Source organism: Leiobunum rupestre, chromosome 8 (genome assembly GCF_980474605.1).
Source record: "Leiobunum rupestre chromosome 8, qqLeiRupe1.1.hap1, whole genome shotgun sequence".
NCBI classification, from domain to species: Eukaryota; Metazoa; Arthropoda; class Arachnida; order Opiliones; family Sclerosomatidae; genus Leiobunum; species Leiobunum rupestre.
In genome coordinates this window covers 12,577,382-12,721,196 of record NC_143391.1, presented here as the reverse complement: position 1 = coordinate 12,721,196, position 143,815 = coordinate 12,577,382, and the positions used below count along the sequence as shown (strand labels likewise).

Below are 143,815 nucleotides of genomic sequence, written 5' to 3'. Positions count from 1 at the left end.
GAGGGAGTCTTGCAAGGTCGTTTGTACCACGTGATCTTAAAATTTCAAAATGGCAATCTAATGCGGTTGATATTGTTACGTAATTTTTTGCGCTTTATATTTTAGTAATTTTTAATTTTGGTTTTTTAATTCAATAAAACCTATCAACTGATATTTAGTATATCATATTTAATCTATAAAAACGTGAAAAAATACCTTTTGGCGTAAAAATGTACTTCGTGTTTATATTTTTTCTTTTTTCGAACAGTATCGTCCACTCTTAGCGATACTTGTTTTTTTTTTTTCAAATAACCTTGGCCGACTCCCTTAGTGTGATTGGTTTACGGGGGCTAAAAACCAGGCTTTTTACCGATCCTCTAAAATCTACTATCCATGATTCGCATAACCTTTTCGGAATTACGTGATTTCACGGTCCAAGAAAATTACAAAATCGATTGATAGTCGTAAATAAAGGTATTTGCTTTTAATATTTTTACCTTTATTCGTTCAATCGAAAAGATTTGCATTAAAAAAGAATTGGTAGGATAATTAGGAGAAAATCGTATTATAAACCAACAAAAAACCACTTTTTGGCTTTAGGATTACTGGATGTACGCGAACTTTGTAAATATAATTGTCTAATTTTTATTCAAAAGTCATTGTTATGTTCAAATAATATATTTACGTTATCTAAAATTACCACAAAATTAAGGTCAAAAAATCTTCTAAACGTACCGCCTGTAAATACGACTAAAAAAGTTAAATCTATTTTCTACGAAAACATTAAGCTTTACAGCTCTCTTCCAAACCATGTTCAAAACCTGACAAATCTAACCCCTAAGAAATAAGTACTTTAATGAAAAATGTCTCTACTTTTAACGTGTCTTGTTGATAAAATTGTATTTTGTTTTCTCTTAAAACTAAAAGGTTCACTGCTAGTTGCGAGGCGACTTGGCCTATACTTCTGCTTATTATTTATTTGTAATATTTGAATAAATTTGAATTTTGAATTTGTTTTTAATTTTTTTCAAATTAAATGAAAACTAGCCAAGTGTCAAACCGTTGCCCATCAAAACAATTTCTGAGCGGCGGCGATAGATCAACGTCATAAATTTATCTAAATACCAAAAAAATATGTCAATGTTATTTTCTCGCTGTAACTAGGCGCAAAAACAGGTTTGCAACTAAGTTTACGAAGAAAAAACCCGTGAACTAAGGATAAAAATAAAAATAAACTAGTATTTTTATTTAGAAATTGTCGAGACTTTTCGGCCACGCTAACAACGTTTCCGGTTATGGATTATTCAAAATGGCGACACCCACGAATTTTTTACTTTCGACAGCGGCACCAGGGTATTAGAAAGAAAGAACAGGACGATCCACCCACCACTATTAATCTTCTGGGATTCTGTAAGTTTTCCGTTAGAAGAAGAATAAACGGAACGTAAAAAAAGGTTTGAAATTTTTGCTGGATGGTTTCCTCAAATTTCGGTCAAGTCGTCTTCTAATATCGACGGGATGAAATTTATCTCACGCTCGGGGAAAGGTTTTAATAATTAATAAACCGTTCGAATATTTTCTGATCTCGGGGAATTACGAGTCAGCGGGAGAAACCATTAGCTTTCAATGAAAATCCCTCTTTAGTTGAATTGCCGAATATGTAGGCATAGGCCTGTAGATCTTTTCCATTAAGGAGAACAAACAGCGCCCAGAGCGCCATCTCTAATGCGTTTCGCGAACTGTATGGACTCAAATTCATATCTAAAAGTTGAATATAACAATAGCTATTGACGCGCGAGATTATCGTGACCCGAAGTTATAATCAAAGTAACGTCTGAATGGTTTAATTAGTGAGACCGAGCTATTAAATGATAAACTATCACAACCTACGTAATTAATCAAGGCCCGCGCATGCTATAGCATAGGCCATGTTGATTAAATAGCAGCTTCATAGCCTAGGACAGCGTTTGAATAATAAAACTAATTTCTTAGTATTTTTTATAAATCTCAATATTTATATTACATTATTTTAAAATTGAAATATTAGTAAACCTATATCTATTTAACTATTTAAAATGACATTAAAAATAAAGAGTTTTATTGGTTAAAATTGCCCAAATATACAACTTTAATAAATAGATATAGGTTAACTAATATTTAGGTTTTATAATAATGTAATATAAGTATTGATGTTTATAAAAAAAACGCTGTCCTACGAAGCTGCGATGCAGCCACTACCGGCCGTAGCCAAAGGTCCGTCGAGAAAAATACACTATTCGGCCGAACTTATAGCCTACGTTATTTAATCACCATGGCCCATGTTATAGACAAGGTCTGAGCAGTAGATGTGGGAATCAGCGGCGAATTTTAAGGACTAAATAATATATATTTTTTCGAGCATACACGGGCCTTGATTAATTACGTAGGTATATGAAACGATAAAAGTATAAAAGAGTAAATAAGGGAAATTTCGCTAATGATCAAAATGTAAAAGTGTCCCGCGAAAGCGAAATCCTCAATAGCCACGGCACACACGACAGTTAAATTAACTAATTAAATAGTTCGTAAGCCGATTTTAGTCTCCGTGAGATGAAAGCAGGTTGCCAAGATACTTATTCCCAATTAATCCAATTTGCGCGCGCTGGGTCGTGAAGAAGCTTTAGCGTGAGGTTATATCGGATAAAGCACTTAATAAAAAAATTATATCTTAGAAAGACTCACTTCATCTACGTCATAACGTCGTCTGCACTCTAAGAAATTACCGTAACTGAACAGCAAAATCAACGGTCAGTTTTAAGTTTTTTATTTCACGAAAAGTTTATACTTAAATTAACGGTGAAAATATAGTATGTTTTTCTAGGGTAATACTGTAATACAACAAAACTTGCCACTCACATTGAATAGCTAGTTTCAATTTTACATTATCGTTTAATACATGCAGTGGCGGATTAACCAATAATCTGAGTGGTAGTTAATCTGCCACTGAATTATTCATGTATACCTGACTATCATCCCACAGTACCATCGGATAGCACGAAGTCATCGTGATTGATTTCCACTTGAACCAACAAATGCTTTACATATCACAAGTATAATTCAACAGATGTTGTAAAATTATTAACGGTTTAAAAGCTGTAAATTTGACGGCAAATTGATCAATTTTTTAAAAACATTATTTAGTTCCCGTGTTTCTTAACAGAATTTTTATAACTTATTGAAAATATTTTTTCAGTCGTCTATTGTGGAAATCCTAATAGATGTACACATTTATTTACAGAGTACGCCAGAATTGTTTTATGATTAAGAATGGGAATGCAAGTTATGCAACATCACGTTAGGGATTTTTTTAGTTGACCTCAATTAAAATATGTTTTTCAGTTACAAACGCTGTCATTCCATCCCAGCCATTTGAAAAAGTCCAGCTCTGGGCTTCTAATCTGAGAGTTCGTCTTTGTTGGACGTTGATGTGTGTATTGGTCAAATACTGTAAATCATTTCGAAATGTGAAATCACAATTTTGGTTGCCAATTGAAATATTGTCTTGTGGAATTAGGGCAACCTAGATATATACGGAAACCTACAGGTTACTCATAAATCTTATCATTAGAGAGTGGATAATTGAGTTAAGTACTTTTCTAATATAATATTCACGGATTGAAAGAAATATAACTGCTTTTGATTTTTCGAGTGGATTGCATTTAACGTTAATAATAAGTAATATAATTTTACCGTAAAATCAACATTTGGTAGACCGTTAGAATTTTTGAAGTAATTCGTTCATTTTAAATGTATCCTTGTCTTAAATTTTGTTTTAATATCGCTCTGAATTTTAATGACCAATTGTACATTTCATTTTACGGTCAGATTACTGGCCGCTGGCTTACGGTAATTTGACCGTAAAAATTACGGTAATTTCTTAGAGTGTGGATCCGTCGTCTTCCCTGCCAAGCTAAATTGAATACCACAGAGCAGACGACGTTATGACGTAGGGGGAGTGAGTCTTCGCAAGATAATAATAATAATAATCAGCTAGGCTAATACCCAAGGCACCACCTTAGGCCTAAGTCATCAAGCGACTTTTGAAGCCATTAATTCAGGTGGCCGGGTTACAATGCGTAGGAGGGTGGTGGCAAGCCCTGCATGCCACGAGATCGAGCCAACAGCTCCCTACACTAACTATTACCGTTAACCTCGACAAGTTTTTATGGAAGGGGAAACCGAAGAACTCGGGGGAAAACCCCTTAAACCAGTGGGGAGAGAACTTGCAAACTCAACGCAGAAGGAGTTGTTCCGAGTTTTCACCCAGGGACACAGTTTTCACCCACTAACTTTCGGAATCGACCTATTTCATATTTCTTCATCTTGTGCCCCGCTTTAGCATAAACAAAAGTGGTTTTCTATGGTTAAAATCGTTTTGAATAGTTAATTTAAAACGAACTATTAAACTGATTTAATCGATAGTGTAGCCGTAAAGTTAAAATAAACTAGCTAAATTGACCAAGGTCAATTTAAGGCAATTAGAAACCCGAGACATGACTTTTCCATTTTTTCCCGAATCGTAAAAGATGTAGGGTATAGTGTGACTAAACGTATTCGGTCCTTAAAAACATGGGAAAAAAGGCTTAAAAAATGTCCATCAGCCATTATCTCATAACCGTCTCGTACATATTTGATAAACGTATGCTCGATCACGTCTTTCGATAAAAAAAACCCAAAAAAACTGAGAAGCTATATTTGTAAAAGAGAGAAGCGCGTGGCTAAAAATGGGAAAGAAAAGCCTCCGCTTCCTGGATGATATACCTCCGCGCGAGGGCGCCAGTCTCCCGGAAAAGCCTAAAATATGAAAGATGATGGCCATAGTCCTACGGCTGGTCGCCATTAAAGAAATTCTCCCGGAACCCTATTACCATTTCCTTCCCGGGCAACGACGGAGCGTCCAGGCCATCGCGCCGTGTACAAATTCTCGGTTGTAACTAGGAGAATCTTTCCGCATATATTATATTGCCACTAGCCGGATTTTCTCGGCTAAAAGAGCCGGCCACGAATAAGCGCCCTTATAACTCTCTTTCGCCTTCTTAGATTTTCTCGGGAGCAGCTCGTTCGAAACCGTAAGCGCCAGCGAGGAAAATGAAGAAGGCGCGTTCGGACGGAAACTTTGGTCGCGTTCAACAATCATTCACTTCCACAAAGTTAACAAACTTAATGTAACGAAATCTCAACTAATTTAATTAACTACTAAATTTGTTTAACGTATTATCTTTAAAGGAAAGTCAGAGCCTCAATTATTCAAAGTAATACCATGATACTTTATACACGGTGTTAACTAAAAAACGATTCAAGGACAATAACTCCTAATTTATTTAAGCTAGGAATTTTAAACTTTCCGGACACATAGAACGTGCAGGGAGTCACTTGACAACAGAAATTTCCATGACCTTGAACCATGTCTTCAAGGTCATTTAAAATTTATCTTGAGAGCCATTAGAGATACAAAGTTGTTTTCAATTAGAAAAGTGTTCTTCTTCACATTTTAGGTGTAAATAACTTTGATTCTTCCTTATTTGACCAATAACAAGTCTAGGGAATTTAGACAAAAACAGGAACGTCGTGCTGAAAATAATGTACCAGAGACCAGGTTGAAGGGCTAATAACCATTTCTCTAAATCAATTGGTTCTCGAGAGAAACTTTGAATGACCTTGAACCATGAGTTTAATGTCATCCGAGTTTGGAAATTCTAAAGACTTCCTACTAGATGAGTATGACTAGCAAAGTTTGATACTCTAACATGAGTACTTTTCATTTCGCTGGTACATTATTTTCATCTCGACCTTCCTGTTTTTGTCTAAATTCCCTAGATTTGTTTTTGGTCAAATAAGGTGGTTTCAACGTAATTTACACCTAAAATGTGACGGGGAACACTTTTCCAATTGGAACTAACTTTGTATCGCCAATGGTTCTCGAGATACATTTTAAATGACCTTGAAGACATGGTTCAAGGTCATGGACATTTCCGTTTTTAAGTGACCCCCAGCACGTTCTATGTGTCCTGAAAGTTTCAAATTCCTAGGTAAGACATATTTTGAGTTATTCGCCCTGTATCGTTTTTTTGTTAACACCCTGTATATTGTTTCTCCAATACTCTTGTTAATAGTAAAATAATTTTCACTTTTAAAATATACTTTAAATTTATCATGACCCTTTTAAATGCGCATTATTATACTTGTTTCATTAAATAAAAATTTACTTGATAGACAAATACATTATTTTACATAATTTTACAAGCGATTGAAATGCGATTATAGAGTAGAGACTTTTGATTTACAATTTAAATTTGTAAAATTAAATCCCAAATTTTAAATGCATAAACATTGGTTTATAATAGAGCTATCCATGGACGGTATGGGGGGCATGACGCAGAAATGGGGTATTTCATTGTTATTCCTTCGTTAGACTCTGGCTGTACTAAATTATCACCCTCACTGAAATTTTATATAGTCTGACCGCCGGAAGAATTTATAGCAACAGATATGGGGTATACCCAAGCGTTCCGTCTATTGTGATACTTCTGATAAATTCTCGGAATTGATACTTCATTTTCAATGTAAGGGTATTTTGTCATTGGTCATTTGCATATTACGCTGTACACTTTACTATATATTACGAAATAATCTAAAAAATATCATTTAGTACTAAAAATATCATCGTTTATTACCCAAAATATTGGTTATCACCAAAAATATCGTTTATTACCCAAAATATCGTTTATCACCAAAAATATCGTTTATCACCAAAAATATCGTTTATTAACCAAAATATCGTTTATCACCAAAAATATCGTTTATTAACCAAAATATCGTTTATCACCAAAAATATCGTTTATTAACAAAATTATCGTTTATCACCAAAAATATCATATTTCACTCAATAATTATTTTGTATTCCTAAGTAGATTTTAATTTGTATTATCAAACATTCTAAATATTTTTTGTGTATTCCTAAATATTCTCACCAATTAACAATTTTATTGAAAAACGATCCTTCAGTTTCTTGTATGAAGTATAAATTATTGCTAGTTGTTTAACAAAAAGGGACTTTTCTGAGAAATCGATCAAATAGTGGGGTGGCAGAGTGGTTAGCGCTTTCGCCTCACAGCAAGAGGAGCCGGGTTCGATCCCAACTTGTGGCACTGGGTGAAAATTCGTAAAAACTCCTTCAGCGTTGAATTTGCATGTTCACTCCCCGCTGGTTAAAGGGGTTTTCCCCCGAGTTCTTCGGTTTCCTCTTTCCATAAAAACTTATTGAGGCATGAAGGGCTTGCCACCACCCTCCTACGCATTCTAACCCGGCCACCTGTTTATCGGCATTATAAGTCGCTAGATGGCTTGGGCCGAAGGTGGTGCCTTGCTGATTATTATTATCCCAAAATGGTAATTCATTAGCAACTATTGTTAAAGAATTTCGAGATATACTTTTGGCGGCTTGGATAGATTGCGGGCCTTTGCGGCAGATGGAGACACGATTTCGCCAAAGATCATACTTATTTCATAACGTTACTTATGTTAACACTCAATTTATTTGCTATGGAAACACTTAATTTATATGCTATGGATACACTCAATTTATGTGCTATGGAAACCATCAATTTATGTGCTATGGAAACACTCAATTTATATGATACACTCAATTTATTTGCTATGGAAACACTAAATTTATATGTTATGGAAACACTTAATGTATATTCTATGTAAGCACTCAATTTATATGCTATGGAAACATTTAATTTATATTCTATGTAAGCACTCAATTTATATGCTATGGAAACACTCAATTTATATGCTATGGAAACAATAAATTTATATGCTATGGAAACAATAAATTTATATGATACACTCAATTTATCTGCTATGGAAACACTCAATTTATATCCTATGGAAACACTCAATTTATATGCTATGGAAACACTCAATTTATATCCTATGGAAACACTCAATTTATATGCTATGGAAACACTCAATTTATATCCTATGGAAACACTCAATTTATATGCTATGGAAACACTCAATTTATATCCTATGGAAACACTCAATTTATATGCTATGGAAACACTCAATTTATATGCTATGGAAACACTCAATTTATATGCTATGGAAACACTCAATTTATATGCTATGGAAACACTCAATTTATATGCTATGGAAACACTCAATTTATATGCTATGGAAACACTCAATTTATATGCTATGGAAACCCTCAATTTATCTGCTATGAAAACACTCAATTTATCTGCTATGGAAACACTCAATTTATCTGCTATGGAAACACTCAATTTATCTGCTATGGAAACACTCAATTTATATGCTATGGAAACACTAAATTTATATGCTATGGAAACACTCGATTTATATGCTATGGAAACACTCAATTTATCTGCTATGGAAACACTCAATTTATCTACTATGGAAACACTCAATTTATATGCTATGGAAACACTCAATTTATATGCTATGGAAACACTCAATTTATCTGCTATGGAAATACTCAATTTATATGCTATGGAAACACTCAATTTATATGCTATGGAAACACTCAATTTATATCCTATGGAAACACTCAATTTATATGCTATGGAAACACTCAATTTATATCCTATGGAAACACTCAATTTATATGCTATGGAAACAATAAATTTATATGCTATGGAAACAATAAATTTATATGATACACTCAATTTATCTGCTATGGAAACACTCAATTTATATCCTATGGAAACACTCAATTTATATCCTATGGAAACACTCAATTTATATGCTATGGAAACACTCAATTTATATCCTATGGAAACACTCAATTTATATGCTATGGAAACACTCAATTTATATGCTATGGAAACCCTCAATTTATCTGCTATGAAAACACTCAATTTATCTGCTATGGAAACACTCAATTTATCTGCTATGGAAACACTCAATTTATCTGCTATGGAAACACTCAATTTATATGCTATGGAAACACTAAATTTATATGCTATGGAAACACTCGATTTATATGCTATGGAAACACTCAATTTATCTGCTATGGAAACACTCAATTTATCTACTATGGAAACACTCAATTTATATGCTATGGAAACACTCAATTTATATGCTATGGAAACACTCAATTTATCTGCTATGGAAATACTCAATTTATATGCTATGGAAACACTCAATTTATATGCTATGGAAACACTCAATTTATATCCTATGGAAACACTCAATTTATATGCTATGGAAACACTCAATTTATATCCTATGGAAACACTCAATTTATATGCTATGGAAACAATAAATTTATATGCTATGGAAACAATAAATTTATATGATACACTCAATTTATCTGCTATGGAAACACTCAATTTATATCCTATGGAAACACTCAATTTATATCCTATGGAAACACTCAATTTATATGCTATGGAAACACTCAATTTATATGCTATGGAAACACTCAATTTATATCCTATGGAAACACTCAATTTATATGCTATGGAAACACTCAATTTATATCCTATGGAAACACTCAATTTATATGCTATGGAAACACTCAATTTATATCCTATGGAAACACTCAATTTATATGCTATGGAAACACTCAATTTATATGCTATGGAAACACTCAATTTATATGCTATGGAAACACTCAATTTATATGCTATGGAAACACTCAATTTATATGCTATGGAAACACTCAATTTATATGCTATGGAAACCCTCAATTTATCTGCTATGGAAACCCTCAATTTATCTGCTATGGAAACACTCAATTTATCTGCTATGGAAACACTCAATTTATCTGCTATGGAAACACTCAATTTATCTGCTATGGAAACACTCAATTTATCTGCTATGGAAACACTCAATTTATATGCTATGGAAACACTCAATTTATCTACTATGGAAACACTCAATTTATCTACTATGGAAACACTCAATTTATATGCTATGGAAACACTCAATTTATATGCTATGGAAACACTCAATTTATCTGCTATGGAAATACTCAATTTATATGCTATGGAAACACTCAATTTATATGCTATGGAAACACTCAATTTATATCCTATGGAAACACTCAATTTATATGCTATGGAAACACTCAATTTATATCCTATGGAAACACTCAATTTATATCCTATGGAAACACTCAATTTATATCCTATGGAAACACTCAATTTATATGCTATGGAAACACTCAATTTATATGCTATGGAAACACTCAATTTATATGCTATGGAAACACTCAATTTATATGCTATGGAAACACTCAATTTATCTGCTATGGAAACACTCAATTTATCTGCTATGGAAACACTCAATTTATCTGCTATGGAAACACTCAATTTATCTGCTATGGAAACACTCAATTTATCTGCTATGGAAACACTCAATTTATCTGCTATGGAAACACTCAATTTATCTGCTATGGAAACACTCAATTTATCTGCTATGGAAACACTCAATTTATCTGCTATGGAAACACTCAATTTATCTGCTATGGAAACACTCAATTTATATGCTATGGAAACACTCAATTTATATGCTATGGAAACACTCGATTTATATGCTATGGAAACACTCGATTTATCTACTATGGAAACACTCGATTTATCTACTATGGAAACACTCAATTTATATGCTATGGAAACACTCAATTTATATGCTATGGAAACACTCAATTTATCTGCTATGGAAATACTCAATTTATATGCTATGGAAACACTCAATTTATATGCTATGGATATACTCAATTTATATGCTATTGAAACACTCAATTTATATGCGGGAGTTCGTATACGCTGTCCCAAAAGCCTTACTTATAATAAAAATTAAGTTACGCAATTCCAAATCTAGGTCAAATTTAGCTCCAGCTATTCAAAAATATAACTTTCATGAAAATTAGACCTAATTTAAGGAACATTAAGTAGAGGTTTACACGAAAATAGGATTCCCGTTACTTAAAATTAATATTTACTGATATAACCGAAGATATAAGTAAAAATGGTCCTGACCTAACCAAAAATATATTTTTTAAAGTTATCGGGCCTACTTTTGAATCAAATATCTAATGCACAAAGCGATAAGAGGAAAAACAGTAAATCGGGCAAACACCCAAATCTTGGGCTCAAATTAAAAAATATATATATTGGGATACCGAGGCCGGTAAATGTAGCGTCGAACTAGATAACGTTGAAATTTATAACCTCACTGGTAAAGAGTTATGTGCGGCACGGCGACTTCGGCGGCATTAGCCGACACTGTACGTGAAACCAATACACACAAATTCCTTGGATTGTGTATAAAAATCAGTATTATTGTAGTCTTGAAAGTTGAAAGTAGACTTAAATAGTCAATTGCCAAACAAGCAAAGACAACATCGAAATTCCCAATCTTGAATAAAGTTGTTTCTATAGAAAAAATTAGACTCCAATACAACATGGAAAAATGGGGCCACTGGACCCATATAAATAACTCGGGCCCCGGCGCAGTGGTTTAGTGACACCATTTGAGGTACAACAGTTCATAAAAATAAAATAAAATAAAATAAAATAAAATAAAATAAAATAAAATAAAATAAAATAAAGAACTAGAACTGCGTTTCAGTGTTGAAAGGGTAAACCAACTAATATCAACCACAACTAGCAACCATGATAAAACAGGATTTTCTATAATGGTAGATTATGTTACAGAATAGCGTCCCCAGTAAATTTCATTGTGAAATATTTGTTTGATACCTTTCAAAAATGTGAAGGCTCAATATTAATATTCCTAATATTGCGATATTAAACAAGTTGGCAAGCCAAAATATACCTCTCCTCGGAAGCATTGTCCCTAGTGGTAATAATTTCTCGAGATGACCCTCAAAGTTATATCTCCCCAATTCAGAGTTATTTACTAATAACGTAATCCCGGTTCAATCCCGCCCGGTATAAAATTTTAATTTGAATTAAAATAATTGAGACGAAACAACCGAGATTAATTTATTCAGAATATTATAAATTAAGTAGTTACAACAGTGAGTTAGACGTACTAAAACAATGCACAATTGACTTTAACCCTATTTACGGTACAAGTTAAGCAGTTAAAAATAATACGAAGCCAATTTTAATGAAAGAAATATCTACAGAGGGTATTTGTATTTTTGTCGCTTACGAAATACTTGCCGCATAGTTAACGCTCATTTTATTTCAACTATCGCCCGATCAAGATACCGTAGATATCTGGTAGTGGACGACTCGTAGACTGTCGGAACCTGTTGACGTTGTGACACATACCGCATGAAAAAGACCAAAACCGTCCAATTTCCCATATCATATAATGACTCGCACACCCAGGATATCAATGACTGCATTAGGAATCGTAGATATCCAAATATCCACACCAACAAAAAACTTATTAACAAGAAGCGAAAAACTTACCATTCACAAAGCACAGAAAGCCACTTGACTAAACGTATATCAATAAATGACCGTAGAGGGAATAGTTAGGGTTCTTTATAAATAAACACAAACGAACCCAATTGATGAACTGCATTAAACATCTTAATCAGCCGAGAAAACGTTTAAAATAAATTACGACCGAGTTGAAAACCAGACCAACTCGATATGTTGTTAATAAATGAATTATTAAGCTTGAAAACCAATACGCTAAACCTAATAGATAAGAATATACGACTGAAAAAAACTAAATAAATTACAAAAAACTAACGGGTTCTACCCTTTATCTTATCTGCTGACTGCGCTAAAACAAGATTTGACCATTAAATTTTTTGAAAATGCGACGTATACACTTTGAAGGTTCCGTCAAAAATTATCCTTTCCCAAACGTAAAGGTTCTCAAAACATTAATACACAAAAAATAAGTAAAAAGGTTCCTCCAAAAAATGAACCATTTTGCGGAAGAAGTAAATAATTTTAAAAGAATAAAAGATAAAACAAATATACAACCGCAAAAATAAAACGTCAAATAATAGAAGAAACAATCTTAAACTCCATTCATTAAAAAAACACTAAACAAAAGTACCAAATTGAAATAAAGCAACTTATTATATTAAACAAGATTAAGTCTTTATAATTTTTTCGTAAAAAAACCACATTAGGCCTTCACAATTTCATTCGTAAAAAAATTCAGGACTTTGTTAACTATAATGCTTACAATGAGTGTCTTATTTGCAGTGTAGCTTGAAGTTATCGTTGGTTCTGTGGTAGAGCGCTCGACTGCCTAACTGAACGGCCCGGGTTCGAAACCTGGGTGACGCATTTGTTTTTAATCAAATGAGAAATCGCTAAATTAGAATTTCTTCGATGCAATAATTTCAATTTCAATTCTATTTCAATTAAACCAAAATTTCGTACTCTATTAAATACGCTTCCGATAAAGCTGAAGGTCTAATTTTCAATAAGGCGTAACAAGTGTCGGTGGTTCTGTGGTAGAACGTCCGCCTGTCAATCAGGAGGTCTCGGGTTCAAATCCCGCCCGATGCGATCGCAAATTGATACTAAGACGAATACCGTGTACAACTGGTGGAAACCCTGCCATTGAACGTTGAGAGGTAGCATTACACTCAGCACTCGGTCCGTCCCAAAGTCATTAAGAAGAAGTTGGAGAGAAAACGCCCATATAAACACAACAGACTCAACATGCACATCCATCAGAACACAAACACAACAAATTCAACACTCACAACCTACGCATAAACATTACAAAAACGTAATACACCAAACCGTCACGACGGTGAGCGAAAAAACACCATCCAAACCAAACCGCAAATGCATCCGTTAACGCTCACCGTCGCACGGTGGTTTTGCCAACCCTTTGAGAAACTGCGTACGCAGTGATTACACTTTGCACCGAAAATGCGAACGCGTTCGCAGTCCTGACAGACAGACACACCCACCCACAGACCCACACACAGACCCACCCACAGACGAACCCACAGACCCACCCACAGACCCACCCACAGACCCACAGACAGACACGGTCGTTGTATAACCCCTCCTAGGGGACTTTGTCCCCTCGGAGAGGTAAAAACTATAGAAATCCGGTGTAATCTTGAAAAAATATTATATTACCGGTATTAAAATTGTAATATCTATATCCTACAATATTTATTCCCGTGTACACCTTCCTGCAGAGTGGTTAACCCCTTGAACTAGGTATGATGGATATACCAAGAAATTATAAAAAGGATAGCGAGGCTCTATAAACAAAGAGAGATTTAACTCGTAAAGAGTTTGCTTTTCTTCGGGTAAAAGGTTTTCTTTGGATCAAAGCTATTCCTAAGCCACGCATGCAAACCTGACATAGACTGTAGCTATGGTCAATAAGAAAAATTATTTTCAGATTTGAGGCAAGACAGATCTATAAGACAAAAAAAGAGAGGGCTAGTACGTTTCAAAAATGCAACGATTAAACATAAATGAAAAAGCTACGGAATATTTTTTCTTAGAATCCACCCTTCTTACCCCATCCTCCTTGAAATAACTAAATCTGCCATCCTTTTAAAGGCAGTTCATTCCGATATTTTGTGTGAGGGTAAGGTGGGGGGGCCAACTAAATTCAAATATTCAAATCTAGACTTTGCGCGAATAAAGAAAATAAAAAAAGCCCCATTTAGTAGACGGAGGAAAAAGTAAAAATAAAATTAGAAATATTACAATTTTAAATCCTTGAGTTTTTTAATGGAAAATCTACTTCCAATAATGATGGCGCCTTCCCTGGAGAAATGGAACAAAAAAAAACCTCGTTGGGATTTCAAACATCATTTAAAACTAATCGGCGCGTAGAATTTCATTTTCCAAATGAAAGGAAAAGTGTTAAAAAAAAATTATCAAAAAACTAGTTCTACGATAAAATTATAAAAATTAATGAGAAAACGCGTGTCGAGAGTCGAGACAGACAGGGGAGTTTCGGGGGATGAAATTTAACTACCCGTATGGTTTTTGTTTAAAGCTTACAGCGACAGCCCGGCCACGAGCCATTGAAATATGGCTCTTTTTCTAACACGTCTTAACGATACGTTACTTTTGATATTTTTGGGCGATGGTCTACAAAATTGGTAAGAACGGAATCAGGGAGAACAAATGTTTCGCGGGCTAACAGGCGGACGTTACGAGGCTTCGCTAGAAACAGTAAGAACGTAAATGGAAAGGGGGGCGGGCCAAAAGAGGGTGCGTCCCCCAGGCCATTAGCGTTAAGGTCTAATCAGGCCACAAAAACGCGTTCGGGGATCATTTGTTTCCCCGGCTCCGCGCTTTAAATATCTCGACTTTATTCCTGGCACACCGTTAGCGGGAGTTAAAGCCACCGAAAAAATCTGCTCCCGCGTAGATCATTTACTAGCAGCGCGTTGTGCCGCCGAGACCGAAACGAGATGACAAAGGCCAGATACGAGTCACACACGTTCTGAAGTTTGTCTCGCCGTCATTTCTACCAATAGTTTCAAACTATATTCTGAATTTTCAATGCCACTGGATATTTATTTAGTGAGCACGAATACCCTTCTTCCTAGCCCAGCGTTGCCAGGTCCTGAAATTCAAATTATCGTACCAGACAGGCCGGGGCTAACCACGGATTGTAGATTTTAGAGGATTGGTAAAAAGGTTGGTTTTTAGCCCCCGTAAACCAATCACACTAAGGGAGTCATCCAAGGTTATTTGAAAAAAAAACAAGTATCGCTAAGAGTGGACGATACTGTTCGAAAAAAGAAAAAAGATACACACGAAGTACATTTTTACGCCAAAAGGTATTTTTTCACGTTTTTATAGATTAAATATGATATACTAAATATCAGTTGATATTTTTGGTTTTTTAATTCAATAAAACTAAATATTACTAAAATATAAAGCGCAAAAAATTACCTAACAATATCAACCGCATTAGATTGCCAATTTGAAATTTTAAGATCACGTGTTACAAACGACCTCGGAGTCTCTCGAGCTGATTGATACGCGGGGAGAAATAAAATGCACTGTGGAAGGGTATCGAAAACCTGTCCTCTTAATTTACTGTCCATGGGCTAACCACTTCCTTAAATTTTGTACACCGATTACAGCCTTTGGTAGTGCTAAATCTGTAATCGATTACGTAATCACTTTAGTACAGTCAAAGCTACAGGCTTGTACACCGATTACGGATAATGATTAGCCCCTCGCGTACCAAAGCCAAAAAATTTCGATTTCCGAAAGAAATAATCGCACGCCTGAAAAATGGCGGTAAGTTCGAATTTTGTGTTAAATACTGACATAAAACTTGTGAAATCAAAATTCCTAATAATTCCACCAAATGAAAACTTATTACATTATCGTACGCGTAAGCTGAATTATTGAAAAAAAGGGTACTATGGTACGGCATTGAAAATATCGTACTTCCCAAAAATTAGCTCGTAATTATCGACGTGTACAATAATTATCGTACTTCTTGCAACGCCTATTGTTCTATCGAGGAAAATAGACATAAAACCGACTGCGAAAGTATCACAAGGAGCGGCCATGTTTAAAAACAGAAAACGCTTATACTGCTTTTTAAACAATGTCGGTCTTTGTGATACCTTCGCACATGCGCGAAATGACTTACTAATTTTTTTCAGACGGGAGAGGGATTGGTAGAAGGGTGCTTTTGGTTAAAGTGGAGCTGAAACGTCTCTGTAATGTATTAATTAGATCAATTTAGGAAGAAAGATGGGAGGAGCTTCGTTATTATAACGCTGGTCACGTGCCGCGGCACACAAATTGTTTAGATGAGCAACGTTTTGTAATTGCCCATATTTATTGCCTAGACTTAACGCGGAATTTATTTGGTAATTTTTTAACAAGCATCTTTTCGATCGAACTAGTGTTGTAAGTCGGAAAAGTTTCCGTATTTTTAATAAAAAAGTTTTCATTCCAAGATAAGTGTAATATAATGTTTGCAAATTTAAATAAAACGGCATTTTCGCCTCATTTTTTCGAATCTTAAAGTAAAACTAAACCTCTAGACTAGTTTGAACTGATTAACAATGTAACAATATTAATGTTTTGTAGTATGTTTACTGTTATTAGACATTTTATATCGATAAAAAGTTGAAAACATTAAAAACCCTTAAAAAGTAATTTATGTCTCAATTTTTTACCTCTCCGAGGGGACAAAGTCCCCTAGGAGGGGTTATACAACGACCGTGTCTGTCTGTGGGTCTGTGGGTCTGTCAGGCCTGCGAACGCGTTCGCATCTTTGGTGAAAAGTGTAATCACTGCGTACGCAGTTTCTCAAAGGGTTGGCAAAACCACCGTGTGACGGTGAGCGTTAACGGATGCATTTGCGGTTTGGTTTGGATGGTGTTTTTTCGCTCACCGTCGTGACGGTTTGGTGTATTACGTTTTTGTAATGTTTATGCGTAGGTTGTGAGTGTTGAATTTGTTGTGTTTGTGTTCTGATGGTTGTGCATGTTGAGTCTGTTGTGTTTATATGGGCGTTTTCTCTCCAACTTCTTCTTAATGACTTTGGGACGGACCGAGTGCTGAGTGTAATGCTACCTCTCAACGTCCAATGGCAGGGTTTCCACCAGTTGTACACGGTATTCGTCTTAGTATCAATTTGCGATCGCATCGGGCGGGATTTGAACCCGAGATCTCCTGATTGACAGGCGGACGTTCTACCACAGAACCACCGACACTTGTTACGCCTTATTGAAAATTAGACCTTCAACTTTATCGGAAGCGTATTTAATAGAGTACGAAATTTTGGTTTAATTCAAATAGAATTGAAATTATTGCATCGAAGAAATTCTAATTTAGCGTTTCTCTATTGATTAAAAACAAATGCGCCACCCAGGTTTCGAACCCAGACCATTCGGCTTGGCAGTCGAGCGCTCTACCACAGAACCACCGATAGCTGCTTACATTCACTGAAATTAAGACAGGCATCGTAAGCATAATAGGTAATAAAGTCTTTTTTTATTAATGAATTTATGAAGGCCTAATCTGGTTTTTTTTAAAGGTTAAATCTTGTTTTAGCGCAGTCAGCCGAGATTAGAGGGTTAAAGGGTAGACCCTGTGGGTGGTCCACTTTGTTAGTTTTTTTGTTATATATTTACGGGTGTTCTTAACGACCTATATATAGTTGTGTTAATTCAAAGGAGATAATTTAACGTTAATTGCTTTAAGAGCTGGCGGTTAGTCAAGTGGCTCTCTGTGCTTTGTTGATGGTAAGGTTTTTGCTTCTAGTAAATATATTTGGTGTGGATATTTGGATATCTACGATTTCTAACGCAGTCAATGATTTCTTGGGTGTGCGAGTCATTATATGATATTGGAAATTGGACGGAATTGGTCTTTTTCATGCGGTATGTGTCACAACGTCAACTGGAAGTTGAAATAAAATGAGCGTTAAAGATGCGGCAAGTATTTCGTAAGCGAGAAAAATACAAATACCATCTGTAGATGTTTCTTTCATTAAAATTTGCTTAGTATTATATTCAACTGATAAACATGTACTGTAAAAAGGGTTAAATTCAATTGTGCATTGTTTTAGTGAATCTAACTCGCTGTTGTAACTACTTAATTTATAATATTCTGAATAAATTAACTCGATTGTTTCGTCTCAATTATTTAAATTAAAATTAAAATTTTACACCCGGCAGGGTTTGAACCGAGAATACGTTTTTCGTAAATAACTCTGAATTGCGGAGATATCTTTGGGGGTCGTATCGAGAAATTAATACCACTAGGGACCATACTTCCGAGGAGAGGTATATTTTGGCTTGCCAACTTGTTAAATTTAACCGGAAATTTTTCCGCATTTTATTTTTCCGGAAAATTAACACCTTTCTAGATCATTGAACCAACAGTGGGTTGGTGGAGTGGTTAGCCCTTTCGCCTCCCAGCCTGTTTGTGGCACTGGGTGAAAACTCGGAGCAACTCCTTCTGCGTTAAGTTTGCCGGTTTTCTGCCCTTTCCTTAAAAAATTGTCGAAGTTAACGTATAGTTAGTGTAGGGAGCTGTTGGCTCGCGTGGCATGAACAGATTGCCACCACCCTAATACGCATTGTAATCCGACTACCTGAATCAATGGCTTAAATGTCGCTAGAAGACTTGGGACTAGGGTGATTGAATACGTTTTTAAAGTTTTGGTTTTTAGTTTTTTTAAATTTGCAATCCTGGAAAGGTTTGTGGATCGAGTCAACGGCCAACGCCCGTCTCCTATTTGACATAAGTTTAGATATTCTGGTTCTCTACGTCCATGGATATAAAACACTCGATTCGCAGCATGAGAGTTAATTATTTTTCTGCTGGAAACACTCGTTCGGCAGGCCCGTACACGGGGGGGGGCGCCAGGGGATGCTCAGCGCCCCCAAATGAGTACTTGAGCATCCCCAATCTGACTGACCCAAAAAAAATCGATTGCTCATTTACCGAAAGATATTATCTAAAATATTTGTATATTAATCAAAAAGGAAAATTACTTTTACTAGAGAGCTAGTATCAGTAAATATTTGAAACCATTTAACTAAAGTTTATGAAAATTGCTCTCGCGCGTCTCACTGCACCAGAAAAACTTTTCAATTGTAGAAATATTGAACCAGCTTATCAAAAATGTTTTGACGGATATTTTAGGGCTACAACCGGATTAGTATATTTACTAATTTCATAGGTGGGCAGATAAAAAATACTCAAGGTATTTGCACCCCCAAAAATAATTTGAGCGCCCCCGAGTTTAGGCGGCTGTGTACGGGCCTGTCGTTCGGTCTTCCGCGGAAGTCACACATACAGAGTAAGTAACACAAAAACCATAAGCCCGGAATTTTAATGTTACCGTGGCCTGGGCCCACTCTCAGCAGCCCTGAGCAATGTAAAATAATTTCTTTATTACTATCTCCTTTCTTCATAAAATAAGAATAGTAGAAGTTCTTCTTAGGCTTATTCTTCTTATTTTTGTCAGCGAAATTAAAATTTGAATAAACTCAGCACAAAACTCGTTTAAATATAAATTTAAATATGAAAAAATGTGACCTTTAATGACAAAGCAGAGCTTTTAATAATCCGTTTCATATTCCTATTTACTAAGGCGTTGTTAATTTTTCAAAGTAAGCGTTAAATTTCATTTTGAAAGCGTTTTATATTTCGCCAGGGCTTCAAATGTCAAATACGATTACATTTTCTTCGCAATGCAGTCCGTAGGTGGTTCCTCTTAACTTTACGTTATCTTAATTATAGTTCGCCAAGTCCCACCCAGCTGGCGCTATTTCGATATTTTTAAATCACTGTGTTATTTTGTTTCTTATGCTGTGAGTTTATTTGTAGAGCTGGCAAACAAATTTACTAACATAATAACAAAAAGTAAGGCGAAAATTATGAACGAAATGATTTTTAGAGTTATTGTGCAATCAAGGCTTAACTCAACACATAATCCCCTAGTGTCTAAATATTTCCGAGACGCCTGAATAGTCTCGAAAATGATTAGTCTCGAAAATGATTAGTCTCGAATGTGAATAACACCGAAATATTGTAAAAAGTGTACTAGTCTCGAATCTGAATAGTCTCGAATATGAATAAACATGAAACTGATTAGCGTCGAAACTGACTTCACTCGAATCGGAAGAGTTTCGAAACTGATTTCACTCGAATCGGAATAGTTTCGAAACTGATTTCACTCGAATCGGAATAGTTTCGAAACTGATTTCACTCGAATCGGAATAGTTTCGAAACTGATTTCATTCGAATCGGAATAGTTTCGAAACTGATTTCACTCGAATCGGAATAGTTTCGAAACTGATTTCATTCGAATCGGAATAGTTTCGAAACTGATTTCACTCGAAACGGAATAGTTTCGAAACTGATTTCACTCGAATCGGAATAGTTTCGAAACTAATTTCACTCGAAACGGAATAGTTTCGAAACTGATTTCACTCGAATCGGAATAGTTTCGAAACTGATTTCACTCGAATCGGAATAGTTTCGAAACTGATTTCACTCGAATCGGAATAGTTTCGAAACTGACTTCATTCGAATCGGAATAGTTTCGAAACTGATTTCACCCGAAACGGAATAGTTTCGAAACTGATTTCACTCGAATCGGAATAGTTTAGAAACTGATTTCACTTGAAACGGAATAGTTTCGAAACTGATTTCACTCGAATCGGAATAGTTTCGAAACTGATTTCACTCGAATCGGAATAGTTTCGAAACTGATTTCATTCGAATCGGAATAGTTTCGAAACTGATTTCACTCGAGTCGGAATAGTTTCGAAACTGATTTCATTCGAATCGGAATAGTTTCGAAACTGATTTCACTCGAAACGGAATAGTTTCGAAACTGATTTCACTCAAATCGGAATAGTTTCGAAACTAATTTCACTCGAAACGGAATAGTTTCGAAACTGATTTCACTCGAATCGGAATAGTTTCGAAACTGATTTCACTCGAATCGGAATAGTTTCGAAACTGATTTCACTCGAATCGGAATAGTTTCGAAACTGACTTCATTCGAATCGGAATAGTTTCGAAACTGATTTCACCCGAAACGGAATAGTTTCGAAACTGATTTCACTCGAATCGGAATAGTTTAGAAACTGATTTCACTTGAAACGGAATAGTTTCGAAACTGATTTCACTCGAATTGGAATAGTTTTGAAACTGATTTCTTTCGAATCGGAATAGTTTCGAAACTGATTTCACTCGAATCGGAATAGTTTCGAAACTTATTTCACTCGAAACGGAATAGTTTCGAAACTGATTTCACTCGAATCGGAATAGTTTAGAAACTGATTTCACTCGAAACGGAATAGTTTCGAAACTGATTTCACTCGAATCGGAATAGTTTTGAAACTGATTTCTTTCGAATCGGAATAGTTTCGAAACTGATTTCACTCGAATCGGAATAGTTTCGAAACTGATTTCACTCGAATTGGAATAGTTTCAAAACTTATTTCACTCGAAACGGAATAGTTTAGAAACTGATTTCACTCGAAACGGAATAGTTTCGAAACTGATTTCACTCGAATCGGAATAGTTTTGAAACTGATTTCTTTCGAATCGGAATAGTTTCGAAACTGATTTCACTCGAATCGGAATAGTTTAGAAACTGATTTCACTCGAAACGGAATAGTTTCGAAACTAATTTCACTCGAATCGGAATAGTTTAGAAACTGATTTCACTCGAAACGGAATAGTTTAGAAACTGATTTCACTCGAATCGGAATAGTTTTGAATCTGATATCTTTCGAATCGGAATAGTTTCGAAACTGATTTCACTCGAATCGGAATAGTTTCGAAACTGATTTCACTCGAATTGGAATAGTTTCAAAACTGATTTCACTCGAATCGGAATAGTTTAGAAACTGATTTCACTCGAAACGGAATAGTTTCGAAACTGATTTCACTCGAATCGGAATAGTTTCGAAACTGATTTCACTCGAATCGGAATAGTTTCGAAACTGATTTCACTCGAATCGGAATAGTTTTGAAACTGATTTCACTCGAATCGGAATAGTTTCGAAACTGATTGCATTCGAATCGGAATAGTTTCGAAACTGATTTCACTCGAATCGGAATAGTTTCGAAACTGATTTCACTCGAATCGGAATAGTTTCGAAACTGATTTCACTCGAATCGGAATAGTTTCGAAACTGACTTCATTCGAATCGGAATAGTTTCGAAACTGATTTCACCCGAAACGGAATAGTTTCGAAACTGATTTCACTCGAATCGGAATAGTTTAGAAACTGATTTCACTTGAAACGGAATAGTTTCGAAACTGATTTCACTCGAATTGGAATAGTTTTGAAACTGATTTCTTTCGAATCGGAATAGTTTCGAAACTGATTTCACTCGAATCGGAATAGTTTCGAAACTGATTTCACTCGAATCGGAATAGTTTCGAAACTGATTTCACTCGAAACGGAATAGTTTCGAAACTGATTTCACTCGAATCGGAATAGTTTAGAAACTGATTTCACTCGAAACGGAATAGTTTCGAAACTGATTTCACTCGAATCGGAATAGTTTTGAAACTGATTTCTTTCGAATCGGAATAGTTTCGAAACTGATTTCACTCGAATCGGAATAGTTTCGAAACTGATTTCACTCGAATTGGAATAGTTTCAAAACTTATTTCACTCGAAACGGAATAGTTTAGAAACTGATTTCACTCGAAACGGAATAGTTTCGAAACTGATTTCACTCGAATCGGAATAGTTTTGAAACTGATTTCTTTCGAATCGGAATAGTTTCGAAACTGATTTCACTCGAATCGGAATAGTTTAGAAACTGATTTCACTCGAAACGGAATAGTTTCGAAACTGATTTCACTCGAATCGGAATAGTTTAGAAACTGATTTCACTCGAATCGGAATAGTTCGAAACTGATTTCACTCGAATCGGAATAGTTTCGAAACTGATTTCACTCGAATCGGAATAGTTTCGAAACTGATTTCACTCGAATCGGAATAGTTTCGAAACTGATTTCATTCGAATCGGAATAGTTTCGAAACTGATATCACTTGAAACGGAATAGTTTCGAAACTGATTTCACTCGAATCGGAATAGTTTAGAAACTGATTTCACTCGAAACGGAATAGTTTCGAAACTGATTTCACTCGAATCGGAATAGTTTCGAAACTGATTTCACTCGAAACGGAATAGTTTCGAAACTGATTTCACTCGAATCGGAATAGTTTCGAAACTGATTTCACTCGAATCGGAATAGTTTCGAAACTGATTTCACTCGAATCGGAATAGTTTCGAAACTGATTTCACTCGAATCGGAATAGTTTCGAAACTGATTTCACTCGAAACGGAATAGTTTCGAAACTGATTTCACTCGAATCGGAATAGTTTAGAAACTGATTTCACTCGAATCGGAATAGTTTCGAAACTGATTTCACTCGAATTGGAGTAGTTTCGAAACTGATTTCACTCGAATCGGAATAGTTTCGAAACTGATTTCACTCGAATCGGAATAGTTTCGAAAGTGATTTCATTCGAATCGGAATAGTTTCGAAACTGATTTCATTCGAATCGGAATAGTTTCGAAACTGATTTCACTTGAAACGGAATAGTTTCGAAACTGATTTCACTCGAATCGGAATAGTTTAGAAACTGATTTCACTCGAAACGGAATAGTTTCGAAACTGATTTCACTCGAATTGGAATAGTTTCGAAACTGATTTCACTCGAAACGGAATAGTTTCGAAACTGATTTCACTCGAATCGGAATAGTTTAGAAACTGATTTCACTCGAAACGGAATAGTTTCGAATCTGATTTCACTCGAATCGGAATAGTTTCGAAACTGATTTCACTCGAATCTGTTGGAAGGGAAACATTCCAGGCATTATAGGATTTCAACTATTCCGTTTCGAGTCTGTTCGGTTTCGAGTTAAGTCAGTTTCGAGAGAAGTCAGTTTCGAGTCTATTCCAGTACCGCACATTGAGCTTTCGAGACTAGTCAGTTTCGGCGCTAATCAGTTTCATGGTTATTCATTTTCGAGACTATTCAGATTCGAGGCTAGGACACTTTTTACAATCTTTCGGTGTTATTCACATTCGAGACTAATCATTTTCGAGACTATTCAGCGGCCCCATATTTCCAAGGCGAAATACGCTACTACCAATGTCTCAGATCGGTTGTAAATACAAGTTGAAACTGGTCGAGAGTGTAAGAGTTGAAAAAAGTTTTGGTACGAAAATTGGCATTAAAATAATAGTAAATATATAGTATACTTATGGTACATGCCAAGTATATTTTTTTGGTTAAGATTGATACCACATTTTACTGACATTTCACTGAACGCAGATTGTTTAACCACGTTTAGTCATAATAACGTAGTATTTCTAGGATACTAAAGAAATTACCACACGTGCGGTAAACGGATTTGTTTTTTCACGCTGATGTAGGTCGCTCAAAAATAATTTATGCCCCTTAAAAAATCTGAGAGTACCCCATCGTACCCCCTCAAAAATTATCTGTGCCCCCTTAAAAATATCATTGTGTCCCTAGAAAAATGAAATCAATGAAAAATATTCTATTCACATACTATATTTAGCTACGTCCAACTGTCCAAACTATATTATTTACTTTCGTGTACCTTGCTTTACTACATTAGTATCACTACCACCATTTGAAGTTGAAAGTTTTAGCTGTAGCAGAAACAATAATATGGCATGTACAAATTTTGATTGAACTATACTAACTAACGTACTGTACTAGTAATCGTTGAAAAGTTGTTTATTCATTAACTCTAATAACTTAGGTTAGTTTATATGCTATTGTACGGTGACGCGGTGTCGTCGTTTATTCAGCTTTACCCAAGTATACTAATTGCAGCTTATTTCACTTTTTCCCTCCATGTAGTGACGTTCTCAATTAGTTCTCAGTTTACACCCTTTTAAAATTAGCGAATAAGTAGATTAGTCAATTTTGAAAGGGATATAAAAAGCTAAACCCTAAACAAATTTGATGAAATTTAAAAACTTACAAATAGCTCGTACCGATAGCAGTCCATAGGTGGTTCCTTTTAACGTTACACCCTTTTAGTTTAGCTATCGGCTCGCGTGAGATTAATCAAGTCATTGTAAGTCCAAGTGGTGGTAAATTGGTGGTAAAAAACCAAAGAAATTATGAAACTATTACCAAACTAATGTGATTGAAAATTCAATTTCGATTTACCTTTTATATAAATTTAATGTGTATCTATTTAAACCACGTGTTCCAATGTCATACGCTAGTGTGGCCCGTGTGCACCTTTAAGATCATTTTAAAGTAGTCATAGCCTCATAGGTCTTAGGAAAGAAATTGATTTTTAAGGGTGCCCCCTTAGGAATTTGCAGGCCCCCCCTCAACTGAAAACTCCTGGCTACGAGCCTGGGTAATCAAGGCGCCTTTTAATTCCATTAATTCCGGGGCCGAGTAGGAGGGTAATGGCAAGACCTTTAACCTCAACAAGTTTTTATGGAAGGGGAAACCGAAGAACTCGTGGGAAAATTCCTTTAACAACAACGTATTTATGTACCTTGAAAGGTTTTTAGAAAGTATAATTCTGGTACCAAAATTTCCATATAGAATTTGATTTTACTTTGTTCAGGGCTAAAACAAGCGTTAAAAAAATCTAGACTCTAAACTTTATCAATAGCTCTTTCATGGCCAACTTCGCGCGCTCAATACGCTCGCACCAGGCAGCCTACCCAAAGAATTTCAAATCCATGTATTGGCGCGAAATAAAAGTTTGGTTTTTAGTGTCTTCGACGGCCGTCGGGAGCGCTACTTCCGGACCTTAAATTCGGCTCCTTTTACGATATAAATAACATGGTTTTCTATGGCTCGAAACTTGACCATAATGAGTACATAGTACTGGAAATTATTTAAATATCAGAAAATTGTATTTATTTTATACTTAGGTTATAACTTAAAAGTTCAATTTCCATAAATAACCCCTCAAATACTTCATTACTTAGGTAATTTTTAAATAGTTTGTATGAATAGTTAAGCCTTGTTGGATTTTAGATTTGTTGTCTTTTAAAACAATTTTCGCGGCGGGAAATTCGAACACTTGATAATTACTTAATGCTGAATATTAGATTTATGTAAAAAGATATTTATTTCATTTTTCAAATATTATTTAAAGTTGTTACGTATCAATAATTTTTGTATAAATTACCCAAAAATGCCTTCGAGTTGCGTTCCCTATGACCCATCTGTAAAAGGCAAAACACCTGGAGTTTCTTTCCACGAATTTCCTTCTGATGGGGCGTTGAGAGGCATGTGGCTAGAAAATATCTCTTGGGATAATTTTCAAATAAATGACAGATCAGAATTGAGCGTTGTATGTAGTTTGTGAAACAGATTACCGTAAAGGTCTTAAATTACGAACGCTGGAAAAAACGGCAATACCTACGGTATTCCCACAGTTGTAGCCAACCTGGTCAGTGGCAGTCATATTGCTAGTAGGCCAAACAGGCAAACCCTTATGTTATTAGGCCTAACTCCCAAGGGCGTGGGTGGTGGCACCAGTGTGGGAGTTGGTATAAAAGGAGGTAGCAGAGAGAGAGATAGGGCTTTTAAGAGCATAGAGGCAGAGCTGTAGAGTCAGTGGTTAGTAGCAGTCAGAAACTAGTATGGGAGTGGTTAACTCCCAGCTAGCCTGCTAGTCAGTTGTAGTTTTCCCGATGGGCTGATCACTCCGCGTAATCGGTGTACAGAGCCGTACCTTTGACTGTACTAATGGTATTACACGTAATCTTTGAAATCCCTGCCTTTGGCAGTGGTAATATAAGCGTAATCCGGTGTACAGATTTTCTAAGAGTGGTTAGCCCCTCGAGTTTTCCCCCAGTGGCTGCCAGGTTGCATTATCTTCCCTTGGTGGGAATATCTAAGAAATATTAGTATCTTATTATAATAGGATAGTTATTGTATAGTTCGCTCTAAGGCCTCCGAAGGCACGTTACCCAACCTTCTAGAGTGGAGTGGCTATACAGTATCCAACTTATATGATACCAAATGCGTTGAGTACAGAGCCTGACACGCAACGAACCACTTTAAAATTGGCAAGTTTGGCTTACGTAGCTGGTTTTGTGGTACAGAAAATGGAGCAAGCTGAATTTTGTAGCTTGTGTCTCGAGTGCATTTCCGGACCCTTCTCAAATTCAACACTTTTAGACTTTATTAAAACATCCGACAGAGGAGGTATAAGTTACCCAAATAAGGATTTTGTAATGTTTCATTGAGGCAGCACTTCCTTATTTTCGAGAATCAGCAAGAATTAGCGAAAATATTAAATCTCCCGTGTTGCCGAAACTTACCAGGTGTCCAATTTTGCATTGCAATTTTAATGTCCCTCATGCCTCGATATCTGCCAAATTTTTCTGTGACAAAATAATACCACCCGTAGTTGATAACATAACTAGGACAATTTGATTTGAGAAAGTAAAGGAACTATTTTACAAACCTCAATCGAGAAAACTTCTGAAAATGTAAAGGTCTTTCATTTTCATTATGGATTTTCATATTTTGATCACCATACACCAGTGATACTTCATTGTTTTCCAGGATTCTTTCATATCTACCATTCATAATTACCAGTTTTCATTCATATCTACCAGTATTCATATTTACCAGTGTTCATTCATTTCTACCAGTATTCATATTTACCAGTGTTCATTCATATCTACGAGTATTCATATAATCATATTTACCAGCGTTCATTCATATCTACCAGTATTCATACTTTTTACCAATGTTCATTCATGTTTTCGTTCATTATCACTATTATTCCAACTATATGTCTCTAAAATTTAATGAAAAAATGCAATTATTAACTTTTACGTCAAACAAATTATTTCATAAAAATATTAAAAGTATTTTTTATGCTCATTACACTAAAATTTTAGTTGCATCACTTTAAATATCAGTTTAATTGTTTATCTACTTGCCATCAAATAGTTTAAAATCCAAACCAAAACGTTTGATGAAAAATTCCACATGTCGGTTTGTTTACATTCCATTCTAAACACGTGATTTTCATTGGCGCCTGAGCGGTGGACTCTTTTGGAAATAGTCGATCTCGGCGGGAAAAATTAATTAGAAAATTTTGAAAAGGGTTGTAAATCATGGAAAAAGGTTTATTCTACCTCTGACATCGACGAATATATCGAATAGTTTTCAAGAAATTCCTTAAAGTAACGAAAAACCATAATCGTTCCATTCGATTCTATGCTAATAGTTAGGTCCGGAGGTGGCTCCAGCGCCTCCGTAGCGGCAAAGAACGAATTTCGCTATTTTTGATCTTTTGGGTAGGCCGCCTGGTGCGAGCGTAGTGAGCGCGCGAAGTTGGCCATGGCTCTTTATATAAAATACGAGAGGTCACGTGATTACGTTAGATTCATCGTGCAGTTAAAGTTAGAGAGCGCGCGCATATTTTTGTTTTTGTTGAGCTCGCACGAAAACGCACGAGACCCTCTACACGGAAATATTAGGAAGCGTGCGCTCCAAAAAATAACACTTTTTATACATGTATGCGTATATATTATTTTATAGAAACAGCTATTGTATTCGCAACCCATAAATGCTAAAACTGGCTTGAGTTGTAATATTGGTCCTCAAAATTCAATTAAATCGATTCATTTCAACAGCGATATACGCCATTGTATAAGCTCTCCCTTCGAAATGATGAAGGTGGTAAGAAAAGGTCGCGTTTCTCGGGGATCTCTTAGCTTCATTGCCCGGAATTGTAGGAAGCCCGGGAGAAGTCGAGATCTACGAGAAGTTAATGACGACGAACCCGAAAACAGAAGAAAAGACATCCCGGCCACCCATATTTTTTATCTCTCTAACGTGGTTCCATCCTCTACATTTGGGGCATCTCATCTTTAAAAAAGAAGTAGAGCAGCCCCCTTCGCGATGCTTTTGCGGTGAATCATGTTACGGGCACCCTGATGAAAGCAAAGAGAGAAAACCGTAATGGTATCTCGCTCTCAACAGCCTCTTACGCTCCTTCTCGCGCTCCTCATTCCTCCTCTATCTCTCTAATATCCTCGCTTTTTTAGCGCATCATCGTCCAGCGTATTTCCAAACAAATCGGTCCCCTCATTTGTCCCCCTACTCCGCGTTCCCACCGAGAGTAATTCTTGTTCTTTCCAATTCCGGAAATACTCCCTTATTCGCGCGCGCGAAGTACTGTTTTTTTATTATTATTATTATTATATTTCACTACTGCCTGGTGGATATATAAAACCAACTAGGGTGACTTACGAGCGATGTCAGATATGAAATTTTCACTGCTGAGGTTATGACATTTCCAACGGTTGAGATATTTGCTTGGAAACGGAGAAACAAAAAATCTAGGGGCGTATGTATATTGTATACGTGCGAGAGCGGAAAGTCTTCCATTCGCGCGTTATCTTTAATAATTCAAAATTCTCGGGAGACGAGGGCCAAAAAGTAATTTTTTAAAAGATGACGGTGCGAGAGAAAGTTCTCTCGTTGTCTCTGGAGAGTTAAACGAGAGAGAAAACTTTATACGTAGTCACAAAACGGTTCTGGCTTTAAAATAATATCGAAAACAGTTCGCCTTCTCAATCTCCCACTTCTCCACCATCCGGAATTTTACGCAATATCTCTATTCCAACCCTCGGAAAATCATTCATTTACGATTCAGGAATACAGAAAAAAAACACCAAATATTTCTCGAGATGTTACGAAGAAATCATTTTTTTTCCCCGAAAAAAAGGAAACCATTTTTTATCGAAAGGGTTTGTATAAAAACGTTTTAAAATTGTAAGATGATAAGACAATAGCGCGATACATTAAGAATATGGGGATGATAATGTGTTAAATCTTTTTCATCAAACTTTGGAAAAGACAATCATAGAGCAGTAAAAAAGGGCAGCTACTTCTATATTCTATGAGGATATAAGCCCTTTAAATGGATATTTGATACGATTAATTTAACGTCCACATTCAAAGGCCAAACCCAAGTGGATAAAGTGAAACCAATCGAATGTTTAGTACTGGCCTATCACTAGATGTTGTAAGAGCTCCTTCAGTTCCACGCTGAATTGAGTAAAGGCTGATTTTCAATATGTCAAAAACGCCACGACGACCAGCGTCGACGCAAAAATATGGTATTAGGCCTAACGGGAATTTTTGGCGTCCACACTCACCTTAATTGAATTGAATTATCTCAAATGCTTTTGAGTTGAATCATCAAGTTTAAGATATTTTAAAACAATAACTAATTGGTTAATAAAAAATTGCTCCGAACACATCCGAGAATATATTTCATAGATTTATCTCCAAAAAACCAGCTCTACCATAAGCAAAACGGCGGGAAATCTGATCCACAAATTTCATAAATCGTTATATTCATAAGGAGTCCGATTAAAGTAGACGTTAGAATGGAAAAGGTTAAATTACGCGATGGAAATTCCTCGAGCGAGCTAAGTGGTGTTGTCACCTTCGTATCTGGTAGTCTTTAATGGCAAATTCAGTTACGACCAAACGATAGAAAAATAGTTTGACCCAAAGTTCGGGGTTATTTCGCTTAGGCGGAAAAAAACACGAATGAAAGAGATCCCGAGCTGGCTGCGCGGCGTGGCATTTTCTTGGCCAAATCAAAACAAATCGAGTGAACGGAGCATCTGATATTGATCCGAGAGCGAAGTGGCCTCCGAAAGACAACGCGGCGTTTCAAAGACGAATGACTGCGGGATACTAGCTCCGATAAAGACAAGTTCAGCGCGCGTCACCTTCATCCTCGCAACTGAGACAGCGACTCCGAGGTTCTATACGCTATATCCACTTATAATTGACGGTTCAATTTTTCAAAGAAGAGAGATAGGAACGTTAATTAAGGTATTTAAGTAAATATCAATGAAAATGGGTTGAAGGGAAATGAAGCGGCGAGGGCAAAGATTTAAGATCAAAAAGGCGCTTATCAGAGTTAATTACCCTTTAAGGAACTTTGGAGGCAAATTGTCGGTTTGACCGCGCGACATCCGAGGCAAAAGCTGTTTCTCGTGTTAAGTATCCCGCCATTATTTCCGTAATCCCCTTCTTTAGATAACCTATAGCGTTTTCTACGGGGAGCCAAAGATATTTGAAAGGCCGCGCTAATATTGCCGAGAGAAAAAGGCCAAGGTATATCCGGCTATCGGGGAAGAAAAGCGAGAGTCCGGGGCTTTTCAGCCGAAAGGGGGCTTCGCCTTTTTTAAGCGGAGGGGGGGGAGGTGGCCCTTTTAAGACTCTGGATTCTGACCAAAAGGGACTAGATCGCTCAACGATGCGGTTAATTGAATTTTGCCGGGGTCATTTGAACAGCTCACGCGGACTCCAGGCCTAAATCGAAGCCCGGCTCGCGTCTCCAGAGCTTTCTTTATATAGCGGGTTTGAGACGGATTTTTCTATAAGAGAGAAAGCTCGAGTCCTAAATATTGGCGGTCTGTTGCGGCTTAGCGGCGCTACCATCGACGGAGAAAATAGGACCTCTCGCGACGGGCCCAGTTCGAATCTTTTCGAGGAAACCCCCAACCAACTGTCAATACCCCAACACTCCCTCTTATCATCTTTATAAACGCGAAAAAGTCAAAATCGTTGTACAATTTCTAACGGAAACCGTTATTTTTCGTGATAAGCAATGAAGTTTGAACTACCTTTATTGAAAAGCTTACGAAAGCGGTCACGAATTGAACTTTAACTGCGAGGATGGCGGAATGCGAATGGGCTCTTCGGAAGTGTCTACTACGCTCAACGATCTCGCGTTTGGACTTTCGCTCGCGTTCCTTTTCTCTTAATCCGCTCTCTCTCACCTACTACCTCGCGAAACGCGTATCTCGCGGGTCTCTTCCTTATATATATATATATATATCTTCGTCCGATCCTAGGCCTCTGGCTGACCAGGAGGAGTCCTAAGCGAACTCGAAGAGAAGACCCCCCTGAGGGCTGCCGGCGTGCGGAGATGAGCGTAGCCGAAGAAATTGAATGATGACCAGTGTCAAAAGTAATTGCCGCGTGCAGGTGCGTTCTCCCTATATAGGTGCGTAGATATATATCCTAGAAATAGAGATTCCGGTCGTAGCGTCACTGCGGCAACCTCCCAGGAAGGAAAAGATCCGAGAGGAGAGGAGAGACTACGGAAACCGGTAGGGGGTCCAACTAGCCGTTTATTTGGTGCCGCGGGTCAAATGATGAAATTTGTAGCCTCCCTGCCAGGCTCGCTGTAGTGACCACCGGAGCCAAATTTACGGAAGGGGAATCTTCGGACGGAAAAATCGATGGGCGACGGACTACTCTACCTTTTAGAGAACAGCCGGCGGCACTCCTCACCTTCTCGGAAGGTCAGAGAGGACTAATGCGTCTATATACTCACTTAGGGTTGGGTTGCCGAAGGCTTTAGCCCGCTAAGAGAGGCGACATTTTTCCCGGCCAGAATCCAGGTATTCGAATTAAGGAAGCGCGGAAAAGTTATCTCGGTGGTTATTTCGTTTTCTTATTTCGCCCATGATATATTTCGGGCAGACCCGCGCGTGCATAGCGAACGCCTATACATTCCCGATGGAGAGCTCTTTAAACAAACCAAATATAACGTTTCTCCTTAATGTAAAGGACAAAGCTTTTAGTACTTTGAGTTTCGAGATAAGGTTCAGAAACCAGCGCTTTTATTTATATAAGTATATCAATTTATTAAACGCGGCGCTACCAGATGACCTCTTAAAACGTCGCTTTAGAAAGCGGATACGCGCGTTGTTATCAGACACTAGTGAAAATGTATTTTTAATTGAGTAAAGAGGCGCGTTTTTCTTCGAATAAGTAAAATACAATTTTCGACTGGGAATATAACAAAGTTATAACAAAGTTATAACAAAGTTTCGAGAGAGGCGTAAGACATATCCCCTTAAGATGAAACGTAATCACCGAAGGAAATAAATCTTCTTTTTTGGTGTCTTCGGAGCGTTTCGAGTATCTGGTAAAAAATTAAAACACAGCGACTTACATCGACGACTAACTTATTTCTTTTTCGTCGCGGAATTCACGCGAGACCACGCCAACGAAGAAGTCGAAAGCCCTCCAGTCTCTGACGGGCGAACATTCGAGGATAGCCAGAACTAAGAAGATACCTAGTAGGTTCCGGGGTCGAAATCTTCGGGGAAATATGCGGGAATGAGAAATTCCGTGTATGGAAAGGGTAAGCCCCGGCCCCAAATAATAATAAAGACGACGAAAGGATTCCGGATGAATAATTTCTCAACACTCGCCGAGTTTGTTCCGACGACAACGTTCAATCTTTAAATAACCGAAGAATCCTTTTGCTCTCTAATATAAAGCCAGTCTCCGTAAATTTAAGAAGTAAACTACGGTGCCTATAAATATACCAGTAACGGCAGAAGAAAATAGGGGAAGTACGTATCTGTAGCTTTGAGCCATAGAAGTCGTCGTGTGACCCACGAAAATGCCTTTTTACGCATAATAAACCAAACTGAAAAAGTAGTTCCACTTTTGTTTTGATTCAACTCGGCTATAAACGACGAAAGCAAATACGCCTTAGCTCAATTAGCAGAGAATGAGAAGGACATTATGTTACAATTGTTCTATTTAAGAAAAATTGATTTTTTAAACGATGTATTCATCCGCGATTTCCCGCCAAACCGTTTTGGCGCGAAAATTCGTGAAAAGTGACGCCTTTCCAAAGCTGACTAGAAGCGTACTTCCCCCTATTTTCTTCTGGTAACGGCTATCCGTCTTATCTATCTTAAGCTTTTTAGCAAAGTTTCCCAAAAACACGCTAACTTCATCAGAATCGGAAATTTCGACAAAATCCGCCCTACAATAAATCCCAGGACGAAACGAGACGAAAAAGAAACCCTTTTAAGCAAATTACGAGATAAAAAATTAGCAGCGAGCGCGTTTGGGATGAAGAAGGGGTGGAAACAAAAAACTTAATTCGCTTCGCTTGTTTTAGCAATTACCGAACAGCTTAAAACAAAGTATCGAAATTAGAAGCAGCCTCTACACCCGGGAGCCGAGAATTTTTCTAGACGCGGAAAGTTTAAAATGGATCGGCTTTTTTCCTTCTCTTCGATCCCGAGTCTGGGAGATAATATAGGCAAGAATAGAGGGCGAGATGGAAGGCGGGGAAGAAGAGATTCTTGGCTTAAACTGCCTTGTTCTCCCTCAAGATATTTCTCGATCCAAATGGGCAACAAAAAACACTCGGAGCTGTCATCTTGATTGATCATCCCACGGGCTTTATTCCCACTTCCCTTCTTCCTTTTTACCCAAACATTCTTCCGATCCGAACGGGCGCTTACGGATGCCTCTTCCGAAGCTAAACTACGTTCGAGCGAACGGCGCACCGTAGAAGGATACGATTTCCAAATCGCTTCCCGCCGTTCCAACCTCGGTGCTCTCCAAAACGCGACTCGTACATCGCGTACGAGTCCCGTAGTAACGTCGAACGGATGGCTTCGGTTTTTCTGTTAGGATTGGAAATATATCGGGTGAACCATTCCCACGGCGACGGCGTGGAAGACCAAAAACGGGGGGTGCGAGGAGGAACAATCCGATGTAGAATCCTTACAAAAATCATAAAGCGTCTGGCCACTTCCGCGACAAATTCCCGCGATAAGTAATGGCCCTTTGCCAGCGGAGAAATTTTGCGGTTAAAATCAACGCGAGAGAACGCGCGGTGGAAGAAAATACAAGTTATAGTCAGCGCGTTGCCGATCTCAGCGAAAACCCGTACTACAGCAGCGCCGGGTTTTCTGTTTCATATTACTTAATGGTTGCCGATTTTTATCCACCGCGGCCAATGTTGAAAGAAAAACGATTAGGCTTTCTTTCTTCGTTATTCTCAGAAATAAGGATAGGTTTTTTCTTTCCATTTTTGTACCGCAAACCGATATTATACGAACAAAAAAGTAATATACGGAAAGAACGCTTTGTTGCAACTTGTTCGTGATTAATGAGAAAAGTAAAGGCAATCTAATAGCGATTTTTTTTAAAAAAACAACACACCCAAAGCGAAACCAAAAAAAAGCAACGTATCATTCATCATCTAAGCTTCGGTCTAAAAATATTTGTAGGACTTGGTTTCCCAAGGGGGCATGGCGAACAAGTACAGCCAACATTCCAATAAATATGTGGCGAAAATAGGCGTAATCTTTCGTGCAGTTGCGAAACCCTCGAACGAGGAAAAATGGGAAAACGCAACAATTTCCTAGAGCTACTAAAGAGAAAGAAATAAACTGACGCGGAACGAACTAGTGATGAAAAATTTGCTTTTAATGGCGTGTCTATTGGCTACTGGTGCGGCTGAGAGAGCCGAAAGGCGAAGGGCTTTCGTGGGCTAAGAATCCTCGCTCCGTAAATTTGTTTTTTCGCCGTTTCTTCACTGTAACTTGTCCAACAGTGGCCTCTGTTAATTAAGTCGGTTCGCGTCCTTTTTTATTTTCCATCCTCTTGTTATTATTTCAGAAAATGCCCCCGAGAATTCATTAACGTACAGATTAATTCGGAAGTAGAAAAAAAGACCAAAAACCGAGAAAATAAAGAGCCGCAAAAAAAGAATGAGCAATATTTAAGAAAAAAAAAACCTGAACCGAAAAATCCCTCCGAAGAAGATACTACTTCAGCGCGTAATGAGAGCAACGGCTCTACAATGCCGAGAAAACTCTTTCAGAAATATTTTTAAAGGAGATGTAAAATTTCAATTGAACCAAGGCTTAATGTAATTTCGAAAGCAAACGTATTCTCGACTTTTTCGCCTCGCAGCCAGAGGAGCCGTGTTCGATCCAATCTTGTGGAACTGGGTGAAAACTCGGAGCTACTCCTTCCCCGTTGAGTTTGCAAGATCTCTCCCTACTGGTTAAAGGGGTTTTTACACCGAGTTCTTCAGTTTCCCCTTCCATAAAAAGTTGTAATAGTGATTGTAGGGAGTCGATGACTCACTTGGAAACCTGCATTAATGGCATTAAAAGTCGCTAGATGACTTGGAAGTAAGGTTGTGCCTCGGGTATCAGCCTAGCTGATTGTTATTGTAAGCGTTAATAATAATAATTATTATCAGCTAGGCTAATACCCAAGGCACCACCCTAGGCCTAAGTCACGCAGCCATCATCCCAAAAGATTGAGCGGAATCGAGTCTGCTTGTTACGACTGTTTCTATATAAAAAAATCGATGCGTTTGGGCGTTCCACTCTTTGAATTTTTTTATTTAGATAATAAACCTAATAAAAAACAGTTGAAAGACGCTAATACATAAAAATAGTCACTAAAATATTTATGGAAGAATTAAAATAAATTTTTTCCAGTTTATTTCATTTTTATAACGGTATACTAGTATGTCGTTGGAATAAAAACAAGGTCATTTTGATATCAATCTTTCGACTCGGATGAGGATGAAAGAAGGAGAAGAGAAAAAGAGGTAAAGATGGCGAGATATTGTACCCGTCGGTCGCTAGCTGGCACGTTTACCGAGCATACTCTGTTCCACGAATCATAATTGAAGCACGAACTTTTCCCCGAAGTTGCCGAATTCCGATAACAAGTTAGCCTCGCGTGGATTTGACTTTTTTAGTCGCTCTTATCCTTTCGCTTTCAACCGAGCACCGGCTACTTTCTGAAGGATGAATCTTTCTATTTTTTATACATTTTTTACCTTTCTTTTTCCTATAGGGGAGAGGGGAGAACCGAAGGAACCAGTAATTTGGCGCGACCGCCTTCTTCGCCACCTAGAGAAAGCGCTTTGTTGCAAAATAGGAACGGTTGACACTAACGATGATGAATGGGGGACCTTTTTCCTCGTCCGAATCGAAATCTCGGTGTTAACGCCAAGCTCGGGCGCGCGCCTAAAGTGCCAAATGGGAGCCGAGTTACCACCTAACTGTCTCCGTTTCAGCCGTTACGAAGTCGCGAGGCGCGCCCAACTTAAAAGTCGTTTTATCTTAAACCCCTTAAATGCACCCGAAAGAGTCGTCCTCAAACCCGCTTCTCCCCGTCTCGCTTTTAAATCGGAATCTAGCTTCGACTGAAACAACAAAACTAAACGAAAATAGTCGCGATTTTATCCGGTCCACTCGGAATCCCCCAAACCGGCAATGAACGCCCGTTTAAACGCTCGAAAACTGGCGCAGTCAAAACAGAAAGTTCCGGAAAATTGAATTAAATGGATGGGGCAACTGATTGTCTTCTTTATTCTTCGCTCCGTTGAGGATAAACTGTTTTTGTGTCAGCTTAATTTGTATCAAATCGCTTTCTCGAAACCCAGATTCGAAAGTAGAGCTATTTAGCCTAATTAGCTCCTTCTAGACGCGGCAAAGCCCCGATGCTGAATTAAACTAATCTACGCGTTATATATTAGAAACGTTCGGTTTGGTTATTTCTATACCAAAGATAGTCCTTTCGGATACTTTCCCACTCGCCCAAACGCTTCCGAGACCATAACCGCGAATTCGGAGAAGATCGCTTATTTGAAGAGTCGCGCGGACGAACTAATCTACTTCATTGTACGAGAGCTTTCGCGCGAAAGAGACGAGAGTGGAGAACGCTAAGTAAGCGAGTCAACTTCAGTTTCGCGCGCTGGCAAACAAACTCGCTGGTATTCTGGGAATTAGGACGTACACAACCTTGGACGGATGCCACACTTTAGATATCTTTGGCTAAATGAGAGAGAGTAATATGTCCGTGGAAGGCGCAACAACGACCGCGAGTTTGTTATTTGATCTCGTTTCGTTCCGAGGAAGGCGGGTCACGGTGGCTGTACGCCTCGGCTCTTTTCATCTCGGAGCGCGTCGGAGCGTTCCTCTCCATCGGAATAATAGAGGCCAATGGATTTCTCAGAGATCCAGACGGAAGATCGCGCGTCACGAGCAAATGCGATTCGGCCGCCAGCGTTAACTCGAAGCGATGGCCCGAGACACCTGATCCACTTTTGAGCCGTCTTTAAGAGTAGTTTAGGCGAGGCGGGGAGGGGATCGGAATAGATATAGCCGAGATATAGTTAGCGCGTCGAGCGGAGAGGGAAGTTGGGGCCGAGGCGCTAACCACCGATTTCCAGTCGTAAACACCTTCGATCCGACCGCGATATTCCGCTATTAGCTTTATGAGCAGTCGAACGCGGCTTTACATTTTAGGGTGGCAACGGGAGAGATTCTCCCTTCCATCTTCGCGCGGGGAGCTAATTAGTCCCGTACACGGAATAATTATCTACATCTCCGCAAATCTCCGTCACTGTCGGCTCGCCCCGGATTCTCGCTTCCAGCCCGCGCCTATTAGACGAGTGACGCTGGCCGGGACCTTTATCGCTCTACTTCGACCCCTGGCGTCATTGTTGGCCCGATCACTCCAGGACATATCCTCGATCGATACACCTCGTCATCTTCTATTTAAATCCGAATCCCCGACGACCGTCGCTTCACCAAAATTAAGGGAGTCTTTTCCAAAATCCGGGTGACTGCGGCTCCGTCAAAAGCGACTGTAATCCGAGCCAAGCCCACTTTCTTAATTGACCCATAAATGCCTTATTTAGAGGCATTGAGTTTTTAATAAGAAATTAAAGAAATAATATTATGAAGGGAACCGAAACTGCTCTGGCGGAAATTACTGTTTTACACCCCCCCCCCCCCCTCCAATGGTTTGATGGCTGCCAAATGTCCTTGAAAGAATAAACTAGTCAAGAACTGAATTTAAAAACAAATTTAATTAACTAAGCGGTAATCAATAAAGAACAGCAATTATATTAATTACCGGCCTTAACTGTGTAAATGTAAATTAGACCATATACATATAGCATAAGCCTATAATTACGTTCCATAAGTGTGTCAGTTAGTCGAAATAATTGGTGGCAACTAATTAGTTACATAGACTTGATGTCACATCCAAAGAGATAAGCGGCTCTGGAAAAAAAGTACGCCAACAAAATATCCCGCGGTACATCTCACTGTGACAAGGATGCAAAGAGCACGTATTAGGCCTAATGACGTAGTCTGAAGTCCACCAAAAAAAGTGTAGTCTTTCTAGAAATAGATTTCAATAAAAACGTAACACGTTTAAGACTTCTGTGACGCAATTATAAACTTTGCCTATACTTTACCAAAAAAAAAGCAAATGCTTTTTGAATACGCTCAATCCAATCAAATAAATTTTAATTTCAATAGAAACGCCGAATGAACGAAGTCTAATATATAACTTTATCTTCGTTTTTCATGATGAAAAACGCATTGATTCCCGTAAGGTCAAGGCTTACGAAACTTTGAGAAAAATATTATCGCCGGAAACGACAATAAAAATTTACGATCGGATCGATGAAAGCTTAAATTAAGCTTATCAGTCCGTATTTCTTTTCCCCTATAACCTTAGTTCCGTAATCAACTTCAGCGGAGGGACTTCAATGAAAAATCATATCTAAGGAGGGACCGCCTCAATGATTTTTATTTTTATCCCTTTTCCCATCTTTCTTTCGGCCAACGAGTAAATCAACTAAGCGAATGGAGCTCCGATAGATTTTAATTTAAAATACATATATTCCCACGTATGTAGACGGCGCAATACCGTGTCTCGCCCTCCGAGCGAGGAGACGAAAAATTGGCTGGATTTTGAACCAGGGGATATTTGGTTCGTTTTTAAAAAGGGGAGGGGAACTGAGCGGGGATAAAGAAACGCGAAGGCTGATGTTATGATACACGGCGAAAAAATAGAACGAAGGCGCATCTTTTGATTGATGAGAAAGCTTAATTCCTAGAGGCTCTTCCTAAATTAGTTTTTTTTTTTTCATTTTTTGATATGATGAGAAATTATTACTAGCAAAGTCCTGGTATTATATATTTTTTACAACACCGGTACTGTAAAGGAAAAATTCTTTTTGATTAAACACGAACAAATTTTACACCTAAGATAGGATTAGTAAATCTAAACGTTATTATTGTCCATGGCTTAATATTTGACGGTTAAGAAGGCGTTTTAAAAATAGAAGAATTACCCATGGAGATCTTTCAAACTAAAAACTTAGATTTATTTCTAATTAAAAACAGGAGCTTTCGAGCTCGTGGCCCTTTGTCAACATAGCGTTTGGATTACAGATTTTATTTTACAATGATTTAGGATTAGTACTTTATTCCACGGAGAAACTGTAAGGAGTCGCGCTGTAAATCAATATCAGAGAAAAAAAGTGGAATGACAAAAAGAGGGAATCGACACCGACCTTTTTCGTGCTTGAAATGGCATAATACCGTCCAAGTCGCGGATTACCCAGCAGCCTCTCTTTGACGTCATCACGCGCGAAAAAATATATACAATACAATTCCATTCTTTTTTCCGTAGTTTTTCTATTTTTTCGAAAAAGCTAAAACGAAAAGCCTTTTGAAAAACCGAATATAATTAAGGCTTCAATCTGAACCGTACTGTACAGATTAAAAATTAACCTAATAACCTTTGGGCATTTGCTAAACGAATTCTACATTCTATTTGTCTTTTTATTTTAAATGAAATTTTTTGCAGGAGGTATAATTAAAAATTTAATTAAGACGATAATAAAGGAAAAAGTGCTGGTTGGGTCAACTAATTAGAACGTTGGTTGAGCTTATTATCATAATCCCTGAGCGTGTTACGCGGCAAGAGCAGAACGGTAGCGTTCTTCTCCTACGGCTCAGCTGTTAGGCGTGTACAACACTTCTACAGGCGTTAATAGGCCAAAGATAGGCCAAAGTAGAGAGGAAGGTTCTGACGTTAAGAATATAAAATCTACTAATATTACTCGTTATTAATTACTCATGGCGTTTGATAAGTTGGTGGGGGCAGGGTCCCTCTTGAAAGCTCCATGGGGCATCCCCTACCACTCTGAGTTTTTTTTTAAATAATTAAAAAAGTGAAGATTGAATATTATTGATCTTCAGAAATTTGTAACTGAATTGAGAGTGATAATAAACACACAAATAGATTTAGAAATTTTCAAATATAATTTGATAGAATCACAATAATTATTCAAGATGTAACGTGGATCACCAAATTACCGAAAACGTTCCTTTTTTTCGTCAAGGGCTAAGCGTTACGTTTTTGCTTCATTAAGCCTTTAATACCTTTAACTCGTTAATTTTCAAATTTAACCAACCAAAAGGTTAGGGCGGATTAAAATAGTCGGCCCTACCGTGCTAAATTGGCTGAATTTAAATTGTAAAAAATAAACTACAAAAAATTTTGAATCGAAAAACCATTCAACAGTCGTATAAATACTCGAAAAAATCTGATATTTCAAAATTTACGAAACGAAATTAGATAAAATCAATATCGGATGGTTTGAAAAGTGCAGAAATAGCTCGAAATTTAATTTAAAAAAAGAGTTGACGCGAATCACTTTCGGCATAAAATTACGATATGACGTAATAGCTTAGCAATTTTAGAACGGGATTATAGTCGGGGCCCATCAAAATTGCTAGTTCCTCCTACGCGTAAAAAAGCGGGGTAAACCGGTACGCGAAGAGTTTTCTTTCGAGGAAAAAAAGATGGGCTAAAAAAGTGAGAGAAAAAAAAACTTATATGCGCGCGAAAGCGTTTTATCTTCAGGTATGATTAAAGTTTCCCGAAGTTCGCGTTTTCCCTTCATCGCTCAGAGAACGAGAAAAAAAGAAGTGGTAGGATATTAAACCCCTTAATGTCGGCTGTTCCTCGGCTGCAGTTTCCAAGGGCCGCCCGCGATATAAGCCTATAAGACCCGCCCGAATAAACCCGCTAAAAACATCAGCCTGGCACATCCATACAGCGGCGTATACCTTCACGCCGAAAGATGTTAATTAAAGTTCGAGCACCTACAGGCTGCCCCCAGTTACCGTCGTTTATGAAAGCCGTTTTCGAAGAGAGATTTATTTGGGAGGGGGGTGCTAAAGGCGCGAGGGAGGGTCGAAAGTTATTTATTGACCCTTCGGATCGTCGCGTCCTTCCGCGGTTATGCCTCCGAGCGAGATGATTCCACCGGAATCACCAGAATGAAAAATCCGTAAGATCTCCCGTCCAACAGCGACGCTTCGAAAAATAATTTGCTGATTCCCGGGGCGTATTTGATATTTAGAAGCGCTGCTAATGCGGCATCAACGCGCGATTCCAGAATATATATTTTTGTCTTTGGCGAAATATATTTCATGAACATAGTTTAATTTAACGAGTAATGTTTATAAAATTTTGCCAGATTTAGTAATAGTATACCATTTCAAGACCTATCTAATAACTACATTGGGATTCAAACCAATACATCTGTCCAAAAATTATAATTTTTTCTTAAAGGCGAACGGTCAAGCTTTAAACAGTTAGATAGCACTATAGCCCATTAAAATCTAAAATTTATGGCGAAAACCGCATCAAGAATATTGAGTGGATAATTTTTAATAAAATAAAGACTTAGGCCTAAGGTGGTGCCTTGGGTATTAGCCTAGCTGATTATTATTATTTTATTCAATTTCGGGAAATCGAAAAGCGCGCGTCCGCCGCGACACCTGGTGAGAAGTCAGTGAGACAGAAAAACAACGTAAAAGTGCGCGCTGCTGAAGACGCCAAAATTTTTTGCACGCGCGGCGCGTTCCAGTTATAAGATAATTAAGCTTAAATAGCGCGATTTAAAAATTTAGGATAGTTCGCAAATCGCTCATACGGGGTTAGGGGCGCTGGCGGCAGCCCCTAAGATGGCGGCTAAAATTCAAACCCAAACACCTGGCGTTATTTTTCGTTTCAATTTTTTGGGCCAAAAGCTATTTTTTCAAGACAAAATAAGGTACGTGTTAGTATATTGAACGTCTTGTTAATCTTTTGATACGGAAATAAGGCCATATTTGGAAAAGCTTGGTCGTTCCCCTTTAACTTAAAGTCCCACCTATTTGGTATGTATCTAGGTCCTTTTTCTCGATTAATATTCCCTTATTTTTTATATACATACAGATTCTTTAATTTTCTTACTTTTTAAATTTCAAGATTAAAATCTCAGGTGTTATCTGGGACATTCCAAGTGAATACGTTTATAATTTTCTGATAATAATCACAAGCGATTTCCTTTACCAGACATCCCAAATCCCGAAACGAACAAAACGAAGCAATCTTAGGAAGATTTCCAGGCCAAATTCCAAAAGTTGGTCCCTGTTTGTAGCTCCCTTTTGGGAATTATTTCCATTTTGTGAAGGTTATTCAGCTTCTTAAGATGCAAGAGGAGACGACAGTTTTGCCGAGTAATTTTTTTTCTCTTAGTCCACAAACACACGCTCGGCCTTCTATTACTTTTCTTCAGTTCACAAAGAACTTGATATTGGAAGAGGAACCAACTCTTTCGCGCTTCAGGTGTCTTAATTAAAGAGAGAGAAAGAGAGACCAAGCGCGTCCTCTCTAATTACTCGCGGATGGACCGACCTTTCCAGAAACTATCACCGAAGAAATGAAAAAAGTCGCGTTTGCCCAGAGTATAGGGCCAAATATTTGAATGATAATCAAAGAACCCCCATAGCCAACTTCGCAAGCGCTAAATCCTTTATTAGAGAAGTTAAGCAGCCGACAATACGAAGAGTAAAAAATAAGCTTCCACGGTTCTTCAGTGACGAAACGGTAAGTTCACCTTCTATCAAGAAACGCCTGTAAGATCCATTTAAAACGTCTTTGGGCCGTTGCTTAACCTCTCTATTACTTCTATTCTTCTTCCGTATCATTTAGTAATAAATATCGTGTACCGTCAGTGAAATTAGCGGGATTATTGAACAGAAATCCCCACCGGCACAAATTTATAAATGACCATCATGTTAATAATGGATCGTAACAGGTGTAGTTATATATTCGAAATAAGAAATACCAAAGTTTTAACAATAAAGAACTAAGTTTAATACTCAAAAGAATAAATTGCCATACACTTCGTTTAATAACTCGCGAGCAACTGCGTAGAGTTTCTCTCGTAAACAAAAACAAAGTAAAGGGAGGGCAAAGTTCGCGTGCAGGACTCACGATTTCGACACAGCTTATGCTACTTTCGTGTGCGTCTGTCCAACACAACATTGTATCAGTTTTATTCAAATTCGGTCCTACTGGCTTTCCCTAAATTCCCCCTCTTTTATCGGTATTGCACGAAAGCGCCATCTAGCTTAATTACAATGAGTAACGACAGTTATAATTTTAAATAAATGTTAACTGAAAATATTTGTATATAAGTTATAAAAGAAAATACAGTTTTATAAATTATTTTTATAATTAATAGATCCCAAAATGGTTTACTTGTTTTTAGCAAGCTTCTATTTATCCACAATAGAGGGCGCTGTTGACATATAAACATAAAATACCCCCTTATTCATCCAGGTTGCGGGGAAGAAAGTCTAACTTATTGCGGGGCACGCGTTTCTATTACCCGTAATACGTCGTACTTCAACCCGCTAAAAGTTGAATAACCCTGGTTGCCTAATAAGAAACGACCTCATCAGCGTTCCCACCGTCTGCTCTCGGTCTAAGGGTCAATCGACCTTTGAACCATTCTATTATCTTTCCCCAGCGCCGCCAATGACCAATATTCATCACGGAAATTGAGGATAAGCTCTCGGCGGGGCGCTGCTTCGATAAAGACACGGGCCATCCGTGTGGCCAAGGAGGAACGCCGAATTGAGTCAATACATTTTCATTTTAAAGAGAGAGTCAACTCGCCCGTAGTGGCTGTACGGATCAGTCGTGCCGGGTTATTCGAGGATCTCTCGCAAAGGGGACGCGCGATGGCCAACTCCATAAAGACCTCGGGAAGAAACCACCCTGAGGACGACGATGGTGGTTTAGTACTTGAGCGCCAAGAATTTCCTCGCTTTACTTTTACGAGCCATAAAAAGGCGGTTAATGGTCATAGTTTGGCGGAACTTTCCTCCAGATCCCCCGGACAAGACTGCTATAGCCAAGCCGAAAATCAGTCAGGAATTATGGGACAACTTTTAAGACAACCATCGAGAAAAAAATAGGGCGATAGTCGGCGCTAGACCAATCCATTCTGGTAGTTCCGTGGTCTCTTTTCGTAAAGTTTCCGGTAGCGATAAAAATATTGAGAGCGGCCATACATACACTCTGGGAAGCAGTGCTTTGCATTTAACGGCGAATTTACCCTAGCCTGAATCGTAAAAATAAAATTACCCCTTCACGATTTCTCTATATCTACAAATATTGAGGATCTTCTTTGGATAAAACTATGTTCTTTTAAGATAAAGAAAAGGCGAGAGTATCCTGAAATAAGTCATTATATTATCGCCAGTATGCGTAATATTACGTTTATAATATGGTCAATGGAGGTAAGTGTGATCACCCCCTATTATTTCGCTAAATACTATTATAATAAAATATTTGATGAATGGATATTGAAATATACTTAATTATACACATTTTGTATATTTTTAATATTAATTTAAATTAAATTTAGTTTTTAAAACTTTTAGTTGAATAAACGTTATACTCTTCTACTTGTGTTTAGAGATTTTATGCCCAAAAGAAAAGTTCTGTTACTTTTTTCCTAACTGGCAAACTGGTTTCATATTTTGGTATTTTGTAGTTTGCTTATCGTTTTACCTGCTGGGAAAATTTTGTATTTTTGCTAATAATTGGAGGTTTTCAAAATTTAATCTGGAAAAACTCTTTCTAAATTTGCAGTGTGATCAGTTAATCAATGTTAAATTTTGGTAAAATAATTTCTGGATTATAAGACAACTTTTTATAATTTTCTTGGTGTAAACTTACTAAAGAAGGAAAGGTTCAGCTTTAGCTAGCTATATAAGCATCAGGGTACTTTAGTTTAAAAATGTATTATTTAAGAGCTACGAAACAAATATAGCTTTATTGGGACACGATATTTAACCTCTTTATGTAATTTCATTGCGATTGGTCAAGGATTTCACGTGATGACAATTACCCCCCCCCCTATCACACTTGCCCCGCATTTTGGGGGTAAGTGTGATCAGTAACAGAGTTAAATTAAATAATTAATATTTAAATAACTATTTATTGGATATTAAATTTGATTTGTAGTTGTGTAGGATATAGTGGCCGTATTAATGGTACCAATTCTTAAGGGGGTGCTATTTTTAGTTTAGGAGTAATTTCAAGTAAACTCGCAAAAAAAATTTTATCACACTTACCTCCATTGACCCCTAAATCCCCTTTGATCAATAGTATCTAACTCCCGATTCCGAATGTGTTAAAAATGTTTAAAAATTGTTTACGGTAATGGCTAAACAATTCACTTCACGATGATCAACTGAACAATGAGGTTTAATAATCTTTAGTGGCTTAGAACATGTAGAAGCTTCTGATTTCTACTACAATATGTAGTATTATCAGAATTAGACATTTCGAAGTTGAATTTTTAACCGCGCATGCTCTGAGAAAACGGAAAACTAAATTTTCGTTTATTTATTTTGTTCAAATTTGCACGTCAAAAGTATGTTACAAGATAATGGTTTAGACAAATACTTTCATGGCAATGATCATGAAAGTTATGAGTCCTTCATTTGATGTACACTTAAGACTTCATCAAGCCTTTAATTTATCAAGTTACCAAGCTAGTTTTAAAAACAAGATCTTGTAATAAAATATGCTTAAAGCTGCCGCTGTACCCGTATCTTTTTATAAACAGGTCAGCGCACTACTACACTATCCCTGGCTATGGACCAAGAATATAAGGGTACTCACTGTTCCGACTTTAAAAAGCACGCGTTAATACTGCGAATAGGAAAATCAGGGTTAATTTTAGTTCAATGTGGACAAACTCGTCGTCGCTGAAGTCGATTTCAGACTTAGTTTCCTAGAGAAAATGGAACGTTCACGGTCAATTTTGACAAAATGGCGCCATTCTTGGTCCATGGCCTGACATACAACGAAGTTCAACACGTTCGTGACAAGCGTAGTCTGCTTCTGGTGGGGAAAATGTAGTAAATGGATGGGAAAATATACCTGTGCCTCATCGCGGCATCTAATGACCGCTAAAATTATATAAGATTGTAAAAAGGCTGTACATTACGATGCACCATTTATTGACTATGAACATTTTATAATATTTCCGAATATCAGAAGTTCATAATAAACACCTTCGAGGGGTTAATACGAACTTTTGATGATATCTATATCAATATTATGATAACTAATGGCACTTGTATAAGTATCACCATATGTAACATAATTACTCATAAGTATGCCTCTGTATAACATTTCCATTGAAAAAAATCAATGAGACCTTGTTTCACGCGGAACATACATTAAGCGGACCCAAAAATGCAAAAGTGCTTATAATCCTTGCGCTATTGAAAAGGTTACCATGGAAATGAAATCACGTGATCGCGAAGCACGAGCTAAACTTGACATGGGCAAAGCCAGAAACGCGCGAGGAATTCTCACTAACTTCCGTTTCCCATCAGTAAAGTTGATGACGCGTATTTCGTCACGGAATTGTAAGTGACGTAATTTACGTCATATCCCTTGAACAAGGTTTCATTAAGTAAAATGCTTTTATGGCATACTTATGAGTGATTATGTTACATATGGTATCACAGACCAGCAGAGGGAGATATTTCCCGGTCTGAAACTGAAAACGCAGGGCAGCCATTGAAAATTAAGGTAATCGTAAAAGAATAAACAAGTCAGTACGACTATGTTCTAAAAGGCATTTGGGCAAAAAATGGTAAATGCTGAATAATATTTGATTAAATTAAAAAATCATTAAATATGAAAAGCTTTAAATGTAATTCGCACTTTACACTTTTTAAATTTTATTTAACTTACAAACCGTGTAGGTAATTTTGTAAAATATTAATGGTAACTTAGTAATTAACATTATCTACCATATTTACAGCCTTTTAATCTCATACAATAACGTTATTTACCATAGTTTACGACTTGTTAAATACTACTTCTTAAAATATGTAGTTAAACAAACTAACGACGATTGGCTAAACAATTCTGCTGAAGATTTCGCCACACAACACAAGCTTTTCCCACTTCTATTTAATAACGGCGAGCAACACGTGCCACAGAGCATGTGTAGTCGGTGTAAAAATCTTCGTTATCATTATATGACCTTTGCTAAGATCAACTGATAACGGTTGAAACTTGAAAGTAACTTTAAACTTTAATAATAAGTATAAATCTACGGTTACCATTTGGATTTTCACCTCTAATGACATATCAAATTTCATCAGCACCAATATTGCTCCAAAAACCTGATACATGTCCAAGAACTGCAATTTTTCACTTGAGTTTTTAAAGTTCTTGGATTTTTTTTGTCGATTTCTGATCACAACTACCGTGTAAAAATAAGGATGAAGTGAGTCCCTCTAAATTATTGGTCCATGCTTCACCGAAAAAAATAGTTCAGGGGGAGTATCTAACTACACGTTTTCCTTGTAACATCCTTTTAGCGTGCTGTAACACGTGGACGTGCACAATTGAAAAGACCAAAAAAAGGGCCAATAAAATAGTTCGTAGATAAATGGGCATTTTCCGTTTTCTCAGCACGTGCGCGATAAACAATTCAAGGAGTCTACTTATAACTCCAGTTGCACAGCAGTACGATTACAGTCGGTTAAAGAGGCTTTAAACTTTGTATACATAGACGAAACACTATACTTAAGCTACTGAGGACCAGCAATTAAGTAATTTATCTCTTTTCGTTGGCACATTGACTACCAAGTTTAATACTAGTGAAAACGCGTTTTTTCTCAAACTTCAATAAATACCTTCAGGAACGAATCCAGTGTTTATAATAGTTGATTTTCTTTTATTATTTTTTTTTTTTCATTATTTCGCCGAAATGAGCGTCAGTTTTCATTAGGAAAGATTTAATATTTAATAGGCCTCGAGCAAAAAATTATCTGCCGAAAGAGATTTCTGGCCATCGATACCTGGAAGTTACACAGCGCCCAGTTTGCTCGCGGCGTACGTGCGAACTTAATAATCTGGTCGAAAATGGATTTTGAGTGGCTATACCGCGCTACGTGAGAGCAATTAAAGTCAAGGAAGTCGAGGTACGTGACTTTTTAAAGAAATTCGTAATATGAATCCTCGTGTTTTTTATATAAGGCCCACTCATTTGCAAATTTTTCAATGTCTAAAACAATGTCACTGCAACCTTTTGAATATATTTTACTATTAATTAAATTATTCTATATATAAAGGAAAACGTTAGCTTTCTAAGATTTCATGACAATCGAACTAGTGCAATGGACTTGGGCGTTGAGTGTGGAGGCTATTGTTGAGGCACATATTAAACAACAAATCCCAGTTTTGACGTTGTTAGGCCGTTGGCAAGATGTAGTTTGCCCATGGTTAGGCGAAACTATAAAGTTCAGAGAGGCTGAAAAGATGATAGTCACGTTACTTTGTGGTGAACTGCAGCGCCATCTATCCTAGGAAATACGAATTATTGCTCATTTTCTTTTGCTAATTACGGTTTAAATTTTGATCGATTCATCTAAATTAGATAATTATTATTACTCTTATTTAAAACATCTTGTAATAGAAAGGAGGAAGTTAATTAGCTTTCTGCAGTATCTGGAAGGAATAATTTTATTCTTTACCATCACACGGCCAACTATGAACAAGAGTTACCGAGTCGAAGTTGGCTGTGATATGGTAGTCACGTGATTTTGTTTTCACATTTTAGCAAGTTGGTTAAGACCAAATTTACTTCATATTTTCGCCTATTTGGCACCTTCCTTTACTAAAACGCGACTGCCGCGTCGCTCTCCTTCGTAATCCCGTGAATTTGTTACCATGCACTGGAGTCTGTTGGCCACGTTTTTGTCCAACGTTTTTGCGCAATATCGAGTTTCCTTTGGAAAACATTAATACTGGTCTTGTGGAGGTAATCCTTATGACACTCTATGGATTTTAATTGAAGTTACATTGCGCATTAATTCGCTTCTATCAAAGTATTCAATCGACGCTTAACCATCACAGTAGCTTCATTTCAAGCGTTTTATTTCAGAATCATCAATAGCTAGCCGAGTTATACATTTTAAACGCGGCTACATGGATAGAAACGCAACGTAAATTCACGGAAATGCGAAGGAGAGCGGCGGCCGCGTTTTTAATCACGGAAGGCGCCAAATTGTAAAGGGTGTACAACGTTCTAACTCTGATTGTGCAAAAAGGATAGCTCATTGTAGAAAAACGCCGGGCCCTAATTTTCGTAATTGGGTAAATACAATACAAACGAAGATATTAGAAAAAAACCAATTTGGCGGACCTATTTCCCGCCTTAAAACATTGATGGGGACTTTTGACATTTTACATATTATGATTTAATGAAGGTGCCTGCCAAAATTCGGCCCGGTTGCAATTTTTGAAGTTTGGACTATTAGCGTTTGGCAGCCCTCCAGTAGCGCAAGGACTTTTTATGACACGCAATTGCGTATAGTAGAGGGTTATGATGGATGAAATAGAGTCTATAAAAGGTTAATATTTGCATTCCATTTATTTTATATTTATTACACTGTTTTGTGTTTCCTAGACAACGCAAAATTTAGGTATTTTAATCTAATTTGACAATAGCCAATGCTCAATCATAAGCGCTACCTCGGAAGAGCCTGGTGCAGCTGCGCCACCTAGATTGATTTCAGTCGCAAATGCAAGAAAATAATTTAATTTCTAATCATAGGAGTCACGTTTCCATCATGGTTTTTACATACAATCCTAAGGATTTGTGTGTATTAGTTTCACGTACAGTGTAGCCGATGCCGATGCCGCCGTGTCGCGCATATCTCTTCAACGGTTAGGGCTAGAAGAGTCAATGATATTTCCTTCGAATGTACATACATCGCCATTGATAGCCTTCTTAAAGTTTTCAAATCGGAGCCCTAAAAGTTGGGCATTTGCGCAATTTAATATTTTCGGTGGTTACGCTTTATGTGGTAGATATTTTATATTAAATATAAGTCCGATAACGTTAAAAAAATATTATTGGATAGGTTTGGATTCAGCGGAACTATCCCTTCGGTTATATCAGTAAATATTAATTTTAAGAAGGGTTTTCGAGGTAATTTACGGGACCCCAATTTTTGTTCCTTAATTTAATTCCGATTTTCATGAAAGTTATATTTTTGGATAGCTGTGGTTTCCTTATAACCTAGAATTGCAATTACGTTGCTTAATTTTAATTCTAAGTAAGGTCATAAGTATGAACGTGGATATATATTGGTTATGTCACCGGTGTTTTAGGTTGCTCTATATATCTCAAACAATTTAACAAACTTAACACATTCATTCAGACCGTCGTACGTTTTATTTTTTTATATTCGAACTCTCAAGTTTGAAATGTATTTTTTTCTAATTTGTCTAAAAGATGATTAAAATAATGAACTTTAGCTTCAATGCTTCAAGAAATGTGTTTTTTTTTTCTTCTACGTTTTTTGAAGTATTTTCTCTACGGAAGAACCCCAACAATTTGAGGAATTACCTGCGCAACAAATCACTAAGAAGTGCCGAAGATGGTAAAAGCCTTAGAAGGGATTAGCAAATATTGTAGCCCTTGGGTGTAGGGCGATGGAAGTTATCATCCATTTAAATAGTAGACCTAACATATTATATGCCCATAACTATTCCAACTTTTGCAATACGGATGAGCGGGTTTGTTGGATAAACGGGGCTTTTGAAAGGGTTAATAATAAGAAAATGCGCCCAAGGATGGGACGATTTTTAAGGATGGATGGACTCCAGAAAGCGACGAACAGAAGGGGAATAGTTGAAAAAGTGAAGTCGCCGAAGATTCCGCTCTGTCGTTGACAGCCTAATTGGTTCTGTCAGCTTCACTTTTTTAATTAAAGTTGACTTTCTCGAAAAGAGAGAAAAAGTTTGAGCGAGAACAATTAGGGGGGGGGGGCGATGAGAAGATAAGATGACCGAAGGAAACGCTCGGACGAGCAGAATCGGGCATTATCGCTCATTAAAACGCTTTTCTTGCGAAATTAAATTCAAACTTGACTGCAATTATACGGCATTTAAAAAAGGCGGACACAATGACCCTTCTCTTTACCATAAAAGTGACTACGGCATGATAGACAATATATAATCAAATTTTAACGTCCAAGTCTAAGTCTTTTTATTAACTATTGTATCATAAGCCTATCAACCCTAAGTTTGAATCGAAAGGCAGTGTTGGTTCAAGCTAACGACTGTCTAAAGTACAGCGCTAAATCCACCCGGCGGTTGATAGGCTTATGATTGTATTAATAATGTCGGTAATTTTTCTTTCTTAAAAATTTAATATTGAAAATCGTAAGTGTAATAGCTGTCTAATTTTACGATAAAAGCATTCATTCTCAGTTTCGGCGAAAACAAGTTCGTATAAAAATTAATTGAAGTAGCTATTTTGGTCGAAATTGCATTATTACGTTCAATCAGCGCGGACATCTCTCGTCGTGATAGTTTGGACGGCTAAAGAATACACTCGGGCGACACTAACAATTTGTAAAGGCAAACTTCGAAGCTTTCAAAAAGGAGAGACGATTGAGTCGTGAAAGGGGGATCTTTATCCCGTCCGTGATAAAGGAGATGGCTTGTCGGAAAATATTCTTACCAAATATTGGAGTAAGGAGTTTTGGAAAGAGATGTAAAAGAAGCCCGGAGAGAGTAAGCGAGCGAGCGAGTGCGGATGACAGCGAGAGAAAAAGATTAAAGACTCAAACATATACGATAAAGTATGTAAAGATGCCGAGAAATGGTGATAAATGTCTTTGGATAGTCTGTTTACAAGTCCGCTCGCTACTTTCGGGGTTTATGGTATTCGCGGAGATATCTCTCTAAAGAGAGAAGGCAATTCGAAAATATCTCTTTTTTGTCGTATAAGCCTACCGAGAAACGGATGGAGGAAATAGACGAGAAAGACGGAGCCAGTCGCGATTTATCGCCGGGCCGTTGGGTGTTTGCGAATTCAACGCTACGGATAAATTCTTTTCGACGTACGGCGCGCGAAATACCAAAAACCTTATCTCGGGAATTAAAACCTCTCGCGTTAAAACAGTAGGGGCATCGACCATCAAACGGCGCAGCCCGGCGAACTCGTTTTTCATCGAGCTGATACGAGGAAACAAAAACCGTCTCTCTCCACCCATTCATTAGTGGTCCAATCTAGACCCCAGTAAATACTCTTCGGCTACTCGCGGAATGTCGGTAATCAAGAGGGTGTTACCACTCGACGCCTAACCCCCGCGACCAACTCGCTATCCCATTACTCCTGGCTGGAATTTGCCACTTCAACGATCTGACGCCCCTTAATATTACTCGACGCGAAAATACACGTTACAAGGGAAGGGCAGTAGCGCTTATCCTCCGAATTTGTTTATTTCGCCAACTCCCCGAGGCTCCACGGAAGTAGAAATTGTAATAAGAGAGTGGGGTGCTCGAAATCTGATCCGCCACCGTCGCTTACAAAGATCATTTTCCTCTAAAATGGAAAAGGGATTGCCCAATAAAGCCGCGTCAAAAGCGAACTAAAAAGTAATTTATCAAAACGGATAAAAAATTGTCGTCTGGGAAAAAGACAATTCCCGGTGAAAATCAATAGAGCGGGTGAGTCTCATCTACGGCCTACTATCTCGTTTCCCCGTCGATCTCAAACATCCAAGCTCAGGGTACAGCGACCTTCTTTATTCCACATAAGCCTCTGGAAACTCTTATATCATTGCCGAAATACCTGTAAAAGTAAGATTACTACATCAGAACTAAGCACCGACAGTATTAACTTTAATGAAGTTGTTAGAGAACGATCAGCAGTCTGAAGCTACCTAGATCCTTTCTAGATACACTTCGGGGTTACGACACCAGAGCGGAAGGACACTGTAAAGCTACACTCGCACTATCGACCTCGACAAGAAAAAACAAAAGATCACCTGGTACCACAGTTCTATACTATTACGGCATCGGTTTGACTCCTTTACCCCATAGAAAATTAGAGGCTAACGTTCATCCAGACACCTGGAAATTTGCCTATCATCTTAATTAGGAAGGATATCGACTTTGCTTAAGCGAGCTTGGCATTACGCAGGGAAGGAAAGATGGGACGGAATTGGGGAAAGGAGATAATTGGATGAATAAAACCAAAATATTTGGGATAAATTACAGAAAACATTCAAATACGATTAAAAAAAATGCGAAAAATCTATAGATCGATAAAAAAATATTACGAAAATATGCAAGAAGTGCTTTTTATTACAGTCAAAAACAAGGATTTTTTGCTTCGGTTACATTCTTTAATTGTTAATTTTTTTGTATAACTTCTTGCTTTTGAAGTCTGGCCAATTGCGAAAACCAATTTTTATTTTTTTTAAAGATTAAAGCAAAGAAAATGAGCTTTAGTTAAAAGCTGTTTTACAATAAACAAAAAATGTTACTTTCATTTTAAGAGGCTAATATTTTGGAAGTTACATTTGAAAACTAGGCAGCAATATCCTTTACTTTACAACTTCCAAAGTAATAAACTCTTGCATTGGCTCATAAACCAAAATCTAACTCCGACATACATTCACAAAATGTACAGAGCCAGAAATTTCAGAGATCTTAAATATTTGTCAAGATTTTAAACGACAATTTGGTTTACCTAAATACTTGAACAAGTCAAAACTACGGGTGCTGGAAGATGGCCAAAAATTTCTTCCAGAAGGCTTACACCCAACAACTACCATATATGGAATTAAGATAAGAAATAGGTAAACTCCGCAACATCTTTTATTTAAAGTCTTAAAACCATAAGTGGTAGTGTTTCAACTTGTTTTTGGAACTACCTTGCGCAATTTTTGAACAAAAAGGACTAGAAAAATGGATGTTAAATATACATGGCTGCAAATGTTCAAAAATTGCCCGAGGGAGTACACTTATTTTGGGGGAATATGGGAATTTGCAGATCTTACATAAAAATTTAAGTGGAATCTATCCACCAACGAGTTAAATATCTAAATAATAAACCGTCTTCATTTCAAAACACATTAGTGTCCATCAGGTTTTTTCCGAGGAACCTTTTCCGTAAAATGGGCCATGTAGGTTACAAAACACCCTCAAATTTGAAGACTAACACTTATTTCACACGCACCTCCTCTGTTTTTTTTTCAATGTTTACTTCCTTTAGTCTTTTTTATAACACTGAGGCAAATATTTGGAGAGGTAAAAAAGATAGTTCAACGCATTTTCAGTTCCGAGATTCACATTACGATACACAACTTTTGCGGCTGAAGGCTTTATTAAGTTCTATACATGGGTATTTTTCAGTCTGTAGCACAAATAACTCAATTCCTCATAAGTCTTAACATCGTTTCACATACTACTTAGTTATTACATGTAATTTTTTTCCAAGAAAACATGGTGCTTATATATTTGTAAAGTGGACCCACATTGTTAGCCTAGCTCAAATTATACCATTTCTCTTTGGACTGTGTATATTTAGTTATTCATTTTTATTTAATACAGTATCTCGTAATGCGTTACCCTTCATTACACCTCCCATAAAAAATAACAATTTCACAAATAAACTATTTACATTTCAACCATAACGAGGTTTAACATAAACCATTTACAGAGTTAAAATCAAAGAAAAATAAAAATATAGCATTCATCTTTTTTATTAGCAAATTCCCAACTCCCCCGGAAGGAATGGGTAAATGGGCAACTTAAAAAAACTGGGGAGATTTCAACTCTGAAAATTAAAATTAAACCTCGCTCGAGTCGAAAGCCTTGCGACCTTACAAAAATAGGTGTAAAAACCTACAAAATATACAAACTGCACATTGTAAGAAGACTTTCACGGATAATTACCCTGATGAAGTAAAATTATCCGATTAAACATTGACAAATCTTATCCTCTTTCACGGTTATTTAACCATTACGCGCATTAAATGGATTCTTATTTAGTGGATAAACTATTGAGGTTTGAGACAATGTTATTCAATGTGCAGTATGTAGCATAAATTATCTTTAACCAATATGAAAAAAATTTAATTTGTAACTTCCAAATTTCATCTCAATAGAGATCCGAAGTCGCAAATCTAATTTTTCCCCCTTTTCTGGTTTTTCTTATATTTTAAATCTAATTCCAATTTATTATTTACAGCTTAGGCAATTACCACCTCATTTCATCTTTTTTAAACTGCCCAATGATTTGATGGAACAAAAAACAAAAGATGAGCGAATGAGACAAGAGCCTGGTAAGTACCTTACAGTTTTTTTTTCAGTTATATATATATTTTTTTTCCATATGCGAAATCATGAATCCCCATTTGGCCTTTAAACTTTTCACCATAAAACAAAACTAGAGCCCAAGATCTTGTCGGGAAAAGTTTCTAATTTACTAAAACGCCGGAAGTTGCGATGCTGAGGCTTGAAAGATTGTCGATAACTTCATACGTTTATAGCCCCCAAATAAACTTAAATAAATAATATTTTATGGCGTATTCTTCTATATAATGGAGGGATGTTTTGTTATTTTTTACACTGTAAATCCAGGATTGATGCGAGGGTAAGACACCACAGGCTCTTGGGGGTGATTATGCGTATTTACAATGAAACTGCCAAGGAAACACATTATATGTACTTAACCGTAAAGTTTCAAAACAGTATCACTCAAATTCTCGCAAGTCTGATCTAATTTTACGTATACACTGGGAATGCCTAGGATTTGTCACTCAAAAATAAAAAATTCTGACTCACTGAAAGTTAACATCCAATCCCAGCAGAAGGAAATACAACTTCACTTCTGAAAACTTATTTGCTGAGATTTGCCTCTTCCTCATCATCAAATTGATATTCAGCCACGTACAAGCTCTTGTCAATAACTTTTGGAATGGGCTTAATCTCGGTGCCAAGCTCCTGCTCGATACGATGGAGGGCAAAACGATCTTCGTAAGTAATTAGATTGATAGCGATTCCCAAGTGACCAAATCGTCCAGATCGGCCAATTCTGTGGAGGTAAGTCTCTGCCATTTTGGGGAAGTCAAAATTGATGACCACATTGACAGCTTGTATGTCGATACCTCTCGTGAACAGATCTATGGGAATTTTTTTTAAAGTATTAACTAAAATTCTGTTTAGAATAATTAACATTAAAACGCACCAGAGCAAACCAAGTTGCGACATAATCCAGCTCTGAAATCATGGAAGACCCTATTCCGATGTTGTTGGGACATTTTGGCATGAATGTAGTAGCAAGAATATCCCAATTCTGTAATCTTTTTCGCTAAAAGTTCCACACGCTGAGTGGAGTTGCAGAAGATGATCGACTGGTTGATTTGCAACTAAAAATAAGATTTGTATTACTTTCAGCGCTAGAATAATAAAATCATCATTTACCTTAGAAAAGAGGGTATTTAAGCAATGGACCTTCTGACGTTCTTGTACAAAAGCGTAATATTGGGTCACTCCTTTTAGTGTTAATTCATCCATCAAGTTAATCTCATACGGATCGTGAAGATGTTTTCGCTGAAAGGATACCAAAACAAATAAATGGGTAATGAACTTATTGTTCTTTCCTTACCATAAAATGTTCGACACTCAATGGAAATGTTGCTGAGTAAAGCAATATCTGACGATCCTTTGGTAGATACGCAATTACTTTGTCCAGCATTCCTTTGAAATCTTGGGAAAGAAGTTTATCCGCTTCATCTAAGACCAGCATACCGCACTTATCCATTTGAGCGACTCTTTTCTCCATCAAATCTAATATTCTGCCAGGCGTTGCGATGATAATGTGAACTGAATATTCGAAAAAATAAAACAAGTTATTAAACCATTAAATGTGTGGCCAAGAAAAATACCAACCAACCATTTTCATAAATACGCATAATGTCATCTTTAAGATTAGTGCCACCAGTGGTCACCATAACTCTGGCCCCAATGTATTTAGACAGTTCAATGCAGATTTGACTGGTTTGCAGAGCCAATTCTCGCGTCGGCACTATTACTAGAGCTTGAATGTAATTCTTTGTGGTGTCAAGCCTTTGAAGAGTGGGAATAATGTAAGCACCAGTCTTCCCTGTGCCATTTTTGGCTCTGGCCAATACATCTCTGCCCAAGAGTGCAATAGGAATGCTAGCTTCTTGAATTGGAGAAGGTTTCTCCCATCCTTTCTCAAATATTCCCATCAGAAGTTCTCTTTGCAAACAAAAGTCTTCAAACTCGTTTCCTTTGCGATCAGTAACATCCTAGGTACAAATAAAGATTTGCGGGTTAACAATAAGAAATAAAATAACTTCAAACCCCATTAAACTTACCGTTGTTCTCTTCCTTCGATCTGGGGCTGGGACTTTAAGCTGAGCTTTCCAACCCATGTCTTCTGTAAGACTACCGTTGTTTTGAGTTTTAAGAGAGTTTTCCATATTTACTGCTGGACTGCCAGTACCGTGTCTAGAATTTACTATACTTTCAGCTTGGACTGCTGCCATCGTAGAGAACCGCAAAAATTAATAAGCTAGCATCGCTCTTACGAGCCAATGCAAAAATATTGATAAAAAAAAAGACTCTGAAACTGTAGAAGAATAACTTTGTAAAAGCTCTCCTTCACATATGAATTCTCCCAGCCCTAAGAAAGATAAAAATAAAAATAAAAATAACCAAGGACCAGTATTTAAAGGTCAAGAGGACAAAGGTTCATTATTACCTGGGGCCTAAATTCTATTAACAAAATTCAAACATAAGTGCATTCAGTCTGCTGGGTTATTTAAAATAGTTAATATTTCTCAAATCCACTAAGCAAAAGATTTACTACAACTACTAATGGCCTATGTAAACCAAATCCTCCTATAAGTCATCTACACATCTAAGCTCCAATTGGATAATGTTATTACTAAATTGGTATTATTGGCTTTTACTTAAAACGTAAAGATCTCAACATGAGAGGTTTAAAATATCGAATTTTAGGAAGTGCTACGTTTATTTACTAAAACTTCACTCCAACGGCGAAAATAATAAATGCCCAACTTTAAGCAAAGGCACTTTTTAGACCCCTTTAGCCAAACTAAATACTCCAATGAAAACAAACTTAACTTAGCACCATCAGGAAAATAAACAACTAAATCATAATTACCAATTAAATCTTTCCTTTATGTGGCGATATTATAACAATTTTACGACTTCTCGTTTCGATGAAAAGGGATGAACGTTCATTAAAGAACTACAATGAAAAGAACTCCTAAACGGAAAATGGCTACCATTTTATTCCAGATTTTCTGGATCACAAACTGTCTGTGACGTAGTCACGATTACCACTTCCTCTATTTAATATTTTAGTGAAGTAAAAAAATTATTATCTGGATATTTTTAAACAGCTATTTTATAAGAAAATTAAAAAATGCATATAATGATCAAATTCAAAAGTAACATGTAAAAACAAATAATCAATGGATGGCTCTTTTGTCAAAATTTGACCTGTCAAAATCGGAAAACCGGTATGGGTCTGAGATTCCGCTTCCGCATTTTACGTGCTCTCGTCTGCTTAACGCGGTGAAGCCAGTTAGTCCGTGGTCGAGCCACGGGTAATCAGTTTAAAACTATATTTTACGTAAATTTCATTGAACAGGATGGTATTTTCAAATAGTACATATTCGTTAAATGTTTCATAGTTAAAATTTCTGGTGCAGTTAAAAACACTTTCCTTAAAGATACTTTGAGAGCCACATACAGAGTTAACAACCCCTACCCAGCAGTCTGAAACCTTGGATTAATATTAATCCAAGCTGAAACTGTCATTTATAAATGATAAGAGGACCATTGAAGTGAATGTCTGATCTTTATAAGAAATTTTAAGAAGCAATTTATAGGAAAATGAATAAATTGGGGCAATTTGTGTCGTACCTGTTGGCTTTATTAGTATTATCCTTAAATCTTCAGTTAACATATGGCTTCATTGAAGGATTATATTGTGGCGTTGAAAACTGCTATGACAGTATGTTATTGGTTTTAGTGTTTCAATTTCTTCTAAAATTAATGTGACTTTCTTAATTGAAGTATTGGGAGTGGATAGACAAGTCGCCAAGGCAGATCTCGGACGCGCTTACAGACAGCTTGCAGCCAAATATCATCCAGATAAACACAAAAATAAGGTAAATAACAGTCTTGATGTTTTTAGATAATGTTAATAATATCTTATGTAAATTTATAGGAGGCCAAAGAAAAAGCTGCCAAAAAATTTACTTCCATAGCAACAGCCTATGAAGTATTTAGTTTTATTTACATTAATTATTTAGTTAAGAAAGCTTTGTAACCTGAAGAATATTTATCTCAGATTTTGAAAGATGAAGACTCTAGAAAGGACTATGATTACATGTTGGATAATCCTGATGAAATATATAGACATTACTTTTCTTATTATCGAAGAAGGATGACACCCAAAGTCGATTATCGAATTGTCCTCGCAGTTACTATAACAATAATATCAATAATTCAGGTATTATAAGAAAAAAGTCTCCCTTTTTCTGTGAATTAAATGAACATTTCATTCGCGTTTTAATTTTTTTCAGTATTGGGGAGCTTGGCAGAGATATAAAGTTGCAATTGACTATTATGTTACAGTTCCCAAATTCCGCTTGCAGGTTATTTGGTGATTAATGCTAAATATTGCATCGCCAATTCAATATTAACATTAGCATTTCTTCCTCACACAAAATCTTTACATTTTAGGCTCAAGATATAGCAAAGGAAGATGGTTTGATTTCCACTGAGAAGAAAAAAGATAGGAGACCAAAAGTACGCTCCATTTTCTAACAGAAAATTGTGGGAATAAAACTAATCAGTTATGCTTTTAGGATGTACAAAAACAAGAGGAAGAAAAAATACTGAAGCAAATTATTGCTGAAAAAATGGATATTGGTGGTGGATATTCTAAACCATCGATCAGAAATATATTGTGGCTTCAACTTTTATTTTTGCCCTACGAAATTGGCTGTTTCCTATGGTTTCATTTACGATGGATTTGGAAATTCAACTTGATGAGGCAACCCTTTGACATTCCCGAGAAGCATTATTTAATACGAAAATACCTGAAATTATCTGAGAATCAGTACAATTATTTACCGGAAAAAGAAATTGAGGATATGATGAAAAAAGAACTTTGGATTAAAGATAATTTCAAAGTATTATATTATTTAGTTTTTAAGAAATGTACCAGACTATAAACCTTTTTCCTGTATGCCAGGTATGGAAAGAACACAGAGACGCTGAAATGAAAGCCAAGCTAGCAGAGAGTGCTAGATATAAGAGCTATCGGAGGTATATGAAGAATCATGGTCCTGGACAAATATCCTTTGATGATTGAAATTCTTTTTTTGGGCCATTTCGTGGTCAAATACCTCCGTTTACTTTTTTAAATGAATTGAAAAAGTTTGTACTTGGGGTAAATCTAAGTTATTTATTGTTAGTTAAATTTTTTACATCTCCTACAAAGGGCTATAAATAATATGATATTCATGCTCTTTAAGTGCAAGAACTGTAACAAGAGGCATTTTTTAATAAATAGCTGTGTCTTTAATTTTAATACTGTATATACTCGTCTTCGTAAAAAACTATACATTTATGCCATTAATTTTTCACAAAGTCTTTATAGAATCCAAATAATTGTGAGGTTTATTCTTTCTCCATAATTTTGAACTTGTACTTGGCCTTGGTTCTGTTATGAAATAGTTGTAGTTAGTATTTAAAAGTTCGCAACATCTTTACCATGGTCACCTACTTAATTTTTGACATCTAAGTCCTTCAAATTGTGACGGACATTGACAGTGATAAGGTGCTAAGCAATATCCTCCATTCAAACAGGGAAGTATACATATTGCTGTTGTAGGGAAAATGTGAAATACCCTGCTTGTTTTGGATTTTTACTTAAAACTTACGACTGGCACAGAGTGCCCCAGAATATCCTAAAGGGCATTCACATGTACCTTTCTTGCAAATTTGACCATGCTGGCATGGTGGATAGCAGGCATCTGTGGACATTTGAAATTGTAATTTTCTTTTTTCGTATAATTATATTAAATCCTACACCAGAAGTATTCCATGATGAGCAGTATTTTATTATATCTTATAACCATTCCTTTTACCATAAGTGTGACACTTCCTACTTTTTTTTTTATTCGGGATTGTAACGTGTGGGACAAATACAGTCCGCTCGTCCACCTGATTAATCAGGGCGAGATTTGTGTGACGGCCACGCTAACGGGGGGGATACGTGAAGACGGGTGGGGACACCCGTGGCGGAAGTATTCCAACCATCCGTTGGGGCCGGATTGGTGGTCTTCCGCACACGGCCACCCGAAAACTGTCTCCCAAACGCTTGGGATTACAGGAGTACGCCACTACTCCCGGCGACACTTCCTACTTTTCACATGCAAAAGTTTTACACAAGGCAGACTGCATTACGGGCTTCGATGCCGTTTTGCGTCACACGAATAGCCTTTGACAGCGCCTCGCTAGGGGGAGATTTTCTTCTTGTGATGACGTCACTTCGTAACTAGCTCTCAGTAAAATATTCCCCAAAGTGACGAACTTATGGAACAATAATATAGACTTATGCTTTTACCCAAACTATTTAACGTTTTGCAACATCTAAGCTAGGAGCTGATGAAACCCTTTCACATTTAGTTACCTTTACATTTTGGTAGTTGGCTCCAAGAACCATTAGCTAGACATACTATTTTTCCTTTCCCTTCCAGAGATGTACCAGGGGGACATCTAACCAGCATCGTTTGACCAAATTCAAAGGATGATCCCATAAATATTACTCCACCGGTATATTTTTTTGGGTTTCCACATGATAAAGCTAAAATGTATGTAAATACGGTTGAAGAATTTGCTGTTATCAATGTGATTTCTAATACCTCTGCAATTGGGTGTTTCTCCTATCCACCTGCCTTCCTTGCAAATATTAGTTTGGTCACCAATCAGAATATACCCAGTGGCGCAGTGAAACGTTGCTATTTGCGTTATAAAATTAATAGGCCAATCTTTCACTGTGTTGCTGTCCTTAATCATAACGAATCCATTTTGAGGTGCTTTTGGTGATGAGCACGGCTTCGGCTCGCATCTAGGTATGCCGCCTATCCAATCTCCCATATTGGAACACGTTAGAGACGCGTTTCCCACCAGGAAGTACCCATCCTCACAAGTGTAATTGGCTTTGCTTCCAACGCTACTCTCTGTGACAGCTATGCTGGCGTGTGAAACAATTACTAGTTTTCCACAAACTATTTTTTCGCACCATGTCCTTTTGGAATAGTAAAATAAATTAATCGGCTAACGATGGTACCAAATACCATTAAAACATACTCGTTTAATGTCCAAAAAGGTTTATCTTTGCCACATAAATCTCTGTCGTTCCCCTTAAGTTTATAGCCACTTAAGCAAGTATAGATGACCTCCGAGGTACCGTCGTAATGGTCTTCTACAAAACGTCGTCCATAAGCTATTTCGGGCGGTTCGTTGCAAATCTTTTGACATACTGGGGTTTCGGAAGACCATCGACCACTCTCTAAGCAAATGGATATGCTTTTCCCCATCAAAATGAAACCAATATCGCATTTGTATTCGACTGCTAATCCGAAAGTATACCTTATACCTGATGGTGTTACATTGTAGTAACCATTCGAAAGATTGCTAGGTTTGTTGCAAGTTATTAAACTACAAGAAGGAGGGCGTTTTCCCATATTCCAATTACCCGAATGGTCACATAAAATGCTGGAATCGCCGTCCAGTTTAAAACCCTTTTTACATTGAACTCTAATGGTGGTATTAACGATGTATATTTTATGCGGAATATCCCCATTGACGATATCCGGAAGTTCCTTGCATAAGTGCCTTTCGCATTGAGGTGGAGCTCCAGACCATTGTCCTTTGGACATGCACTCTATTTTTGGCTGACCAATTAAACGATAACCTTGGATACAAGTGAATAAAACGGCACTTTTATATGTAACCGAGCTACCCTGGATAATTCCGTTTTGAATTTGGGTTAGTGGCGGACAAACGACGATTTGACATTTAGGTGAAGGATTGCTCCATTGAGAGTTAGCCAGACATTGGGTGCTTTTTGAACCCTTTAATGAGTAACCTTCTTGGCAACCGAATTTCGCCACGCTCGAGTACGTTACGCCCGTGATTGTTAATATTCCGTGATTGGGAACTGTTAGTAAACTACAACGCGCGGGTTGACATTCTGTTTCCGGCACAGTCCAGGTTTTATTCTCTTGGCAAATACGATATTCTCTACCTATTAAAATGTGTCCTATATCGCATGTGAAATAAGCTTTTGCATTGTACGACTTATCAGAGACCCTAACGGTCCCGTTTTGTGGACTAGCAATATCTGGGCAAGTTATGGGGACGCAATCAATCAGCTGGCCACTCCATAGGCCACTTGAGAGGCACAGAACTGAGCCTCGAACTTCGTGAGGTATTTCGTAACCGGAATTGCAAAGAACCCTAGCGTAAGAATCCACTTTTCGGCTGGTATATTTGATAGTTCCGTTTCGTACCGGAGAATGGTAGGGGCATTCTATTAACAGGCACTCGGGCCTTGCGTAAATCCATTTCTTTTGGAGCCCACATGAGCGTAAAGAATGCCCAGACAGTCGATATCCGTAAGAGCACGAATAAAATGCCATGCTTTCGTATGTTGTGCTTGTGAACTGAACTGATCCGTTCTCGATTGGTTCCGGAGGCCCACACTCGATTATCAAGCACATTGGAGGATCTTCGGACCAGCTACCGTTTGAAAGACATTTTCTGCTCATAGATCCGATCAGTTCGTATCCGGTATTGCAACTATAAACGGCTTCCGAAGAATATAGTGGAGGATCTGTAAACGTTACGAAAGCATTTGGAGGCGTGGCTGGTGTTTGACAACTAATGATGTTACAAGTTGGATCTTCATTCGACCATTTTCCATCCGTACCGCATGTACGGAAATGAACTCCAATCAAATTGTAACCTTCGTCGCATTCGTAGTTTAATTCGTCTCGGTATAGAAAAACGTCATCGTTTGATTCAGATAGGATATATTGTCTGTCCACGGCGATATCGGCTCTTCTTCGATCAGCGTTTGACGGTAAACTTCTCGAAGTTACTTTTCTGCCAGTAACGTCGTTGGTAGTAGGGTAAATAATTTGACGAATAGTTTGATTAGTGAGAAGATCTCTAATTTGAAGTACTTTTCCATTTACTAGGTTGCTCGGAATGGGGCAAGAGATGGGAGTACACAGCGGATCTTCGTCGGACCATTGTCCGCTCTCGGTACATGTTAAAACGTCTTTGCCATAGATCCGGAACCCTTCCTCACAAACGCACGTCCTTTTTGAACCGTAATGGATGTAATTTCCTTCACATTTGCCGTTCGTAATATTTATTAGACGTGTGCAATTTACAGGTAAGCAACGTGGAGGAAACCCACTCCAGGAATTATCTATTTGACAAGATAGCCTCGCGTTTCCGAAGAGAACGTAGCCTGGTAGACATGCAAAAATAATAACAGACCCGTATTTAGTCTCCGAGGAATTAACGATACTGTTTTCGACATATTTCAACGGTTTACACTTGGTTCCAACGCAAACGGGTGGTTTGGAACTCCATTTTCCATTACTCTGGCACGTTACGTATTTATCTCCCATCAATTCCCAACCCTTGTCGCAGTAGTAAACTACACTGTTCCCAAATGACAATTCTTCCCCAGTATAGCCACCAAATCGAACGTTATTTGGTTCCTCGCAAACGATTCTGTCACATTTAGGAGTGACACCTTGCCATTTACCTATAATTTTTGCCAAATTGTTTTATTCATACTAATTATTTCATTATTATTTTTTTACCGTGGTCATCGCATTTCAATACGGCTTTGTCGGGAATCACTTTGAATCCAACTTCGCATTCGATAAGCGTTTTATTGCCAGAGAAGTATATTTTGCTAGCGATGGCTGGAAGTATGTTCGGTATTTCTGGAAAATTGGGGCATTGAATTATTCTACAGAAAGGTTCTTCGAGACTCCATTGTCCAAATTCTTCGCACTGCCTTTCCTCTGGACCATGAAGAGCGTAACCTTTGATGCATTGGTATCGGACGTAAGATCCGTAGCTTAAACTGGATAAGGAATGAACTAATAGGCTGCTACTCATGGATTAATTAAAAAAAATTGTATACCTTTTAACGTAGGCCAATCCGTTGCCAATCGCGTTCGGTTGAGTGCAATTAATTTTCACACAAACAGGTGGTTGGTAATTCCAGTTGCCGTCTTCAGTGCAAGTTATGATTTTTGATCCGAATAGACGGTGGCCCTTATCGCACGAATATTCTATGGTTTCTCCAAATCTTCTTAAAATATGATTGATTAAGCACAGATGAAATTGTATGATGTATATGTGTATTAACTACGCGTACTTTCCACCTTTATGTCCAACTATATTTCCGTTATAAATTGAATCCGGATCCGGGCATTGTATAACTTGACAGAAGGGTGATTCATTTTCCCATTTCTTGTTGGCCGTGCATCTTCTTGTCTGCGTGCCAATCAATTTAAATCCGGTGTCGCAGGAATATTGCAACAAGGAACCGAAAGTGAACTCGGTCCCCCGAACGTAGCCGTTGTCTAAATGTAACACGTGGCTATCGCAACGCACAGGGTGACAATGGGGTTCCATTCCGCTCCAGGTTCCGTCTTCTTGACATTTACGTTTGTAAAAATCGCCGCCCTAATGTTTCAAAAAGGCAGCGGTGCTATTTGTCACCTGTACTATAATATACTTTTAATTTTTACCTACTCTCATTTGAGACTCGTAAATTTCATGTCCCACAACGCAAGAATAAGTGGCGTCGGAGTCGTAAAATGTGTGATCCAATTGCACTCTTACTAAAGGTGGCTCGATTAGTGGCGCGCATCTAATTCTCTCACATCTGGGCTTCTCTCCAGACCACTTTCCAGAAGCCTGACAGATTCTTTGTCCAGTGCCTTCCAGTTTATACCCTTGGTCGCAATAATACTCGACAGTTGACTCGAAACTAATTTTAATAAATAACGTATCATTAAGGAGTGGCTTTCGGATTTTTCAGACTGCATTCTGACCTCGTGTCGGAGTAAGTTGGATTTCCATTACTTATCGGTAGTGGTACGGCGCAACGAACGATGTCGCACTGAGGAAATGGCTGACTCCAAGTGCCATTCTCTAGACAAGCTAAAACCGCTTCACTCTGATGCCTCATTCTGAAGCCCATTTTGCAGAAATAAGAAGCCGTCGAACCGAAATCCATTCCCGTACCGTTTACACTCGCGCTTTCTATCTGAAATAGTTACCATGAATAGGGTTAAATTTATGTCTTCAACGTCAGGGGGGGGGCGCTTACATTTGGTGGATTTCCACAAGAGACTGGTCTACAGAGAGGCGCGCTTGGGTCCCATTTTCCATTCTCTCTGCAAACAGATGATGAAGCTCCGATTAATTCGTATCCGTTCAAGCAACTGTATTCGGCTCTTTGTCCAAAGAATGAACTGGAAAAGACGACAACGCCATTTCTAGGGTTCCACGGCTCAGTGCAACGAACCGGTTCGCAAATTGGGGCCTCTCGGATCCACAGACCGTTTTTATCGCAAGTTGTTTCCGCTCGCCCTAGTATTTGATATCCTTGATTACAGTGGTATATCACGGTGTTACCCACCGTAAAATCTTCGCCAACAAATCTGTAGATTATAAAATTAAAAAAATAAATGTGGCATTCTAAAATACGCTTTTGAGGTTCACCTTCCGTTTGGTATGGATTTCGGTGGCCCACATAGTACCGTATTGCATTTGGGTTCATCTCCACTCCAGTCACTAGTAGCGAGACATTTTCTAGTCTTGACTCCCTGTGATAATGGAATGTAATCGTAAATATTTCTGAAAAACGTCTAGGGGCGTTTGCTCTTTAGTAGCCATGGCAAAGAAATGCAATTGGCGACAATGCGTACAATACCCCCAGTTGGTAGCCCGCTTCGCAAGAGTAAGTGACCACGCTGTCCAGGGTACGATTGTCGGATGGTGAAATCGAACCATGCAGGGGAGGCTCGAGACTCTGACACTGGATGGGACTACAGCGAGGTAGACGCCCATTCCACGTTTGGTTTGCGAGGCATTCCAAGTTTTCATCTCCCTCCGTTAATTTGTATCCGAGAAGACACTGATATCGGGCTATATCCCCAAAGTAAAGAACCTTTTCAGTGACACTGGCCCGAGGTGCTTTTGGCGGAGCTCCGCAAGGTTTTCTTTCACACCTAGGTATTTCTCCTACCTTCGTTGAAATTAGATAATCTTACGTTTAGCTTTTACGATCATTTCCCGTTTTCAAATAACCTACCCACTGGCTCTTAATACCACATTGAATGGTACCATTTCCCAGTAGTTTGTATCCGGCGTTACACGTATACTTCACCGAATCGTGCACTTTGAAGTTTGATTTTTTTCCAAGTACATCGCTGTTGGGTACCTACAAAACACAAAAATTTACCCCGTCCTTCGTCATTCTTATACTGTACGTACCGTTGGTGGCATTTGGCAAGATTTAGGCTGGCATATGGGAAGGGGCTTACTCCAGACACTGGTATTCAAACATGTTAGAGTAATTTCGCCATCCACTCGGTAGCCTTCTTGACAAGAATAGGTCACTTCATCTCCCGGTTTGTGTTTGCCATCCTTTTTAATCGCAACTGTCACGCCATTCGTCGGAGTACTGAGTGGTTCGCAAATAATCTCTGCAAATATTCCATTATGATTGGTTAACAAAAGAAGCGTCATTTAGGTTTCACATTTTACCTTCGCAAATTGGTTGTTGGTCACTCCAAGTTTTATTGGCTTGGCAAAAGCGAAATTCATTTCCAACTAGCTTGTATCCATCATGGCAGCTGTACTTGACTTCGTCGGTATACGTGAATTTCCAACCTGTATACTTTCCATTTTTCAAGGACGGTGGAACATCGCAAGTTACCCCTTATAATAGGGGGAAAACATTTTGAGACGTTGAACCTGGATATTCAAATCGTTTAAACATACTAAAACATTTCGGCGCGTTTAACGACCAGGTTCCAAATATGGTGCACACTCTTTTTGCCATTCCGTGTAATTCGTGACCACTATCGCATTGGTATGTGGCTGTACCACCTGGTTTATTACCGTTAACCAAAACTGTCCCGTTTTCGATCGATATATTCTTTGAACATTCTACGATAAAATCAGGTCATTCGGTTGATCCTCCACTAAGTAAAACTTGACTATACCTAGACAAAACTGTGTAGGAATCGAAACGAGCTGACCCCTTAAACCGGGGAGGAAGTCCGGCCAAGCTAGAACGTCGCCTGAGAATTTATCACAGCGCGTTACCATTTGAGATATTTCTTCTGCCGAAAGAATTCTACTCCAGAGATTAACTAGAGATAGTGTTCCGACGAATGACTCTTGGGCGCTAAAGCTTGATCCCCTTCGATCTTGCTCTTGACCCAACACTAATGTTCCGTCGTCTTAAAGAAAATAACTCGATTACTGTTGATTTTCCCGATAAACATATTTTACCAATTTGGAAGCTACCTGATAGTGTGGTTCCAGTTGCCAAATCTATGCCCTTATCGCTTTCGTGGCCATCCTTATAAATAGACCAAGAACCGTCTCTGGATTTCCAAACGACGCAAATGTGCCGCCATTGACCATCGTTCGCTGTTACGTCACTTACCATTCTCTTGGTGTTGACGTACAAAACAAATCTGTCGAATACAACGTAAAATATTGCCTTCCATTTTAAATGTATTGCAAATACCGATCTATTACCCATTGTAATCGGTTAATGTAAGGGCGTTGTCAAAGTCGTCGGTGGCGTATGAAAAGGGAGTTCCGTAGTTGCTTCTGTCAGTGGTATTAAGCCATAAGCAAAGACTAAACTCGTTGAGGTTTTTGCGCAGTTTGTTCACTTTGACGAAATCCAAAGTACCCGCCGATTTAAAGTTGAGATAAAACTCGGACGACATTTCTATGATATAATTTTATTTTGTAAATACAGTCAAATAAGCGCTGGATTTCGGGGAAATGGTACCAATTTCGCAGAGTTGGCCACTATAAGACGGGGGGCATTGGCATAAGAAACCAGCAACGATATTTTGACAATCTCCCCTTAGACAAGGATTCGACTTGCATTCGTCAATATCGTATTGACACAAATTTCCCTCGAAGCCCGCCAAACATTCACATCTGAAAGCGAATGGGTGTATTGTTTACTATCCAATACATTTAATATTCTGGAAATATAGTTTACTTGAATGACCGAATTCCGTCCTTGCAAGTAGCGTTGTTTTGGCAAGGATTGCTGGCGCAGTCGTCAATATTTATTTCGCAATTCGTGCCGGCGAAGCCAGCTGAACAATTGCAATAATAATCCGCCACCTTATCAACGCAAGCACCACCGTTCTGACACGGTCTATTCAGACAATCGTTGATGTCTATTTCACATAGAGATCCTGTCGTAAATAAGTAAATAAACGCTATTAACAAAACAATGATCGCCTCAATTTCTCTAACATACCGGCATATCCGGGTAGACATTTGCAGGTGAAAGAATTAATTTTATCAACGCAAGAACCCCCGTTCTGGCACAGCCCTGGTACCGTCATACATTCGTCAATTTCTACTAGACACATTGGGCCCCTGAATCCAGGAGCGCAAATGCATTCGAAACTATTAATTTTGTCTTTGCAAGTTGCGTTATTGAAACAGGGCTGAGATAAATAGCCAAGTTGGTGTAATCGTTATTAATATACGGGATACGAACGAACAGGTAATTTTTACCTGAGAAGCGCATTCGTCAATATCAACATCGCAGTGAATTCCTAAATTTAAATCCTAACATTATAGTCTCTCAACGAAAACCGAAGAATGATATCTAAGACCTTTAAATCCGGGTCTACAATGACAGATGTATCCAAACTCATGCGCCTCACAAGTACTTCCGTGAAGGCATGGTACGGAAAAGCAGTCGTTAACGGGCAAAATTTCCAACTGAGAGAAAGCAGCGGCCTCGTCGTTGTAATCTTTGCAGTCCAGGAGAGCATTCGCTCCTCTCTTATTAGTAGGTTCACCATTCGGACATCGGAAGCAAACCTTCCGGCCCTCTCTGGGTTGATAGTACCCGTCCGGACACAAGAAACACGGCCTGAGCCCCGTTCGAGACACTTCACCCGAATGGCATATTTCTACATGTGTAAGGGCAATAACGTTTTCGTCCTAAGGACAATAGCCAATTTATCCTTAACTGACCTTGACAATCTTTGAAATGGCGTGATCCTCTCCTCCAAGTAGTAGTTGAACCGGGACATTCCAAGCAAGATACTTTAGCGTAAAGTGGCTGGTAGAATCCAACCTCACAAGACTGACATACTTCCAAACCAGTTAGTGAGATTTGCCCGGGTAGGCACTGAGCTAAATTTGTTCGTGATACTTTCCATTAGTATAATTCATACCTTTATTATATTTCTCACCTTTGCACTCTCCGAGACTCTTGGACTGTCCTTTAGTAGTTGAGGTTTTATCGGGGCATACTAAACAGGATACTTGACCTTCTTGAAACTGATACGTTCCTAGGCCGCAAGCCTCGCATTCTTCGGAAATTACATTGAAAAACGTTCCTATTGGACATTTTACTGCAATTGATTCACGGAAAAAGTTATCCTTAGTAAACTGAAATCCAGAAAAGGGGTATCTTACCGCAGGAATTATTGAGGGGCACGCTTCCCTGAGCGCAAGAAAATTTGGGTTCTCTGCCGGGAAAGTGGATAGATTCGGTGTGGAAATAGTTGTTTCCCATTGCCAAGTCAAGGTCACCCTTCTCAGCCGCGTCTTCTAACGTTTCGATAACCTTTTTCACGTTCCATATCAACGTCTCTTGGTCTCCTTTGTCAACCGTGCCTAAAAAACACATTTTAGTACGCAACCGGCTCTGAACATTCCCGACAAGCTCAGCGTACCATAGATCTCAAACTCCAGTATGATGCTTTGCGATGGAGCTTTTGACTGTTCCACACCGCGTTTGCTCCTTTCAGATAAGTGGGACTTCCTCCGCCTCCTACTTATAATATTTGTGTTTTCTTCGTTTCCTTTGTGCCATAATTTCCGTACTTAATAACGAGGAAACTACATAAGTTTAACGTCGTCAAACTTACTTTCTCGGTTTTGGTTGCACGTCAGAATAGCCTTTTCTATCGAACACTGCACTTCGTTCTCACAGACTCCGTTAATCTGGAAATACATTTTTAATACATCAACAGAAGTATACATGTATAATACGGTATGTAGGGAATAGAGCGCTTGACTAAAATAGCATTTGTTAAAATAGCGTTTTCAAAACCGCATTTTGTTGCAACGGCGCGGCGCTTTGTTAAAACAGCGGTTGTTGAAATAGTTTTTCTCAATACCGCGGTTTGTCGAAAGAGCATTTTGTTTAGTCAGCGTTTTTTGGTTAAGCGTTTCTCAGTAGAGCGGTTTGTCAAAACAGCTTTTTCCATAAACAGCGTTTCTGAATATAGCGTTTCTCAAATTAGCGATTTTGAAACAGTGGTTTTGGTCAAGACAGCGATTTCTTAAAACAGCGGTTTTGGTCAAGACAGCGATTTCTTCGGCTATGGGGAATTTTCGATATATAGAGGGAGTTATCTCGAGGCTAGCGCGCGGAGCGCGCAACGGTTAGGTTAGCCGGGCGCGCCGTAGGCGCGTAGGCACCGTTTTGCTATAGAAAGCAGCGCGGTTTTGGGAAACGCTGTTTCGACAAAATGCGGTTTAGAGAACCGCCGTTATGACAAAGCGCCGTTTGAACAATTTGTTATTTTGGGAAATGCTATGTTAAGAAACGCTGTTATGACAAAGCGCTATTTCGACAAAACGCTGTTTTGACAAACGCTGTTTTCGAAAACGCTGTTATGACAAAGCGCTGTTATGACAAAACGCTGATTTGAAAAACTCTGTTTGGGAAAATGCTGAATAAACAAATGCTGTTTAGGAAAGCGCTGTAGTCCCTACAAATCAAATCATACAATGAGTTTCTAAAACTATTACATCGGAAAATAAAGTGTATAAATAAGTAACCATCTGTAGGCAGTGAAATCTCTACGCTAGGCAAAGTAATACACAGTTACGTCTGTGCCCTGATACGGTGTACCACCCACGGTTTGGTGGGAAATTAACGCCCATTAGAATCTGCGTCGAGCTTTGAAGGTACACGTTTCATTTTAATAGCCTTCTGACGTATTATTAACTTCTGATAGAAATCATAATTTTAGTAATTTAGTAAAACTGTAAAAAATAAACCTTTTGAAATATCTTTCTCTTATAATGTTTTTGAAGTTGGTCCATTAGAAAGTAGTCGGAACAGCCAACGTTCGTTTTATTGGTTGCCAAAGACACAAGACCGATTTGAACGACAGAATTCGATAGTTCCGTTTCTATTAAATTAATAATTTAATTAATACGTTAAGTAAATTACGTATATCGTTAAGTTGCGAGAACCTTACCGGAACAGTCGGGGAAAACGTCAGTTGGATGCCAGACACCGTCGTAAGCGCATTTATAAATTTCCTTCGGAGGTTCGACGAAAGCGAAACCGGGAAGGCAACTTAAAGTGCAAGACACCAGAGTGGCGTTTTCGGTGCAGTTCATGACTCCGTTCACCGGTTCCGGCGGATACGTGCAAGCGTGCTCTGTCAACGTTATTTAATTCATTTGACGAAGCTACGTTCCCCCGATATGGGTTAAGATTCTTACCTTGAACAACGACCGTTATATAGCAAGTATTGATGTTTCCCGCTTTGTCTCTGGCCTCGTATTTGACCTTCGTTTCGCCGTAACGAAACCCTTCGCGAGGGATATTTGGCGGTGATACCACAACGGGTTCTCCAGAATTGTCAGAAAATACGGGCTCTGGCCAGGTTACTTTCACCGGAACAGTCCTGGAATAAACAGCTGGGGGAGACTCACAAAGATCTATCGTTGGTGGATACGTATCTGCGAGTAATGGGCTAGAGATGACTCTTCCGGAATCACGCGCTTTTAACACTCACGCCGACTTACCTCTAACCGTTATTTTAAAGCTACATTCGGCCTTGTTGAAGTTCCTATCTTCGGCGACGTACGTTATATTGCTGGTACCTATGAGAAAGATCCTGGGAGGGAACACTGCCGGGATTACCAAAAGGTTGGGATCCTCGCCGCTGTTATCGGTCACTTCTGGAAGTTTCCAGTTGATGAAAGCGCCTATATACATGTGCGCTTCTTCGGCGTTGACCACGATGTTTTTGGGGCACGTTAACCTCGGAGGCTGCTTATCTGATGATATATTAAAGCTATCTTTATAATTTTGTCAGAACCGCTGATTGGTAAAGTACGTACCTAGGCATCTGGTTTTGTTTCCTTTGCCAGTCCACGAGCCACTATCACCGCATTGTCTTTGTTTCAAACCGGAAATGACGAAACCCGGCTCGCAAGAGTACTGACAAACATCGCCGTAACTGACCTTTTTGCGAGCGCATTTGTTGGGGCTGATGTAGCCGTGTTGAGGCGGAGTCAACGGCGAACAAGCGATGGCTGAAAATTTCAAAATGAAGTTAAGTATTTTAAGGCTGAACTATAGGAAGATATTTACATCTGCAAAAGACGGGAAGGCCGTCCCAGAGCCCTATGGGCAAGCAGGTTCTCACGCTCGAGCCAATGAGCGTATATCCGGGTAAGCAAGAAAAGCGACATTCAACGTCGTACATCGGTTTTTTATCGGTACAGTTCATTTTTCCGAATGGAGGAGGATGTAAGACGGAACATGTTTTCACTAATAAAACAAACGGAAGCGTCAAGTACTCGAAGAAAAGTCCGTAACGAACTGTCAGCTAACTTTCACATCTGGTCTCTTCACCCGTCCAAGTGCCGTTCTCCGAACACAGGCGAATACTGCTTCCTACCAGACTGAACCCAGGGTCGCAACCTACTCCACAAGCGGAGTTAAAAACTGTCTCGCAGTCATTGACGAAGAAGCCGTGCTCGGGTGAATCCAGGGACGGACAGTGCACCGCTCGACACTTTTTCTCCGGCACGCTTCTGTATCCCGCTTTACATTGACAGCTCTGCTTGGAAGAGCTTCCTAGAGTGGAAATGTGAAACACATCGGGACATCGCTTACAAGACGTCACGTCCCCGGGCTCGGAGACTTCTTTGTATGTCCCTTCCGGGCAAGCTATTTTTGGAACCAGATTAAACTGTTTAAGTAATATATTACCGTAAGTAACGTTCGCATAAGTACGTCACTTGAGCATTTTTTAAATTTTATTCTTCACGGTGACGCCAAAATAAAAATTGAAATAGCTCCACCCGGTAGCGACTTTTTGAACTATAGTTCCGGGATTGTAATAGTTTTTTTTCATTTGACGACCAGACTTAGCTAAATTTAAAACTAACGCTTACTTTGGAATTGGAAATATAATGATCAATCGTTGAATCAGAGCATAAAATTGATTACTAACCACAGTCCCTTTATAATTTTGTGGGTTGTAAAAATTATTATGGGATTGGCTGAACAATTAAAAATGAGAAGCCCTCGGAGAAACCCACAAAGACTATGAATTAGCTAATAAGCAAAATATCCATGGACAAGGCTACAAGTGTCATAATTATACTAACTACGTTACTTATGATGTATATATTTTTTTACCGATGCAGTCGCCTTCTAGACCGGTTCCATAAAACCCTGTATGTGGTAAAACACTTATTACGCTATATTTTCAGAGAAATTCCGAAAATCGATTGAAATTCGATTACAAATACCAGGTTTGCACAGGCACGCGTAGTGACCAGTGTGAGTACCACAAGTGCAAGACGCTTTTTCGTCGCAGCAACTTAAAATAATGAATTTTAAGGAGTTCAAAATTATTCCTCGTTAGTAAATCCTATGTGAAAGTCACTAAACATATCTTACTTTATTCTTTTCGTACAAAGTTTGTGGCAAGAAGAGTTCTTTTGGCCCATATAGTTTCCAATTTGTAAATCTAACACGCGTAATTATCTTAAATCAGTTTTTTGAGTTCCTAAATAATTAAGGATTGTTACCTTCGTGTAGAGCCCTTCTAGCAAGTGCTTCGAACTCTTCGAAACTTTCCAAAATATAAGTATGCTCTTCCGGAGGATCGGAAGCCATTTCAGTCAGTTCATGTACATTCCCGAACCGAATTCCAAAGGTGAATATTTCTACTCCATCTTCCTTAAGCTTTTTCGCGGCTGGTCGAGGATCTCCAGCGTTCGAATAGCCGTCTGTCACCAAAAAGACGGCTTTGGTTGAGTTTGGACGAGCGTATTTCAATACTTCCTGGAAGTAGATGTGCCACACGATTATCAAGTTGTTAATTGATTTTTCGTCGTAACAAATTACCTGCGCTTCTAGAACCGCGCCCAAAGTGTACGTTCCTCCGCCAACGTAGTTTATTTTGGTTAGCTGCTCCTCCAACAGCTTGCATTTGTGATTTTCGGCCGATGGATTTGTCAAGTGATCGATATGCTTCACAACGTTTCTTTTGGAACTGAAAGTTATAACGGCTACCCTCGTCGCGTCCACGTCGACCGTAAAATCGGATAATAGCTTCTTTACAAATTTAAGTTCGTTGTTGAAGTCATCGGCGCCTTAAATTACAAATAAATCCATGAATTTATCGCTCCCCGTAGCCGTCAGATGTTTCTTACCGACGGAAGAGGAACTGTCGACCAAAAAGACTAATTCGACTTTCTTATTGGTAACTTGGCGAAGTCGCGCTACGTGTCTTTTAAGGTTGAAACCTAGAATTTCGACCTTACTTTTTTGGACGCGCTGTTCGGAAGCATTGTTGGCATTAGAACCGATCGAATTGTCGAAGGGATAAGTTTCCAAATCCGGACTGTTTTTGGCGTTGTCGGCTCCCGAAAGCGGCGGGACTGTGACTGTCAGGAAGTTGTAAAAGACGAAGCAAAGCAGAAGGGCTCCTAGATGCGATTCTTTGCCCTCTCTGCCCATCATCCATTTCCTCATCGTCGCGGTCGATCCAACCAGCTTTCTGGAAGACGACTGAATGGCTACTGTCGACTAGGAAATGGCCCGAGCCTTCGAAACAGTCAAGTGGCGACGATATAAATGTAAAAGGTCCTTCTACGGCTCCCGAAAGGGTCCCGTTTAATCACTGTCTCGACATTCGTCGAGAAGCCGAAATCAGCTTGGAGACTCGCGCTAGCTGGCAGACGGTGTACGTAAACAGCAGCCGTTACGAGGATGCTGGTTAAAGCCATCCAAGTTCTCGCCTTGTCGCCGCCAAACGCGAGAGATTCTTTAGGAAGATTTTGAAAGTTGTAATAATAATAAATGATCTTCGTAGAATTTGTGGCACTTTTGGTCTCTCTCTTTCTCTGGCTCTCCGAGTCGGTATCTCCTTCCCTGAGAGAGCGCCGATTGATGGAAGAGTCGCTAAGAGACGCTCTCCGATGTTCGATGATTGAAATTGAGTTTGGAGATTTACCAATAAAGCGTTTCTCCGCGTTAATAGCTCGCAGTAAATGGTTGTGAAAAAGAAGCGATAAATATTCCGATGTCGGCGTCGGCCAGTCGTTCGCGATTTTTGCTTTCCGGAAAACGAGGGAGGCCTTTCAACCTTGAGCTAGAATGCTTTTGAGCTTATTTTAACAGCACTCGGGAGAAATCGACGGTTTTTGGTGCTGCCTCTAAAATCTTTTATTGTCTGGTCGTTATTCGCGTCTCTCCTTCGCTGTTGAGAATCACCGTCGCCGCTCAGACGATTACTTTTCCCTTCTCCCCATTTCTCGGCATTCTTTCTTTCCACTGTAAAGTTCACACCAAAAATCAGAAGTCTATAATAAACCCCCTTCGAAGGGGTCTTCCGCTATAAAACTCTTATTTTGGGAAAAGTACTTAAGAACGCTAAACCCTCGTACTTCTTCTCTGGGGGGGGGGGGGGGGGGCTATACTTTTAGTTCTATTTCCAAGATTTTCTTTCGATTATATCGTGAATGTACTCATTTTATTCATTGGGTGGAAATTAATACCTATTAATTATTAATACATATTATGCCGCAAAACTTACTTACTCCCCTAAAAATCATCCCAAAAATCTTTAAAGGGACATTAAACTTGCATAGACGAAATATTGTACTTTAGCGAGGATAAGCTATATATCTTTTTGTTTTAGGGTTTTTGATCTCAATTGTCAGAAAGCGAGTGTTTTTAGTCGATTTGATATTCCGATTCATTAATTTGTCATTATTGAGCCGAAACAAATTGAAAGCTTTTCAATTGGAAATAAGTCTTGGTCTCAAAATAGAAAAATTGGCGGAGAAGGTATATCCTTCGCCAACGTTACCTGATAGTTACATTTTTAGCGGCGTACGCGTGATAACTTCATAATCGGTTGATAATTTTTTAATATGTCAACGAGTTTTATATCCCCTTTAAGACACCAACTTTCAGTTCTAACCCCACGCCATTTCAATGAAACCATAATGTAACATAAAAATAATAAGTATGTCAATTAGAAAAAGTTATAACAGAACCAGAATGACAGAACTAATTTTAAGAGATTTGCGCAATCAAGGTTTAGTTAACTATGCACAAGCTGAATTAACTACTACCAAGGATAATAATATACTACTCATTTCGGGTGAAAGTCCTAGTTGGAACTGGGCAAGAATGTCAGTGCCGAAAAAAGATTCGGTCAGAAAAGTTGCATTAAAACAACAAGAAGAGTCATACTTAATTTTATTATGTTACTTATGATGAAACTGAAAGTACTTTAACTTATCATTCGAGAATTGCTAAGGATATTGAGCATCCTATCATACACTTCGAAGGATCTTAAACGGGGACGGGAACGGGTAAGCTGAGTATTCCCCATTTACCTTTGACTATGAAACAGCTGTTTTTCCTCCAGATGTTCTCCTGCATTACACTCTACCTGAGAGCAAAAGTTGAGCAAGTGCACACACGCGACTTTAGAAAGAAATTAGTTATAGAAATCCGTGAGTGCTTTCACATTAGCTGACTCATATGAGCTTTAGTGCTTCTTATAAACCTTTTCCATTTTTACATAAATTTTGATAATAAACCAAAGAAGACACTCTATTTCATATAGACTTGCTTGACTTTTGCTCTCAATTGACGGCTTTTAAAATTCATTTTGCGCGTGAAAATACCTCTACATGTTATGGTCAAAAAAGCACGCTAAAACGTCATTTCAAAATCCGCCAATTGAGTAAAACGTTTTCTTTTGTTTTTGTTTTTGAGTATTTGTATCAGGGTGTGTATGGTGCGAAGGCCTAGTTGTCATGTGCACCAAAATAAAGTTTATTATTTAAAAAAAAAAAAAAACATTTATATTTATAAAAACAAAGTTTTAAAGGTGGTTTATAAATAATGACGCTTAAAATCAAGTTGGAAAACGTTTAATTTCTTGAAGATACAATATCGCTAAATTTTTAATTCGGGTATTCTCACCAATAGTAGATCTTTGCATGAACCCCATTATAGTTGGGGTAGATAAAACTTTTAAAAAATTATGAAATCACTAAACACATATATTATGTATGAAAAATGATCCAAAACTCAAAACTTACAAGAAACTGTTGTTGAATCAATTATTTGAAGTAAAGTGGTTATTGTGTTTATTATAGTTTCTTCTCTTTGAGATGATAAACATTGGACAATTTTTGGTATTCCACCATGTTTTAAAATTTTTTCCTGATTTTCAGGATCTATAAATTGATATAAAAGTAATGGGTCTTAAAAACGATTTATTTGGAATTGTTATATTTTGGTACCTGCGGATAAATTACATAGACCACCTAAGGCGTATTCACGTAAAATTTCTGAAGTTGATTGTTGTACTTGATCTTAATACATTAAAATAGGTATATAACTTTCATGTTTTTGTAACTCTTTTCGGAATCAATCCTACCCAAAAACAGTGATATAATATTTAGTTCATGGAAAAAACTGTAGTTAGTAGGATCATATGCAAAATTGCTTAAGTTTGCCAGGACTTGTTCTTTAGCATCTGTTTTATAATAAAATAATTTGTTATTTTAAAGATATTTATAATGTAAAATCCACTTTTGGAATTAGGTATTTAACTTAGAGAGTTGTACTTTTTCCCAGAGGTAAATGCAACTTTGGATTAATAATATGTAACATATTATTAATCCAAGGTGCAACTCTAACAATCATTGGCCATCGACCGGGCATTTTACCTTCTTTTGGACTCTCTTGAAACTCTTTAATTAGGTTCCTGAGAAACGAAAGTCTTTCTTCGGGGCAATATTTCCGTTTCTTATTATTTCTCTTCATATCGGACAAGGTTAGCGGTAAAAACGTGAAAATTCAAGGTGTTTACATTCAGCGCCATTTTATCTTGACCGATTTCCTCGAAATCGAAAGCGATTGGTTAAAATTTCTGGGCCATGGCCTTAGTAACCAATGACATTCGTGCGCCGTAGGATTGCGTAATTTGTTTTTATTTCGTAACAAAGCCCCTTTTCTATCCATTTTTGATTTGTCCCCCTTCTCTTTAAAGCAATTACACAATATCGAAGTTTTAAAAATGGCGGAGAAGTCGCAGGGTCAGGGGTTGCAGCCCCCGGTAAAAATTGGACATTACATTTTAGGAGAAACTCTGGGAGTTGGAACCTTTGGAAAAGTGAAAAGTATGTTATAGGTTAAAATGAAATATTTATGTATGAAAATTAATCCATGTAAAATTGGTTTCATATGATAAGCCTAATTTGAAAGTGCTGTACCTGTTTGCTTAAGTTAGAAGAAACCACCTATGGACTGTGCGAAGGATGATAAAATACGCGAAAAAGTAGATTAGTCCATAATTAAAAGGGATAATATAGCTAAATCCTTACCAAATTTAAATAAGTAAGTTAAGTTTTTTAATTTATTCAAATTTGTTTAGGATTTAGCTATATTATCCCTTTTAATTATGGACTAATCTACTTTTACCTGTTTTCTTACCTAAGAGTGATAATTTGGGAGGGTACTTTTTTGATAAGTGATATTTACAGCTGCAAAACATCAGCTCACTGGGCATAAGGTTGCTGTGAAGATTTTGAATCGTCAAAAGATTAAGAATTTGGATGTTGTTGGAAAAATTCGCCGTGAAATTCAAAATCTTAAATTATTTAGGCACCCTCACATCATTAAACTGTACGATATTTTAAAACTTGACATTTTATTTTTTAGATATAGAATAAATTGTAATAAACCTCTATGTAGGTATCAAGTAATTAGCACTCCCTCTGACATATTCATGATTATGGAGTTTGTTGCTGGAGGAGAACTTTTCGATTATATAGTGAAGCACGGAAAAGTACAAATTTTCTGTATAATGAGGTTTTAAATTAACAAATTTGATTTAACTTACCTTGGTCTTTCATTAAGCTTAAAGAAACTGAAGCGAGAAGATTCTTTCAACAAATTATATCTGGCGTTGATTATTGCCACAGACACATGGTCGTCCATCGTAAGAATTTGGTTTTTGTACAAAATTATCAATTACTTATTAATTGTTTTTCCCCCAATTAAAGGTGATCTTAAACCAGAAAATCTTTTACTCGATGTGAAAAATAATGTCAAAATTGCAGATTTTGGTTTTGACCTGTTTTCTTAATTTTTATAAACCATTTAACATTTTTCTAAATAACTAAACAATGCTATTACGTAGGATTATCAAATATGATGATGGATGGTGAATTTTTAAGAACAAGCTGTGGTTCTCCAAACTACGCTGCACCTGAAGTTATTTCTGGTAAACTGTATGCAGGACCTGAGGTTGATATTTGGAGCTGTGGCGTGATTTTATACGCACTCCTTTGTGGGACTCTTCCTTTTGATGACGAGCACGTACCCACACTCTTTCGCAAGATAAAATCTGGAATTTTTCCAATACCAGATTATTTGAATAAGTCAGTAGTCAATCTTCTAATACACATGCTTCAAGTGGATCCTATGAAAAGGGCTACCATGGAAGATTTGAAAAACCACGAATGGTTTAAAAAAGATCTTCCCATCTATTTATTTCCCTCACCAAATGATACTGATGCATCCATTATCGACATGGATGCCGTAAAAGAAGTATGCGAGGTAAATACTGCGTGAATATGTTACTAATTAGGCCTGTGCAGGTACTCAAAAATTGAGAGTACTCGGTTCCAAGTCGGACTCTGACTCTCAACCCGTTTTTCTAAGGCTCAAATGAGCAAGGCCTAAAAATTACTCGAAGTAGCCTTGAGCCAGAAGAAAAAATCCCAACGAGTCCGTTAGTTTGCTGACGAGTCCATTATTTATTGACCCAATGAGTCCGTTATTCCCCTCGTGTGAGAAATTTAAATTCCCGGAATGGCGCTACAGTAGCTATTTTAGTGCACACAGCTTGTTTGATGGAGATCATGTAGCTCACCTTTTAATTTATAATTTTATATCAAAATGTGATTAAGTGGTAAAACCGTAAATTAAGTGGTCACTAAGTTTTTTTTTGAGAGCAAACTTATGGTGTCAGCCAAAGGCCTTGGACACTAACAAGGAGACGACCCGAGGTGATAATCACCGATTTTATTCAAACTCAGGTATAGTGTACACCTCCATGTACCTTAAAGGGAAAGGTTGTGACAGGCTTTCGTTTTGCCATGGCAACCAAAAACGTTTTTGACAACATGATTTGGAATTTTTCCATTGAAAATAACATGGGAATCTGAAGGATTTTTAGGTTCCCCCCCTGTGAAACCTTTTAAAAAATGAACATTTTTGAAAATTTCAAAAACGTTAAAAATTTAATTTAATCAAGTTTAAATGCAATTTGGTCGCAACTTTTCCCTTGCAGGTTTTTCAAGTTACATGGAGGTGTACATTATACCCGAGTTTGAACAAAATTGGTGATTAACACCTCAGGCCGTCTCCTTGTAAGTTTCTTACTTATATCTGAAACTTGAAAAAAAAGTTTTACTTTTTTAGATAAGATTTAAAATTTTTACTTTTTATATCACTATGTCATATTGTGACATTATCCAGTTATAAAAGGTTTTTTTTAAGAGAAAATTGATTTGTTATTATAATTTAATACCAATAAGCCAAAAATCTTAAAATGATTAGTTAGTGTTCGAATTTTTTACACAATTTTAAATAGAAATTTAACTATCAAACTGGACTCAAATAATATTCGTCACAAAATTTTGGACTCTAATTAGACACTACACCATATTTAAGGACCCGAGGACACGAGCGAGTCCAACTTTCAAAGACTCAAGACTCGTTTAAGTCTAATTTTACAGGACTCAGGATAAGACTCGAAACCTAAAAAACACAAGACTCTCACAGGCCTATTACTAATGTTATATAATGTTAATGATGAATTTATTTTTCTATAGAAATTTAGTGTTCAGGAAAAGGAAGTTCACAGCGCTTTATTGAGTGGTGATCCTCATGATCAGCTGGCCATTGCCTATCATTTGATAGTTGACAATAAAAGAATTGAAGATGAGACATCTAAATTGGAAATCAAAGACTTTTATATTGCTTCAAGTCCACCACCTGGTGTTGATGTTAGTAACCCATATATATTTAAGGTTTACATAAACTTGAACTATTATTGTTATCTCAATAGCAAAGTAGTCCAGCCAGACCGCACCCAGAAAGAATGAATAGTAGACAAAGAATGTTAAGTGGTTCAAATAGCTCGGAAAAGGGAAAGAGTACACCTATGAAACGTGCAAAATGGCATTTAGGTATGGATCATTAAAAAATTGCTAAGGATGATAAAATTAGCAAATAAGTAGATTAGTCCATTAAGAAAAGGGATCAAAAAGCTAAACCCAAAACAAATTGGTTTAGGGTTTAGCTTTTTGATCCCTTTTCTTAATGGACTAATCTACTTATTTGCTAATTTTATCATCCTTTGCATTACAGTCCATAGGTGGTTCCTTTTAACTTAACAAATAAATGTATATTACATATTTTTTTGGAAAGGTATTCGTTCTCAAAGTAAGCCACATGATATCATGAATGAAGTTTACCGTGCCATGAAAGCTTTAGATTTTGTGAGTTTTCATAGTTAATCGAGGGAGGCCTTTCTGTCCTTTTTCCCAAAAATATGATTTTTAATGCTAATTGAAAAATTTTAAGAGATAAAAGTGTATTTTAATTTTTTATCCAATCAATATTTTGGAAAAGGTGCAATTTGCATCTCCTCTAATCTGGAAGTACTTTATTTATACCCATTTTAAGTACTTCCAGATTAGAGAAGATGAAAATTGCACCTTTTCTAAAGTATTGGATAAAAATACTCTTTTTCCCTCGTAAAATATTTCCATTGCCAGTCTGTTAGCATTAAAAATCATATTTTTAAGAAAAAGGACAGAAAGGTAGTCACCCCCTGTTAATCGAAATAATTTTTTATAACCTTTTAACTAACTTAGGAATGGAAAGTTGTCAACCCATTTCATGTACGAGTGAGACGCACAAATCCAGTAACTGGGAAACATGTGAAAATAAGTCTTCAATTGTATCAAGTGGATTATAAAAGTTATCTGCTTGATTTTAAATCATTGTCCAATTCGGAAGAAAATCAAGATAACACTAGCTTAAGCACAGGTATAATTGTTACCATTGATTTTGTCATTTAAGTAAAAACTGATGGTTATTTACTTTTATAGGAAGTTTGAGTGGAAATGACAATCAATGTCATCATACCATGGAATTCTTCGAAATGTGCGCAGCGCTGATAACACAACTTGCTCGTTAAGAAGATGGTGATTTTGTTTTAATAGAAATTAAAACCGGAACAAGTGGACCCAAAGAATGAGAAGAAAATACTGAACTAGTTTTCTTTTATTTTTCGAATTTTTTTTATGTAGAAAGTGGGGAAGGGAAAACTATCTTAAAAGTGGACTACCGAATTTGAGTGACCCTTTCCCTATTTTAAACCGGTGAGAAAAAATTCTATACTGTTCTTGGTAAAGAATATTGGATTGTGAATATAGAAAACCAATCTTGATAAATCTTTATCCACCGCCCTCTACCCTTAAAAATTTATATAAAGTTAAAAAAAAAGAGTACTATTTAGTTATTGGCGCGTTTAATTTACGGTTAGCCCAAAATTTAATTTGAAACAACTGAGAAACAATGTACCTCAGTAAGAGGATAATTTAATGGTAAAACCCTAAAAGGTTTTTATATAGGTACTGACATTAGTACATTGGTTTTTACATGTATTTCATTAATTACAACATGAAATAAATAATTTCCATCTATACAGTTTTTTTAGGAAAAAAAATCAATGTTTACTGTTTAGAAGGTCTAAACTATTATATTAAAATGCTAAAGTTTTAACCTTAAAAGTAAGCAACAAAATGGCACAATTTAAGGGTTTTTAAGACTAGAATCACCAGATAATTTGTATCTTTAACTGTGAATTCTACGACTAGAAGCTAGTAACTTATATCCATCTGGCAAGTTTGAATCAACTTTTTCTTGCACCTTATCAATTTCAACTGATCTGCGACCATCATGCAAATTGTTCAAGAATACCATGTCTTCGTAAGAAAGTTCAAAATCAAAAACCTGGAAAATTCAGAATTGAGGTAAATAAATATGAACAATTTTAAAACACTTTACATCTTACTTCACTATTCTCTTTGACTCTATTTGGTTTGGTTGATTTGGGTATAGTCACAGCTCTATTCTAAAGAAATTATAACAAAATTTAGTTTCAAGAGTAACCTTTTGAAATTTTGAGTTTTTACTTGGATAGACCATCGAATGAGTATTTGTGCTGGAGTTCTGTGATATTTTTTAGCCACTTTTTTAATGGCCTTTTCTCCAACTAGCGTTCCTTTCCCAAGAGGACAATATCCCTATAATTATCATGGCAATTTGAAATTTCTTTGTAATTGCTTAAGTTAATAATAATGGCGATAATCTTGCCTCTACAATGATTCCTAAATCATGGCAGAAATTCCGGAGTTCCACCGGATTGTGATACGGGTTCAGTTCAATCTGATTAACGTGAGGAATTACGCTACAGGACTCAAGTAGATCTTCTAAATGTGAAATCTCATAATTGCACACTCCAATTGAACGACAAAGACCTATAGAGAAAATGGGGATTAAAATATCGTTTCATTACTGCCTTACTGCCTTAAGGCTATCTCATCACCTTCGTCAAAGAGTAACTCCATTGTCCTCCATGTATCTTCTAAAAGTTGTTTCTTGTTTGAACATATGGAAGGGCATACAGGCCAATGAAGCATGTATAAATCTAAAGAATTTCAGCGTTACTACAGTTTATTCTTAGCCTACACATTTAACTTACCTAGATAATCAACATTAAGTCGCTTAGCAGAGCCAAAAAATGCATCTCTAACAGATTTTGTTCCATAGTCAGTTGGCCATAGCTTTGTAGTGAGGAATAAATTTTTTCTGGGTATTTGGCTTTCCTCAATTGCCAAACGTAAATTTCTCTCACAGCCATAACGCTTAGCAGTATCTATTAAAGTGTAATTACACTCTTTTATGGCATAAACGACTGCTTCGTGGGAATATCCACCACTATGAGATGTTCCTAAATAAAAAGACTTTGTTTAATAAAACTTTTAAAACATTATTTAACCGTTCTCGAATATTACCTAAGCCAAGAGCTGGCATTTTAACTCCATTTTTAAGTTCAAAAACGGGTTTTCCTTCGAATAGGCAGTAATTCATATTTTGATTTTCCATGACTTTCTACTACAAGAGTTTTCGAAAAGAATACTGATATTTTTAGCTGCCTATTCGAGAACTTTGTTTTTATAAAACGTAATCTCATGGAATTGTTTTTGGAATACTTTTAAGATTAGACGTTCGTTCATTAGCCCGCTGTGCGCCTTTTAGTTTCAGTCACTCTTTGAGCACGTGATAGAAATTGTAAACAAACAAGATTGCCATCTGCTGGTGAACTGAGAAAACTGATTATCTTGTAAACCTGCCACGGTACCAAGGTTAGTAAATTTTAGGCTATAAGCCACGGTACCACCTCTAGTTTGCGACGGCGTTGAATCCCTAGTTTTAAAACTTCTCTTCCCTTTGGGGTGGATCACGCTATTCAACATTTACGACCCCAGGGGTAAGGCACCCAAAGCATTTTTCGATCAGCTTTTTCGTGGCGTGGACACTCCAGTTATTGTTCTTGGGGACTTTAACGCTCACAACTGCCTGTGGGGCAGCAATAAAACAGACGCTGCGGGCCGCCGCATTCAAGCTTGGCTGGAGGACAATGGCCACATGGTCCTTCTTAATTCTGGTGAAAACACCCGACGCCCATGTGGGGGCACGGAAGGTGTGCTCGATCTTGCTTTCGCTAGCCGAGATATAGCCTTACACCAGCCTCCCTTGGACAGTTCTGAACAGTGGGACCAGTGACCACCTCCCAGTATTACTCGGACAAGTTAGCAGGGATTCACTCCCGTCGCAAAGGGGCGCAGCCTTCTGGAAATATAAAGAGGCGGATTGGAAACGTTTTCGCATCAACCTTGGATGCCTCCCTGGGCGAAGATCCCTTAACGGTCGAATCGGCGGAGCGTCTCCTCTATCAGGCGGCGTCAGAAACGATCCCCACTACAAGTGGGGGTGGCCCCTCGGCCACTCGCCCCCCTCCTTGGTGGGACTCCTCTTGCGCGGCCAAAGCCAAGACTGTCCAAGCCGCTCGTAGAAAGGCTCAGCGCTCCAGTTTCTCTTTTGATCAGATTTCCTACAAGAAAGAACGAGCTCTTTTTAAACGCCTCATCAAGGATAAAAAAGGACAGTTGGAGACAGTACTGTGCCAGGCTTCACGCTCACACTCCTCTGACCCAAGTGTGGTCTCAGGTTCGATGGCGCAAAATGGGGTCCTTACCTCGTAAACTTCTCACCCTTAAAACTGGCGCTGATTTCCTTACGGACCAGAAGGAAGTCGCGGAGTTTTTGGCATTGACTGCCTGCTCTGACATTCACTCTCCTCCGGCGCTTCGTCCTGACCATAGATAAAATAACTTCGTATATAGATAGGAAACTTCATGTTGTAGAAGTGACGCCAGAATTTTGGCCGACATCGGGTGGCGGCACCTGAATAATATTATTTGGTGAAGTTCGCACTACTCGAAGTAAGTACTAGAACCTTGGTGTAACGCAATCCCAATTGCAAAGGCTTAAGCGAGCTATATGTATTAAAAGTACTTTTTCTTGAACTGAGAGCCAATTTAAAAAATTGCACTAAAGAAATAGCATTCAGTAAAGATTTCAAGTTTGTTTTAAACGCTATTTGTGATATATTTGAAGACATTTACCTTGCAAAATACGTTTATTCCCAAAACTCCGATCTCAAATTTCTCAATACGGTCTACGCTATTGAGAACACAGCCAACTGGCGCAGTCACTAGATGTCAGGGCAATCTCGTGAGAGTCAGTTTGCCCCATTGAAGTTTCCTATCTATATACGAAGTTATTTTATCTATGGTCCTGACCAAGAGTATGTCTCAGCTTCTTTCCTCGCTTGCCCACCTACCAGTTACAATGCTCCTTTCTTCGAGGAAGAACTCTATGGCGTCCTCTCCGGTCTACACAACACTTCCCCAGGGGTGGACAATGTATCTAATCTGATCATAAAAAACTCTACCCCGGCCTATCGTGGGGCACTCTTGGCGCTTTACAACCGCCTCTGGGCTGAAGGGGTGATGCCTTCGAGGTGGAAACACGCTATCTTACACCCGATCTTGAAGCCGGGGAAATCTGCTACGAACGCTACCTCTTACAGGGACATTGCTCTTCTCCCAAATCTGGGGAAAATCTACGAGAAACTGATACTTGGTCGGCTAGTCTGGTATCTAGAGCTCAACAAGGTGCTCCCTCCGGAACAATCGGGTTTCCGAAAAGGTCGTCGTGCCACTGACAATGCGATTCGTCTCGCTGCTGCGGCCAGCTGCGCTCTGGCCTCCAATAAGCATTGCCTAGCGGTGTTCCTGGATCTCAAAGACGCATTCGGGAGTGTCCACCATCGCGCGCTCCTCTACAAACTCCAAAGTTTTGGCCTGGAGGGCAACCTGCTGCGGTGGGTTGAAAACTTCTTGGCGGGTCGCACTTCTCAAGTTCGCGTCAACGGTGAATTTTCGGCAACTTTCCCGGTTCAGAGAGGACTTCCTTAGGGCAGCGCCATTAGCCCTATCCTATTCAGTGTCATGCTGGATGGGATTCCTCCACTCTGCCCAAAGGCAGTCGATCACGGGGAGCACGCGGATGACATTGCCGTCTGGACCAGCGGCTTTGACTGGGGGAATCTTTTCCGGACTATGAAAGTCGTTCTTGACAGGATCACCGACTACAGCGCAAACTGGGGACTAAACTTTCAACCTCTCAAGTGCAATTTTATGACCTTCTCTCGCGACAACGTCTTTCCGGCGGCCCTCACTCTCACACTGGGAAATCAGCCGCTCACTAAGGTATCCACCTACAGGTACCTAAGTGGTCTTCGATGAAGAGACTAAACCTCCTGCGAGCGGTTTCGGGTACCCAGTGGGGTGCAGGTCGTAAGGTTTTGCGGCTTCTATATACACACCTGGTACGCTCCAGACTGGATTACTCCAGTCCCCTTTACGCGTCGGCGCCCGCTTGTGCTCTCAAGAAACTAGATAAAATTCAAAATGCGGCCCTTCGAGTCATCCTCGGGACTCCACCGTCTTCTCCTATCAGTTTAATGGAGGCTGAAGCGGCCATTCCGCCCTTAAGCAACAGGAGATACTATATGGACCTAATCACCCTTGCTCCATGTGGGGCGGCGGACACTCCGGACTTCTACCGCACTCTCCTGCGCCGGGTTCTTGCTTCCTTGGAGATTTTGGAGCATCGCTTCCCAAAGAACAGGCTGCCTTTTCTACTTAGAGCTTGGTGCCTGGCTCAGGCCTGCAATCTTGATTGGCTTTTCCCCGTTACTAGTCACTGCGGCTACCCCATCATGGACCCCTCCGTCGGCGACCATCATCTCGCGTTGGCTTACCAGTCCTAAGGATGACAATAACTCTGAACAGTTACGGCAACTGTTTTTCGCAACTCTCGAACCTCACACGAAGGACGCGATGGTTTTCTACGCGGACGGTTCGGCTTCCCCCGATTCAGGGGTCGCGGGTGCTGCCTTCGCAATTCCCTCCCTCAACATTGGTGCGGTTAATTTAGTGGACTCAGGTCATCCTATCAATCGGGTCGAGTTATTTTCCATCCAGATGGCTCTCTCCTACGCGTCCACACATCTGCGTTCGCCGGTAGTTGTCTGTTCCGACTCTAAAAGCGCACTCACCCAACTGCTAAGTTGGTCTATGGATCCGGTGGCCATCTGTATCGAGGAGCTTTGCGATAATTACCCGTATCCGGTTTCTCTAATCTGGTGTCCAGCACACGTGGGAGTTCCCGGAAACGAGACGGCCGATCGTCTCGCCTCGGTCACTGGGCTCCAGCGCCCTTCTAGAGTGGACTTCCTCCTCCCGTCTACTCTTGTAGAAATAAAGAGTGCGTGTAGTCGGGCTCTCTCAGCTGAGTGGAGTACGGACTGGCAGACCAGTAGGGTAGTGCGGCCTCTTCGTGAGGCAAAACCCTTTCCTGGCTCTAGTACTATACTTAACTTGAAACTCTCGCGCAAGGACGATACCCTTCTCTCGCGACTAGGTTGTGGTCGCCTTCCCACAAACGCGACCCTACACCGGTTCAACTTCAGTGTGATGGCCACTTGCACTCACTGTGGAGCTATCGACGATGCTCGCCACATCTTATTCACCTGCCCCTATCACACTGGGCGTCGCCCAGCGCTGGTTTCAGCGCTCCAGAAGCGCAATCTTCCGAACACTCTATTGGGAGTTCTTAAAGTAGTACATAGAGGTCATATGGACATTATTATAGCCACCTGTGCTATTCTGCGACGTGGGGTGCATTGACATTCTGCTCGGTTTCCTTATTTTGTTTTCCTTTGTTTTTGGTGTAATTCTACCATTTGTACAGTGTACTTCGAGCTTTTTATTATTTTTCTTTTTTGTTTTGTTTGGTTTTTAATTGCGCGCCTGGTGTGAAGGCCCCCGCTATATATACCAAAAACGTTTAAAACTTTATTCCGACCCCCCCTTTAGGACGCGATGGTGTTCTACACGGACGGCTCGGCTTCCCCCGATTCAGGGGTCGCGGGTGCTGCCTTCGCAATTCCCTCCCTCAACATTGGTGCGGTTAATTTAGTGGACTCAGGTCATCCTATCAATCGGGTCGAGTTATTTTCCATCCAGATGGCTCTCTCCTACGCGTCCACACATCTGCGTTCGCCGGTAGTTGTCTGTTCCGACTCTAAAAGCGCACTCACCCAACTGCTAAGTTGGTCTATGGATCCGGTGGCCATCTGTATCGAGGAGCTTTGCGATAATTACCCGTATCCGGTTTCTCTAATCTGGTGTCCAGCACACGTGGGAGTTCCCGGAAACGAGACGGCCGATCGTCTCGCCTCGGTCACTGGGCTCCAGCGCCCTTCTAGAGTGGACTTCCTCCTCCCGTCTACTCTTGTAGAAATAAAGAGTGCGTGTAGTCGGGCTCTCTCAGCTGAGTGGAGTACGGACTGGCAGACCAGTAGGGTAGTGCGGCCTCTTCGTGAGGCAAAACCCTTTCCTGGCTCTAGTACTATACTTAACTTGAAACTCTCGCGCAAGGACGATACCCTTCTCTCGCGACTAGGTTGTGGTCGCCTTCCCACAAACGCGACCCTACACCGGTTCAACTTCAGTGTGATGGCCACTTGCACTCACTGTGGAGCTATCGACGATGCTCGCCACATCTTATTCACCTGCCCCTATCACACTGGGCGTCGCCCAGCGCTGGTTTCAGCGCTCCAGAAGCGCAATCTCTCGAACACTCTAGTGGGAGTTCTTAAAGTAGTACATAGAGGTCATATGGACATTATTATAGCCACCTGTGCTATTCTGCGACGTGGGGTGCATTGACATTCTGCTCGGTTTCCTTATTTTGTTTTCCTTTGTTTTTGGTGTAATTCTACCATTTGTACAGTGTACTTCGAGCTTTTTATTATTTTTCTTTTTTGTTTTGTTTGGTTTTTAATTGCGCGCCTGGTGTGAAGGCCCCCGCTATATATACCAAAAACTTTTAAAACTTTATTCCGACCCCCCCTTTAGGACGCGATGGTGTTCTACACGGACGGCTCGGCTTCCCCCGATTCAGGGGTCGCGGGTGCTGCCTTCGCAATTCCCTCCCTCAACATTGGTGCGGTTAATTTAGTGGACTCAGGTCATCCTATCAATCGGGTCGAGTTATTTGCCATCCAGATGGCTCTCTCCTACGCGTCCACACATCTGCGTTCGCCGGTAGTTGTCTGTTCCGACTCTAAAAGCGCACTCACCCAACTGCTAAGTTGGTCTATGGATCCGGTGGCCATCTGTATCGAGGAGCTTTGCGATAATTACCCGTATCCGGTTTCTCTAATCTGGTGTCCAGCACACGTGGGAGTTCCCGGAAACGAGACGGCCGATCGTCTCGCCTCGGTCACTGGGCTCCAGCGCCCTTCTAGAGTGGACTTCCTCCTCCCGTCTACTCTTGTAGAAATAAAGAGTGCGTGTAGTCGGGCTCTCTCAGCTGAGTGGAGTACGGACTGGCAGACCAGTAGGGTAGTGCGGCCTCTTCGTGAGGCAAAACCCTTTCCTGGCTCTAGTACTATACTTAACTTGAAACTCTCGCGCAAGGACGATACCCTTCTCTCGCAACTAGGTTGTGGTCGCCTTCCCACAAACGTGACCCTACACCGGTTCAACTTCAGTGTGATGGCCACTTGCACTCACTGTGGAGCTATCGACGATGCTCGCCACATCTTATTCACCTACCCCTATCACACTGGGCGTCGACCAGCGCTGGTTTCAGCGCTCCAGAAGCGCAATCTTCCGAACACTCTAGTGGGAGTTCTTAAAGTAGTACATAGAGGTCATATGGACATTATTATAGCCACCTGTGCTATTCTGCGACGTGCGGTGCATTGACATTCTGCTCGGTTTCCTTATTTTGTTTTCCTTTGTTTTTGGTGTAATTCTACCATTTGTACAGTGTACTTCGAGCTTTTTATTATTTTTCTTTTTTGTTTTGTTTGGTTTTTAATTGCGCGCCTGGTGTGAAGGCCCCCGCTATATATACCAAAAACTTTTAAAACTTTATTCCGACCCCCCCCTTTAGGACGCGATGGTGTTCTACACGGACGGCTCGGCTTCCCCCGATTCAGGGGTCGCGGGTGCTGCCTTCGCAATTCCCTCCCTCAACGTTGGTGCGGTTAATTTCATAGAAATCTTATACTCCTACCTAGAATGCTAGCGTAAATAAAAAAAATCCCCATTTGTTTTGAACACTTAAGCCTCGTCAAGAACCGCTAAAATTAGGTGACCGCCATTTTTTGCTTAGGTCGTTTTAGCTGATATATTCCAACAGAGGCCGCCAATACACTTTCTCGTCCCTGTATCTACGGTCCTTGGTTAAAAATAGTAGAAGCTCAGACGATTTTTACAGGATCCATCCGATTCAAGCTCGCAGAATTCCCATAGGTTTTTGCTGGAGTTTTTCACATGAACCACTTCAACGTTTTTGGATTTTTATTTAATAATAGCATATGTAACATAATTACTCATAAGTGTGCCAGAAAGAACGTCTTCTCAATGAGACCTTGTTCACAGGATATGACGTAATTGACGTCACTTTCCTATCGATGACGGCTTTTTCGTCATCAAAACTTGGTTTGATGGGGAGGGAAGGAAGTTAAAACCGGTTTTGCGCATCGTTCGTTCGTGATTTCTTTGGAGGCTGTGAAACAACGTCTCATTGAAATTTTTAATACAGAGATGTTATGTTACATATGATAATAGTGTTAAGATTTTTTGAACTTTTAGTTTTGTTTTCATATTTACTTATTATAAGGAATATTTAAATGCCATTGTGAGGAAGATAAATAAGATTTCGTTTAGGTTCGCTTTGAAAATATTTAAGCCTAACTTTTAAAATAGCAGGCAATGTCAATGGCAGTTTTGGGAGAAGCAGTGACTGAAGGTCCTTAGTTTTAACCTTTGTATTTAAAGGTTATTTCACATTTAAAGTAAGTAGTATTATATTTATTATTATGTTTGTAGAAACTTAGATAAACAAAAACCTTATGAAAGAGTAATTATATCCCAGAAAAAATACATTACACTAAAGAATGACACTTATGACGAATTGACGACAGTCATTGAATTAAACAGCAACAATCATACTGATAATTGTCTTATTTTTCAAAACTTTACCTTCTATTTAATAATATGCTTTTTCTCTTAGAAGCTTAGCCAAGATAAATGTCTCGCACTCTACTTAAATTCAACATTCCACTGTCAAACAACATAAGAGATAGTACTCAACGAAGACCGATATTTACAATGTTAAATAAAGTGTTTTTAAAAAAACGGATATTGCAGTAATTATAGTCCTGAGTTGTTGTTCCACTAGTCTCACTGAACTTCCTGAAGTAATTTTTACCAAATCATCAATTTGAAAGCCCGCCGTTTGTTAACATTTCAAATAGGCGATATAATAAAGTAACGTGGCCTTCTTGTTTTGATGGGAAACGCCACCTTCCACTATGCTTCCATTAGCTTTCCCACCAAAGAGACTATGAATTCATCCGTAGGCTTTAACTGTACTATTTCGATATCCCATTTTAACAAGTTGAGCAAGCATATCTGACTTTATATTATCGCCTATTGCCCCGAGGCTTAAGGAAACCCAAACTTTTACCTGTACAACGACACATTACCGTCCACCGCAAATCGTGTTCTACATGTGGAAATGAAACATCGAGGAGCCATAAAAACAAACAACGCAAGGGCCAAACGTTTGCATATAAGAGAAAAATCTTTACGAGTAAAGAAACAGTCTACCATGTTTAAAAACTACATTAAACTCGATCACGGCCCCCTGCACGCGCTCACGTGAGGTGACTCGATTGACGTGAGTCAATCAAATGCGGGTTCTTAAGGTGACGTAATCCATAATCAAATTATTATTTTCAGTAACTCAAACTAGATGACAATGTAATTGGTCCATTTTGTATTTATACGGAATCATTCTATGTTATAAGATTTCTATGGTTAATTTAGTGGACGGCGGTCATCCTATTAATCGGGTCGAGCTATTTGCCATCCAGATTGCTCTCTCCTACGCGTCCACACATCTTCGTTCGCCGGTAGTTGTCTGTTCCGACTCTAAAAGCGCACTCACCCAACTGCTAAGTCGGTCTATGGATCCGGTGGCCATCTGTATCCAGGAGCTTTGTGATAAGTACCCGTATCCGGTTTCTCTAATCTGGTGTCCAGCACAAGTGGGAGTTCCCGGAAACGAGACGGCCGATCATCTCGCCTCGGTCACTGGGCTCCAGCGCCCTTCTAGAGTGGACTTCCTCCTCCCGTCTACTCTTGTAGAAATAAAGAGTGCGTGTCGTCGGGCTCTCTCAGCTAAGTGGAGTACGGACTGGCAGACCAGTAGGGTAGTGCGGCCTCTTCGTGAGGCTAAACCCTTTCCCGGCTCTAGTGATATACTTAACTTGAAACTCTCGCGCAAGGATGATACCCTTCTCTCGCGACTAGGTTGTGGTCGCCTTCCCACAAACGCGACCCTACGCCGGTTCAATCTCAGTGTGACGGCCGCTTGCACTCACTGCGGAGCTATCGACGATGCGTACCACATCTTATTCACCTGCCCCTATCACACTGGGCGTCACCCAGCGCTGGTTTCAGCGCTCCAGAAGCGTAATCTTCCGAACACTCTCGTGGGGGTTCTTAAAGCAGTACATGGAGGTCATATGGACATTATTATTGCCACCTGTGCTATTCTGCGACGTGCGGTGCATTGACATTCTGATCGGTTTACTTATTTTGTTTTCCCTTGTTATTGGTGTAATTCTACCATTTTTACAGTGTTCTTCGGGCTTTTTATTGTTTTTCTTTTTGTTTTATTTGTTTTTAAATTGCGCACATGAAGGCCCCCGCTATATACACCAAAAACTTTTAAAACTTTATTCCAACCCCCCCCCCCCCCTTTATTTTGACATAGCGGGTAATAAAGCCGGTGGGGGAGGACGTGTCTTTTTTGTCTCCGTCTTTTCTTTTACCTTCCCTAGTTCTTTTTTTTTTCTAAGCCTATTTGGCCTAGCTTCCTTTGTCTTAGCTTTCCTAGTCCCTTTCCTGCCTAGTTTTTTAGCTTTCCCCGTCCTATTTTATTCGCCCGCTTTTGGGACTATGGCTTCTTCCTCGGAATTTGCCGGCGTTTCTCAAGGTTTGGAGTTGGCCGAAGATGACTCTTCCGGCTACATCACCGTGGATCGCCACGGCTGGCCGATCAACCGCGCCAAGCGTTCGCGTTCGCCGAGCGTTGGGGAACATTCCTACGTACGTGCCCCCCCCCCCCCACCGCGAATACCAGGACTTTTCGGCGCTCGGGGCACCCCCTCGTCGGGGTCTCCCCCCCCCGCCCTCTCCGCCTGAAGCCGTCTTTAGAAGGTGAGAAATTCTCAAGCCTGGGTACAAAACAACTTCACGTGTATACCGTTGATGCTTTCGGCGAAGGGGTAACTTTTCAGCCCTTCCCACGGGGGGACATGCTGGTCTTCCCGAAAACAGAGGAGCAGGCTGCGGCTATCAAATCAGCGACCGCTTTCAGCGATTTCAAATTTGGAGTGGCGGGATCCCAGACGGCATCGGAAATGGCTCTACGGCGGATTATTAATGTGTCAACGGACATTACCAAAGCGGATATTGAGGAGGCCTTACACTCCAGTCAGCAAGCGGTCAAGTCGGTCCGCCGTCTCGGTGGCCGTTCCAATACGTTTCTCATCGGCTTTCCCAAGGAATCCGTTCCGAGGAAAATCTTCATGTATGGCATGGCTTTTGGGGTTCTAGATTACACCCCTCGTGCAGTACAGTGATACAAGTGCCAGCAGTACGGGCACATTGCTTCAGCTTGCAGAACCCAGGTGGCTCACGAGATCTGCGCCACATGTGGAAAGGATCACGTCTATGATCCTACTCAGAGGTGTGAAGCGACGGCATCATAGAAATCTCATAGGTAACTAGAATGCTGCCGTGTAACTGGCAAATGGACCAAACGCCGTGGCAGACGATAGCCAGATCTCAGCCAATCAGAGCTCAAAGAGTGGTTCTGCCAAGAATTTAATGTCACCAGAGAGAATGACGTCACCTAGCTCCCGCGATAGTAGCTGAACAAAGGAGGTTTATTATCCTCCTTGGTGGAACCACTCTACGGCCTCTCATTGGCTGAAGGTTCAAAACGAACTGGTGACAAGCTCGGCCGTAGACGGCAGCATTCTAGTTACCTATAAGATTTCTATAGACGGCATATTGTGTCAACTGTAAAGGCGCCCACAGCTCTAAGTCTTCAGACGGGAGCAGAAAGTACTACAAGTCCGCCGCACAGAGGATGTCTCCTTCTGAGAGGCACGAGCAAACGTCCGTCAAAAGTCATACGCCCACGTAGTGTCACGCCACAGGAGTAAAACCCCACGCAGGCCACCACCGTCGGCTGCGTCCGCTCCAGAGGTACAGACGGCCGCGCCTCTGTGTCTTTTTTCGGCTGCTGATATTTCTCTGATGGTGGCGCACATCGTGGCTGCCGTTGTGGAAACCTACGAAAAGATCCAGGGCACCCAGCACAAACGGTCGGTCTTGAAATCCCTTGCGGCTTCTCTTACCGCCGGATTTGTGGACAAGTTCAACAGCAAATTGACCCCTTATGGTCAGGGCTCTACCACTCAGGATGCCTTCGCTTCACATCCTTAGGCAGATGATTAGCGTCCTCCAGTGGAATGTCAACGGCGTTCGTTCTCGATTATCGGATCTCATTGACCTTCTAGGTGACTTACACCCCACTATAATCGCGCTTCAAGAAACTTTTCTCTCTCCAACGGATACAGTCAATCTTCATTTCGGCTGTTATGAACCCTTTCGTGCGGACAGGGTAGTTCATCAACCTTCGCTTTCCATAGTTCGTGGTGGTGTTGCGACTCTCGTCGACAAGTCTCTTCCGGTAGTCCGTCTACCCTCTCCAGCCTGTGTCGGTGTGGAATCTCTAGCCTTGAAGATTCACTCCTCCGTTGGATGGTTCACCCTCTTCAACATCTATGATCCTCAGAGTAAAGCCACTAAGACGTTTTTCAACCTTCTCCTTCGGGATGTAACCACTCCCGTCTTAATCTTAGGCGATTTCAATGCCCATAACATTCTCTGGGGCAGCTACAAGACAGACGCACAGGGCCGCCTCGTCCAGACTTGGCTGGAAGACCACGACAATCTGGCTCGTCTCGGGCTCTTTATACCTAAACAATCCGTTTAGGACTCGTCTCAGGATAGGGCTCGGAATAAATACTAGGCGGCTAACTCGTTTTGAGTTCCCGACTCAACACAAATTGTATGGCACACGCTCGATGGCACAGTACAAAAAATATAATGACTCGGTACAAAATAAATGACTGCATGTTTTTGTTGTTGTTTTATGAGTAATGGGGATTTTAACACGCATTCTCCAATAAAATGGACAGCTTATTGCTTACCATAATTCTCTTCCAATTTTAGAAGCCGCAAAATATGATTTTTATTTAAACAATAATTATTATTTGCTTAACCCCGAATACCTCATTCAAAAATAGCAATAAAAAACGGTATGAATGCTACTTTATTTAAATCAATTCACACAATTTTTAGAAAAGGCAGGATACGCGACACTGAAATTGCAAGCTTTAAGCCATTAACTTGTGTCCTACGGCATTTTAAACATTGCTGTAGTTTCGTCCATTCGCTTTTGGTTTCCCCTTCGTGTACCCTGGTTTATCTCGTAAATACCAATACATAACCCTCTTCCTCCAAATTAAGAAACTAACTAACATTATACGGTTAAATTTTTGAAACTACTGCTGTAGTTTAGAAAAATCAATGAACTTACCAAATACAGGCCTAAGCTGCCGCTTAGATGATAAAAACGGCAGCAGCGTTTTGAACTTCGAAAAATCGCGAAATGGGCGGTTAAAAACGACCTTTTCCAAAAATAAACGAGGGTTACGTCAAAGGTCGCATGACTCGCGTCATTCAATTTAACAGCCCATAGAACTTGGTTCAGTCAATTATTTTTAGGGGTGGACGCAGTGGCGTAGCGTGGGTCATTGTGGCCCGGGGCGGAATCATAATTCAAAGGAGGAAAGCAAGAGAGGCGAAGTAGAAGGGATGAACGCGCCAAAATCATCCTTGTAAAAAGAGGCAATTTTTCCGCCCTCCTAATGGTGGCGCCCGGGGCGGTCCGCCCCTCCGCCCCCCCTCGCTACGCCACTGGGTGAACGATTATTTATGATTTCGTCCACTGAACAAATAGAATTTCGAGACGCGAAATAACCCAAGCTCGTGCTTATTCACTTGGGCTCGTCTCGGGATCGTATCAATTAGAACTCTAACGATAGTTCTCTACTTGGGCTCATTTTCAACTATTTTTCGGACTCTGACTCAGTCTCGTCTCAAAACTATTAAGGGTCTCGTCTCAGCTCGTAAATTAGACAATATATTTCTTGGTCTCGGCTCGTACTCAAAATAGTCTACGTTTTTTCGAATGGTCTCAGCCGAGGCTCGTGATTCAATGAAATTTGGAAAGGACTCGTCTCGGTCTCAAAAATTAACTCGAATAGTAAAGGACTCGGTCTCAAACTCACAAATTGGCTCAAAATTGAGACGAGCCCGTGCAACTATGCTTTTGGAGCAGCCACCGGCGAGATACAATGTCCCTTTCTCGGAAGCGGTGTTATACGAGGTCCTCTCCGGGCTTCGCAACACCTCTCCGGGGAAGGACAACGTCTCCAACCTCATCATAAAGAACTCGACTCCGGCTTTCCGAACTGCACTCCTAGCGCTCTATAACAGCCTTTGGGCGGAGGGCATCATGCTTCTCGTTGGAAACATGCTGTCTTGCACCCCATTCTGAAGCCTGGGAAGCACTCCCCCGATGCCGTGTTTTACCACGCTATCTCTCTGCTTCCTTATCTCGGCAAAATTTACGAGAAGCTGGTTCTAGGCAGACTGGTCTGGTTCCTAGACCAGAACGCTGTTCTGCCTGCAGAGCAATCGGGTTTTAGACGTGGGCGTCGAGCGACCGACAATGCGATCCGCCTTGCTATGGCAGCCCAAGGCGCTATCGTTACGAACAATCACTGCCTTGCAGTCTTCTTAGATCTGAAAGACGCTTTTGGCAGTGTTCACCACCAGGCGCTGCTCTACAAACTCCAACGCCGGGGTCTTACCGGCAATCTTCTTCGTTGAGTGGAAGACTTCCTCAAGGATAGGACCTATCAGGTCAGGGTCAATGGTGCGCTCTCAGCCACTTACCTCGTCACGAGAGGCATTCCTCAGGGCAGCTCAATCAGCCCCATCCTCTTCACTGTAATGTTGGACGGGATCCCTCAACTATGCCAGAGACATGTTTCCCAAGGGGAACACGCCGACGATATTGCGGCCTGGGTCTGTGGCCAAGCCCTTTGCGCCTTATACGGCTCCATGCAGCAATCGCTTGATCATATCGCGGAGTACGGTGCACGCTGGGGTCTCAACTTTCAGCGACTCAAGTGCCAGTTTATGCTTTTCTCAAAAGCGACTAACATACCAGGGCTGGCGATATCACTCTCAGTCTCGATGGCACTGCCTTAACCAAAGTCCACTCGTATAGGTACCTTGGTGGTATTTTCGACGACAGACTCACATGGAAGCCTCACGTCGAGGCTCTAGCCTCGTCTTCTCTCAAGCGCCTTAATCTTCTGCGTACTGTCTCAGCGACCGGTTGGGGTGCCAGTAGGGGCGTGCTAAGGCTTTTATACACCCACCTCATTCGCTCCTGGCTGGATTATTCCAGCCCCCTCTTAGCGTCCGCAGCCGCTCCTCTGCTCGCCTCTTTGGACAAAGTCCAAAACGCTGCTCTACGGGTCATCCTTGGTGTGCCACGGTCTACACCCATTGTCCTGATGGAAGCTGAGGCCGCAATTCCACCGCGGAGTTTTCGATGAACTCTTTTGGACCTTCATACACTTGGTCCATGTGGCGCAGCGGATACCCCGGCCTTTTATCCCGCTCTTCTGTGGGACAACCTGGCTCAACTGGAGGTCATTGTACATCGCTTCGCCTTGGATCGGCTTCCTTTTCTGCTCCGGGCGTGGAACTGGGCTAGGGAACACAATCTCTCCTGGCTCTTTCAGTCCTCCAGGGGTCATCTTATTCCCTCGTCCACTCCTCCTTGGGAACCTCCCAAGGTGACGGTCATCTCCCGTTGGCTAACTACTCGCAAAGGTGACCTCTACTCGGATGCGCTGCGACAGTTGTTCCTTGCGACATCAGATTATAGTATTTATATACCCCCAGTTCCGCTAGGCACTACTGGGGGTACCACAAGATATACAAACTAGTTTGTATCTTTTCACGCATGTTCATCATCACGCATCCCGCAATTTCTTTTTATTTATTTAAAAAGTAAAACCACAGCACAAGGAACATGTATAAAAACCCTGTAAAAAGGGGTAAAGGAATAAAACCTCTAAAACGGCGTGTAAAAATAAAAACAATAAAAATAACTAGCATCAACCTGGACAAATGTCCCCGAAGTTGCTAGTTATGAAACGCATAACATTATCGAAAACCACCATCTTTTCTGTGAGCTTCATATCTCCGAGGTTGCCCCTAGGGACCAGATGGAGAGTGAGAGGACAATTAACTAAGTAGTGCTCAGAATTGCCTGTATCTGACCCACAAACACAGGCAGGACTGAGCACATGTCCTAAACCATGCAAGTAACTAGGAAACTGGCCGACTCACGAGAGGGACCACTCAAAGAATATAAAGCCCCAGGAATGGAAGGATTGATATTATTGGCCGCGTGTCTTGGCCGTCGTATAATTAGCTCTACGTCTGATAAACCGACGGCCATTATTTTAGTAAACAAACCGGTTTGAACAACTAAGGCTTAGGAGCTAAAGTGAACTACAATATAGTGTCAAGTTCTGTTAATGTAATTAATTTGCAAATTAATGAATTTCTCGGTGACTCACGTTCTAAAATAAATTTGCATTGTCAAATAAAAGAAGCAGGTTTATTGGAAAAAATAGTTGAAATTCAGGTTGAGCTTTTCTGGCGCATCTACAAGGTTGGAGTCTGTGCAGATTCTTTTGAGCCTAGGCCTAACTCTTCTAGGCTTGATATGGGTTTTAATAACGCTGGTGGAATATCCCACTTCGACGACTTGTTCCATTTTCGGAAAGCGATCACATATTGGTCATTTTCCCCAACCTTTTGTGCTCCGCGGTATCTACCACCCCGCACTTCGAGCAAGAATCCGAGCTACTCAAATTAAAGCGGAAGAGAGTTGCTTTCGTGGGAAAGCGTCCGCAGCCGAAATGCGCCAAAAGAGTGTCATCCCGCCTGGGGAGCTGAAGCCGCATAATCTCGCTAGAGCCCGGATTAGGTTTCGCCTCCCTGATCGCGTAGGAGGAGGCTCGGGTCTGCCAGGAATCCCACCAAGCACTGGTAACCACTTTACTACACACAGATTTCAATTCGGAGAGCGTAGCCGGGAGGAAAAAGTCCACCTTGGAGGGGCGCGGAAGACTGGTGACGTCCGCGAGACCGTCCGCCATTTCATTGCCCACTACGCCGACGTTAGTCGGACACCACAAAAGAGTCACTGAGTAGGAGTACCCGTCGCATAAGTCGTGAATAGCGGTGATTACCGGATCATTTGAACGCGTATGTAACATCGTAAGCGCGCTTTTGGAGTCGGAGCAGAGGACTATTGAACTTGCAAGATGAGCGGAAGCATATGAAAGTGCCAATTGAATGGCCAACAGCTCTATCCTGTTGATGGGATGGCCGGTATCCACCAAAGACCGAGCACCGACCACGAGAGATGGAATAGCGAAGGTGGCACCCCCCACTCCCGAGTCAGTGTGAATAACTGTCGCGTCTTTGGCGTAGATGTCGAGCGTTGCAAGGAACAACTGTCGCAGCGCGTTCGAGCAGAGGTCACCTTTTCGAGTAGTTAGCCAACGGGAGATGACCATCCCTTACGAAAATGGTGGATCAAAATTAGATCCAAATTTCATCAAAAATTGGACAGATCAAACGGGGATCCAATTACAGACTTGTCTTGATTAAATTTTGGATCCAACTGTTATCTATTTGGGATGCAAGGGTCTTGATCCAATGAGAATTGGATCGGTTCTTGAGCCCATGAGATTCGGATCCAGTCGGGATCCAATGACAATTGGATCCAGTCGCCATCCAATGAGATTTGGATCCGCTCTTGATCCAATTAGACTTGGAACAGCTCTTAAACCAATGAGAATAGGATCCAGTTGGGTTCCAATAAGATTTGGATCCGGTCTTGATCCAATGAGATTTGGATCCAGTTGACATTCAAAGAGATTTGGATCCGGTCTGTATCCAATTAGTTTTGGACCAGCTTTTGATCCAATGAGACTTGGATTCGGTCAGGATCCATCAAGATTTGGATCCAGTTGGAATCCAAAGAGATTTGTATACTGACTGGGACCAGCATTATAAGTGCGGAATCTGGGTTATTTTAGTGGCATGAATTATATTGCAATAGCATTAAATGCAGATACTACACTTTTCACTTAGATATGAGAGTAACTCACAGTGAAGCACTTTTGAAAATTAATCATAGCCAAAAAGACGAGAACCGACTAGAGTGTAGAAGGCAGGGAACAGACTTATAATAAGACGACGCGACGCGTAAACCAAAACCACCCAAACGAGGCTACCTTTTATATCAGTTTTTACTAACCTTGGGCGTTACTGACTAATCCGTAAGTTTCAAATCGGCGCGTAGCCCATTGCAAAAATCGATCTTGTTACATTCTGATTTCTATGCTGTAGAGTTTCATCAAAATGTTGCCAGTTGTTCGATAAATTTAACCATTGAAATAAACATATATTTACTGAGATCGATATTGTTCTGGCGGTCTCGCCACACTTAAAAAGTAGTCATCTAATCTCCTATCACCTTCTATAATTATGTTTATACCATTGAGTTAGGAATATACACTCTAGATTCTTGAACACTCAATTGATATCCGCTATGGTGTCACGGTTCGGACCACTTCCTAGAAACACTTACGGTACCGTCATCTATTTTAGAAATAATATATTTTAGCCACCGGCTTAATTTAAGTTATTCTCAGTGTTTCTAACCATCCTCTTCATCCCCATCATCGTCAAACACAAAAAAAAATTATCTTCAAGTCGTCCACTTCACCCTCATCATCGTCAAACACAAAATTCCTCTTCAAGTCGTCCACATCACCAACGTCATCGTCGATAACAAAAAAATTTATCTTCAAGTCGTCTACATCACCAACGTCATCGTCGGTAACAAAATTTATCTTCAAGTCGTCTACATCACCCTCGTCATCGCCTAAAGCAAAATTCCTGCTAAAATCGATCACTTTACTCTCGTCATCGTCAAGAAATCAATTCCTCTCCATATCGTCCGCGTCAGTCTCATCATCGTCAAAAATAAAAAAAATGACTACCTCTTCAAGTCGTCCACATCACCCTCGTCATCACCAAAATTCACCCGCTCCTTCCTCGTCATACTCAAAGAGTGCCTTTCACATTCCTCTTCAATCGTCTTGCAATAAGAAAATAAAATATATTTACAACAATATCTTCAAGTCATTAACTACGTCATCCTCTTCTTTAAAAAAAAACTACATCAAACCTTCACTTACAAAGCTAATTATTCAATTCGCACCTGGCTGCAAAATCATTTACATCTCCTTTCTTCAAGATCTTCTCATCAATCAATTAACTTCAATATCTAAAAAAAAATCATTTACAAAATTTCAAACAATGTACAATCTTTTACGTTAATAAATTTCACCGGTGACTTCGGGCGGGCTCCCTCCTTTGCTTTACCTCTCCGGCCCCTTCGCGGGGTTGGGTTGGGGTTGGGTTTGGCGGGGTTCTCTTCCCTGTTGTTTTGCTACCCTCTCCCTTGGCTGTGTTTTCGCTTGGTCTCCTCTTTCTTAATCTTCCTCGGCAAATCTACTTTCTCCTCCTCACCCCCGGTATGTATTTAATTACGGTACGGGGGTATATAAATCTTTAGTGTATGTTTCTAACCGCTGGCGGAAGATGACGACACCGTACAAGATTCCATACACGATTCCAAGAAAGTGTCCCGGCTAAAAATCAATTGGATCAAAATTTGATACAATTATATTTGATCAAATTAATTAGGATGAAACTTGGATCCAATTCTTAGTTAAAGGAAAAGTCCAGGTTTGGTAAAACTTGGGTCTATTTGAAAGATCATGTTTAAATAAACTCAAAAATATCAGTCGTAAAATTGTATCTTTTTTTAATGACGAGAAATTAATTTTTAAACGAGCGAAATTTACCGCCAAGCGATCTGCCATTTTTTGTTTCGGGGTGACGTCTTAGGACTTTAATCACGCGCTGTTCGCGCTATAACAGGCTTTAACAGCGCTCTATTCCCCGCGCGCGCTTGCTCCGCGTGCGGTCTGCAGAGGGAAGGCGAAAGAAAATGGCAGCTCGCTTGATGGTAAATTTCGCTCGTTTAAAAATTAATTTCTCGTCATTAAAAAAAGATACAATTTTACGACTGATATTTTTTAGTATATTTAAACATGATCTTTCAAATAGACCCAAGTTTTACCCAACCTGGACTTTTCCTTTAAAGATTTTTTGGATCCAAATTTGATACAATTTTATTTGATCAAATTAATTTAATCAAATTAATTTGGATTCAAATTTTATCCAATGCTATTTGATCAAAACAATTTAGATCAAACTTGGATCCAATTCTTAGTTAAAAGATTTTTTGGATCCAAGTTTTATTTGATAAAATTAATTTGGATCAAACTTAGATTCAATTTTTATCTAAAAGATTTTTTGGATCTAAATTTGATACAATTTTATTTGATCAAATTAATTTGGATCCAATGCTATTGGATCAAACCAATTTTGATCAAACTTGGATCCAGTTCTTAGTTAAAAGATTTTTGGGATCCAAATTTGATAAAGATTATTTGATCAAGAAATAGTTGATCCTTATTTGATTCCTTCAGGATATAGCTTGATACAAATTGGATCCAATGTCCAAAATTGGATCAAGTCATTTTCGTAAGGGGTCACCTTGAGAGGTTCCCAAGGAGGAGTGGACGTGGGAGGAAGATGACCCCTGGAGGAATGAAAGAGTCAGGAGAGATTAGTTCCCTAGCCAAGTTCCACGCCCGGAGCAGAAAAGGAAGCCGATCCGGGGCGAAGCGATGTTCCATGACCTCCAGTTGAGCCAGTTTGTCCCGCAGAAGAGCGGGATAAAAGGCCGGGGTATCCACTGCACCACATGGAGCCAGTGTATGGAGGTCCAAAAGAGTGCGACGAAAATTCAGCGGTGGAATTGCGGCCTCAGCTTCCATCAGGACAATGGGTGTATACCGTGGCACACCAAGGATGACCCGTAGAGCAGCGTTTTGGACTTTGTCCAAAGAGGCGAGCAGAGGAGCGGCTGCGGACGCATAGAGGGGGCTGGAATAATCCAGCCTGGAGCGAATGAGGTGGGTACGCAGAAGATTAAGGCGCTTGAGAGAAGACGAGGCTAGAGCCTCGACGTGAGGCTTCCATGTGAATCTATCGTCGAAAATACCACCAAGGTACCTATACGAGTGGACTTTGGTTAAGGGAGTGCCATCAAGACTGAGAGTGAGATCGCCTGGGATGTTAGTCGCTTTTGAGAAAAGCATAAACTGGCACTTGAGTCGCTGAAAGTTGAGACCCCAGCGTGCACCGTACTCAGCGATGTGATCAAGTGATTGCTGCAAGGAGCCGTATAAGACGCGAAGGGCTTGGCCACAGATCCAGGCCGCAATATCGTTGGCGTGTTCCCCTTGGGAAACATGTCTTTGGCATAGTTGAGGGATCCCGTCCAACATTACAGTGAAAAGGATGGGGCTGATCGAGCTGCCCTGAGGAATGCCTCTCGTGAAGAGGTAAGTGGCTGAGAGCACGCCATTGACCCTGACCTGATAGGTCCTATCCTTGAGGAAGTCTTCCACCCAACGAAGAAGATTGCCGGTAAGACCCGGGCGTTGGAGTTTGTAGAGCAGCGCCTGGTGGTGAACACTGCCAAAAGCGTCTTTCAGATCTAAGAAAACTGCAAGGCAGTGATTGTTCGTAACGATAGCGCCTTGGGCTGCCATAGCAAGGCGGATCGCATTGTCGGTCACTCGAAGCCCACGTCTAAAACCCGATTGTTTTGCAGGCAGAACAGCGTTCTGGTCTAGGAACCAGACCAGTCTGCCTAAAACCAGCTTCTCGTAAATTTTACCGAGATTATGAAGCAGAGAGATAGCGCGGTAAGACGCGGCATTCGGGGGAGGGCTTCCCAGGCTTCAGAATTGGGTGCAAGACAGCATGTTTCCAACGAGAAGGAATGATGCCCTCCGCCCAAAGGCTGTTATAGAGCGCTAGGAGTGCCGTTCGGAAAGCCGGAGTCGAGTTCTTTATGATGAGGTTGGGGACGTTGTCCTTCCCCGGGGAAGTTTTGGCCTTGAGGGCAACCTGCTGCGATGGGTTGAAAACTTGTTGGCGGGTCGCACTTCTCAAGTTCGCGTCAACGGTGAATTTTCGGCCACTTTCCCGGGCAGTGCCATTAGCCCTATCCTATTCAGTGTCTTGCTGGATGGGATTCCTCCGCTCGGACCCAAGGTGGTCAACCACGGGGAGCACGCGGATGACATCGCCGTCTGGATCTGCAGCTTTGACTGGGGGAATCTTTTCGGGACTATGCAAGTCGCTCTTGACAGGAGCACCGACTACGGCGCAAACTGGGGACTAAACTTTCAACCTCTCAAGTGCAATTTTATGACCTTCTCTCGCGACGCCGACTTTCCGGCGGCCCTCACTCTTACACTGGGCCATCAGCCTAGGTGGTCTTTTCGATGACCATCTCTCTTGGATTCCCCACATCGAGGACCTTTCCTCCTCTTCGATGAAAAGACTTAACCTCCTGCGAGCGGTTTCGGGTACACAGTGGGGTGCAGGTCGTAAGGTCTTGTGGCTTCTGTATACACACCTGGTACGCTTCAGACTGGATTACTCTAGTCCCCTTTACGCGTCGGCGACCGCTTGTGCCCTCAAGAAACTAGATAAAGTTCATCCTCGGGACTCCACCGTCTTCTCCTATCAGTTTAATGGAGGCCGAAGCGGCCATTCCGCTCTTAAGCAACAGGAGATACTATATGGATCTAATCACCCTTGCTCCATGTGGGGCGGCGGACACTCCGAACTTCTACCACACTCTCCTGCGCCAGGACCTTGCTTCCTTCGAAATTTTGGAGCATGGCTTCCCAAAGAACAGGCTGCCTTTTCTACTTAGAGCTTGGCGCCTGGCTCAGGTGCAATCTTGATTGGCTTTTCCACGTTACTAGTCAACACCTTGTCACTGCGGCGACTCCACCATGGACCCCTCCGTCGGCGACCATCATCTCGCGCTGGCTGACAATAACTCTGAACAGTTACGGCAACTGTTTTTCGCAACTCTCGAACCTCACGTGAAGGACGCGATGGTTTTCTACATGGACGGTTCGGCTTTCCCCGATTCAGGGGTCGCGGGTGCTGCCTTCGCAATTCCCTCCCTCAACGTTGGTGCGGTTAATTTAGTGGACTCCGGTCATCCTATTAATTGGGTCGAGCTATTTGCCATCCAGATGGGTCTCTCCTACGCGTCCACACATCTGCGTTCGCCGGTAGTTGTCTTTTCCGACTCTAAAAGCGCACTCACCCAACTGCTGAGTCGGTCGATGGATCCGGTAGTCGTCTGTATCCAGAAGCTTTGCGATAAGTACCCGTATCCGGTTTCTCTAATCTGGTGTCCAGCACACGTGGGAGTTCCAGGAAACGAGACGGCCGATCGTCTCGCCTCGGTCACTGGGCTCCAGCGCCCTTCTAGAGTGGACTTCCTCCTCCCGTCTACTCTTGTAGAAATAAAGAGTGAGTGTCGTCAGGCTCTCTCAGCTGAGTGGAGTACGGACTAGCAGACCAGTAGGGTAGTGCGGCCTCTTCGTGAGGAAAAACCTTTTCCCGGTTCTAGTACTAAACTTTATTCGAAACTCTCGCGCAAGGACAATACTCTTCTCTCGCTACTAGGTTGTGGTCGCCTTCCCACAAACACGACCCTACACCGGTTCAACCTCAGTGTGACGGCCGCTTGCACTCACTGCGGAGCTATCGACGATGCGTACCACGTCTTATTCACCTGCCCCTATCACTGGGCGTCGCCCAGCACTGGTTTCAGTGCTTCAGAAGCGCAATCTTCCGAACACTCACGTGGGGGTTCTTAAAGCAGTACATGGAGGTCATATGGACATTATTATTGCCATCTGTGCTATTCTGCGACGTGTGGTGCATTGACATTCTGATCGGTTTCCTTATTTTGTTTTCCCTTGTTTTTGGTGTAATTCTACCATTTGTACAGTGTACTTCGAGCTTTTTATTATTTTTCTTTTTTGTTTTGTTTGTTTTTAAATTGCGCGCCTGGTGTGAAGGCCCCCGTTATATACACCAAAAACTTGTAAACCTTTATTTCGAACCCCTTGAGTTGGGGTTAGAGTTAATGGAGAGCTATCGGAGCCTTTTACTGTTACATAAGGAGTTCAACAGGGAAGCTCTATCAGTCCAATTCTCTTTAGCGTCATGCTGGTCGGGATCCCCCGGCTTTGTCCTCAAGCGATTTGTCAAGGGGAACACTTAGATGATATCGCAGCATGGATTAGTGGTTGGAGTCTTCGCATTCTGTACGAGACTATGCAAATCACTATGGATAATATTTCAGCATACGGAGTCACATGGGACCTCAACTTCCAGCCATCTCCAAAGTGAAACCGATCCCACTAGGTCTCACTCTCAACCTAGGAGTAGAGGTGGACTAAAACTTTACCATTTTTTTCCAAGATGGCCGCCAAGATGGCCACCAAAATGACGTCAAAAATCACCGACTTGAAAAATTAAAAAAAACAGTTTTGACCTTTGGAAAAGTCGAAAAACATATTTTAGTTTTAACCCTAAATTTGACCTTGAAGATGACCTCTGACCTCGATGCTTGACCACTGACCACAACCCCTAAGATTTGGTCTATCACCCCAACAAGTTTGGACACGATCGGACAAGCTCGGACCGAGATATCGGCGCTAATGTTTGACCCCCAATTACTTCCACTTATTCACTTCTGGTTATACTTTTTTTTTCATTTTTTCGCAATTTAAAATGCTAATTAGTTAATTACGAGATAGGGAAACAAATTCTTAACCTTCGCCTTATAGCCTTGACAAGTTTTGGCCCCACCCAAAATATATATATAATAATATTAATATAAATAAGTTTCTTTTCATTTTTTTTCGCAAATATTTTAATAGTTTTATTATTTTTAAAACAATGCTACTTTAGTAAACGTTATTAAACACAATTAGTTATTATATTGTTTAATAACCATTATATTTTAATCAAATAATAAATGGTTTTTTTAACACAAGAAATAGTACAAATAAATAAACTAAATAAATTTTAATCTAACAAATTAAATTAACAAACAATAAAGAATTAAAGTAAGTGATATAAAAAATTCAAAGGTTAAAAATTTAAAAAATTCAACATTAAAAAAATATTTTAGGTATATAAATAAAAATTTACTATAATTACATCAATCCGCAGAATATATTTTTCCGCTTCAGTACAAAACGATGTATCTGGTTTAAAATTCGGGCTTGAATTTATAAATATTAATAAATTAATCTATTAAAAAATGAACATATCGAAAAATATTTACCACAAGAATTCTTTAATTTTCTCTTGCTGCTCCATCATTGAACGAACAAAAAAACTATTTTTGGTGTTAATTGCCTTTGAAGTATACAGCTCGAGAATGTCTGAATTGATTAAAACAGATCTAACTTTATGTTGGACAGTGGCAACATATTGGATTTGGTCTAATACGTGGAGTTCATACTGAAACTGTGTTAAATTTTTATGATTCCACCACGAAATTTGACTAGAATTACAAAATATCTGCATATATTTGCTAGATAATTGTAGAATTTCGTAGCTAAACCAGCCAAATAACATTGAGTTACAATGGAATAATACGCCATCGCACACAATTCCTGGACGATCACATTTGAAACTTTTATCGTGCACAGAAAAAGAACAAAATCTTTGTGATTGTTCAATTCGTGGACCATAGGGCGCGATAAATAATAAGGGGTTTAATTTCAATAAATATCTAAAAAAGGGGCATTTAAACTCAATTGAACCATATGTCTCGATTATAATTTTAGATTCTAGAAATACACTTTGTAAACAACGTTCTTCTAATTCTGTACAAATATTATGTTTTTTAAAAAGATTAAAATTTCGTACTACTCGAAGAGAAAGAAATTTTAACGATCGCGACAAAGGAACTACAGGGTTTCGATAAAAATCAAAAGTCATCATGATTTTAGATTTATCTGGTAAAAATTCTCTATATTAAGATTTTATAGTTTAAGCTCGACCTAGATTTTAAAATTTAACAATATCCCCTTTGGGGGTAATTATTAATTCTGTAATACAATTGAGGTTCAGTAATTATCCATATCCTTCATAAACCAGTTTTAAAATTTAATAAAAGAGACAATTATAATCGATTTTAAACGATCTAGTACAAAACGTATTTATAAAATTTTAGTTAATCTAAACAACTTATTAATAAAGATCAGCACCAATCACGACTTAATGATATAGAAAAATTTAACAGAATCTCATGCAGATTTTTAAGGGGGTTGTGGTCAAAGGTCAAGCGTATATAGAAGAGATGAGAAAGCAAAGCAATTAATAATAATAATAATAATAATAGAAAAATATTAAATCTAGTACAAACGTACTAATAAAATTTCAGTTAATTATTATTTAAGAAAAATATAAAATCCAGTACCAAAGGTACTTATAAAATTTCAAGCCCAGATAGAAAAAAAGCCTAAAATGAAAAAAATTAAAAAACCAGTAAATTTAAACAGATAATAAGAACCGTTAAAAAACCCCGCAATTGCATGGATTAAATTAATAAAGCTAGTAATATAAATAAAAAATATAAAACATTTTAAAATTATTATCCTTCACCAAAAAACAAAAACAAATAAAAATAAAATAAAACACAAATAAAGTTTTTTTTAAATAAAAAATGTTCAATCACTAATTTAAAAAAAGGATTAAAAACATATAAAATTTGAGTCCTATTTAAAAAATAAATAGTTTAGTTTTTTAAATAAATAAATAAAATATTGTAAATACATTGAGACGTAGTTGAAAAATTTCTCTACGAACACACAAATTTAGGTCTGGAGTTAATTTGCGACTAAATAAAAATATTTAGTTTAATTATTGTAATTATTTTTTAAAATAAGTATTTCTTACTCTAAAGTGTTAATTATTTTAACTTCCTGACGAACCATATCATTGATAAAAAATAAAACTATCAATCCTAACTCCAAACGTATAGAATACCTTGTAACGCGAAAGTCAGATGTAATTAATAATTGTTTTTTTCGAAAGTATGAAAGTTGTTGCAGTTGAAAGAGAATTAAAAGATCGCGTTGAAGGGTCCTACGATTTTTATGCTGGTGAAACCATGGGATCTTATTTAAATTGTTATATATTCGCATATGTTTTCCAATTAAACGTAAAATTTCGTAAGAAAACCAGCCTTTAATGGTGGCTTGTGTGTAAAAAATCAATCCGTCAAACACAAAACCCTCATGACGACAGGTAAAATTAATAGAATGAACGTCGAATAGACAAGTATTATTATTAATTATTTTAGAAAAAATAGCACTAAACACAGAGGGTGATAATTTAAAAGAGTTTTTATAAAGGGACACGCAAAAATGATTTTTTAAAGGGTTCTACTAACGCTTGACACTCGAGAAAGACGGTTTTCATACAATAATTCTCTAGTCTAATTGAAATATTGTTATTTTTAAAAATCTTATAATTTCTGACTACGCGTAAAGCCATATATTTTAAAGAAAAGGGATTTTTGCAAGCGAATGAGAAATCTTACCAGAAACAGTCAGAATTTCCCGAGAACCCATGGTTTATAAAAAAAAAATTTAAGATAAAGATTGCCTTTTTATAAGACGATTTTAAGAATATTTTATCTTATACAACCTGATTTTTAACTGGTTTTTTTAAAATCAAGTCAAAAACAACTTTTTATCATCTAGACCCTGCAGAAATATATTATATCCTTTCCCATAAATTTTTTAAACCTGTAGAAATATATATAATTTACCATAGAATTTTAAAACAACCTTACTCTGTAATTAACAAGTTTTTTATACCCGTAATCGATTTTTAAAGCAAAAATATTAATAATCTTAGGGCGTTTTTCTTTTTTGTCACGGAAAATATTTTGATTCAACGATAAAAAAGTGATTAAATATAAAATCCTTCAAAAAATAATTAATAATTTTATATTTTCATACATGTCTATATTTGAATTGACATTCACAAGCAATTTTAAATACCATTTACATACTGATAAATTAAAACTAGTCACTATCTTTTTAGTATTAAATACTTTAATATTCAAGGTTTCATATTTTGAAAAAAATTCAACAAAAAATTAATGAAAAATAAATTGCTTTGCAGTTGATATAATAGGCCAAAATTTTAGTATTGAAATATAACAGCCTAAAATGGCTTCCACAAGTGATAGTCAAATCTCCGCGAGCCAGGTAGTTTCATTTTTTGATAGACCCGAAGAGGAGATGCTTTTAGATTCTGACGGATCGGATATAGAATTTATTCAAGAGGTACGCCGCATGTCAAATATCGAAGAAATCGGTATCGAACAATCAGTAAAAATTAAGAAAAGTAGAATTTCTTACGAAACAAAAACTCCGAGGAAGAAGGCAGGTGACAAGGGAATATACCTGGATATTCAAATATATTCGTACAAAAATATTAAACAACTTCCGCAAGATGAGATCTGGAAAGCTGATTATAAAAGAGGGAAATATTTAGCTAGCAGCCTATCCCTGGATGTCATTCGAATCATAAACTCAACAAACAAGCTAAAAAAACTGATTGAGCAAACGGAAGGGAAAATCGTTGTTCCTCCATCGAAGGTAAGTTAAAAACATTGATTAATTATTCTTAATAGTAATTAGAATAACATTTTTTAGACCTGGAAAATAAATTAGAATATGGAAGACTCCAGTGATTACGATTCGGATAGTGAATTAGACTTTTCCCCTTTGAACAATTTTAATTATAAAAAGTTTTATAAAAATAAAAATTTAATTCCGAAAAATTAAAAAAATGGCGCTGCAAACAACTTAATGTTGACTTAGAATTGATAAATTTAAACGAAATCCCCACCCATTTATTTTTTACAGTATTCGAAAAGATTCTGACTGAAATTCTTGAATACGTAAAAAAAGAGGCATCAGGTTTTGATTTCCTCAGATTTGCAATTCAATCGGAAAATTTAGATCATCCAATTAACATTAAATTTATTAAAATCGATCAGTTAACTGTTCCTCGAATATTTAATCATATATCGCGCATTGCTCAATCGAAAAAAGTTTTCTTACTAGAGGGATAAATTAAATTTAGTATAATCCTATTAAAATCCCCCCAAAAAATAGGTAGAAATTTTTTTTGCGTTAAAAAACAGAGACATTATCGATCTTGATGCCTTTTTGAAATCTAAAGCCAACTTTTACTATATAAGCAATAAAGATTATTTATGCGTAGCCCGAGGAATTATAGTCGGACAAAAACTTTGTGAAATCGCAGAATACAAAAAGAACAATCTGCCATTAACCACAGTTCTTAAAGAATATCGGGCCTTAATATTGTTTCGTAGTAAATTACAAACTAAAGCCGCTAAACAATTGCATGAGGATGAATTTCAGACATTTTTAGCACCAAAATATCAAATAATCATATCAACCCTGCAGAAAATTTTCAGATTTATTTTAAAGGTTTTCCAACCTCCGAAAACAAAATTCTACTTGTAAAAATTGGCACGCACGTTCATTTAGCTAAAAATCTACATTCTATTTGGGGCGGCGTAGCTTCGTGCATAGACTGTGAAAAAGTTTTTTATTCAACCGACCGTAGAAACAAGCACCACTGCTTTGCTGCTCCAAATATTAAATGTAAAAGATGTTTAAGTCAAAATTTTCACGAAATTTTAGAAGTTCCTTTAGTTCGATGTAAAGTTTGTAATCGGTATTTAAAACAAGGTGGATGTTACAATTTTCATCTTAAAAATGAAACTTGCAAACTTTTTCACAGATGTGAAAAATGTTGTATTCCATTTGAAACTTTAAAACCTCACAAATGTGAAACAGTGTGCAAATCTTGTAAAATTGAACATTCTCCTAATCAGCATTATGTTAAACATTCGACTTTTAAACGTAAATCTCGATCGTACGTATATTTTGATATTGAGACTATAATCGACCAGGATATCCATAAACCCGTCTTGTTAGTGGCCCAAAGTGAAATGTTAAATCACCCTGTTGAAACCATAGTTTTTGAGGGAGAACATTGTGTAGACAACTTTCTCATTTTTTTATTTCAATATGAAACTATTTTACTTAATGATGGGAAACGTAAAAGAAAAACGATTAAACCCAAATTTACTAATGTTATTATAATGGCCCATACTTTGAGGTCTTTTGACGGAATGTTTATTATTTCAAAATTAATAAATCGAATAGTTCCCGAGGTTATTTACGATGGAGCCAAAATTCTTACTATATATATATAGTATACTACTACTATATATATTCTATTTGTAGACTCTTTAAATTATATTAATGCACCACTAAGGTATTTACCTAAAATGTTTTCCTTGCCTGAATCGAAAGGATATTTTCCCTGTCTTCTGGACAAAAGAGACTTTAAACTATTCAGGGAAAATTCCGGACGAAAAATATTTTGAGCCCGAAAAAATGAAAGAATTGGAATACCGAGAATTTAAAACCTGGTATATACGCAAACAGCTTGAACCGTTATATTGTATTAAATCAGAATCAAGGGCGTATTGTCTTTTAGATTGTAATTTATAACGCTTAGCTATGCAGAAATTTCGCAAGTTATATAAAGACCTAATTGAAATTGATATTACAAACTATGGGGGGATTTCTCTTTCTGGGGCGCTTAACGATGTTTTTATCGACATGTTTTTAGAACCGTATACACTATGCACTATCCCGGCTAATGGTTTAGCAAGCAGACAGAATCAAAGTGAGATTGCTTTAAAATATCTAGCTTGGTACGAAAAGGAAAATAATTAAATTTTGCAAACTGTTAGAAGTTCGGGGGGGGGGGAACAGTCCGTAGGTCCATATTTCGTAGATGGTTTCTGTAACAATCCCCCTATAGCTTTAGAAATAATGGGTGATTTCTGGCACTGCTGCCCAAAACATTTTTCTGGCGCTACCTTTAACCCAATTTTAGGAAAAACATTCAAAGAAATTCGCGAAAGAGAGCTAGATCGAAAAGAATTTATAAAAGAAAATTTGCCAAAGCACACATATATTCAAATTTTTGAATGTTCAATATTAAATATGTTGAAACAGAATGCTGAGGCAAAAGCATTTTTTAATAAAATTAAAATTATTCCTTAAATTAACCCTAGAGATTCCTTAGTTGGAGGACGTGTAGAAACAATTAAACTTTACCACGAAATAGACCACTTAATTGGAGAACAAATACGATATTTTGACTTTTGCAGTCTGCACGCATTCTGTTTACAAAAAAAGAGTTTGGATGTAAACAGGTTAATATTATTACAAATAACTTTGATTATACTCCTAACGCCTATTTTGGAATTATTAGTTGTCGAATCCTCCCGCCTCGCGATCTCTACCTACCCGTTCTCCCTTTTCGTTTAAATAGGAAACTTTATTATCCTTTATGCGCAAGTTGTGTAAAAGATAATGATGAAAAATGCACCCATAGTATCGATGAACGAGCTATAACGGTGGTCTTACCCTCGGTGGAAATCTACTACGCGATGAAAGAGTGTGAATATAAATTATTAGATATTTTCGAGGTCTACCACTACAGTCATACCACCAATTTTTTCAAACCATATATTGACATTGTTTTTTAAAGCAAAAGTTAAAAATTCAGGATTTCCACCTAATATTAAAACATATCAAGAGCAAAAAGAATATTTAGACGCAATATACGAAGCTGGCGGTGTTAGATTAGAGCCTGAAGAAATTGTTGATAACCCTGTAATGAACTCTCTTCTACGTAGCGAGTATTACAATAAATTACTTAGATTTTTAAATATAAGAGACGCCTGAGTTTGGTTAAACAACATAAATTACTATTTATTAGAACTCACTAGTTTACTCAACGATCCCTTCTTATGCTTAATTGTTCCGCCGCTTGTCTCATACCTTCCCCTCTCTAGTCTCGTCTTCATCTATATCTATATCTCCTGCACCTCAGGTATTTAACCACTAGAGGTGTTGGAGTTTGCCCCCTCCTGGGGCGCCCTCTATGGCGGTCCTTACAACCCATCCTTAAGAACTTCCGCGAAATTGGCACAAAATTCGTTATATGGTAGAATGGCTCTAAGAATGGATAAATCAACGACTAAAATTATTCATCGCTACTCTCAATTAACAGAAATTCTCTCAGACCAAACAAACAGATTAACAGACTTTCATCTCATCAATAACGAGGTTGCCATGGTAATGTATAAAAAAGAAAGTGAGCTGGCACCAACATTTACAAAAGGTAACGTAATAATCGCTGCCTTTGTCACTAGTTATGGGTGTATTCATTTACATAAATTAATTAATAAGTTGGGAAAGCGAGTACTTTAGTTTGATACAGATGGTGTTCAATATACACATTTACCAAACGAATGGCTACCCCCCCTCGGTGGTAACTTAGGTGAACTAACGTGCGAGACCCCGAATACATACATAACAAAATTCGTATCTAGTGGTCCTAAGTCGTACAGTTTCAAGACTGAGGATAACAAGACCGTTTAAAAATTAAAAGGCATAACGCTAACTAGGGAAAATTCGGAAATTATTCACTTCGACGCTTTTAAACAAATGATTTTTGTCCCAAATACAGAGTTTAAAGTAAAAATTCCTTTTAACGTAATAGAAGATAAGTACAATATGCTTTTACGCGTTGGCAACTTAAGTAAAACTTTAAAAAAAACATTTTGTAAACGCGTATTAAAAGACAATATATCTAGCGTACCCTACGGTTATTTAGAATGTCAAAATGAACAATTGTAAAAGAAAATTGTCATCTTTTAATCATAAGACTAAAGAAAAATGTATGTAACAAAAAAACCCGCAAAACACGTTTCCTTCAGCCATATAGTTGTAATAAATGAAATTTCTCCCGAAAATAGAATAAATACTTTATTTTTAAACAATTTAAGGTTTTAACTTTTAACTTCTAAAATTGAATTTTTACTAAAAATGGGAATTAATGTATAATTTGTGTTTATTTTTGGTGAAGGAATTATTATGTTTTTTATTCTTTATTAAAAGTGTTATTGTTGTATGTTTTATTTTGAAACTTTATATAAGTGGTGAAGGAATGATTTTAATCAAAAAAATATATCACACTTTAATAAAATAATTTTTTTTAAATTAAAAAATGTGTTTTGTTGATTTTTTAATTATATTCTATAAAAACCAACAATTTACTAACAAAGTACGTACCAAAACGGACCACAAATGGTAGTTTTTTCCAATAATAAATAATTTACTATATTATTATCAAGTTCATTAAAGACAATGGCTCCAAAAAAGACAGTACGTAAAAAAACGAGGGCTATTGCAAACCCATCTACCAAGTTTAAAACACATTATCCATATTTGAATTTATTATATAAATCGAAAGGAGACGTACGTAAAAATTTATTAGCTAATAGTTCTCCAACGCAATTAAAAGCCTTACAGACAGTTTGTAGAAATTTGAAAGGTGGCGGAGTTGTTTTATCTAAATCCTAGAAAAAACAATTATCTAAATATAAAAAAGCGATACGATTTTTGGCCAGTCCGAAAATTTCCCAAAAACGGAAGCGAGCTTTGTTAATTCAGAAGGGCAACGGGTTCTTCATACCGGTGCTCCTAGGATCTATCGTTCCATTAATTGCGAATTTATTCAATAAAAGATAAAATGAAAAAAAAAATGATTTTAGTACCCGCATCGAGTGTTGGACAAATATGTCAAGAACATAAAACACTCATTTCCCCTCAAGAAACATATTACAACTTACTAGATAATGAGATGGAAAATATATTATCTTCTAATTTAAACAGTCGCTCCAAATTACGCGAATTTTTACGAACACTAACCAAGGCTAGGGAAATGCGAAACGCTATCCCAGCGCCTAAAGTAGAAATTACCAACTATCAAGCACCCGTACCTGTTGCCCCATTAAACACCGGTTTAAACTCCCCGCTCGCCTCGCAAATTTATTCACCCTTTATAACGCCTGAGGGGCTAAAGGCTGGGGAAGCCGCAGAGCTGCGTCTAAACATAATGACACGAAAAATGAAAGACTATCTCAGCGAAAGAGAAAATGGAGAGTCTAGAGGAGAGGCGAAATTCCCGGGTCTCTTAAAGAATATAGATTCTCGGGAAAGAAAATCATCTACACCGATTGTTAAGCGACAAAAAACGATTAGTGATAAAATGCAAAAACGCTTAAATCGAGAAAATGAGATATTTGAAGAATATTTAGAAAATACCGATAATGGAGGTCAATTAAGTAAGGAAGCTGATTGGGGTCAAGAGCTTGATTCGGAGGAGGGTGCTGTAGGTGGAATTCCAATCTCACCGCAAAAAAAAGTTAAAATCACCATCGCTTAAAAAGTCTCCCAGGCCAAAACGACAAACAAGACCTCCTTCACGCTAGCAAGAATAATAAAATACTTATGTGTAACATTAATTATGTATGAAATAAATAAACATTTTTTTATTTTAAACAAATCTTTTTATTTTTTTCCCAATCTTTCATCAAATGAATACATAGATTTAACAACGCTAAACTATCATTTCTTTTTAAATTGAAATTATACAATTCGTTAATTATTTTACTGTAAGAGATTCCCATACATCTTGAGGTTAGAAAATAAATTACATGAGGTCCACAGTTTTGATTTTTATTTGATTGAAATTTATGGGTATTGTATAGAATACGTTCACAATATCGTTCTAGCTGAAATCCATAGTCACGATAAGATCTTCCCAGAGAACAAAAAAAGTCCAGAGTATCGCCTGATTTGTAAGCCGCCGTCCAATGAGATCCTGGAAGCGTGTCAGGATCAGTATTAATTAAGAAACAATAACTTTTTTAATTGAAGGCTTTGGTAATCGGTTAGCTGGAAACACTCCGATAAATTTATCTCTTGATCGTGGATCACACCGTAATATGGATGAATTTGAATAGTATTCATCTTTCATATCACTGTCAAAATGCACAATTTTTCACATTGCTCTTTTGTTAAGTTGATTCCTCTAATAGACGGCTTCAAAGTTCCGTTTTATTTCTTAAAATGTCGCACGTCAAAAGTCTCGTTACATTTTACGAGATACGTATCTTTTCCAAGGTCGTATGCTTTGTCGCAAACACCAATGTCTAAAGTATATTCGGGACTCCGTTTTTTTAATTTCATTGCCGATGAAACAATTGTAGCTCCAACGCTGAATATTACGATCGCAAGCCCCAGGAGAACGTGTACTTTCCCATGGTTGACAAAATGTTGAATAAAGATTGTAGGTCTTTACTCTTGAATTTTAACAATTTCTTGAGCGTAAAACGCCCCTTTAATTATATTGCCTGACAAGTCTTTAACAATATACATACAAGGCTCTCTCGTAATTACTCTATGAATTTCAAATATTTCGGCTGTAAACGTTCCCCTGTATGCTTTATCAAATGTTGATTTTGCAACGGCTAAACGAACCCTATCCCAAATTTGTAAAGTTGGCTTGCCAATTATTTTAAGATTGGCATAATTTTTTTTTCCAAATTGCCGATCCATTGTTTTTATTGACATCTTTAGGCGCAATTCCCGTTGTCAAATGTTTTCGAGCGTTATAAGATTTTGCAATTAATGGTAATTTATTAAGATAATGTAAATTACCGGTCTTTGTAATTATTTTAAATATTTTAGATTTTACCATGCGAACAAGTCTCTCAATCATAGATGCCTTCTTCTCAGAATACGCGAGATAATGGTGTACGTTATGATGTTTTAAAAGAGCGCGAAATGGGGCGTTTCTAAATTCTGAACCCGCGTCGGTACATAAATTAAGAGGCACTCGTTTTTTAAAAATGACTCTAAAGGCCTTCACAATCTCGCTCCAGGTCTTATTATTTAATAAGTATAGCCAAACGAATTTGCTAAAGACATCCTGAACTAAGACCGTGAATCGATAATTATTATTAAACGCTTGTAAAAGAGGCAAGTCTTATAAATCTGCCATAAATGTTTCGTCGATAGTTGTTACGTATAATTTGTTACGTTTAAAATTTAACCGCCTAGCTCTATGCTGAGTGTAGGTTGGTTGTTTTTGAAGAAAAACTTTAATTTCTTTTTCCGAAATTTTGGGAAAAGTTTTTCTTAAAGTGACACTATTAGAATAACTGTATGGGTTTGAACATCCTAATAAACTTTACTTAATTCTTTGTCGGTTTTTGACACCACCATCTTTAAATGTATGTATAACAATAATAAAAAACAGATTATAGCAAAAGTTTTTATTTTAATAAATTAAATCACATTTCAACAATATCAAAATATAATTGACTTTCTTCTACTAAGGGGTCAAGGCCAAATTCTTTTTTAAATCTTACAATGATATGATCAAAATTTAATTGGGGAATGGCTAATAATATCATATTTTCAACTCTATCTTCAAAATTTGTCCCACATCCTAGTTTGCAAGAAAGATCGTGAGAAATTGAATTTTTGCAATGAGGATTCTGACAATTTTCGGTAATTTCAAACATTTTATCCGTGAGCTCGTGTACAATTATATCACGCATTAAATTTTTTGCTGACAAAATTAAATTAATATCTTGATCAATTGTATGTTTACAATGATTTAATCTTTTCCACGCTGCTTGGTTCAGAGTAAATCCATAATTTGTTGAATAAAAAAGATGGTATAAATGATTTTTTCCTCTGGCGTATTAAGATCGTACGTCCACAAGTTTTTGCTTCTCAGCCTTGAAACAATCGATTTTTATTTTTAAACTTGGTCTTCAAAAAAGGCTGTTATTTCCTTTTCAAATGTGAATAGAGATTGCCAGGCTTCTAAACTCAGTTCAAATTCGGCGCAAGTGTCTAGTCGATAAATTTTAATTGATGGGTTGACATATCCTATTATCGATACTTCTTGTTTAGGTGAGAGACTGTGAGTTCGAGACATCTTTACCACTACAATTTCACGAGGCAACTAACCGATCTCTGTCCTCGTTGTTTGTTTTTTATTCCGTAATATATGTAACTTGACGTTCTTGATTAATGACAAATCGGTTCTCATATTCTCCAATAATAATTATGTTTTGAATATTGGTTAAGGGTGAAGAAAACTTCATTACCATTCGTAAACTACCATTCCGTTGAATTGAAAGATTATTAGAATTTGCCGAAGAGTCGTAAGTTAAATCAAACGCGAATAATGTATTTCCGTTTTTATAATTTTCGTAATTAACACAATTACCAGAGTTATTTCCAATTAAATCCATTGCCGAGAATAATAAATAATACGACCTCGTGTAGAGGTTTTTACCAAAATCTGGAGTTAGAGCAGTTTCTGGAATATTTTGGTCGTCCAAAGAGAGTTGTAAAAACGACAGATTATTATGGTTAAATTGAAAAGGTTTCTCTTGACTGGAGCCATTGTAAGCAGAATTGTTTACCATTCCTATTATTATGCGATTTGAAATTTTACCTAAAACAATATTCGATTTCACGAAATCGCTCGAGCCTGCGGAAAGTTTTCACTACGGTCTGCGTTAAATCGTACAAAGCTCTTTGTTTTTGAAGTATGGCATTATGTGCTAGTTGGAGATCGGGATTTACAAGAATATGTTTAACAGTAAGAATCGCATCTTCAATAAGTATTTTATATTTATTGTTTAGATCTTCTTGGGAAATAATTATAAATTCATCGGAATTTTTCAAGAGTCGAATTCTTAAATTTACTTTGTTTAAAAGAAATTTGTCTATTTTACAAGAATCAACATGAAGCCTGCCCATAAATTCACAGACCTTCGATCCTGCAATATCTTTACTTCTTTTTAAAGTTCCATTGTTTTCTTTAGTTTTATTATTATCATCAAAAACTAGAGCGGGTCACAAATGCCGTCTTCGTAATAGCCTTCAGCGGTTTTGTAGGACTGTTTTGCTCCCTTATCAAAATTTAAAAGTGTTGTTAAATATCCTAAGTATTTGTAGCAGTTGTTGCTAGACTGTACTAAAGTTTCATTAATAAATACATCTATTTGACTAAAAATAGAATGAAGTGGAATATTACACAGGGAAACTTTTTTTCTGCTGCAGGAATATCGATTAAAGTCCCATTCTGGTCTTTTTTGACGCGAATTCGAATTTTAAGCATCAAGTTTGACAAGTCGATATAATAATCTCCCCCGGGGATAGAAAAATCAATCTGCGTAGCATTCGACAATGCGGCTAAAGGAAAATAATCTACAAATTTATTCCCTTCAATATTCCCATTAACCAAGGGTTCATTAAAAAGCTCCAACTCCGAACACATAGATTCAAATTGAGGCATAATGTTTAGTCAAGAAAATCGGTTTTTGTTCTCTTGCGTTTTCTTTGATTATTGCATAATTTTGCTTTGCGCTTCCTTACTCTCCGAATTTCAGATCCTTTCTGTGTGTTTCATATGGTATCGCCGATACTATTTAAAAGATTTGTTCCAGCAATTTTACTATTTTTTTTAACGTTTCCTTGAAATTTTGACCTGCAATAACATCACCAATTACTCTTTTACCCAAATCTAATCCTTGCATACCGAGTGATTTAGCTACGGGGCGAAAAAGCGGCGTTACGAATCTCGCTAAACTTTTAAAAATTGAACCAAAACCACGCCCCGATTGATATTGGCTTCCTCGAAAAACGTTATATGCACGACCCGTTTGAACCTAATGATTATAATGTCGTTGCATGCTGAGCTTGTTTTAGGTGGTCTTTAGACTAAGAATCCAATCTTTTAAATATTAATTTAGTCTTATATGGCAAAAGTTCACCGTAGTCTGATCTTAAAGAAATTTCTATGGTTTGTATTTGATCGTGCAGTACGGGAAAATAGTCTAAAAAATGAAATCTTTCAACTTGGGCTCGATTTTTATTTTCGTTTAATTTGATAATTCTCAACAATGGGGTGTTAGTGTGACCGGTATTTACAGGCTGTATAATATTTGTATAAACATAAATTCCAGATATTCCGTGGTTAAGATCTGCGGGATACATACCGATTTCGTTAAAAAGAGCTCTCCCAATTTGAGTTTGGGGTTGTCCATTGGAAAGGTTAAAAAACTGTTTCCACCCAAACCTTTAACGGAAACTGTCGAATCTGAATTAAAATTAAACGTGAATTTAGCCCAGTTTTGTTGTGGTAATGACTGTTTCATCCACATTAAAATATCTTAAATCGTGTGATATACGCCGCTTGGAATTCGACAATGGAATTTGTCTACAACATTTAGCTTATTATTTTTACCTTGTTCGTAATCGATATCACGTTTTTGTCGTCGACTATTCTCAACTCTGTTTAAATCTTTTCGAAAAATTATAAAATTAACTGTATTATCTAATTCTAATCTAATTTGAAGAGGGTCTAATGCTTTGCTTTTATAAACTGAGGAGATATAATCTATTTTGTACTCAATTTGCAAGAACTCCGCTAGAGGTTCAAATATTTTAATTTCCAGCCCACTTATTAACTCGACTTGAAAATAATATTTTCCATTTTCTTTAAAAATAAAAAATCCGGCCTTTAGAGAAACATGCGAATCAAAATATCTTTGAAGTTCATTTAAAATTTTAAAACGAAGGGATAACGGTTCAAAATCCCGCTTGAATCATTATCAGCCTCGTAATAATTTTGTTCAAATGTGTAACTATCATTTTCCCAATTAGGAGCTAGGTTCGATTGGAATGTTTTTATTATATCTAAAATCTATAACCGAATCTTCGTCTGACATAAATCTTTCCTCATACACTTTTAAAGGTTTTTGACTGCTAATTACACCATTTTGAAATTCCGGCGCCGTTTATATTAAAAATATCTGCTAAGGGGCCGGTGAACGCCGCTTGTAGGTCTGGAGGGAATGAAATTCTTAAATAATAGCCTCGATTTATTTCTTCGATTACATAATGAACTTCCAACCGGTTTAAAGGGGAAAAGTTAGTGGCTTGTTGGATTTCGTTTAATTGCCTATGCAGAAATAATGGAATAAGATTTCCAGAATCATCTCTCTGACCTTCAAATAGAAAAGGTTGGATAATTGACACGGAGTAGAAGGCCCAATCTTCTTGCTCAAATTGCGGTGTTTTTGTAGTTTCAATGTCGATAAAATTGGTACGCGAACTAAAAGTAATATTATTTAAATAATTATTTAACGGGTCAAATTTTTGAATACCAGTAAAATAAATATCAGGTGGAATTTTAAAAAGATCTGCTAATGGATTTTGAAATTTAATTTCCATCCCTTCCGGTATTTTTAAATTAAAATATAAATTGTCTTCATTATCGGACGATATCGCGGTTTTTAATCCATCAAATTGTCTCGGTTTACATCGTTCTAATAAATCACGCATAATTAAGTGTAATGTGAACGGTTGAATTTCATTATTATATTGTCTTTCTCCCTCGTACCTGCCTGCCTCAAACACAATCGCGTAATTATTCCATTGTATTGGTTTAATAGCAGGTTGAGAAGGTAGATTAATTGCTATTGGAAGAGAACTTGGTAAATTATTTTCTACGGAAGGTTTTAAAACTTCTGGCTGGTTAACGTCTCCATCAATATTTGGAATTAAAGACTCTGTTGGTGAAATGTTGTTTAGATTTTCTTCTTTCGGATTTAGTTTTGGTTTTTCTTCTAAATTTAGTTCTGGTTTTACTTTTGGTTTTTCTTCTAAATTTAGTTCTGGTTTTACTTTTGGTTTTTCTTCTAAATTTAGTTCTGGTTTCAGTTTTGGTTTTTCTTCTTGTTTTACTTCTAGATTTAGTTGCGGTTTCTTTTTAATTTTCTGTTTTTCCTTCTGGGTTGTAATTCGATTTCTTCTACGGGAATTTGTCGTGGTAAATATTTTTCTTTAAATTTATTCACAATTAACGCTTTTTTCACTCGCACTTCAATAAAATTTGTTGTATAAGTTAAAGAAATATTTTGGCATGATTTGAGAGTGGATAATTTGAAAGATAGTCACTGTCGACAAAATCATTTTCTCGAAATTCTAATACAGATGCTAGAGGCGATGCTTGAGGTATTCTTATTTGAACATCTTTTTGTAACTGTATTTTTAATTTTTAATTAGGTTCGTTTTCATCTACTTTTACCGTATTTATTTGAATTTTTCCTTTAAGTGTTTGATTGGCCTCAATACTATTAGCAAACTCATTAAGTATATTATTTTGAAGAGATGTAGGGATAGTGTTCTTATTTCGGTTTACATCAGGCTCCATTAAGTTGGCCCCCCCCTCTCTACAATTTTAAAAACTTTCATTTGCGATCGAATGCGACCTCGATGCGACCATATGCGAAACTAAAAAAAAAAGATGCGACATAATTGTTAAGTTGGAATAATTAAAACAAAAGGGGGGGGGGCTAACTTAATGACAGCCTCCCACTTTCAACTATCAACCCGGAAACACAACCAATAGAATGCGACCTCAATGCGACGTTATGCGACACCCTTACTTTCGAATGCGACATTTTAGTTAACGAGATAATCGCTATCGTAAGTGGGGGGGCTAACTTAACGCGAGCCCCCCCCTATAACAGTTGAGGCCTCCAAACACCTTTATTCGATTGCGACCTCAATGCGACGTTATGCGACACATTTACTTTCGAATGCGACATCTTAGTTAACGAGATAATCGCTATCGTAAGTGGGGGGGCTAACTTAACGCGAGCCCCCCTATAACAGTTGAGGCCTCCAAACACCTTTATTCGATTGCGACCTCAATGCGACGTTATGCGACACATTTACTTTCGAATGCGACATCTTAGTTAACGAGATAATCGCTATCGTAAGTGGGGGGGCTAACTTAACGCGAGCCCCCCTATAACAGTTGAGGCCTCCAAACACCTTTATTCGATTGCGACCTCAATGCGACGTTATACGACACATTTACTTTCGAATGCGACATCTTAGTTAACGAGATAATCGCTATCGTAAGTGGGGGGGCTAACTTAACGTGAGCCCCCCCTATAACAGTTGAGGCCTCCAAACACCTTTATTCGATTGCGACCTCAATGCGACGTTATGCGACACATTTACTTTCGAATGCGACATCTTAGTTAACGAGATAATCGCTATCGTAAGTGGGGGGCTAACTTAACGCGAGCCCCCCCCTATAACAGTTGAGGCCTCCAAACACCTTTATTCGATTGCGACCTCAATGCGACGTTATGCGACACATTTACTTTCGAATGCGACATCTTAGTTAACGAGATAATCGCTATCGTAAGTGGGGGGGCTAACTTAACGCGAGCCCCCCCCTATAACAGTTGAGGCCTCCAAACACCTTTATTCGATTGCGACCTCAATGCGACGTTATGCGACACATTTACTTTCGAATGCGACATCTTAGTTAACGAGATAATCGCTATCGTAAGTGGGGGGGGCTAACTTAACGCGAGCCCCCCTATAACAGTTGAGGCCTCCAAACACCTTTATTCGATTGCGACCTCAATGCGACGTTATGCGACACATTTACTTTCGAATGCGACATCTTAGTTAACGAGATAATCGCTATCGTAAGTGGGGGGGCTAACTTAACGCGAGCCCCCCTATAACAGTTGAGGCCTCCAAACACCTTTATTCGATTGCGACCTCAATGCGACGTTATGCGACACATTTACTTTCGAATGCGACATCTTAGTTAACGAGATAATCGCTATCGTAAGTGGGGGGGCTAACTTAACGTGAGCCCCCCCTATAACAGTTGAGGCCTCCAAACACCTTTATTCGATTGCGACCTCAATGCGACGTTATGCGACACATTTACTTTCGAATGCGACATCTTAGTTAACGAGATAATCGCTATCGTAAGTGGGGGGCTAACTTAACGCGAGCCCCCCTTATAACAGTTGAGGCCTCCAAACACCTTTATTCGATTGCGACCTCAAAGCGACCTTATGCGACACATTTACTTTCGAATGCGACATCTTAGTTAACGAGATAATCGCTATCGTAAGTGGGGGGGCTAACTTAACGCGAGCCCCCCCCCCTATAACAGTTGAGGCCTCCAAACACCTTTATTCGATTGCGACCTCAATGCGACGTAATGCGACACATTTACTTTCGAATGCGACATCTTAGTTAACGAGATAATCGCTATCGTAAGTGGGGGGACTAACTTAACGCGAGCCCCCCCTATAACAGTTGAGGCCTCCAAACACCTTTATTCGATTGCGACCTCAATGCGACGTTATGCGACATACTTAATTTTGAATGCGACAATTAAATGTTTAAGATAATCGATATTAGTTGTGGGGGATATCTAAATGTCAGCCCCCACCCCTAATCACGCCTATTCTAATGCGACCTTAACGCGACATTCTTAATTTTAATGCAACTCTCGTTTTTAAGTAGATTTTTCAGTTTTAATTATAATACTTTTGATTTTTACCCATGATAACCAGTCGAAATTGTGTTTTCAGTATTTTGTACCTGATGATAAATTTCACTTTTTGGGTTACCTGTGAACTACTTTGTAGCCACAGCACCTATAAACTTATATTATGACAGTTGAAACTGAAATAACAAATACTGCTAAAACTGCACTAAGCTTAAAATATTTTAATATGTTTAATTATACCATAAGCAACATAATACTGTTCTTACTTTTGATTATACAGTGTAATATAAAATATGAACACACATCTCTTCCTTTCCTGAGCCGTTCTCCCGTTTTCCCTTTAAGTCATTGTAAATTTCCCACTTTTCATTTGGACGTAATGCTACACAAATATAATGACCAACTGACGACGGCTCGTTTTGTCCTTTAAAACCCATCACGCTGCGCAATTTGTAACGTTGTGATGATATGTACATTACCTTGGGAATATCTTCCAATTTTACTACGACACTAGTTTCACAATCTAGTCGCGTTGAAATGTCTATTGGTTCTATAAAAAGGAAATGTGGAGAGACTTTCTTTGTGATGGACCTTACACCAAAACAACCTAGACAATTGACGACTTCTTCATTTTGAAAATACGCAATAACTAATTGCTCGAGAATAGTAATTGATTTTGTGGGACAATCTATTGTTGTTATAGTAGTCGCTTTCTCATTTGCTCCTTTTGAACAATCCGAAGAGGTGCAGGTGTCTGTCTCTGTTGAGCAGCCCGATATTCGTAATTTCTTTATTGTTTTTGAAATTGAATCCGTGCATTCAACTGAAACTAAGGAATTCATTAAATTAACGTTTTTATACAATTGTATAACAATGCTGGCTCGAATCCTATATATATGCCGTTTTACACCAGATTTCATTAGAGCTTTTATAAAAGAGTATATTTCGAGATGACTTTCATCAATGACATTTTTCATAACATTTGAATCACAATACGCAACACATAATGACTGAGCGGCGGTATCGAACGCACACGTATTGGATAGTGAGTAGCAGTTTTTTTTAATTTTAACAGCTTGTAAATCTACGCAATTACTGTTACGTAAAAGCCCTATAGGAATCGTGTTTGTATTAGCCGAATAATCAATCCTGGATAGCTCTGGCATCTTAAATAAATAAGACTGTCGAGGTCGTTTTAATGGTGGCTCCTTGCCCTGATTTCTCCAATTTTCTATTGCGTCGCTTTCTTTCGGAACCAAATTCGTCGACTGATTATAACAGCTGAAACATACACGCCGCTGCCCATAGCCTTCTTCGTCGTTCTCAAATGGAAACGAGCACTCGTCAATGTGATGAATTGGTATCTGTATGGAAATAATGCGCTTGTAAACTGTTCGAAAATGTAAAACGACCATCAACCTAAATATACTTTGCAGACAACGCAGGGACGCGCACTTTGAAAATCTCCATCGGCACACGCAGGACAGGTTTTCCTTAAGGTTGGGACCTCCAAAGGATTTTGGTTTAAAACCCTAACACTTTCTCTCGTAAAAACCTTTGCGGTAGGTGGTTCCATAGTCCGTTCTGTGAGGGGCTCCCTTGCCTGTTCCGTTGAGGATTCTACCAGATTCGCTGCCGATGGAAATGTTGTCTTTCCTGTGAGGATTCGTTTTTTTCATTACAATTAAAAACTTCTTTTAGGTAATGCACTATGTTACCTGATTTTTCTAGAATCGTTGAATAGGTAGCTGAGCAATCTTCACAGGCATAATAAGTTTCACCCCAAGAATCATAGGCTACACCACCATTTTGAAAAAATTTCTGTTCAAAACAAACATAACAAAATTTAAATATATAAAGTTTACTTGGGTTAAATCTCTAACTTACATCACAAAAAAGACATGTTGTTCGTTTAATTGACTGTGCCTTTTCAATAACCTGTGGTTGAGGTTTTGGTATGATTTCTAAATGTAAATAAAAATTTAGGATTTTTCCTTAACAAAATACATTTTTAAATATACCTTCGCTAGTTGAATGTCTCCTCGAAGCAGATATAATTTTCATGCTACCATCGAGAACGCGTATATGTTTGTTGAGAAAGTCATCGACTCTCATGGGTAGTTAGTCATCAGCAAAAATTCGGTTTTTTAACTGGTTAAAGCTACTTTCTACCCCTGAACTACTTCCCACAATTCCACCGGTCTGGAAATGAGGTCTCATGACCGCGGTCCATAAGGGTAAAAGTTTCGCTAGTTTCATTAAATCATCTTTTAGTTCCGGGACGAACTGCTGATTGCCTCGGTCGCCTTGTTGGTCCGCGTTATTAATTTCTAATCGACAGTTTTCAACGATTTGAATCATGTGTCTTCGAAAACGGGATCCTTCGCTGTGACTAGATTCTTCTTCTCCATCTTCAGAAGATATTTGTTGACTTTCAAGTGTAGGAGAATGTTCTTGAATTTCTTCGGGTACTGATGAGATTAGCTTCTTAAGAAACAATTTTCTCTCCTCACATAACGTCGGCTCACCCGTGTTTATACTATTCCCTTCGGTATCGCTAAGTGCAACGGTTGCTATGGCTTTTAATATTTGGTCTACTACCACAATATCTTCAGTTTGGATTAATTGTCCAAAAATGTTAAAATAGAATTGTCGGGTTATTTTGCGTTCCTTTTTTAAACTCGGCCACGTTGTAATTAATTTTATTGTGTGTGCTACACCACACCTCAAGAAACAGGTAGGAAGAGTAATAACTTCCTTATCTAAAATAATCCTGGCACATTTGGATAAATATTCCGCTAAAGATAAACAACTGCTGAAAGCTCTCGCCACAGCGTACAAGAGGGCCAATGACATATCGGTCACCACTACTTTTGGTGTTATACCTCCCGTTTTAATCCAACAGCTCAACCATAAATATATCGAGTTAGCATCGTGCGCCTCTGATAACATTTGGCTAACCGCATATTGCTGTTTAATTTCACGTTCGTTTACAGTTGCTTCGTACAGAAAAATGTGTCCGCTCTTCTCGCCACTGCCCCAGGGTCTTACTAAACGTTTTACAAGTGAACCTGTAGCGTCTATGGAGAGTTGTGAATGGTTGGGATTATTCTCGCAATGCGACCTGTACACATGAAGCTGCGAAGTGGCCCAATACAAAACGCGGAATTTGAAGAATCCTAAATCTCTAATAACATTTTTAAATGCAGCGATTCCAATCATCTTACATATAGATTGAAATGGGTCTTGGTCCAGGCGTTTTGCTTTTAGTGATTGGCACTTGGCAACCCTCAAAACATTACCGGAAGGAAGATTTGCTGGTTCGTTGTCATTTAGGTTCATCGTTTCGTGAGCTTGAATACAACGTATTAAGCTTGGAGCTTGTTTTTTTTTCTATCATTTTCTCTACGGCTTCTTGTCTTTGAATTCCAGAAAGATTTCGCTTGTATTTTCCTGTATGTTTAGTTTTGAAATTTCCGGTAATGTGACAAACAACTGTGACCTCCTCATTCGGATTTGACTCATCATGAATAATGCCTGTAAAGAACGATGAACACTCCAGACATTTTCCAAATATTTTGGCATGATTTTTACTTTTTGTAAGTCGCGCCCTTTTAAAAGACAAAACACAAGATATTTTAGTTGTTTCCAAAATATATTTGTGTATTATGTGGGTCCAAGTTCCAGGTTTAAAAACTTGATAAGCTCTGGTACTTTTAAGCTTTGAATTTTCGTTTAACCTGTACGCAACATCTTTTGAGACCATTTTTGAGTAATCATCAGCTGTAATATTAATATTAAAACTCAACTTATCGGTGTCCTAACCAGTGGTTTCTGAATTTTCAGATCTGTCAAAGTCATCGTGTCGTTCATTCTGGCTTTCACTTTCATTTTCACTGTGATTGCCACCCTGTTCACCCTGGCTATCAGTTTCACTCTCATTTTCATTTTGGCTATCACTCTTATTTTCACTTAAACTTTGAAGAAGAATGTCCTTAATGTTGTAATAGTTCTTCCCTACAAATGTGTGCAAGGCATTTTCTGTCATAGAACCATCTAGATCTTTACTAATAGCACTCCAAACCGCACTTTTTTCGCAGCCAAAGTTCCATCTTTAAAAATTTCCAACTTAAATTTTGAAATAGCTGAAATAACTTTAGTAATTTCTTCTTCAGCTTTACGTTTGTAAGGCATTTTCAATTTTTAGCCAGCGTAGTGATAGACACGTCTAACAGCCGAAAACTTTCAAAATAAAACCTTAAAAACTATCCCAACTATTCAAAGACCAAACCCGACATAAAGAGATTAAGCAAGTAATTTACGAGAACGTCAAGATTTCAATAATACTTTAATGCTATTAAACTATTCCGAGGCTCCTCTAGAAGCGTCTACGGGTCTTTTCTTTTCCGTAATGACTCGCAGACCTTCGAACTTTTACGACCCACGTGGTCAAAAAGTGAAGCAAAACCAAAACCAATAGGCTCTTTGTTTGTTATTTAAACACATATGTGGTAAAATTTCGAGTCCACTGAGGGTAAAGTTGGCGGTGCGGTTGAAATCCAATTATTAGATAAATGAGAGGTTATTCAAAAAGAAAAAGCTTTGGTTTATTCTTGATTTTGTGAAACATAAATTTAACATTATACAGTGTGTTTGAATTTGATATCCCGGATAATTTTTACCAAAACATAAAACCTAGAATTAGGGAACTCTTAAAATTTTATATCAAAGAAAACAAGGAAGTTTCTGATTTAAGTTTCATATAGAAGTTTCTTTGATTCGACCAATCGGACTCTCACGCAAAACTTGACACATTTTAATTACATAACAGCTTTTTAACACATAACACATGAAATTTAATACGTAACCAAAGAGTATGGAGGAAATAGAGATAAAACAACCGGGAGAAGTCCGCAACGAAACGTTCACCACCGAGGGGGTTGACAATGGGGAAAAACATCTGTAAACCGAGCTTCAAAATAGCTACCGCAATACTAGCTGCCGTAGCGGGTTTCTAGAGCTTTGTGTAAGGTCCATCACAAAGAAAGTATCTCCACATTTCCTTTTTATAGAAGCAATAGACATTTCAACGCCACTAGATTGTGAAACTAGTGTCGTAGTAAAATTGGAAGATATTCCCAAGGTAATGGACATATCATCACAACGTTACAAACTGCGCAGCGTGATGGGTTTTAGAGGACAAAACGAGCCATCGTCAGTTGGTCATTATATTTGTGTAGCATTGCGTCCAAATGAAAAGTGGGAAATTTACAATGACTTAAAGGGAAAACGGGAGAACGGCTCAGGAAAGGAAGAGATGTGTGTTCATATTTTATATTACACTGTATAATCAAAAGTAACAACAGTATTATGTTGCTTATGGTATAATTAAACATATTAAAATATTTTAAGCTTAGTGCAGTTTTAGCAGTATTTGTTATTTCAGTTTCAACTGTCATAATATAAGTTTATAGGTGCTGTGGCTACAAAGTAGTTCACAGGTAACCCAAAAAGTGAAATTTATCATCAGGTACAAAATACTGAAAACACAATTTCGACTGGTTATCATGGGTAAAAATCAAAAGTATTATAATTAAAACTGAAAAATCTACTTAAAAACGAGAGTTGCATTAAAAATTAAGAATGTCGCGTTAAGGTCGCATTAGAATAGGCGTGATTAGGGGGTGGGGGCTGACATTTAGATATCCCCCACAACTAATATCGATTATCTCAAACATTTAATTGTCGCATTCAAAATTAAGTATGTCGCATATCGTCGCATTGAGGTCGCAATCGAATAAAGGTGTTTGGAGGCCTCAACTGTTATAGGGGGGGCTCGCGTTAAGTTAGCCCCCCCCCACTTACGATAGCGATTATCTCGTTAACTAAGATGTCGCATTCGAAAGTAAATGTGTCGCATAACGTCGCATTGAGGTCGCAATCGAATAAAGGTGTTTGGAGGCCTCAACTGTTATAGGGGGGCTCGCGTTAAGTTAGCCCCCCCCACTTACGATAGCGATTATCTCGTTAACTAAGATGTCGCATTCGAAAGTAAATGTGTCGCATAACGTCGCATTGAGGTCGCAATCGAATAAAGGTGTTTGGAGGCCTCAACTGTTATAGGGGGGGCTCGCGTTAAGTTAGCCCCCCCACTTACGATAGCGATTATCTCGTTAACTAAGATGTCGCATTCGAAAGTAAGTATGTCGCATATCGTCGCATTGAGGTCGCAATCGAATAAAGGTGTTTGGAGGCCTCAACTGTTATAGGGGGGGGGGCTCGCGTTAAGTTAGCCCCCCCACTTACGATAGCGATTATCTCGTTAACTAAGATGTCGCATTCGAAAGTAAGGGTGTCGCATAACGTCGCATTGAGGTCGCATTCTATTGGTTGTGTTTCCGGGTTGATAGTTGAAAGTGGGGGGGGGTGTCATTAAGTTAGCCCCCCCTTTTGTTTTAATTATTCCAACTTAACAATTATGTCGCATCTTTTTTTTTAGTTTCACATATGGTCGCATCGAGGTCGCATTCGATCGCAAATGAAAGTTTTTAAAATTGTAGAGAGGGGGGGGGGGCAACTTAATGGGGCTTTTACGGCACCCTCGTAACGTTTGGGTGGAATTTCAATTTTAATATAATCCCATTGATTTTCTTCGGGCGAAATAACATCTGACTCGTGCCCTACTTGGAAATGCGAATACGCCTTTGTTATATTTCAGGTAAAATTATTTCCGCTAATGCACAAGACCATTTTTCATTGTTAAAATTTAAAGGTTTTGATAACTGCACTTTAAAGGTAGAAGGCGTGTTTTCCGGATAAATATCGGGTGAGGCGTTCGAAGGTAGAAATACCACGAAACTATACATGCTTATAATGATAGTTTAGTTGGGCGACATCTCGTTTTATATTAATAAAAGATTTAGCGTGTTAGATCGAAAAGCATCGGAGTCGAACTTTAAACTATTTGATTAACATCCTGCAACGCTACCGATCTACCACACTAAACCTTAACCCGAAAGAATGTAACGCTAAAATTATTAAGTATTCTTTTTTAGAAGGTCAGACGATTTTTTTTAAAACATTTCTTACAATCCTAAATTTATGGCTCTGTTTACGAATTGTCTTCCGCGAACTCATCTACCTACCGGGACGCCGGTCGTCCAGGTGACAGGCTAATGAGCTTACCCCTTCCTTTCTAAACCCCCCCTTCTTATTTAAAGTCGTTCGGGGACTACTGGCCATTGTCCCCTTCCACTTTCCTTATCTATGTCGAGCCGCGGCACCAACTTTATTGGGCTTATAGTGTCCCCCCCCCCTTCGTTAGCGTTAAACGGTGAAGACCCAGTGCTTCATATTTTCCCGTTGAGGTTTGCCTATATTGTTGTCAATATATTCCTTTTGCCATATTTTATATTTTGTGAGGGTTCGTGGAAATCCCACTACCCATTCGGCAGGGCGAAAATATAATTGGTATCGCCCTGTCAACTTATTTTCTTTTGGTATTGTTAGTTCTGCTGAACTTCGTTAATTTATGATGGCCGCCACTCTGGCGCCATCTCGCGTCATAAATATTTTTGGAACGATGTGCGGGTCACCCCTTTGATGGTGCGCGACACCGTGGTCGCTCCCACGTTGTGTGATTGGAAAAAGTTCCAAGCGCGGGATTCTTGTGAACGGTGAGGATTGGTCCGAACGAAGAACGTTCAACAAGGACCACGTGACCTCCGACCTTAAAACCGGGACTTCAAAATTTTGTTGGAGAGAGAGTCAAAAAATGTCTTCGAAAACGGTAACCGTGTACTAAGGACCGCGATCGGAAAATGTATCGTGAGATCGGGGCTTCGCCGCGCTACACAAAGTTTCGACGCGCAATGTGCGACCATATATCGGACCATCTCAGCAACCAACGCTAATGCGAAACTATCGTCACTAACAGCGAGTCTTCGGATCGCCGGACAATGCCGTAAAATCGTTCTGTATATTTTTATTTTATAAATATTTATTATTTTACTCTTATCATGTGTTTATTGACCCGTACGTTTTAAGTTACCCGTTAATAGGAACTTTTGTTTATCCGTCTATGACGAAGTTAGTCGACTACCCTAATAATTATTGTCTATAGTATTCTTGTAAATTGGCAATGCTTTTATTATCTGTTTTAGTGTTATTATTAAATATTTTATTTCCATGGCAAACCTCAACCAGTTGTAATTTCTATTTTAAGCTTACCCCTAGACACCATAACTGACCTTAATTTATCAATCATAAATCCCCTAGACAACCTTAATAATTATATCGCTCACCCCAATAGAGAAAGTGACGCGGTTCCCCGGGCCAGAGTCTTTGTTCGACGAATGTAGTGTTAAGTTATTCCAAATTTCGAATTATTATTATTGATTAGGTATAGGTAGGGATACCCTAGCGCTACAAAAATTAAAATATCTATTTTACGTAGGAAAAATAAGAAAAATATATTTATTAAAAAAAAACAGATTTATTCACATATTTTCAATCATTTTACAAGTTTTTTCAAGATTTTCCAAAACTTCAATGGGCGTTTCAACTTCGTTAGGAAATGAAATTTGATTATTTTTACAATATTCTTGAAAAAAGATAATCGCTTCCATTTGCTCATCAGACGGCATGATAAAGTCCGGTGGAAATACAACGTTTGGCTTAATTGTTGAATTTAAATCATCTTCAGTCTTTATAGCAATTGTTTTTTACGATGAATTTTCTTTGGAGTTTTATTATCATTAACAAACTCGTCGAACCATTCTTGATTTTTTACGTTAAACTCGTTCAAATAATCAATAATTTGGTCGTCTAATATCTCTTCTTCGGTTGTGTATTCCGGCTGTTTTGAATGAGAACAATCGCAAACGTCAATATTCAGAAGCGTTTTATTAGAATAACTAGATGTCAAATGGTTCATGAAATGCATCTTAAAAGTTCTTCGTTCCAGAAATAAAGCTTGACAAACCCAGCATTTAACACTAAAGTTAAAACTATCTATAAAATTAAACGCGTGTTTACGACATGGCGGGTTCATAATAACATGGATTTTCGGCGGGAGATTTGCATTTAACTTCTGGTTTCCCCATAATCAATTTCATTTTTTACCTCTCCGAGTGGACAAAGTCCCCTAGGAGGGGTTATACAATCACCGTGTCTGTCAGTCTGTGTGTCTGTCTGTCCTGTGAACGTGTTCGCATTATTCGTGCAAAGGTTAATCATTGCGTACGCAATTTCTCGAAATTTCTGCGTTCGCAGTTTCTCGAAGGGTTGGCAAAACCACCGTGTGACGGTGAGCGTTAATGGATACCTTGGCGGTTTGGTTTGGATGGTGTTTTTTCGCTCACCGTCGTGACGGTTTGGTGTATTACGTTTTTGTAATGTTAATGCGCAGGTTGTGAATGTTGAGTTCGTGTTATGACGGTTGTGAGTGTTGAGTTTGTTGTGGTTGCGTTTTGATGGTTGTGCATGTTGAGTCTGATGAGTTTGTATGGGCGTTTTTCTCTCCAATTTCTTTCTAACTGACTTTGGGACGGACCGAGTGCTGAGTGTAATGCTATCTCTCAACGTCCAATGGCAGGGTTTCCACCAATTGTACACGGTATTCGTCTTAGTATCAATTTGCGAATTATTGGCGCCGGCCGTGAATCGAACCCGGGTCTGCCTCGTGCAAGAGATTTACTCTAACCACTCAGCCACCAACGCTTGTCAAGTTACGGTGTTTTTCTAAAAAACAGCTTTGGCGAATGTCATTTACAAAGTTATAACGTTAGGTACTATAATTTATTCTACATCATTTTAAATATTTATAAATTATATTAATCTTATATTTAATGAAATATTTATAAATTATATTAAGCTTATATTTAATTAAATATTTATAAACCATATTTAATTAAATATCTGAGTATTTTAATTTATTTGACCGTGTTCAGGAATTGAACTCGGGTCACATAGTTATAATGCAGATATTTTACCGCCGAGCCATTGACTTCCTTTAGGAAAATAAAAAGTAAAGAAACCATTATGATAAGGCGGGTTTTTTACCTTTTAATAACGCTTAGAAAAAGGATAATTATTCAAAACTTCCGCGGAAACTATATCAAAGTAATAATATAGCGTGTGGAGAATTATCAATCAAACCGGGTAAAAAATATAACCTCTTCAATTTTTCGAACTTTAGTCAAATCTCGACGGGTTAAAAAACACAAAATAAACGTATATAAGGCCGTTGCGGTCAATTTAGAAGATTTACGGCCGTATTCTGCATGACCCCGCAAGTAAGAAGGGAACCGTCTACTTGCTTCGGCCCTACCATTCGACGAGAGCTCACCGATTTCCCTCTTCTTTCCCCTCTTGCTTGGCCAATTGAAGGGTTGCTTTAGTGTGACGTATTACTTGTTTTTAATTCCCAACTTCCGGTTAAAACTTTCCGACATTTTTAATATCATTTGTAAAGTGAATTTTGCCGAAACTGCAATGGGAGTTATTGCTGCTGTCGTGGGAATTGAAACGATAAGCTTAGCGGAAGAAGTAAAATTTTTTAACGAAGGTAGCATGGAATTGAGAATGTTTAGCTAAGCGCATATTTGAAGAAGCAGGTATTTAATATGTACACTCTGTTTGAAAAGTCTTCGACAGCTGAAATTTTTGCCCTCTTTTTAATTCTGCTAGAAAACTATAATAGATAGTTTAATGAAACCAATTGCAACTTTTATTTATTTTCCAATATCTTTCGTTATTTATTGGTTTCGTCCGCCAAAAATTAATAGTTTGGCGGGAACCGTCAAAACTCATTTTTTACAACTTTTTAAATATTGGTTCTACGGCACTGACTCGCGCGTTTTTGAATTCACAGTGGTCGGTTCATATTTAGAAAGTGGAAAAATTATCCCTCTACAATCAACGGTTGAGAAGTTATAGCGTTTCCGAACTTTCCTCGAAACTAGGAAACACCTAAAATTCATCAAGCGATTATAAATAACGCAACTTCGACGACAATTTGGAAACGCGATAACTTCTCAACCGTTGGTTGTAGAGGGATAATTTTTCCACTTTCTAAATATGAACCGACCATTGTGAATTCAAAAAAGCGCGAGTCAGTGCCGTAGAACCAATATTTAAACAGTTGCCAAAAATTAGTTTTGACGGTTCCCGCCAAACTATTAATTTTTGGCGGACGAAACCGATAAATAACGAAAGATATTGGAAAATAAATAAAAATTGCAATTGGTTTCATCGAGCTATCTATTATAGTTTTCTAGCAGAATTAAAAAGAGGGCAAAAATTTCACCTGTCGAAGACTTTTCAAACAGAGTGTACTTTACAATCGTTGAACATAAGGTTATAATTAATTGGCGTTATTATTTACAGATAAGGCTCTTTTCAACGTGTTTTGTCTAGTAACCACGAAACTGGGCTACGTTCAGTAACGCTCATCAACACAAGCGGCTTTCAGGTACAAAATGATAAAATTGAAGAGCCAATGGTACAATACTCTTTTTTAAATTACGATTACATTATAAATTTGGAAATACAAATATTTTTATTTGCAGATGCATACTACCGAATGAACTCTGCGCACATCAATAATACACATTCGCATGTATATTTGGGTGATATCTTTGGCTTAGTGTCCTAGCCCGCAATGGCTGGGGCTTAAAAATACGTCAATACGAATGATATTTACTGTAATGTTTTTTTATTTACTGTTAGGGCCGATGTGTCGATGGAATATTAATTTATCCTGCTGTCTCTTGTATAATTTTTCGAACTTTGAAAAATTTCCCCCGTGCTGGTGTTACAACTGGCAAGAATATTTTTCAATCAAGGGCACTAAACTCAGTTAATTCATTAGCATTATACTTTAAGGTAATATTTATTTTATCACAATTGCTTTTTACTTAAAAAATTTTCCCTACTCCAGAAGCTTCATTAATCTTCCGAACGTCTCACTCTCTCTGGACGCAGTCAGATTCAAAATGCTGAATGTAACAATTATCTCCTCGCATCATTACCACTCTTTATATATTCCAGATTTTTCACAGAAAGCCCCTATTCAGATGTAAATACTACAAGGTACTCCTCCGTACGAAACTTATTCAATAATATGTACAAGTGTTTTATTTTAAGTGGTTCATTTTTAAGTATGTCTGGATATTATCCGTTACCAGTATTGTTATTTCTTGCATCAGTTTTTAGGTTGTTCCATTATTTTCATATCAGATGAGGAAATTTTGGGAGCTAGGAAAGCAGATTAACCACGAGTGCAACTGTGTCCCATCGATTATTCTGCTTATATTTATGAGCACTGCTTTTATGCCGCTGAAGCTCTTCACATTTGGGTTCATTAAGATGGGGAATAGAGGCTTCCACTTCCTCCACAGTATATGAAGGGTCTTCATCACTCATTTTTAAACAATTGCTTAGTGCTTAACAAAATATTTCACAAAATCGAATTGAGTCAAATATTTATTTCACAAATTTCTACATATTTTCCAAACAATATACTAAAAACCTTTATTTATTTTTGTGATTGGGAGAAAAAAACCTGTAGGGATGGCGAATGGGTGAGCAGTTATTTCCATAGGTAGATTTAAGAATCATCCCTATTTGAATACAGCCAATTATAGCAATTATCACCACCGCCTACATTTGGCTGTTGGAACAGAGCTCCAGCCGCTTAGTAGCTACTGATAATACAATCACTAATTCGCTACTCCTACAGGTTCCTATTTCGATATGGCTTATAGGTGCATAATTTTATATGGCCTACAGGTTCATATTTCTTGTTAGAATTTAATTCCATAAAGTAAACAAACTAAAGAATATTCGTATCTTGTTGGAAACTTCACGAAACTCTTCCGTTTTTCCCGCGCAACTGAGTGGTCAAAGTTGGCTGTACTTTTATGTAAATTTTATTCAATAAATTGTACACTAAAGCGGAATATGTAATAAAAATATTGTAAAAAATAATTATTTTTATTCTGTTTTAATTTCAAACAAGATTCATTGCAAATTATCTTCTCTAAAATAACACTAGATGACACTGTACGCTTAATTTTGGTGTAGGGGGCGTTTTAACGTTATTTCCGGTACATTGGTCATCAAGAGTCACGTCACACTAGTGACGTCGCTGCAGCCCTTCAATTGGCCAAGCAAGAGGGGAAGAAGAGGGAAATCAGTGAGCTCTCGTCGAATGGTAGCGCCGAAGTAAGTAGGCGTTTCCCTTCTTACTTGCGGGGTCATGCAGAATACGGCCGTTAGTCTTTCTTAGTTCTTGGCTGTCAGACGAACTACTACAGGACGGGGTCCTGGTGTCGATCAAAAGTTATGAGGTAACTTTGCTGTTTTAATTAGTATGTTCGGTCTTCGGTCAAGGAAAGAGTTAAATTGTGTTTCGCGTTTGGAACGTGAGCGAATGGACTTAAGTGTATGAACAGTGCGTGTTTAAGACTGAAAGTGTTAAAGTAATTGTGAACTAACTCAAGTCAGCTGTAAGATAAAATTGATTGTTATTATTTTTTGTATTGGAATAACCTAATTATACCCTAGAAATTATCAACTCAACCTGTGAGGCTTATTAAGTAGATTGGAAGTAATTAGTAGCGAACAGCTCTCAGCGGTTAATTAAGACAGAGTTTATAGTTAGGTACTTTGAATTTAGTTAAAATTACTCAGTATAATTTATGATATGTACTTAAGTGTGTGTTTTGGTTTATTTTTCAATCACGATGAACTAAGACAAATCTAGTCTTAGACACTTGAGTACCAGTTCTGTAGAATTACGTAGAAGGGATATATATTGTTGGGTTATTGATGAAAGTTAAATCTAGAACGTTCCATAGACTGTTCTGAATAAAAATAAAAATTTATAATTTTGCATAATTCTGGTTGCCATTTTATTTTCTAATCACTCGCCAGAGTCAGAGGTTGAAACTTTGGTTGGTTTCAAGCCTCGTCCTCTGCCCCTGGTCATAATAGGTGGTGGTCCAGAGGGTGAGACTGTGGCGGGTCTCCACCCTTCTTGAGCTGGCATGGATTCTGGTGCGTCGGTCGAAGGTTCAGCTATGGTTGGCCTCTTTCCTCTTCCTCTGCCTCTGGTTTTCGTTGTCTCAGGTTCTGGTAATTTTTGCTCCGGTTGTCTTGGTCGAGGTGCTATTTCCTTAAGCGTCGCTGAATTGGACATCAGAAGGCTACGCCAAGCTTCCGGTAGGAAGACGTTCGGAGGGAGGGTATCTCCACTATCGATGACG

General features: G+C 38.5%; 10 protein-coding genes and 1 long non-coding RNA gene across 15 annotated transcripts; 6 read left to right on the top strand and 5 right to left on the bottom strand.

Annotated features, from left to right (window-relative positions):
- Positions 1 to 27,560: 27,560 nt before the first annotated feature.
- Positions 27,561 to 28,158, bottom strand: LOC149932441 (uncharacterized). Its single transcript, XR_016473035.1, has 3 exons — positions 27,931 to 28,158; positions 27,785 to 27,847; positions 27,561 to 27,720 (listed from the first exon to the last, which is right to left on the bottom strand). It is a non-coding gene; the product is annotated as an uncharacterized LOC149932441 (long non-coding RNA).
- Positions 28,159 to 55,899: 27,741 nt separating this feature from the next.
- Positions 55,900 to 59,644, bottom strand: me31B (ATP-dependent RNA helicase me31b). Of its 4 annotated transcripts, none has more exons than XR_016472752.1 (8): positions 59,512 to 59,644; positions 58,700 to 59,007; positions 58,252 to 58,630; positions 57,964 to 58,181; positions 57,780 to 57,908; positions 57,544 to 57,724; positions 57,141 to 57,478; positions 55,900 to 56,998 (listed from the first exon to the last, which is right to left on the bottom strand). XR_016472752.1 is itself a non-coding variant. In XM_090155095.1 (7 exons), exons 2-7 carry the CDS (start codon positions 58,868 to 58,870, stop codon positions 57,195 to 57,197), a joined length of 1,362 nt encoding a protein of 453 aa, XP_090011221.1. In that variant the 5' UTR covers positions 58,871 to 59,007; positions 59,512 to 59,644; the 3' UTR covers positions 55,900 to 57,194. The 4 variants fall into 4 exon arrangements, 1 of the variants encoding a protein (XP_090011221.1); XR_016472754.1 differs by having other exon boundaries at positions 58,700 to 58,832; positions 59,512 to 59,643; XR_016472753.1 differs by lacking the exon at positions 59,512 to 59,644 and adding an exon at positions 59,086 to 59,117.
- A 523-nt stretch (positions 59,645 to 60,167) lies between these two features.
- On the top strand, positions 60,168 to 61,956 carry LOC149932439 (dnaJ homolog subfamily C member 25 homolog). Its single transcript, XM_090156983.1, has 8 exons — positions 60,168 to 60,369; positions 60,432 to 60,526; positions 60,586 to 60,639; positions 60,709 to 60,870; positions 60,944 to 61,015; positions 61,104 to 61,169; positions 61,229 to 61,555; positions 61,618 to 61,956. The coding sequence occupies exons 1-8, from the start codon at positions 60,249 to 60,251 to the stop codon at positions 61,735 to 61,737; spliced, it is 1,017 nt and encodes a 338-aa protein (XP_090013109.1). The 5' UTR covers positions 60,168 to 60,248; the 3' UTR covers positions 61,738 to 61,956.
- On the bottom strand, positions 61,821 to 77,897 carry LOC149932438 (sushi, von Willebrand factor type A, EGF and pentraxin domain-containing protein 1-like). Of its 2 annotated transcripts, none has more exons than XM_090156981.1 (44): positions 77,178 to 77,897; positions 76,870 to 77,117; positions 76,551 to 76,806; positions 76,420 to 76,489; positions 76,269 to 76,339; positions 76,156 to 76,191; positions 75,343 to 75,681; positions 75,100 to 75,279; positions 74,847 to 75,041; positions 74,529 to 74,783; positions 74,223 to 74,462; positions 73,973 to 74,158; positions 73,770 to 73,903; positions 72,629 to 72,704; positions 72,434 to 72,562; positions 72,174 to 72,374; positions 71,948 to 72,109; positions 71,727 to 71,888; positions 71,360 to 71,662; positions 71,259 to 71,299; positions 70,996 to 71,188; positions 70,729 to 70,930; positions 70,510 to 70,664; positions 70,248 to 70,446; positions 70,011 to 70,183; positions 69,704 to 69,943; positions 69,480 to 69,647; positions 69,243 to 69,416; positions 68,970 to 69,181; positions 68,788 to 68,916; positions 68,407 to 68,721; positions 68,196 to 68,299; positions 67,801 to 68,134; positions 67,523 to 67,737; positions 67,221 to 67,458; positions 66,841 to 67,151; positions 66,604 to 66,774; positions 66,275 to 66,543; positions 63,741 to 66,216; positions 63,293 to 63,678; positions 63,061 to 63,234; positions 62,309 to 62,401; positions 62,152 to 62,250; positions 61,821 to 62,088 (listed from the first exon to the last, which is right to left on the bottom strand). In XM_090156981.1, the coding sequence occupies exons 1-44, from the start codon at positions 77,497 to 77,499 to the stop codon at positions 62,009 to 62,011; spliced, it is 10,716 nt and encodes a 3,571-aa protein (XP_090013107.1). In that variant the 5' UTR covers positions 77,500 to 77,897; the 3' UTR covers positions 61,821 to 62,008. The 2 variants fall into 2 exon arrangements, with proteins under 2 accessions (XP_090013107.1, XP_090013108.1); XM_090156982.1 differs by having other exon boundaries at positions 66,604 to 66,771.
- A 221-nt stretch (positions 77,898 to 78,118) lies between these two features.
- Positions 78,119 to 80,925, bottom strand: LOC149932437 (uncharacterized). Its single transcript, XM_090157122.1, has 5 exons — positions 80,721 to 80,925; positions 80,429 to 80,527; positions 80,292 to 80,363; positions 80,088 to 80,225; positions 78,119 to 78,300 (listed from the first exon to the last, which is right to left on the bottom strand). Exons 1-5 carry the CDS (start codon positions 80,815 to 80,817, stop codon positions 78,119 to 78,121), a joined length of 588 nt encoding a protein of 195 aa, XP_090013248.1. The 5' UTR covers positions 80,818 to 80,925.
- Positions 80,926 to 81,035: 110 nt separating this feature from the next.
- AMPKalpha (AMP-activated protein kinase alpha subunit) lies at positions 81,036 to 85,638 on the top strand. Its single transcript, XM_090155325.1, has 11 exons — positions 81,036 to 81,173; positions 81,537 to 81,678; positions 81,748 to 81,841; positions 81,913 to 81,994; positions 82,059 to 82,121; positions 82,196 to 82,614; positions 83,895 to 84,068; positions 84,131 to 84,251; positions 84,493 to 84,563; positions 84,942 to 85,116; positions 85,179 to 85,638. The coding sequence occupies exons 1-11, from the start codon at positions 81,071 to 81,073 to the stop codon at positions 85,265 to 85,267; spliced, it is 1,533 nt and encodes a 510-aa protein (XP_090011451.1). The 5' UTR covers positions 81,036 to 81,070; the 3' UTR covers positions 85,268 to 85,638.
- A 118-nt stretch (positions 85,639 to 85,756) lies between these two features.
- Positions 85,757 to 87,428, bottom strand: LOC149932435 (putative oxidoreductase ZK1290.5). Its single transcript, XM_090155326.1, has 7 exons — positions 87,150 to 87,428; positions 86,837 to 87,085; positions 86,681 to 86,782; positions 86,449 to 86,612; positions 86,268 to 86,378; positions 86,147 to 86,206; positions 85,757 to 86,085 (listed from the first exon to the last, which is right to left on the bottom strand). The coding sequence occupies exons 1-7, from the start codon at positions 87,238 to 87,240 to the stop codon at positions 85,927 to 85,929; spliced, it is 936 nt and encodes a 311-aa protein (XP_090011452.1). The 5' UTR covers positions 87,241 to 87,428; the 3' UTR covers positions 85,757 to 85,926.
- A 3,177-nt stretch (positions 87,429 to 90,605) lies between these two features.
- On the top strand, positions 90,606 to 91,454 carry LOC149932434 (uncharacterized). The gene has a single exon (XM_090157121.1). It carries the CDS (start codon positions 90,606 to 90,608, stop codon positions 91,452 to 91,454), a length of 849 nt encoding a protein of 282 aa, XP_090013247.1.
- Positions 91,455 to 91,649: 195 nt separating this feature from the next.
- On the top strand, positions 91,650 to 92,498 carry LOC149932433 (uncharacterized). The gene has a single exon (XM_090157120.1). It carries the CDS (start codon positions 91,650 to 91,652, stop codon positions 92,496 to 92,498), a length of 849 nt encoding a protein of 282 aa, XP_090013246.1.
- A 195-nt stretch (positions 92,499 to 92,693) lies between these two features.
- LOC149932432 (uncharacterized) lies at positions 92,694 to 93,542 on the top strand. Its single transcript, XM_090157119.1, has one exon. It carries the CDS (start codon positions 92,694 to 92,696, stop codon positions 93,540 to 93,542), a length of 849 nt encoding a protein of 282 aa, XP_090013245.1.
- A 7,467-nt stretch (positions 93,543 to 101,009) lies between these two features.
- Positions 101,010 to 101,623, top strand: LOC149932431 (uncharacterized). Its single transcript, XM_090157118.1, has 2 exons — positions 101,010 to 101,149; positions 101,230 to 101,623. Exons 1-2 carry the CDS (start codon positions 101,010 to 101,012, stop codon positions 101,621 to 101,623), a joined length of 534 nt encoding a protein of 177 aa, XP_090013244.1.
- Positions 101,624 to 143,815: the final 42,192 nt, after the last annotated feature.

Bases quoted from the DNA above. Each gene is read 5' to 3' on its own strand.
- me31B (XM_090155095.1), bottom strand. From the start codon at position 58,870: ATGGCAGCAGTCCAAGCTGAAAGTATAGTAAATTCTAGACACGGTACT. The intron at 57,909-57,963 runs GTAAGGAAAGAA...GTATCCTTTCAG, and splicing joins TGAGTGTCGAACATTTTATG to CGAAAACATCTTCACGATCC. The intron at 57,725-57,779 runs GTAAATGATGAT...TCTTATTTTTAG, and splicing joins TAAATACCCTCTTTTCTAAG to TTGCAAATCAACCAGTCGAT.
- LOC149932439 (XM_090156983.1), top strand. From the start codon at position 60,249: ATGAATAAATTGGGGCAATTTGTGTCGTACCTGTTGGCTTTATTAGTA. The intron at 60,370-60,431 runs GTATGTTATTGG...TCTTAATTGAAG, and splicing joins CGTTGAAAACTGCTATGACA to TATTGGGAGTGGATAGACAA. The intron at 60,527-60,585 runs GTAAATAACAGT...GTAAATTTATAG, and splicing joins CAGATAAACACAAAAATAAG to GAGGCCAAAGAAAAAGCTGC.
- LOC149932438 (XM_090156981.1), bottom strand. From the start codon at position 77,499: ATGAGGAAATGGATGATGGGCAGAGAGGGCAAAGAATCGCATCTAGGA. The intron at 75,682-76,155 runs GTAAAAAAATAT...TTCCAAAAATAG, and splicing joins TCTAGAAGGCGACTGCATCG to CTTGCCCGGAAGGGACATAC. The intron at 68,722-68,787 runs GTAGGTTATTTG...ATTTCAACGAAG, and splicing joins GTGGTATTAAGAGCCAGTGG to GTAGGAGAAATACCTAGGTG.
- LOC149932437 (XM_090157122.1), bottom strand. From the start codon at position 80,817: ATGAAGAGAAATAATAAGAAACGGAAATATTGCCCCGAAGAAAGACTT. The intron at 80,364-80,428 runs GTAGGATTGATT...TAATGTATTAAG, and splicing joins TATTATATCACTGTTTTTGG to ATCAAGTACAACAATCAACT. The intron at 80,226-80,291 runs GTACCAAAATAT...ATCAATTTATAG, and splicing joins TCTATGTAATTTATCCGCAG to ATCCTGAAAATCAGGAAAAA.
- AMPKalpha (XM_090155325.1), top strand. From the start codon at position 81,071: ATGGCGGAGAAGTCGCAGGGTCAGGGGTTGCAGCCCCCGGTAAAAATT. The intron at 82,122-82,195 runs GTTTTGACCTGT...GCTATTACGTAG, and splicing joins TGTCAAAATTGCAGATTTTG to GATTATCAAATATGATGATG. The intron at 84,069-84,130 runs GTTAGTAACCCA...TTATCTCAATAG, and splicing joins GTCCACCACCTGGTGTTGAT to CAAAGTAGTCCAGCCAGACC.
- LOC149932435 (XM_090155326.1), bottom strand. From the start codon at position 87,240: ATGGAAAATCAAAATATGAATTACTGCCTATTCGAAGGAAAACCCGTT. The intron at 86,613-86,680 runs GTGATGAGATAG...TTTTCTCTATAG, and splicing joins GGAGTTACTCTTTGACGAAG to GTCTTTGTCGTTCAATTGGA. The intron at 86,379-86,448 runs GCAAGATTATCG...TGATAATTATAG, and splicing joins ATTTAGGAATCATTGTAGAG to GGATATTGTCCTCTTGGGAA.
- LOC149932434 (XM_090157121.1), top strand. From the start codon at position 90,606: ATGGTTTTCTACGCGGACGGTTCGGCTTCCCCCGATTCAGGGGTCGCG.
- LOC149932433 (XM_090157120.1), top strand. From the start codon at position 91,650: ATGGTGTTCTACACGGACGGCTCGGCTTCCCCCGATTCAGGGGTCGCG.
- LOC149932432 (XM_090157119.1), top strand. From the start codon at position 92,694: ATGGTGTTCTACACGGACGGCTCGGCTTCCCCCGATTCAGGGGTCGCG.
- LOC149932431 (XM_090157118.1), top strand. From the start codon at position 101,010: ATGTTGGACGGGATCCCTCAACTATGCCAGAGACATGTTTCCCAAGGG. The intron at 101,150-101,229 runs GTACGGTGCACG...CTAACATACCAG, and splicing joins TCGCTTGATCATATCGCGGA to GGCTGGCGATATCACTCTCA.